The 120,215-nt window shown below is 45.6% G+C and overlaps 7 protein-coding genes, 1 long non-coding RNA gene and 2 pseudogenes across 16 annotated transcripts in view; 4 read left to right on the plus strand and 6 right to left on the minus strand.

Annotated features, from left to right (window-relative positions):
- LOC113009825 (E3 SUMO-protein ligase ZBED1-like) overlaps window positions 1-255 on the minus strand; it is a 3,060-nt gene extending 2,805 nt beyond the window's left edge. The window contains exon 1 of the mRNA XM_026148406.2: window positions 1-255. This exon is cut by the window's left edge and continues 1,339 nt beyond it. The gene's annotated coding sequence lies outside the window, so the exon portion shown is untranslated.
- A 34-nt stretch (window positions 256-289) lies between these two features.
- Window positions 290-4,016, plus strand: LOC113017553 (E3 ubiquitin-protein ligase TRIM21-like). Its single transcript, XM_080299477.1, has 2 exons — window positions 290-429; window positions 2,085-4,016. Exon 2 carries the CDS (start codon window positions 2,094-2,096, stop codon window positions 3,765-3,767), a length of 1,674 nt encoding a protein of 557 aa, XP_080155603.1. The 5' UTR covers window positions 290-429; window positions 2,085-2,093; the 3' UTR covers window positions 3,768-4,016.
- Window positions 4,017-30,255: 26,239 nt separating this feature from the next.
- LOC113009916 (chymotrypsin-like protease CTRL-1) lies at window positions 30,256-33,943 on the plus strand. The gene is made up of 6 exons (XM_026148575.2): window positions 30,256-30,393; window positions 30,932-30,952; window positions 31,201-31,405; window positions 32,322-32,572; window positions 32,657-32,775; window positions 33,235-33,943. The coding sequence occupies exons 1-6, from the start codon at window positions 30,336-30,338 to the stop codon at window positions 33,637-33,639; spliced, it is 1,059 nt and encodes a 352-aa protein (XP_026004360.2). The 5' UTR covers window positions 30,256-30,335; the 3' UTR covers window positions 33,640-33,943.
- Window positions 33,944-34,663: 720 nt separating this feature from the next.
- On the minus strand, window positions 34,664-36,380 carry LOC145425975 (uncharacterized). The gene is made up of 2 exons (XR_013906743.1): window positions 34,929-36,380; window positions 34,664-34,849 (listed from the first exon to the last, which is right to left on the minus strand). It is a non-coding gene; the product is annotated as an uncharacterized LOC145425975 (long non-coding RNA).
- Window positions 36,381-49,828: 13,448 nt separating this feature from the next.
- Window positions 49,829-63,844, minus strand: LOC113009895 (macrophage mannose receptor 1-like). Its single transcript, XM_026148510.2, has 4 exons — window positions 63,292-63,844; window positions 62,732-63,103; window positions 62,233-62,571; window positions 49,829-50,538 (listed from the first exon to the last, which is right to left on the minus strand). Exons 1-4 carry the CDS (start codon window positions 63,359-63,361, stop codon window positions 50,198-50,200), a joined length of 1,122 nt encoding a protein of 373 aa, XP_026004295.2. The 5' UTR covers window positions 63,362-63,844; the 3' UTR covers window positions 49,829-50,197.
- Window positions 63,845-64,040: 196 nt separating this feature from the next.
- On the minus strand, window positions 64,041-70,485 carry LOC113009959 (H-2 class II histocompatibility antigen, E-S beta chain-like). Its single transcript, XM_026148676.2, has 6 exons — window positions 69,695-70,485; window positions 69,336-69,608; window positions 66,076-66,289; window positions 65,928-65,995; window positions 65,722-65,847; window positions 64,041-65,291 (listed from the first exon to the last, which is right to left on the minus strand). Exons 1-6 carry the CDS (start codon window positions 69,741-69,743, stop codon window positions 65,266-65,268), a joined length of 756 nt encoding a protein of 251 aa, XP_026004461.2. The 5' UTR covers window positions 69,744-70,485; the 3' UTR covers window positions 64,041-65,265.
- A 134-nt stretch (window positions 70,486-70,619) lies between these two features.
- On the minus strand, window positions 70,620-77,723 carry LOC113010130 (H-2 class II histocompatibility antigen, A-U alpha chain-like; annotated as a pseudogene). Its single transcript, XR_013906736.1, has 4 exons — window positions 77,564-77,723; window positions 77,254-77,499; window positions 76,605-76,889; window positions 70,620-71,150 (listed from the first exon to the last, which is right to left on the minus strand). The product of XR_013906736.1 is annotated as an H-2 class II histocompatibility antigen, A-U alpha chain-like (transcript).
- A 4,476-nt stretch (window positions 77,724-82,199) lies between these two features.
- LOC113009859 (uncharacterized) lies at window positions 82,200-88,224 on the plus strand. Of its 3 annotated transcripts, none has more exons than XM_080299479.1 (10): window positions 82,200-82,374; window positions 85,490-85,543; window positions 85,632-85,955; window positions 86,045-86,219; window positions 86,307-86,363; window positions 86,459-86,604; window positions 86,731-86,811; window positions 86,912-87,096; window positions 87,226-87,471; window positions 87,561-88,224. In XM_080299479.1, exons 3-10 carry the CDS (start codon window positions 85,669-85,671, stop codon window positions 87,896-87,898), a joined length of 1,515 nt encoding a protein of 504 aa, XP_080155605.1. In that variant the 5' UTR covers window positions 82,200-82,374; window positions 85,490-85,543; window positions 85,632-85,668; the 3' UTR covers window positions 87,899-88,224. The 3 variants fall into 3 exon arrangements, with proteins under 3 accessions (XP_080155605.1, XP_026004215.2, XP_026004219.2); XM_026148430.2 differs by having other exon boundaries at window positions 82,201-82,374; window positions 85,659-85,955; XM_026148434.2 differs by lacking the exon at window positions 85,490-85,543 and having other exon boundaries at window positions 82,201-82,374; window positions 85,659-85,955.
- Window positions 88,225-90,085: 1,861 nt separating this feature from the next.
- LOC113019577 (CST complex subunit CTC1-like) lies at window positions 90,086-111,648 on the plus strand. 5 transcript variants are annotated; one of them, XM_026163349.2, is made up of 25 exons: window positions 90,087-90,416; window positions 90,650-90,734; window positions 91,712-91,811; window positions 91,887-92,109; window positions 93,706-93,935; window positions 94,010-94,139; window positions 94,211-94,507; window positions 94,588-94,710; window positions 94,797-95,026; window positions 95,147-95,291; window positions 95,365-95,567; window positions 95,640-95,809; window positions 95,890-96,004; window positions 96,150-96,555; window positions 96,635-96,724; window positions 97,040-97,177; window positions 102,567-102,613; window positions 102,746-102,831; window positions 103,003-103,138; window positions 103,417-103,485; window positions 103,559-103,721; window positions 103,922-103,977; window positions 104,084-104,240; window positions 104,906-105,026; window positions 105,097-105,775. In XM_026163349.2, exons 1-25 carry the CDS (start codon window positions 90,231-90,233, stop codon window positions 105,186-105,188), a joined length of 3,798 nt encoding a protein of 1,265 aa, XP_026019134.2. In that variant the 5' UTR covers window positions 90,087-90,230; the 3' UTR covers window positions 105,189-105,775. The 5 variants fall into 5 exon arrangements, with proteins under 5 accessions (XP_080155588.1, XP_080155587.1, XP_026019134.2 ...); XM_080299462.1 differs by lacking the exons at window positions 104,906-105,026; window positions 105,097-105,775 and adding an exon at window positions 111,035-111,648 and having other exon boundaries at window positions 90,086-90,416; XM_080299461.1 differs by having other exon boundaries at window positions 90,086-90,416; window positions 104,906-105,775.
- Window positions 106,641-112,073, minus strand: LOC113017952 (E3 ubiquitin-protein ligase TRIM21-like; annotated as a pseudogene). The gene is made up of 2 exons (XR_013906732.1): window positions 111,935-112,073; window positions 106,641-110,365 (listed from the first exon to the last, which is right to left on the minus strand). The product of XR_013906732.1 is annotated as an E3 ubiquitin-protein ligase TRIM21-like (transcript).
- Window positions 112,074-120,215: the final 8,142 nt, after the last annotated feature.

The raw sequence follows: 120,215 nt of genomic DNA on the forward strand, positions 1-120,215 counted from the left end.
ACTACTTTTTACTTTTACTTGAGTAAAGAAGTTGAAACAGTACTTGGAGTATTTTTAACAGTAGTACTTCTACTTCAGTACACACTGTGTGTACTTTTACCACCTGTGTCTGAGACCTCCTTCAGGGTCCACCTGAAGCTCTCAGTCTGCTGTGGAAAAAGGAAATCCAGGTGAGTTTCTCCTGATCACCTGAGGCCGTCATTACTGTGTGAACCCACACACCACTCCTCACTCCTCCCACCCGCTGCACACAGTCACTGAGTAAAGGGAGAGGCAGGAAGAGGCGGAGCAACACCTGAAAAACAAGAAGCCCAACGTCATTTTGCAGAAGTGAAAGTGTGAGAGAGCAGCAGCAGAGCTGCAGTCGAGTCCTGTTTGTCTCTAAAAGAAGATTCACTGGAGTCCATCAGGTTCCTCTCAGCAACAGTGGTGAGTGCAGCTGATCACACTTCCTGCTTCTACACAAATCTTCACTCTGTTCACTTCATCAGGGTCTAGAGCACCACCTCATTCCTCCATGGTGCCACTTAGGCTACGTCCACACTCGCCCGGATAGATTTGAAAACAGCGCTCCGCGTCCACACTAGTGTTTTCAGTCGTTTTCACAGAGTTGTGCGTCCACATTAAGACTGCCGAAAACGCTTACGTTCCAGTCCTGCGCATGCGTGAAACGCAAGACGATTCGACTGGTCTCATTTCTGTCTGCTGCTTATTCACTTTCCAGCTGTTTGAAACGTCGCGGCGAAAGGTGGAGGAAAAGCACCGAGTTTTAAAATGGACTAACAATGAGGTGGAGTTGTTGCTGCGAGTAACACAAAAGCACAAAGTTGCAAAAGCGAGAGAGAATTAAAGAATTTGAAGAAAAGCTCTGTGGAGCATGTGCAGACTGATATTCATCTTTAATAGGACTGTCAAAACTGCTGCTGTATAATACCTTTGTTTAATTGGTCACATGACTAACATGCGTCATCGTTTTAGAAAGTCTCTGTTTTCACTGTTCACACTGTGACACAAACGCACCGTCTCCAAATGTTTCGTTTTCAAAATGTTTTCCTTGGAGAAAACGCCGTCTCAGTGTGGAGGCCAAAGCGGAGAGAAAACTGCTTTTTCAAACAAAAACGCATTAGTGTGGACGTAGCCTAAACAAATAGGTCACACCGGTACGACCAACCATTCGAGCAAAAACAAAAGGAAAAGTCTCCGTGTGGTCAACAACACATTATGCCCGTATCGTTGGCTAAACCAATCAGAGAGAGGGCAGGACCTCTCTGATTGGCCGTGGTCCAGATATTCCTGCAGGCCTACGTGTGGACGTTTGAAAGTGCAGGAGGTGAGCAGCCTGATAGGATGGATGTAGCTGTGGGTAATGAGAAAAGAGGAAAAGAACGACTGATAACTTTTTCGTTGAGGCCGGTGCTCTGACACGGAGCCATCAACCTCTCAGTGTCTAACAGTCGAAGAAGCTGTTGAAGAATCGTGTTCTGTGTGTGATGCTGCTGTCCGCTCTGTTGTGTCTGAGATTGTATGTGCAGCTTTGTATGTGCAGGTCCATGGATGCAAGTGTTGTTCCCATAATCCTCTCTGCAGACTTTATGACTCTGCAGAGCCTTCCTCTCTGTCTGTGTAGTGTTTCCATACCAGACAGTGATGCCTGCGGTGAGGATGCTGTCTATCAGTCCTCTGCAGGCCTGGGTGAGAGGGTGGTGGTTCATGCCAGCTTTCCTGAGCAGCCTAATGAAATAAAGCCTTTGCTGGGCTTTTTTCACAGTTGCTGTAGTGTTGAGAGTCCAGCTCAGGTCTGATGTAACCTGCAGTCCCAGGAATCTGTGGCTGTTTGCCCTCTCCACCTCCATCCCTTTGACGATAAGAGGTTGCAGGGGAGGGAGTTCTTCCAAAAGTGCAGTATTCATTCCTTGGTCCGTGTTGAGGATGAGGTGAAGAAGCTTCTGTGATGAAAAGAAACTCAAAGAAGTCCAGACGCTTTTCTCTCCAAGCTCCTCAGACTACTGACGCTTGTTTCTCTCTTTGTAAAATGAAATTTAAAGTGAATTTTGAATCAAATGTTTCTCTTCTTTCTCCCTCAGAGTGCAGACATGTCTGCTGCCAGCAATCTGCGATCTGAAGATCAGTTTCTGTGCTCCATCTGTCTGGATGTGTTCACTGATCCAGTCTCTACACCATGTGGACACAACTTCTGCAAAACCTGCATCAGTCAGCACTGGGACACTAATGGCAGAAAGAAGTGTCCTATGTGTAACAGAGTGTTCAAGAGACGACCTGAACTAGACATCAACACGTTGTTCTCTGAGATGGTTGCTCAGTTCAGACGTGAAGCTCAGCAGAAAGCCAGCAGCAGCAGCTCAGAGCAACAAGCTGCCAAACCAGGAGAAGTTCCCTGTGACGTCTGCACTGGAACCAGACTGAAGGCCCTGAAGTCCTGCCTGGTGTGTCAGACCTCCTACTGTCAGACTCACCTGGAGCCTCATCTGACACTGAAAGGTCTGAAAAGACATCAGCTGGTTGATGCTGTGGAGAACCTGGAAGGCAGGATGTGCACGAAGCACGATAAACTCCTGGAGCTGTTCTGTAAGACCGACCAGACATGTGTCTGCATGCTCTGCTCTGTTTTAGACCACAAGAACCACGAGTTTGTTCCTCTGAGAGAAGAATATGAAGGAAAGAAGGCAGAGCTGGAGAAGACAGAGGCTGAGATTCAGCAGATGATCCAGAAGAGACGACTGAAGATTCAGGAGATCACAGAGTCGGTGAAGATGAGTAAAGATGCTGCAGACAGACAGAAAGCAGAAGGTGTTCAGGTCTTCACGGCTCTGATGGAGTCTGTTGAGAGACGCCTGAAGGAGCTCATGAAGGAGATCAAAGACAAACAGGAAGCTACAGAGAAACAGGCTGAAGGTCTCATCAAAGATCTGGAACAGGAAATCTCTGAGCTGATGGAGAGAAGCTCTGAGGTGGAGCAGCTCTCACGCTCTGAAGGCCACCTCCACCTCCTCCAAAGCTTCTCCTCCCTGAAAGCTGCTCCACCCAGCAAGGACTGGACAGAGGTCAGAGTTCATCCACCATCATATGAGGGGACTGTGGGGAGAGCTGTGGCTCAGCTGGAGGAGACAATCAGGAAACTCATGAAGAAGAAGCTGTTTGAGGCTGCAGAGCTGCAGAGGGTGCAGCAGCATGAGGTGGATGTGACTCTGGATCCTGATACAGCTCATCGTAAACTCATCCTGTCTGATGATGGAAAACAAGTTTATCATAGTGATGTGAAGAAGAAACTTCCAGACAACCCAGAGAGATTTTCTCTGTGTGTTTGTGTTTTAGGAGAGCAGAGTTTCTCTTCAGGCAGATTTTACTTTGAGGTTCAGGTTAAAGGAAAGACTGAGTGGGATTTAGGAGTGGCCACAGAGTCGATCAACAGGAAGGGAAAAATCACAGCGAGTCCTCAGGATGGTTTCTGGACTGTGTGGCTGAGAAATGGAAATAAGTACAAAGCTTGTGCTTCCCCTCTCGTCCCCCTCTGTCTCCATCCTGGTCCTGAGAAGGTGGGGGTGTTTGTGGATTATCAGGAGGGTCTGGTCTCCTTTTATGATGTAGGTGCTGCAGCTCTGATCTACTCCTTTACTGGCTGCTCCTTCACTCACAAACTCCACCCATACTTCAGTCCCTATATGAATCAGGGTGGTAAAAACTCTGCACCTCTGATCATCTGTCCTGTCAATCAAACTGATCAACGACTGATTTTATTGGATGAATGATTGATTTTTCTTGAAGGGAACAAATGAACATATTGAGTGTAAATCCTCTACAGTCTCCATGTTTCTATAGAATCTGATCATCAGGACTCTGATTCACACTTTGATTCTCATGGAGTTTGATTTGAACAGAAGAAAAGTTGAATCAGGAAATGTTCCCACTGATGGAGACTCGAGCTGAAGAGCAAATATCAGAGAACAAATGTCCAAAAGCTTCATTTCCAATAAAGTTTGTTCAATGCTTTGAGTGAATCCAGACTCATGTGTGGCTGTTATACGGAGCATCAGAGTCCAGCTGAGTTATGTTGGATACAAACTGCTTATTTTGGCTAGCATATTTTTAAAAGGGCTCTGCAAACATGGCCAATAACTTATTCATACCTCAGCTCCCCTTTGACCTCAGAGTTTGGTGCCCTCCTCCTCCTGAGACGTGGAAGCATGTCTGCCATGGCAGTGTGTTAACATGTGTCTTCTTTCATAAAGTTTTCCAGTCCATGGATTTTATTCCAGTCTCGCGTCGTATTATTGGAAGGGACACATGACCGCCGGCCAAAACTGACACACGTGTAAAATACAGGATTATAACATCAGATCAGGGATCATGTTGTTCAGGTCATGATGCTGTGTGTGTTGCCGTGGGAACAATAATCATAGATTATGTGGAAAAACAGAAAGTTTCTCCTGGTGTCATTACTGCAGTACCCACAGCACAGCTCTAGTACACACAATACTCCCCCCATTATCACTGCACACTTCTTCAGCTGGTGATGAGCGCCCCCTGGTGTCACAGTGTTGATGACGTCATGCAAAGTGAAAAATAAACAGTGTCTGTTAATAAAAATCATTTGTTCATTCTCATGTTTGCATCATGTTTCTGTAAAACCATCAGCTGTTTTTATAAGAACAGAAACATGTTAACACAAAGTTTCCTCAGACTGTGTGAACATCAGAGGACCTGTGACCCAGACTAAACACTGTTTGACTTCTGTCCATGGACGCAGGATTGTCTGATGTCCTATAAACACATCACGACTGCAGAGGCTGAAGCAGCGCTCGTACACAGGTGTTCAGTGACATCACACAGGTGGGCTGTGACCTGAGCCATCACCTGCTGACAGCCCTTCACAGCTTCGTATAACTGAACGTCTGAAGCTGCGTTTCACTAACAGCTAATAACACAGTGAGTCCTCAAAGGCTTCACACACATCACTGCACACATTTATACATCCTAGTTGAAGCTTGTGGATCATGCACGTCAATGATGCTTCAGCCTCAGAGGGTCATAACAGAGGGTTGAGGTGACAGGTGGAGGATTTAGATTTAAACAGCAGATGCACTGCAACAGAAAACAAAGTTATCATAGAGCTCTCCTGGTATGCTATTCCTAAGCACAGGCCCTGCACACAACATAAAGTACTGAAGCTCTGTTTCTTTCCATCTATCAGTTTCTGATTACTCTGATTACTTGGCCTGCGGTTAAACTCGACTGGTGTGTAAGTTCCCAGTTCTTTCAACCTTACTGAAAGTTCCCCGACAGTCTGCCTGGACAGCTGCAGGTACCTTCATCCACATGTTCACGAGTTTTCTTGTAACTCCAAGACAACATAAATGCAATAACCCAAGTTAAACATTGTAATCATCTCAACTATCCCAGCTACAGGAGACAATGTTTGATGTTCTATGTCTTCCATTTTCTAATAATTGCTCCCACAGCTGATTTCTTCACACCAAGCTGCTTACCTATTGCAGATTCAGTCTTCCCAGCCTATGATGAAAATTACAGGCCTCTCTCATCTTTTAAATGGGAGAACTTCCACAATTGTTGAGCTGCTGACCAAAAAAAATAATCCAGACGAGAGTAGGAGTGATGAACATGTGAGAAAAAAAAAGTATATTCCTTACTGGTGGGGTGAAGGGAGCGCCATGCATCGCAAAGACCAAAGTCGCTCATATTGTCATGAATCGCTGTGCGGCAGGCAGGAGTTGGACCCAAAGTGCAGGACTCACAGACTCAGGGAGGTGAACTCAAAACTCAGCTTTATTTGCTGGCAGGGAAAAAAAACATACAAACTAATCTAAACTGGGAACTTGGAAAACTCACAGAGAGACACACAGGGAGATCCACACAGCATGAGGGACGACGCGACACTGACTCAGAGAAACACAGGGTTTAAATACACTGGGGAGTAACGAGGGGAATGAGACACAGAAGGAGGGCACAGCTGGGAGAAATCAGGACTGACGAGACAAGCAAAGCAGGACGCATTCACATGAGACACGGACCATCAAAGTAAAACAGGAAGTATGACACAGAGACGCGAACTTGACACAGTGGAGACAGCAACTAAGAAATACAGAGACATAAACCATAAGGCAGAGGCCTAAGAACCAAAATACACAGGGAAATACTCAGCTGGGAACACAAGAGACTAGACTAGAGAGAGTATCAAAAAACCAACCATGAGAACATAATGCACAATGCAGAGTGACAGAAAACAAGAAACTCAAACATGCAAAGACACACAATTACACAGAACAGAGGGGACACAGAGAGACATGAAGGGCAAGGGATCAAAACTAGAAGCCATAGAATAAATCACACACAAGTACAATAATACAAAAATCACAAAGAACTAAAAACGCTGGGTCAGGAGACCCAGGACCGTGACAGTACCCCCCCCTCAAGGGCTGGCTCCAGACAGCCCAAACACAGAAAAACAAAACCAAACAGAAAACAACCCAGGGCGGGCGGCGGGGGCCCAGGACGGAGGGCTCGGAACAGAAAACAAAAGAAGAGCACAGCAAACACCGGAGCCCAAGAAAACAACCCAAACACAGAGCAGTTCAGGGGGCCGACCATGCGGAAGGCAACGGCGGAGACGTGGAACCAGTTCAGGGGGCCGACCATGCGGAAGGCAACGGCGGCGATGCGGAAACAGTTCAGGAGGCCGGCCGTGCGCAAGGCAACGGCAGCGACGTGGAAACAGTTCAGGAGGCCGGCCGCGCGCAAGGCAACGGCGGCGACGTGGAAACAGTTCAGGAGGCCGGCCGTGCGCAAGGCAACGGCGGCGACGAAGGAGACAACAGAGCAGTTCAGGAGGCTGACCGCGCGGAAGGCAGCGGCGGCTCTCCAGTGTTAGGCGTGCTGGCCATGGCCCGGTGGGCACAGGACCAGTCGAGGCAGGACCAGGCGACGACGGGGCTGCAGCAAGCGAAGCACAGGCTGGAGCTGCAGCAGGCGAAACAGAAGCCAAAGACGAAACTGGGCCAGACGAGGACGAAGACTCTGAGGCTGGACCCCTCGGACCCTCCAGCGGAGACGGGAGGCTGAACGGGCCCCTCGGACCCTCCAGCGGAGACGGGCGGCTGAACGGGCCCCTCGGACCCTCCAGCGGAGACGGGCGGCTGAACGGGCCCCTCGGACCCTCCAGCGGAGACGGGCGGCTGAACGGGCCCCTCGGACCCTCCAGCGGAGGCTAAAACAAAGCCAACAGGCATGAAGTCCTCTGGCGGACATGAGGACAACTGGCGCTGCACTGAGCACTGACTCTGCCCAGGCAATGCGAACATGGTGCAGTTCTTAGGGGACTGCTTATACTTCAGGGGTCCAGAATCAGCTGGGGACTGAGACCTAGCCTCTGGGGAAGCCCTGGAGTGGCAAACTGTGCCAACGGCGGCTAAACCATGAAAAGTACCCTGAGTAGAAATCAAGTTACCTCTCTGCATGGAGTGAATGAGCAAAACTGGCGACACAGGAGACTGAGCAGAGAGTGGCTGATGGGCAGCTAACTGAGCTACTGGCGACACGGGTGAGAGTGGGAGCTGGCGACACGGGTGAGAGTGGGAGCTGAGCTACTGGCGACACGGGTGAGAGTGGGAGCTGAGCTACTGATGGTGGTGAAGTAGATAACTGCACGGGAGACTGAACTGAGGGCGTCTGCACTGGCACAGGGGACTGAACTGATGTCTGTTGTAACGGAGGTGGTGAGAGCGGAGTAGGCAGGGGAGTTGATGACTTCACAGGAGACTGAACTAGAGGTGGTAGTGATAGTTGAGGGGAAAGTGGAGCTGGTGATTGAGTGGATGACTGTGCTAAGGGATGCTGCACTGGGGACACTGGAGACTGCACTGGGGAAAGCAGGGCTGCAGGAGGCTGCACTGGGGACACTGGAGACTGCACTGGGGACACTGGAGACTGCACTGGGGACACTGGAGACTGCACTGGGGACACTGGAGACTGCACTGGGGAAAGCAGAGCTGCAGGAGACTGCGCTAGAGACTGCAGTGATGGTTGTAGTGGAGGTGTAACGGGTGGAGGAGTGGCTGAAGTGCCTGTGGGTCGGGCGGCTAGTGGCTCAGCTACAGAGTATATTAACGGCAGGGCTATGGGTTGAATGTCTGACTGAGTAGCAGCCTGAATGGCTGGGTGTAGTGATGGTGGTGGAAGGGAAACAGGTGGTAGTGTGGATGACGGAACTAAGGGCGACTGAGTGGCAGACCGAACTGATGACTGAAGCGATGGTAGAGGTGAAAATGGAGCGTGTGGTGGAGTTAATGGCTGTGCTAGCGGGGACACAGGAGACGCAGCTTGTAGCTGGGCAGCTAAGAGAGCTTCAGGAGGCTGGGCAGCTGATAAACTGTTCACATTACCATCCGTAGCACAAAACACAGCCCCTGAACGAATAGTCCCACGGTTCGACACAGAAAAAGAGTCCTTACTCACCACAGCCGGCGATGTACAAGTCTGAATGTCCGGCTGTGGGGTGGCGCGCTGGCGGCGTGATCGTCGTTTCTTTTTTGATGATGGCTCTGACGGGCCGAGCGGCTCCACAACCGGCCCTTCAGGCAGGTGGGTAGTAGCAGCTGGGGGATGAAGGTGGAGCTCGTTGTGGATTAAATCCTGTTCGAGTGGGTGGAGCGCACTGAGTAGCCAGGGAAGACCAGAGATTAAACGCTGTAGTTTGGTTTCCACAGCACGGCGAAATTCCTTCCCCTCATGTTCGAGCCACAGATGCAGGAGTCTTTCCACGGAGTAGATAATGTCCAGACGCAGTTCTTCTGGTGGGTTGAGTGCTGCTGGGTCCATATCTGGTCGCGTCGTACTGTCATGAATCGCTGTGCGGCAGGCAGGAGTTGGACCCAAAGTGCAGGACTCACAGACTCAGGGAGGTGAACTCAAAACTCAGCTTTATTTGCTGGCAGGGAAAAAAACATACAAACTAATCTAAACTGGGAACTTGGAAAACTCACAGAGAGACACACAGGGAGATCCACACAGCATGAGGGACGACGCGACACTGACTCAGAGAAACACAGGGTTTAAATACACTGGGGAGTAACGAGGGGAATGAGACACAGAAGGAGGGCACAGCTGGGAGAAATCAGGACTGACGAGACAAGCAAAGCAGGACGCATTCACATGAGACACGGACCATCAAAGTAAAACAGGAAGGATCACACAGAGACGCGAACTTGACACAGTGGAGACAGCAACTAAGAAATACAGAGACATAAACCATAAGGCAGAGGACTCTAAGAACCAAAATACACAGGGAAATACTCAGCTGGGAACACAAGAGACTAGACTAGAGAGAGTAACAAAAAACCAACCATGAGAACATAATGCACAATGCAGAGTGACAGAAAACAAGAAACTCAAACATGCAAAGACACACAATTACACAGAACAGAGGGGACACAGAGAGACATGAAGGGCAAGGGATCAAAACTAGAAGCCATAGAATAAATCACACACAAGTACAATAATACAAAAATCACAAAGAACTAAAAACGCTGGGTCAGGAGACCCAGGACCGTGACACATATACTGTTTGATTATATTTGTGGACTGTCAATTACGCTGAGTTCCCGCTGTATTGAGCCTATCCATGTCTTCATTTAGTCTAAAGCTGAGGTCGCCTCCAAGAACAAGTGTGCCATCTAAGTGTTCAGAGAGTGCACTGAAAAAACCGTGAAAGAATGAGGGATCATCAACATTTGGACCATATACACTTGCAATACATAGCTTTTTATCAAGTATAGATAGTTTAATGATTAAGAATCTGCCCTCTGGATCTATAACTGTATCGAGTGGCCTCCCTCCTCTCACATGTGCCTGGATAAAGGATTTCCTCACAAACCGGCCCCAGACTGTAAGACTCCGCCCTCATCTCTCCTCCACTCGCACACTGAGCACCGGCTCCCCACAGGGCTGTGTGCTGAGCCCCCTCCTGTATTCTCTCTACACCCACGACTGCAGTTCGACCCACAACAACAATCTCATCATCAAGTTTGCTGATGACACCACGGTAGTCGGACTCATCTCGAAGGGAGACGAGGCAGACTACAGAGAGGAAGTCCTGAAGCTGGCAGCATGGTGTTCAGAAAACAACCTGGCACTGAACACTAAAAAAACCAAAGAGCTCATTGTTGACTTCAGGAGACACAGCACCGACTTGGCCCCCTCTACATCAACGGGGAGTGTGTGGAGAGGGTCCACACTTTCCTGTTCCTTGGTGTCCTCATCTCTGCTGACATCTCCTGGACAGGAAACATCTCAGCGGTCATTAAGAAGGCCCAACAGCGGCTGCACTTCCTGAGAGTCCTCAGGAAGTACAAGCTGAACTCCAACCTGCTGCTGACCTTCTACCGCTCGTCCATTGAGAGCCTGCTAACCTACTGCATCACGGTATGGTACGGCAGCTGCACCAAAGCAGATAGAGTGAGGCTTCAGAGTGTGGTCAAGACAGCATAAAAGATCATCGGCTGCCCTCTCCCCTTTCTCCCGCTGCCTCAGCAGAGCACCAAACATTATCGAGGACAGCTCCCACCCTGGCTTCAGCATGTTCAGCCTCTACAGGTGCATCAACACAAAAACCCATGGACTCAAAAACAGTTTCTTCCCCAAAGCGATAACCACCCTGAATGCACACATGCACAGATAACATAGCCCCCCCCACTTCCAACTTCCTCTATGGACCACCACTGTGCAATACCAATTCCATGTGCAATAACTCAACTGTATATACATAACACTATTTATTACATATTACTTACGTCTTGTACATTGTACATTTTATATATATATATGTTTTTCCCTATGTTAATACTGTCCATATGTATATAGCGCTGCAGAACTGTACCCCCCCCCCCCCCCCCCCCCCAGAATGTTTACACTGAGTAGGAGATGCTCTGTATCTCATTGTACAACTGTATAGTGACAATAAAGGCATTCTATTCTATAAAGGCATTCTATAAAACCGACTTTGTGTTGAAGCACACAGCCGGCTGTATTTCAGACAAAGTTCCCAGAATTCGTGCTTTAAAATACAAATTTCTGCGGATGAATTTGAAGTAATTACAACTTAACAAATTACAAAAAACTTTTTATTTAATCAAACTGTAATGTTGTTGATGTTGTTAGATACCCTCAGTGCCAGAAGCATAAATATGAAAAAGGTGGGATCACCAAGAATATCCTAAAAATGGCATTGAGGTGGGTGTTACAGTGAAAAAAACAAAAAGCAGCCAAATTTTCATCTGAAAATGTTGAATTTTAGTAAAAACAATGCTCTGTAGTTTGATACTGTCGTTACAGACAAAGCAGATGTTTAAAGCCTTTGGACGCTCATTTGAAACGCACTCATTCTCCTTATCAGCTGGAAACATTAAAGCCGTAAAATGATTTTTTCAAACGGATAAAAACTATTGAACAGCAGCAATGTTGAGCCTGTTCCAGAATTTGAATGTACATGTGTTGAAGGTGCGGGTCTTGTTGAATTATTAAACATACTTTCTTTAATTTTTCGAGCCACAAAAACAACAACTTTTAATTTCTTCTGCTTGAGTCTCGGCCTCGGGTAGCTCTACTTATCATTGCTCAGTCAGTTGTCTGTTTGTGCTACTTTTTTCAAGGAGCAGTGGATTATTGGTAAGGGTGACTTTATGTGTTTAGTTACTTAAGTGGAAGTACTGTGGATAGTTTTACCTTACATACATAGATCTACCAGTGCAGCTTCTGAGGTAACTGCTTACAAAATGTTATGTTCTATCCACAAGTTCTTTGCAATTTTACATTGATAAACATTATCCTTAACACATTTGACCCGCATAAAGTACTATGGCCATCACACGGTCATTTAGAATTGTTTAAATAACTCGTGTCTTAAGTCCTTCCATCAAACAGAAAATAATAAAAAAAGTTGCATGGTTCACTTTATATTTCTAACATTTTGTGATATAAAGTTGTTCATAACAAACTGAAAGGCTGGGAGTTTAAAATGCAAACCGATGGAAGCAGAAGTAGAAGACTATAATGTCACAGATCACACGGTGTCTATTATTGTGTAGACATGTATAAATAAGAGCTTAATAAAGATGCTTAATTTCTTAAGAAATAAACAGGTGGAGGGATCTTTATCAAAAGTGGATGTTGCATCTGTGGCTAAACCCCTGTACCCAAAAAACTTTAAAAATCTACTGTGTGTGAGGCTGTGTAAGTAAAGCTTGCCCTTCACACCCGTGTGTAACAAACCATTTGTTGGGGGTTGTGGATTTGGCACCTCAGCATTGTGAAAGTGGGGAAACATGTTTCTGGCTGTGCATAAGATTTCTGCTTACAACTTAGAATCTCAGTTCTAAATGAAATTCAGATGTTTTTTTAAGTAGGGCTAATGTATTAATTGACTTCTAAGGCGCACACACACACACACACACACACACACACACACACACACACACACACACACACACACACACACACACACAAGAACAACACAGAGAAGAAGAAGAGGGGGTCGTTTTACTACACATCATAAAAACGCAATCATTCATCTTCCAACTGTATCTTTCTGTTCTGGCTTTAGAATCATTGGTTGTTTACTGATCTGTACTTTGGGAGTCATACTGTTGTGATACTGGGGAGAAAAGGGTAAGGTCTGATAGACTAAACCCTTACACACAAAACTTGAAAAAACCTAAAGAGTGTGTGAGACTGCTAGCTGTGTTGTTCAGCATTAAACTCATCTACAAATGTGTTAGTAAAGAGCGACTTGTACTTCTGTCCCATTAAGCAACGGTTTAACAAATTTCACTGCAAACTATAAAAGGAATCTGGATTTAAAGAGAACATAGTAGTGCAGGAAACACTAGTATAAGGTGTCTATGGAACAAATCTCCTTCAGCGTTCAAAATGACCAAAGTGAGGACCACAGGTGTTTCTCTCGGTCGGTTGTGTTCAGGGAAAAAGCAGCTAAATACACTGAGACTGCTCCACATTGTTAGCGAGTTAACTCTGGATATCTGTAGGTTTGTCAAACTTGGAGTGAACAAAAGCAGAAAAACAGTAAAAGATGCAGACAGTGAAAGTCTGGTTTATTTCATGAACACAATGAAACATTTTACAGTCCACAGAGCAAAGTAGCACACATGATAAATAGATACACATAACATGAGAAGTAAAACTCGTCGTCTTACCACATGTTATATTCTGTAAACTTAAAATAACCACAGAAATTAGAGTTTAGTGATTTAAAGTCATTATTAAAAACAAGAGTCAACATTACTGAAGTGACACTTTAACGATGCTTCACATCACAGTCTTTATGATGATAAAACATGTTCTCTCATTAGTAGTTGTCTGTGCTGTCACTTGTCATGAAAATGTCCTGAGTCAGGGTTCCTCTTTAATTACCATTGATCATTAATAGGGTCACAAAAGATTTGTTACATTATCCCCATAAACAACACGCTTTTATAGAAATCATTGTGACACAAATATTTAGATTCTTGCTTCACAATGTGCACGAACTCAAAATCTTTAGTTTCATATTTATAAAGTATCACGAAGAATACATTTATACCGTTGTATGAGCTACACTTCTTGTAAAAAACTGATTGAAAAAAGCTCCTGTCGTGACCTTCCTTCTGTGAGGACACACACACACACACACACACACACACACACACACACACACACACACACACACACACACACACACACACACACACACACACACACACTCACACACAGAGAGAGATAGAGAGGGAGAGAGAGGGGGGAGATCATTAATACAAAGGATTGGAGCCGTTTTTGGATTTTCACTTGTTGGCTTTAAAATTCATTCCAGTTTTTTTTGCCTTTGCTTCAATTAAGATGTTTCTTTAAATCTACAACAGCTTCCTTTTCAAAAAAGTTTACTGACATAGTAAGGAAGTAGCTAGGGACCTCAAATTCAAATTCAAATTCAAATTTTATTTGTCACGTACACAGTCATACACAGTACGATATGTAGTGAAATGCTTGGACAACTGCTCGTGACCTAAAGAAAACAAAAAAGGAAAAGGCTATGAATAAGATAGGAAATAAATATGAAAAATTAAAAAGGGTAAATTTAACTAGGAAGGAATAAAATATAAATTAAGGTTAAAAATGAAATAACTGTACAACACACTGGGAAAGAATAAGATAAAATATATAAATTAAATTGAAAATAAAATAACTGTACAACAAAATACACAATACACAATATAGAACTATATAAGAATGTATGAAAAAATATAAATATAAATAAATATATACACAATAACAGCAGCTGTACAAGTATTAACCGGAAATGAAGAATATAGTGACCAGTGTTGTGCAAAACCAAAGTCCAGAAAGTCCAGTGTGTGTGTAAGAACCATATGTGTGGGTCAGTACTGTGTGGTGGTGTGATTGAGAGACCGTATCGCCTGCGGGAAGAAGCTCCTCCTCAGTCTCTCTGTGTTGGTCTTCAGGGAGCGGAATCGCTTTCCTGACCTCAACAGAGAGAACAGTCTGTTGTTGGGATGGCTGAGGTCCTTCACCATCTTCCTGGCCTTGGTCCAGCACCGCCTGCTGTAGACTGAGTGCAGGTCAGGGAGCTCGGAGCGGATGGTGCGCTCAGCTGACCGCACAACCCTCTGTAGAGCTCGTCTGTCCTGCATGGTGCTGTTCCCGAACCAGGTTAAGATGTTTCCCGTCAGGATGCTCTCTATGGTGCACGAGTAAAAGTTCCTGAGCACCTTGGAGGGCAGTTGGAAGTCTCTCAAGCGTCTGAGGTGGTAGAGACGCTGACGGGCCTTTTTCACCACGGTGTTGATGTGACAGGACCACGACAGGTCCTGCGTGATGTGAACTCCGAGGTATTTGAAGCTGTCCACTCTCTCCACTGGGCACTCGTTGATGACGGGGGTCTGGTAGTTCCTCTCCTGCTTAGTGCTGAAGTCCACTATCAGCTCCTTTGTCTTACTGACGTTTAGAAGGAGGTTGTTCCTCTGGCACCAGTTCTCCAGATTCCTAATCTCCTTCAGGTAGGCCGTCTCGTTGTTATCAGAGATCAGGCCCACCACGACGGTGTCGTCAGCAAACTTGATGATGGTGGTGGAGCTGGTAGTGGCCACACAGTCATATGTGTACAGAGAGTACAGCAGGGGGCTCAGAACACACCCCTGGGGGGCTCCAGTGCTGAGAGTGGTGGAGGCTGAGACATGTCCGCCCATCCTTACTGCCTGTGGTCTGCCAGTTAGGAAGTTGGAGATCCACTGACACATAGATGAGCTGAGTCCCAGATGCTCCAGCTTGGTGGTGAGTGTAGAGGGAATTATGGTGTTAAATGCAGATGTAACGCGGTTAAAGGACCAGGGCGCCTGACTGCAGCCTCATAGACAATGAGCTATCAGAATAAGATTCGACTATGGAGCCTGAGGGTGTGAATAAAACACAGGAAACAAAAGTAGAGCTCAAATATATATATATTATGTTTGTTATGAGAAGTGTATAGACGGATGTACAAAAGAAATAAAAACATATGCATATATATCACAAACAAAAATAATGTTGACAATACAAAACAGCTTATTAGGTTCCAAAAGGAGGTGGGATGAGGTGTAGTCCAGTATGTGATTTAGTTTAGTTCCATGGACCTGTGATAGGTCATGTGTCAACAATTTGTGATTCAGTCCATAGGTTCACAATTCCTACCGCAACGTAGCGGTGGTCGGGTGGCTCGCCATCTCACGCTGATCAGGGCTGATCGCGGGAGAACAAAAAAAACCTGACCGTTGAGTCGAGTGTGAGGTAATGTAAAGACGAATGAATCGGCTGGGTTATTGCACGCTGTTAACTGGTCTGTAGTGTAGAATTTGTCAATATCTGACAAGTACGCCAACCACAGGGACACAGCAGCCAGAGGAGCAGGGACATGCAGCTGATTGACCCGCAACTTATACAGGGTTCATTCCCGCCACAATAAAGGGACTGGCGGAAATGGGGTCAGGGGTTACCGTGGTTACACAGAGCTGTAGTCTATGAAGAGCATTTTAACATAATTCCCCCTTCTAGTGTCCAAGTGAGTGAGTGATGTGTGGAGGAGATGAGAGATGGCATCGTCTGTGGAACGATTTGGACGGTAAGCGAACTGTAGTGGGTCCAGTGTGTCTGGTAGTGAAGAAATGATGAAGTCTCTGACCAGGCGTTCAAAGCACTTCATCACTACTGAGGTGAGGGCTACAGGGCGATAGTCATTGAGAGAAGCAGGGTGGGGTTTCTTCGGGACAGGAACAATGATGGACTCTTTGAAGCATGTGGGGATCACCGACTGAGATAAAGAGATGTTGAATATCTCAGTGAACACAGGAGCTAGCTGGTATGCGCAGTCTCTTAGGATACGACCTGGGATGCCGTCTGGTCCTGCTGCTTTCCTGGTCTTCACTCTCTTGAAGGCTCTCCTTACTTCATGCTCGGAGATGACGAGCACGTTTCCGGTGCTGGCAGTATCTTCCTGTCTGCAGCCGTTAGCGCCGCTAGCACTAGCATCGTTGGAGTCCTTAGCTGCAGCCTCGAAGCGAGCATAGAAAGTGTTCAGCTCGTCTGCCAGAGTCACGGCCGCGTTCGTCATACCGGTTGTTGGTGCTTTATAGTCCGTTATTGTCCTTAGTCCCCGCCACAGGCTCCTAGAGTCACTCTGTTGGAGTTGTGACTCTAGTTTCCTCCCGTAGCGCTGCTTCGCCTCTTTCACCGCCCTCCGCACGTTATATGACGCGGCTTTGTACGGGTCCATGTCCCCCGTCATGAGTCCCGTGTTGTAGGCAGCGGTGCGGGATCTCAGAGCGTCGCGGATGGTTTTATCCACCCACGGCTTCTGGTTGGGAAACGTTGTGATAGTCTTTGTCTCCACGGTATCATCCGCTAGTTTCCCGATGAATCCCACAACCGCTTCCGTAAACACGTTGACATCATCATCGGAGCTGTTTCTGAACATGCCCCAGTCTGCGTCATCGAGTGCATCCTGTAACGCGGCTACCGATTGATCCGTCCAGCGCGCGACCTTCCTCTGAACCGGAACTTCCTGTTTCAGCCTTTGTTTGTATTTTGGCATGAGGAAGATGGCGGCGTGATCAGATTTGCCAAACGGGGGGCGGGATTGTGCCTTGTAGCTGTCCTTGACCGTAGTGTAGCAGTGGTCCAGTGTCCTTTCACCTCTGGTGGGGCAGGTGATGTGTTGATAAAAGTTCGGCGCTGCGCGTTTGAGGTTGGCGCTATTAAAGTCCCCCGTCACAATAAGCGCAGCGTCCCGGTGTTGTGTCTGGTGCTGTGTGAGTGCCTCATGCAGCTCGCATAAGGCGGTGACCGTGTCCGCTTGTGGTGGAATATAAACGTCACTTATAATGACCGATGTAAATTCCCGAGGTAGATAAAAAGGACGACACATGATGGACAGTAGTTCCAGATTTGGTGTGCAGGAGCGTGTGAGAGGAACAACGTTCGCACTGTTGCACCAGTTGTTGTTCACCATTAAACACACGCCGCCTCCCCTTGACTTCCCCGAGTCCCGTGTCCTGTCCATGCGGTGAACCGAGAAGAACTCGGCCGGCTGGATGGCGTGGTCCGGCACCGCTGGGTTCAGCCATGTCTCGGTGAAGCAGAGGAGATTGCAGTCCCGAATGTCTCTCTGGAACTTTATCCTGGCCCTGAGGTCGTCAAGCTTGTTCTCCAGTGACTGGACGTTGGCGAGCAGGATGCTAGGCAGAGGTGTGCGGTGTGCACGAGCTCTCAGCCTGTTCCTGACGCCGGCTCGCTTCCCTCTAGGCCGCCGCCGCTTCCCTTTGTTCTCCCTCGAGATCTCACTCGGCCAGCTCGGATCCGGAGTTAAAAACTTCGAATTGTGAGTACATTGTATACCAATAGAAACAAGAGTGTCACTGTCATACCTAATGTACCCAATGGTGATGATTTTGCCGATTTAGAAACGCTGAAAACTAACTTAAAAAACAAAGACAAAGAAAAAGTGGTCGGAGCAGTCGTGACGGCAGCCGACCTCACCGGCGCCATCTTACCTCAGTAAGTATGAGCAACAATAGCTTAGGGACAGTTTCTCCAATAAAGAGGATTTCATCATCTGCTGTTCGTCAAAAAGCGCCGTGTTAAAAACAATTCAGCAGACCCTCAGAGTGCGGATACAAACTGTTTTCAGCTGTAGAGGTAGAGGTACGCTACATGTACTTATCAACATACAGTTTAGCAGAGTGGATTAGAGTGCATTGGTGCTTGGGCCTCTTTTATTTAGCACGGTTATACCATTGTGAATTTAGCTATATAAATATGCTCAAGAGTCTATCATATGTTTGACATGCAACTAAAAATTCGAAAATATATATTTTTTAAATCAGTAACTTTGCAAATTTAGAGGAAATGTTTTCGGACAACATATGTGTCACGTTTTAAACAGGGTTTGAATAATCAGCACTGACATACAGACATTTATGCCCTGGGTATAACAGACATGCTTACCTTGTGAAAGGCCCTCGGATTTCTTGGAGCAGAGAAACACTCTGTATTGTTGCTTTTCTCTATTGTATAAGCAGCGCCCGACTGCCAGAAACGCTCTGTGCAGGTAGCAAAGTCGGCTCCAACGCACATTCAAGTGAGAAAATAAAAAGTTAAAACGATATACCTTGCGGCAGTTGTGAAGTGCTGAGGAAAATACTGTGTGTCTGATGGGGTGTTTTTATATAGGTGGGGCTACTTTCAGTTGACCTCTGAGATGTAGAGATAAAAGAGCATGATGAAAGGAAGAAAGGTGGAAAGTCTTTGGAGACTCTGTTGGACATGGTTTCTGTTGGCCTCTGTCATGATAAGACTAGTTCCATGAAAGCCATTAACTGTTTGTGAATATACACCTTTGGGCTGGGATGCTCTTGATAAGGAGCATCTTTTGTTTGCTTCATACCTTTTTACAGACTGTTGGGAGCCTAATTGTTGCAGCGTGTGGGAATTAACTGTTTGTGAGAAAACACCTTTGGGCTGGGATACTCTTGATAAGGTCTCCTCTTTTGTTGCTTCATACCTTTTTACAGACTTTTGGGAGCCTAACTGTTACAGAGTGTGGGAATATGTGTTTTTTAGAAGTATCACAGTTTATTTCTAAAAGAAATACATGTTGTTTGCGGTGCTCTATTTAAAACTATTGGTCTGTGAAACTTTTAGAAAAGTGAAATCTTCCTAAACTAGCTAAATTAAATGCTGTGTGGGAATACACGGTTTTTAGAACTATCACTGTTTATTTCTAAAGGGATACCTGTTATTTGCTCCTAAATAGCACTGAAGAAAATGCAAAAGGCTCCTAACTAGTTAAAATACCCCTAAAGTAGTTAAATTAAATCACCTATGTCTAAATAACAGAACTCTGAGACCTATACAATCCTTTAAAAAGAGTTTAATTAAAACACATAATGGTTTCATTAAATAATACTCTATTAAACACATGTGAACTCATATGACCCCTGGACACACACGCACATGCAAAAAGTCCGTTCTCGCGCACGTGCACACGCACATGGACGCGGCGGGGGATAGGGAGGAGGGAAAATGCCCTCGGGGTGTGGGGGGGCAATAATAGGTACAGGTATATTACTACTGTCAACCAAAAGCTGAAGCTCTGTTAGCACCTCGTGCTGTGAACAAGTGTGGCGAGACGAGGTTGGGATATAAAGTAAATACTCTTTGCAGTTTTAAAAAGACAACGCCACCCTGGGAATTTCACCCAGAGAATACTGAAAGTAACACTAAATCACCAGAAAGGCACTTAGGTTCGCTATACTCAATCCAGAGACGAGGTTCAATGATCAACAAATTAACAATTTATTAATAATTATTTAAAACACCATATAAAAGCACAATCATAAATATTCAAGTACAAATATGCTTAAAAAGGTATTCGGAGCTGAGGCTTACCAGTGGAGGGGCAGGGATGCCACACACAACTAAAGAAAGAAAACACACCCAAAACACAAGTGCAGCACACTATCACACACACTCACACTAATAAACTAAACAAGGCAGGTGTGTACACTCAAGGGATCCCACCACCAAGGCACCCTAGTCTCCTCCACGTCGGCACTCCGCATCTGAATAAAAGAAACAAAGAAAATTTTAATATATTACAACAAACTAATGTGTAGCACCGGGGGATAACCCAACTGCAGGACCACACTGGTGATCTACAGCTAGAAAAAGGGCCTCCCACCAGTGGTGTAACAAAAATCCAAACTACAAATCAAAAGCAATAAAACATACAATCTGGATAAAACTCTAAAATCTGGAGCAAACGGAATCGCCGTACTGCTCCAACTTGCCGTCACACGACGACAAGTTAACAGTCAATCAATATGCACGCCAGCTGACTCCGATAACCGGCATGCATATAGCCGTTGTCCACGCCGACGTCCACTGTAAAAGCTGACAGCAGCAGGGAGAGAATTCTCACAACGGGAACAGACGATAAAAGCACAGCAAGGCAAAACAGCAGCACTTCAGTTTGCGTAGCTTGGCGCAAAACTAAGGCCCACACCTCCTGCGAAACATAATAAATAATTACTATAAAAGAACAATAGAAGGCAGAGAGCGTAACAAAAGTTGATTACGTACCAAGTAAGCCGGGTCACAGAACGTAAGCAGAATAGCTCAGAGGAGGCTTCTATAGCTACGACCAGCCGCGATGGAGACTTTAGAGGAGTAACCCACAAACGATCTCTACCACCCCGAGGAAGTCAGGTGACCAAAAAGGAGATCACAGGCAAGCGATGCAGAGACACTCAAATGGCCACTATTTATACCAGTGCCCCCTAATGGGCCAGGCTGAAAGTGGGTTGGACTGAGGGATAACATTCATCCTGCCACATTCTACCCCTCCTTCTTGCATCGTCGCCCCGACGATGAATTACAAAGACACCCAGATTAGTCCCAAGGCCTAAAAAATGCAGAGACAGCATGTACCCTAGGCTCAGAAATAGAGTTAGCAGCCCCTTGTGCCACCTCCCCTGTTGGTCTTGGGAGATGATGGATGTTTGAATGCTGGCCAGCTGTGGACCGGGTTGTTTTTCGCACCACCACATTTCTTGTATCAGAATTCGTAGAGGGAGCAGGAAGAGAGCTAGATGGAACTGGTGCTACACTCGGAGTAACTGTACAAGTGGCTGGGACATCGGAAGTTCGGTCTTCTGGCGGGAGCAACAACTCAGGGCTACTTGGAATCACTGCCACTGGGCTGTAAGATGGTGAAACATTTACTTGAGGAGCTCCTACGCTCAGGAATAACAGGTCACTGTCACTTGATGAGTCATGTCCTGGTTCTGGGGAGGATATTTCTGGGCCATGTGGGCTACTGCTTGGAGCAGGCCCTTCTGATGGTGTGGCTGCCATTACCACAGCCTTCAACAAGGTACGATGAACATGCTTCACACTGCTGGGATCATCTGCAGGTGCAATGGTATATACTGCCCCACCTCCTTTAGGTGCCTTCAGGATTCTATATACCGCTGGTTTCCATCGATCTTGGATTTTACATCTCCCTCTTCCACTCAAATCGCGCAGGAACACCAACTGGCCATCGTTCAATGGTGCCTCTTTCACCTTTTTGTCATGGTGCCTCTTTCTGCGGTCGGCAGCCAATTGCAATCGTTCCTTGGCTCCTTCATGTACAACCTGTAGCCGGGCTTGATGCTCCTGAATCCACTTGTGCACATCTCCACTGATGGGGTCCAGTACTCTGCCCAACAGAAAGTCCACTGGCAACCTGGGTTCTTGCCCAAACATCAATAAAAATGGAGTTTCCCCAGTAGCCTGATGGGGAGTGGTATTATAACAGTAGAGTAACTGGGGCAAACATACATTCCAGTCTCTTTTTCTGGACACTGGCAGGGTCCGCAACAAATTGTGCAACGTCCTATTAAAACGTTCACACTGACCATTTCCAGCCGGATGATAAGGAGTAGTGTGGGACTTCTCGATACCATAAAACCTGCAGAGCTGCTGGATCAGGGAGCTTTCAAAGTTACGACCCTGATCAGAATGGATACGCGCTGGTACACCAAACTTCGAAAACCACTCAGTCACGAGAACCTGGGCCACTGTAGCAGCACATTGGTCACGAGTGGGGACAGCCAATGTATACTTGCTGAAAACATCAGTCATCACCAAAACGTTCTCCAGCCCATTCCGGGAAGGTTCGAGCAAGGTGTAATCAATGGCCAAGATTTCATTTGGTCGAGAAGCCAACAAATGTCCCATGAAACTTTGAGCTGCTGGTTGGGTGTCTTTTGCAACTTGGCAACGTTCGCATCTCTGACACCAACGAGCTACCTCAGCAGACATACCGGGCCAGTAGCACCGTGAGCGGAGAAGCGCTAGGGTCCTTTCCACCCCTTGATGGCCATGCTCCTGATGAACATGAGTCAACACCTGCTCAACCAGTGCACTAGGCAGCAAAAGCTGAAGTACCACCTCGGCACCGTCAGGGCGATGAACCTGACGATACAGAACTCCTTCCCTTTCAATCAGATGATCCCATTGTCGTAGCAGCACCAGAGCAGGTGGGGCAAGCTGCTGCCGCTCCTCAAAGCTGGGTCGCTGCTTCCGTCTCCAGAACACCAAGATCTCTTTTATCACTGGGTCGACCTGTTGGAGGGCATGAAGATCAGGAGTAGTGAGACGGGGCAAAACTGTAATGGCAGCTTGTGATACCTCAGCTGGTCCCAGCCGCAGGGCTTGTTGAAGAGGTCCAGGCAAGGCTGTACCAGGAACCATGGCTTTAATCTCCTGAGGATCAGGTAGATGCTGGCGAGATAAAGCGTCTGCATTCTTATTACTCCTTCCTGACCTGTACTTTAAGTCGAAGTCAAACGAAGCGAGCTGAGCTGCCCAGCGCTGTTCATTAGCCCCAAGTTTAGCAGAAGACAAGTGACTAAGAGGATTGTTGTCGGTGTAAACAATACACTTGTGGCCCAACAAGTACTCTCTAAACTTTTCAGTCATGGCCCACTTAAGTGCCAAAAACTCCAGCTTCATTGAGCTATAGTTTAGCATATTGCGCTCAGTGGGCCTCAAACCCCGACTGGCATAGGCTATTGGCCTCACCTTGCCTCCCTGCTCCTGGGAAAGCACTGCCCCTAGGCCAGCATGGCTGGCGTCCACTTCTAAAATAAAAGGCAAAGAGAAATCTGCATAAGCCAGCACTGGTGCTGTCGTCAGCTTAGTCTTTAATGCCTCAAAACTTTGAGCACACTCTGCAGTCCAGTTCTCCGCTACACCATGCTCTGACTTCTTCTTTGATTTTCTGCCTCCCCACTCTGCCACCAGTCTATGCAGAGGTGCCGCCAACTTGGCAAAACCCTCTACAAAACGGCGATAATAGCTGGCAAACCCAAGAAAGGAGCGTAGTTCCGAAACAGTCTTAGGAGGCTGCCAGTTAGCCACCACTTCCACCTTACTAGGGTCCGTTGAAACACCTTGATCGGAGATGACATGGCCTAAATAGCGAACCTCCCGCTGGAAAAAGGCACATTTGGCAAGCTTGGCTTTTAAACCTTCCTGCTGAAGCCGACCTAGCACCACATCCAGCCGCTCAAGATGTTGCAATACTGTTGATGAAAAGATTACAATGTCATCAAGATAGAGAAGCAGAGACTGGCACTGTTGATCACCGAAAAGGCGTTGCATTAGTCTCTGGAAGGTGCTAGGGGCATTACAGAGCCCAAATGGCATTCGGTTCCACTCAAATAGGCCAAAAGGGGTACAAAAGGCAGTCTTAGGCCTATCCTCTTCCGTAACTGGGACTTGATTATAGCCACTTGCTAAATCCATGGTGGAAAACCAATGGGCACCAGTCAGCGCATCTAAAGATTCTTCAATGCGCGGCAGGGGGAATGCATCCTTCCTTGTCTTGTTGTTCAATTGCCGATAATCAACACACATGCGCGGGCTGCCATCCTTCTTCTTAACGAGCACAATGGGAGAAGCATAGGGGCTGCTACTCTCTCTAATCACCTTGGCCCCTAACAACTGGTTAATATGCTCTTTCACAACCTCGTACTCTGAAGGGGGGATGCGCCTGTAACGCTGCCGCACGGGGATATCGTCTAAGAGTGGAATGTCATGGGAGATCAAGTTAGTGCAACCCAAATCAGTGTCATGAGCAGAAAAGACAGAGCTGTATTTCTTAAGGAGAGACCTCACCTGTCCCTGTTCCTCTGCTGACAGTTTAGACAAATCAATCCCTTCCATCTGATCCTGCACAGTAGGAGTGGCGGTGTGAGATGCCATTGTGGCTACGTTAGGGGGTATTTCTGTCACACCAGCGGGCAAACTGACCACATGAACATCTTCCAGGGTCCCTATAATGGTCCTAGGGTAAAGCAAGACCGCCGTAGTCCCTACATTAACAACTGGTATGTATGCAGTACCTCTAACCACTCGAACCAATGCAGGGGACGCTAAAAGTCCAGCAGGCAAGTTAACATCAGTAGGTTCAAATAACACAGTGGCACCTGAATATTGCTCAGAACAGGTGGCGGCCACTACTTTCGTTACACCACCCGGAATGCAACATGCTCGCTTACCCCTCACTCTCACATGGCCAGACAAATCCAGTGGGGCTCTTATACTAACGTCATGGCACTTTTGCAGCGCCTGCACAAGGGGTTTAGGGGCCTCCGTGACAAAGCCCAAACTAAACAATGCTTCACCGTGTTGCCCAAAAAGCTCGTGGTAACACTTCCGAATGACATTCATCCCCAATACACCCGGAACCGTGGAAGGTCCTGCACCTGGAGGATCTTTAACGACCAACACGCCACACTGTGGAAGAAACTTGTCACAGAGCTCTACACTTAGCTCGATATAGCCAAGGTAAGGAATGGACAACCCATTAGCCGCTTTAAGCTGCAACCAATGACAAGCTTGGAGACGCTCTTGACCCCAGGACTCAGAATGCTGGCGGAAAAAACTTTCAGTAATGGTAGAGACCATGGACCCCGTATCAACCAAACAAGGTACTTTTATACCACCCATGTCCACATCTATATGAGGACAGGATGAAATTAATTTGGAGACTGCCTCTGGACCATTAGAAGCAACCCTTGAGCCAATAGACACCCCACCCGAACTGTGGCTCGGCAATACGGAGGGTGCTAGTTTTCCGAAGCCGTATTTAAAGGAGAGTGCCTGCGATTATGCAGAGGGGCCTGCGAAAGAGGCCGGGAACGAGGAACGCGTTCCCCATCACATTCCCGAGCAAAATGTCCAGGTTGCTGACAACGACGGCATATAATGGAATCGCCCCGTCCTGAGCGAGGCATTCGATGGGGGCCCTGCAATCGAGCAATGCTCTGAGTGAGCTGATTTAGTTGCTCCTGCTGGCACTTTAACAATTCCTTCATCTCGCTCATCTCAGACAAATGGGTAGACTGGGCTATTCCCGAAGGACCGCTATGGACCCCATACTGAATGCCATAAACAGAAGGGACAGAACTGCTTCTATGCCTAACGCCACTAGGCAACCCTTCACGTTCCCACCTAATAGCTTCCCCTCTAATCTCCAGCAATGTCAGTGTTGGCTGCCTCCTTACTAGCTGCTTTAACTCCCGCCGCAAGGTACTATCTAAGACCTGTTCAACAAATTGATCTCTTAATAAAACATCAGCATTGGGCATGCCATTGGGGGCACTCGATTTAACTTTCTCCATAAGACCCAAGAGAGCGAGGGAAAACTCTTGCAGTGTCTCACTTTCCTGCTGTTTTCTAGAGAAGAAAGCTTCCTGCAATGCTACATAGGAGTCTGAACAGCCATAAAGTTCGTGCAATATAGTAATTATCTTAGCAGGATCAGTCCTCTCTGCACTAGAGCGATATTTAATCTCCTCACGTGCTTCTCCTTCTAGGTGGTCAAACAGGAAAAATGCTTTATCAGCCAAAGACAAATGACGTGCTCTAGCACAACCTTCTAATTCCTCCAACCATTCATTCAACCCTATACCTGATTTTCCTCTAAACATAGGGCATTTTCTGTCACGGGGCACAAAAACTAGTCTCTCTGCTACAGAGACACCAGCCGTTGGGGGGTTAACAGATGATGCAGTTGAAGTAGAAGGTGTAGCACTAGTACCTGACCCATCAGCCCTCTCCTGACGCAGCCTCTCATTGTCTGCTTTCAGCTGCGCGATCAAGTCCCTGAGTTCCTGTAACTCTTCCTCCATCTCTGTAAGACAGCTGTGAAATCCCACACCAAAGTAGCTGCTGCTTTGCCTTTATTCTGTACAAAATAATATAAAAACAGTTTACGTTACACCAGACAAAAAAGAAGAACACACGTCTCTGTTTTAAAGAGTATATCCTGTCGACAACAACGCCAAGTTTGTGGCGAGACGAGGTTGGGATATAAAGTAAATACTCTTTGCAGTTTTAAAAAGACAACGCCACCCTGGGAATTTCACCCAGAGAATACTGAAAGTAACACTAATCACCAGAAAGGCACTTAGGTTCGCTATACTCAATCCAGAGACGAGGTTCAATGATCAATAAATTAACAATTTATTAATAATTATTTAAAACACCATATAAAAGCACAATCATAAATATTCAAGTACAAATATGCTTAAAAAGGTATTCAGAGCTGAGGCTTACCAGTGGAGGGGCAGGGATGCCACACACAACTAAAGAAAGAAAACACACCCAAAACACAAGTGCAGCACACTATCACACACACTCACACTAATAAACTAAACAAGGCAGGTGTGTACACTCAAGGGATCCCACCACCAAGGCACCCTAGTCTCCTCCACGTCGGCACTCCGCATCTGAATAAAAGAAACAAAGAAAATTTTAATATATTACAACAAACTAATGTGTAGCACCACCAGTGGTGTAACAAAAGTCCAAACTACAAATCAAAAGCAATAAAACATACAATCTGGATAAAACTCTAAAATCTGGAGCAAACGGAATCGCCGTACTGCTCCAACTTGCCGTCACACGACGACAAGTTAACAGTCAATCAATATGCACGCCAGCTGACTCCGATAACCGGCATGCATATAGCCGTTGTCCACGCCGACGTCCACTGTAAAAGCTGACAGCAGCAGGGAGAGAATTCTCACAACGGGAACAGACGATAAAAGCACAGCAAGGCAAAACAGCAGCACTTCAGTTTGCGTAGCTTGGCGCAAAACTAAGGCCCACACCTCCTGCGAAACATAATAAATAATTACTATAAAAGAACAATAGAAGCCAGAGAGCGTAACAAAAGTTGATTACGTACCAAGTAAGCCGTGTCATAGAACGTAAGCAGAATAGCTCAGAGGAGGCTTCTATAGCTACGACCAGCCGCGATGGAGACTTCAAAGGAGTAACCCACAAATGATCTCTACCACACCGAGGGGAAGTCAGGTGACCAAAAGGGAGATCACAGGCAAGCAATGCAGAGACACTCAAATGGCCACTATTTATACCAGCGCCCCCTAATGGGCCAGGCTGAAAGTGGGTTGGACTGAGGGATAACATTCATCCTGCCACACAAGCATAAGACACTAAGAACGACATTCTGAACAGCAGATCTAGAGTTTTATGGTGTGACGAACGCCTCTCTCTAACATTTCTCATTTATAGCAGCCGTTCATCATCTGCCTCCCTCCTGCTTCTGTGTGTGTGTGTGTGTGTGTGTGTGTGTGTGTGTGCGTGTGTGTGTGTGTGTGTGTGTGTGTGTGTGTGTGTGTGTGTGTGTACATGTTTACATGTCTCTGTGGGGACCAACAGCCCTTATGGGGACATTTTGAAACTCAAAATTTTTGTTTTAGGGTCAGAGTTACAGTTGGGTTATGGTTAGGAATTTAAAACAGCATGGCTCAGTTTACCTGGTTTCTCATTGAAGTTGTTCTGACTCTAAGTCGGCTGTGCTGTAAACTTTAGGAATTAATCTAAAAAGGAGAAAGAACCAATTTCAAACATGTCTCTCTGTCTGTCTCAGCAGAAGAGTAATTTTTCATTTTTGTTTTTATCCTTTTCCAAAGGGAGACTATATTCTCAGACCATGAAATTGTTAGAATATCACCTCAAATGAAACAATTCCACCTCTCAATCAGAGTTTCTCACTTTATTTACAGTCACACATAACATGTGAGGCGAGCTTGTATTGCCTGGATTTATTATCCTTCAAACTTGTCTCCGTATATAGTAATTATATTTGATGCCATGTGTTATAAGTTTGTATTAAAATACAACTTTATGGACGATTTATTAGAGGCCTGATTTTTGGGGGTGGGACTTTATTGTCCAGTTGTTAACAAAGGAGCATTGACACATTGTTCCTCCTAACTCCTTGTCGTCACTCGTGTAGGACCCCACCGATGGGCCGGAACAGGCCGTCATTCGATGACAAAAATAATCCAAGGTCTCTATTTGCTGAAATACACTCATAACAAAGAAAGTCCCTACAAAACCCCAGAAAATTAGCAGTGTATCTGTGGCGAGGCGTGGTCGACGGTGCGGCTGCAGGGTAGGCAAACGCACCTGCAGGTCACAAAGACTGAACTGGGTCCTGTCATGTTGTTGCTATGTGGAGCTGGTAGCTGGAGAGCTGCAGCTGTGTGTTAGAACAACAACTGTGCGTGTAAATAAAGTTAATGCTGAACAGCGTGAGCCTGTGGTTGGAGATTTTCCCGAGATGATGTGTCCTCCCCACTGTCCTCCCTCCACCACCGTCTCCTCAAAACCTGAACAAAACTCAGGGCTCCAAAGCCTCTCTGAACCTCCCAGATGAGAAGCATGCGTCATCTGTTTAAGACTTCAGAGAATTCATTAAAAGGATGCCAGAACATCTCACTATACGTGCAGAACCAGATACTCCAGATGTTTGTCACAGGTGTGTTTGGCAGCACATGCGAAGAGTCGTTCATTTGCATATTAGCTTGGTAACAAACTAAATACCAAAGCAACACGGTCATCTGTAAGCTCATCCATCTGTTATGTTACCCTGTCAGTCCACTTTGAAAAATATTATTAATCTCTAGCTTAATCGTGGCTGTTTTCCTTTAAAAAGACCTGTGTGACCACAAACTCTGCCTACCTCCCTCTAGAAGTGGCTGTTGTTGAGTAACCTGGACGTCTCCTCGTCACACTTTGTGTTTTGCTTCAAAACCAGCTCAAACCCCATGAGAGCAAAGCCGTGGGAGCTCTGGTGGACCTGCTCAGTGTGTCCTTTGGTGTGTGATGCTGGGTGCTGGCAGTGTTTGGGTCAGTGTTGAACTTCCATGAAAGAGTGCCGTGGTCAGTGCTTTCTACTCTGTCTTGGTACAAAACTGACATTTGATGACATTACAGCAAACTAAATATGGCTTTTTGAGCACCTTCCTGCTTTGAGTAGCACTTTCTAGAGTCTCAAACTCGCAGCCCCCGTCACTCCACTGGTGGCTCGTATATTGGCGTGAAGAAATATAAAGCAGTTTAGCCGTTGAAGAGACTTTTTGTTTGTTGTTGAGTGCGACGTTAAAATATGTTCTTTAAATGATTTAGTATGAACAGAGAGCGCAGAGATTGCAGAGGAAAAACAAAAAGGAAACCTGTCTGAGGGCTTCCTGATAGAAACAAATAAAATGTGTCGCCAGCTGCTGCACCCGTAAGAGACCGAAAACCAAAACAAAGATACGACACCTGGGACGGACACCCAGCAGGAGATGGAGGGAGACCCCGGGGACAATCCAGCCCCTGCATCCCAGGGAGGGGCTGAAGTGTCCAGAGGGGAGAGGTGACCATGTCCCACTGGGGCCAAGGGCCAGCCAGCCCCTGATCCACCCACCCACTAGTGACCCACACAAAGACATAAAGACCCATGTGCACACACTGCCCCCCCTCTCCTGTGGTGTTAATTTAACAGGATTATTTGTAACCTACAAAGTGTCATGTTTGCCCCAAAGTGTGCGTAACAAATCCCAAAAACATGACGGCAGTAACAAACTGATCAGGGCTGATTGCAGTCTGCAGACTTTACCTGCTACTGTAGGGTCTACCTTACAGCATAAAGCAGCACCAGCTGACTGTTGCTGTGATTGAAAAACCTGCTCCAACTTTCAGTGCCTCGAGCTTAACTGCAGTCCAAACAGCACAAAGACCAACGAGTCTGACCGGATTCTTTGGTGGGGCCCTGATGACTTCTAGAAACAGGTGGAGCTGAACATACATCTGACATATTTAAAGTCTAAGGTGAGCTGAAACAGCTGCAGTTAACCATGGCTCTGCAGCAGTTTGTGTGCTGCGTCACTGTGCTGATCATTTTCTTCTGCAAAGGTGAGAAACTGTTTGAATTTCCTTCCTCTCATTGCTGAGGTTTTATCAGGGCTGGAAGAAGAACGAGATTAATTACAGGTACGAATGTTTCTAAACGAAATGTTGCTGCTGGATACAAGGAAGGAGTCCATTTAGCATTAATGTCATTCAGCATCGTATTTAATATGATGATGTAATGAAGTCACAGTCAGTGGACGTCTTCACTCTTTATTTGATATCAACAGTTTCTTTTACAGACGTGTTGTCGCGTTCGTTAGTTTACTTTGTTGTGTTGGATTTCTAACAGTTGATGATATTCAGCAGAGAGTAACTTTACATTACAGTTACTGATGTTTGAGTAAACTGAGAACATGTATTTGGTGAGGAACACCGAGGCAAAGCTTTGATGCCAGAGTAACGACACAGGCGACTCTGACCTTCATCAAGGTTGTAACTGCAGTCAGCTTTAAAGTGTTGTGTTTAGTGTGATCGGTTCTTCAAGTTGAAGAAAACCATCACTGCTCACTTTCACAGGTTTGTCTGTGTTTCTCATTTTCAGGTTGTGACTCACAGCAGCCCGGTAAGCATCCAAAGACATTTAACCCGTCTTCCTTCTGTCAGCTGGACAGCAATGAGCACATAGAAAACTGAAATGATTTTTGTTCTGACACAGAGGAGGGACGTCTGTGGATCACATGTAAACCACAGTCTGATGTTAGAGTAACTTCCACATGAATGTCAGAGCTCAGGATCTCCCAGCAGACCGTTGATCAGTGTTTTCTCTCTCAGTGGTTTTAATGTTTAGCTGTGCTCTCTCTGCTTTGTCAGCATGTGGCAGCAGGGCTGTGAACAGCAGCTTCACAGGAGTTGGTGACGCTGCAGCAGGAAGTTGGCCCTGGTTCGCTGATATAAGAGTTGATGGAGGGCCTCCATTCATTGATGCTGGTCTTGGAGAGCTGGATACCAGCCTTGGTTTTGGAGGGTCTCTGATCAACGACCAGTGGGTGCTGACAGCTGCATCCACCATGTCACTGTGAGTCAGTGCTGCCAGTTTACACTTTGTTGAATATTAATATGATGATGAAGGTGAAGTGTAGCTTTCATGTGCACTAGAGATATTTTTAATATTTCCTCACTTCTTCTAACATTTAAAAACAGCAGCTGCTGCCCAAAGTGCTGAACTGCAAAGTTGTCTGCACAACAATCAAACCAGACGCCACATTAGTTTAATCTAAACTATAAAGTCATTTCATAGATGTCCTTGTATTTGAGAAGCATTGATTTTTCTGCCCACTGATGACAGAAGATGGTTAGCTTAGCATAAAGCTGCTGCTATTAAAAACAACTACACACCTCTGTGAGGCTCGTTAATGAACACATGCTGGGAAACTAAGACTGGAGAGAAAAGTGAGGAAAAGTCACAGTCATGTGTTTTGTTTGTGTGCAGCGGTGATCAGCTGACCTCACTGCTCAGTTCAACAACATGTAAACAGATGTTACATGAGCTCTGTGGCTGATATCCACACCCTGCACTCTCTAATGCTGGCATTCAAAGAGACCTTCAGGATCAGCAGAAGTTGACTTTGATGTCTGATAATATTTTGTGTCTTCCTGGTGAATACTCCAGCTGTACACTCACCCACAGAGACACAAACTGCACACACACAGTTTGTGTGTTTGCTGATGCTTGTTGAGCTCGCTCCTCTTCTCAAACACTAGATCTCCATGCAGCACCTGAAACATGAACGCACTCAGTGCTGTGGATGAATCTGACCATCAGCGTTAATTACTTATTCATGTAACGAGCCAGCAGGTTCAACCACCTGTGCACGCACACACACAGAAACACACACACAACAAAGGCCTGAAAGGAAACTCGTGACTCGACTGCTTTGCCCTGTGCTGATGGTCAGCATGAGGCACAATAAAAATATCTGTTGTGTGTGAAGGGATTTCAGTAGCAGGGTGGTCTATCTGGGCCGCAACAGCCGCTCAGGTCCAAACCCAAATGAAGTGAGTCGCACAGTGGTAAACATCACCTACCATCCTGGCTTCAACTCGTCGACTCATGAGAACGACATTTGTCTTCTGAAGCTGTCGGCTCCTGTCAATTTCACAGACTACATTCGGCCGATCTGCTTAGCCTCACAAAACAGCACCTTCAACAATGAGAGCAGCAGCTGGGCCATCGGCTTTGGTGGTAAATCGTAAAATATTTATTGTATTTTACAGCATTGTGTTGGAGTCTTTAGAACAGCCTGATGTTTAAATTCTCTCCAACTAGACTCCAGCAATAACCTGCAGGAGGCAAAAGTACCAATAGTGGGAAACAGTGAGTGCAAAGCCAGATATCCACGGGTCCCAGACAGCATCATCTGTACTGGAGAGATGGAGTCATGTTTGGTGAGCACAAGTTTATTTCTTATAATCTGTTGTTGACAGTCACTGAGATAATCTCACCTTTAGTCACACTTTGCTTTACTTGTTTTGCTGTAATGGACCATAAATATTCATATTCATGTTTATCAAAGGTTGTTTTTTCTAAAGCCTCTAATTTATTTGATGAAACTGATTCCTTTAAACGAGCTGTCTGAAACTTTCTGTCTGTGGAATCGTCACTTTCATTGCACCAAAGCAGCTGAAGTGGATTCACAGTGGTTCATGTTTCCTAAGTGGACAGACTGATATCCATGAAGTGTTACTGACTGTGTTATACTGGGACGATCAATTTATTTATTACTTCATTTATTTCAGCAGTTTGTAACAAAACTACCAACAAAGTTCAAACTTTAGTGGGTGACAAAGGTCGACCTCTAAGAGTTACACATCTGTCCTGATAACTTTATCACGGTCTTTCCACAGCTTAGTGTTGGGGCACCACTGATGACTCAGAGTGGATCCGTCTGGCTGCAGAGTGGACTTCTCATTGATTTTGGATGCTCTGTACGTCCTTCATTCTACACTCCTGTGTCCCAGTACCAGCAATGGATCAGCGACACAGTTACAGGGACACCACCAGGCTTTGTTACCTTCCCCTCCCCAGACAGTTCATTACAAACCTCTCCTCCTCCCACCACTCCTTCCACCACTCCTCCCACTTCCCCTCCCACCGCTCCTCCCACCACTCCTTCCACCACTCCTCCCACTTCCCCGACATGTGTGGATGTGTATTGCAGTGGTGAAAACCTGATCCACTTCACTCACTTCACATCACTGTGTGTTCTCGTTGTGTTGCTCCATGTGTTTGCTGCAACTGTTGGAAACTAGATCAACACATTTACTCAAGTTCAAGTACAAACATGAAGAACTTTACCCGACATGTTACTTTATAAGTTTAGGAACCTTTGATTTCACCGTATTTATGCACATCAGGAGGGTTTTCTTATTAGCACAGTTATTATTTTTATGTGATTATTTTCTCTACACATCTGTCTGTACTTGCTTTACTGTCATTATGAAATGAAGCCTTCTTACATAATTCTGAGGAGTGAGATGTTGTTATCGCACACTTATTTCTGTGTTTTGCTCAAAATCTTAAACTAAACTAATCTATTAAAATCTTTTGAAATCCTTTGTGTCTGTGTGTGCCTGTTTGTCTGTGTCTATATGTCAGGTCGGGTCTTAGACTCCACCTCTCTGGGAACTCCCAGGCCTATCTCCCCTCACCACACTCCCTGTGACTGATGCCCTCAGGGGTCGGTGCATTGGTGGTTCTTGGTGTCCGGGGCTGGGCACTCAGGTATGTACTAGCTTGCTCCCGGTGGCTACCTGGCGGGGCCTGGCGCCTGTTGCTCGGTCAGGCCTCCTCCGGGGTGCGGGGGGCCCTCGGGCCTCCGGCCTCTGGGCCTGCGGCTCGGTTCACTCGGGCACAGCTGGCTGCCGGCAGAGCCGGCGGGCACGCCGGTGCAGCCCCCTCTAGCTTCTGCTCGGTGGCTACTGGGTGACGCCTTGTCTGGGGATCCTCAGCCCTTCCCATGAGGGTGGCACGGATGCCCCTCCGGTGGTCCTCCTTGGGCTCTCGCACTCTGGGGCCTCTGGATGTCTGGGGCCTGGATCTCCTCCATGCCTGCTTCATGCCCTGGGGGACGGGGCTATGGCTCCCTACATCCTCTTGCAGACCATTACATGTGGAAACCATTAGAATACAAGCGCGCTGATCCCCACAGGTGTGCACACGGGTGTTCACTACTCGTAGACTTAATTTACACCTTTCTTGGCTGCAACTGTCACGGCTCAACGGCACGAGGGAACAGGGATGGACACAGGCGCAGAAACCAACCCGGAAGCGAGGTGACAGAAAACAAATGATTTATTTCCGCCCACAGGAAAACAAAGGTGAAACACAAAGCGACGCCACCACACTAGTGGCGCGTAGGATTCGTCTGTGAAAATGAGGGCGACCTAGACACCTCTAGGAGACGGCTGAACAGCGGGGACAGCGGGGAGGTAGAAACAGGACTAGGTAGGGGCCGGGGCACTGGAACAAGAGGAGATCACGATCAGAGGGATCCAGCAGACAACCAATAATCCTCCGCAGTTGAATTGAATTGCCTTACTTGGTTTCAGATGGAGGGGACAGGTGGAGCGGAAAACCCGGAAGCGGTCGAGGCGTGGGGAGGCAGGCAGGTGAGCAGTGGGTCGGCAGGCCACGTTGTGTGAGCAGCTGGCGGCCCAGGTCCAGGAGGACGGGAGCGAGGGGAACAAGATCTCCACTCCGGGTGCTATCGATGGGAATAGGAGATACTCAGGCGATGAGTGGTTGAGAGCGCAGGTCTGATATACCGCTGGCACGATTGCTCACAGGTGGTCAGCCAGGGAGGGGCAACCGGACTCCGCCTAAAGGAGGAGGAGCCGCTGTCTGAGACCTGCAGGTGCCCAACCAGACCATGACAGCTACTTCAAAGCACATTCAATCAATCCATCAAAATTTATTTATATAGCACATTTTTAAAGACCGAAGTACACCAAAGTGCTTTCCAGTAGAATCATGATACAGATAAAATCACAATATAAAATATAAATTACAGATATAAATAAAATATAAAATAATCACATAATCTAAATGCAAAGCCAGATGTAAATTACCCTAATTCGCCTTGAATGCCAGGTTAAACAAATACGTTTTTAAACGTCATTTAAAAGACTGAATGGAATCTGACGCGCGAATATGAAGAGGGAGAGTATTCCATAGCCTGGGTGCAGCAACGGCAAAGGCACGGTCTCCTCTGGTCTTCAGCCGAGACCTAGGTTGCACTAAGAGCAGTTGGCCCGATGATCTTAGTGCTCTCTGAGGGCTGTACAGACAGAGAAGATCAGCTAAGTAGTCAGGTGCCATATTGTTTAGAATTTTATAAGTAAACAATAAAATTTTAAAATCAATTCGGTATTTAATAGGAAGCCAGTGTAAATTTGCCAGAACAGGGGTGATAGAGTCATACTTTCTAGTGCCGGTCAAGAGACGTGCTGCGGCATTCTGGACCAGCTGCAGACGCTGCAGAAGAGAAGATTGTAGGCCCAAGTAGAGAGAATTACAATAATCCAGTCTTGAAGTGATGAAAGCATGAATGAGTTTCTCCAGATCTTTGTGTGGTATGTAAGGTTTAGCCTTAGAAATTAGGCGTAGTTGGTGAAAGCTGGTTTTTACCACAGTACAGACCTGTTTATCTAGTTTGAAGGAACTATCCATGAAAACTCCAAGATTCCTGGCAGTATCAGTGAGGTGGATAGCAACAGGCCCGAGTGTGCCAGTCAGTTGTCTCAGAGGCATATTTTTTATCAAAAACAATAATTTCTGTCTTCTTTTCATTTAAAGTAAGAAAGTTACGTGATAACCAGTCCTTGACATCACTCAGACAATCAAACAGAGGATGTAGTGAAGATGAAACATCCCCAGTCAAGTGGAGGTAGATTTGAATATCAGCAGCACAGCAATGAAAAGAGACATTATGTTTTTCAAAAATGGAGCCCAAGGGCAGCATATACAGAGAAAACAACACAGGACCCAATACCGAGCCCTGGGGCACACCACAGCAAAAATGGGCAGAAGAAGAGAAATATTTTCCCATCATGACAGAGAACGACCTCTCAGAGAAATATGATTTAAACCAACATTTCCTTTATGGCCTGCTACTTGTTCCAATCTTGCCAAAAGGATATCATGGTCAACCGTGTCAAAGGCTGAGGTCAAATCCAATAGAACTAAGACCGCAGAGCGCCCAGAGTCGGCGATTCGAAGAAGGTCATTGAAGACTCTTAGTAGGGCAGTTTCAGTGCTGTGACGCGGTCTAAATCCAGACTGGAATTTATCACTTATACCGTTTCTCTCTAAGTGGGTCTGTAGTTGTTGAAGCACTATTTTCTCTAAAACTTTTGACATGAAGGGGAGTTTAGAAATCGGCCTTTAATTGGCTAGTGTTATGATCAAGGCTACTTTTCTTGATAACAGTTGCACGACTGCATGTTTAAAGACAGTCGGAACATAGCCAGATAACAGTGATGAGTTCATTAAAAATAAGATACAGGACCCGATTGTATTCAATGCATCCTTAATGATACGAGAAGGGAATAATGTCATAATAATAATAATAATAATGGATATTTTATTGATCCCCATGGGGAAATTACTTGTTTTTCTCTGCATTTGACCCATTCACTCAGTGAAGCAGTGGGCAGCCCACTAAGCAGGCGCCCAGGGAGCAGTGTGTAGGGACGGTACCTTGCTCAGGGGTACCTCAGGGTAGCCGTTAAGTGGATTCGAACCGCCGACCTTCCGATCATGGGGTGACCACTTTACCTACTGAGCAATCCCTGTCATGCAGAGAATTTGAGCTTCTCAGGTTATTAATTATTTCCTTTAAAGTCGAGAATGACACAGGTTCAAACTGTTGAAAAACCGTTGAACATTCAGAAACTGGGGCTTGATTTACTACCGGAGAATGTGTGGCCCTTAACACTGAGATTTTATCTATAAAATAATTTAGAAATTTTTCGCAGAGGGCCGGGGAGGCACCCATCGAAACATCAGAGCAGGGATTAACCACTGAATTAAAGATTTTGAACAGAACTCGAGGATTGTGACTATTAGTCGCAATAATGTTTGACAAAAAAAAAAAGAAGTTTTTGCCATTTTGGCAGCCTTCTGAAATTTAGACCGGCTCATATGCAGGATGTCAAGGGACACCTGAAGTTGATCTTTTTTCCCCCCCATCTTCTCTCAGCTCGACGACATTCACGTCTAAGAGCGAGGGTGGATTCATTTAGCCAAAGTTGGCGAGAGGTTTTACGGCGTTTAGTCTTTACTGGAGCCACAGTGTCCAAAATAGAAGAACATGTAGAAATAAAAAAGTTGACTACGCCATCAACCAAGAGGTGCATTACTGATGTCATCATAACAGAAAGAGTTAGCAAAGGCCGCAGAGAAAAGGGCAACAGCCTCAGAATTAATCAGATGCGATAGGCTCAGTGGACCCTCAGAGCTCAATTCCATATTGCATAACTGAACATCAAACATACAGTGGGGCAAAAAAGTATTTAGTCAGCCACCGATTGTGCAAGTTCCCCCACCTAAAATGATGACAGAGGTCAGTAATTTGCACACTTCAACTGTGAGAGACAGAATGTGAAAAAAAAAAATCCATGAATCCACATGGTAGGATTTGTAAAGAATTTATTCGTAAATCAGGGTGGAAAATAAGTATTTGGTCAATAACAAAAATACAACTCAATACTTTGTAACATAACCTTTGTTGGCAATAACAGAGGTCAAACGTTTACTATAGGTCTTTACCAGGTTTGCACACACAGTAGCTGGTATTTTGGCCCATTCCTCCATGCAGATCTTCTCGAGAGCAGTGATGTTTTGGGGCTGTCGCCGAGCAACACGGACTTTCAACTCCCGCCACAGATTTTCTATGGGGTTGAGGTCTGGAGACTGGCTAGGCCACTCCAGGACTTTCAAATGCTTCTTACGGAGCCACTCCTTTGTTGCCCGGGCGGTGTGTTTTGGATCATTGTCATGTTGGAAGACCCAGCCTCGTTTCATCTTCAAAGTTCTCACTGATGGAAGGAGGTTTTGGCTCAAAATCTCACGATACATGGCCCCATTCATTCTGTCCTTAACACGGATCAGTCGTCCTGTCCCCTTGGCAGAAAAACAGCCCCATAGCATGATGTTTCCACCCCCATGCTTCACAGTAGGTATGGTGTTCTTGGGATGCAACTCAGTATTCTTCGTCCTCCAAACACGACGAGTTGAGTTTATACCAAAAAGTTCTACTTTGGTTTCATCTGACCACATGTCATTCTCCCAATCCTCTGCTGTATCATCCATGTGCTCTCTGGCAAACTTCAGACGGGCCTGGACATGCACTGGCTTCAGCAGCGGAACACGTCTGGCACTGCGGGATTTGATTCCCTGCCGTTGTAGTGTGTTACTGATGGTGACCTTTGTTACTTTGGTCCCAGCTCTCTGCAGGTCATTCACCAGGTCCCCCCGTGTGGTTCTGGGATCTTTGCTCACCGTTCTCATGATCATTTTGACCCCACGGGATGAGATCTTGCGTGGAGCCCCAGATCGAGGGAGATTATCAGTGGTCTTGTATGTCTTCCATTTTCTGATGATTGCTCCCACAGTTGATTTTTTCACACCAAGCTGCTTGCCTATTGTAGATTCACTCTTCCCAGTCTGGTGCAGGTCTACAATACTTTTCCTGGTGTCCTTCGAAAGCTCTTTGGTCTTGGCCATGGCGGAGTTTGGAGTCTGACTGTTTGAGGCTGTGGACAGGTGTCTTTTATACAGATGATGAGTTCAAACAGGTGCCATTCATACAGGTAACGAGTGGGGGACAGAAAAGCTTCTTACAGAAGACGTTACAGGTCTGTGAGAGCCAGAGATTTTCCTTGTTTGAGGTGACCAAATACTTATTTGCCACCCTGATTTACAGATAAATTCTTTACAAATCCTACCATGTGAATTCATGGATTTTTTTTTCACATTCTGTCTCTCACATTTGAAGTGTACCTCTGGTGCAAATTACTGACCTCTGTCATCATTTTAAGTGGGGGAACTTGCACAATCGGTGGCTGACTAAATACTTTTTTGCCCCACTGTAACTGGGAAATGGTCCGAAATCCCAGCATCATTAATGTCTGTGATGCAAATATCCAGTCCATACGACAATACCAAGTCCAGCATATGCCCTTTAGTGTGGGTTGATTTCCTCACCCACTGAGTGATATTAAAAGAGTCAATAAGGGCAAGAAAGTCCTTAGCCAATAGGTCCTCTTCACAGCATATATGAATATTAAAATCACCACAAATAAGAACACGATCATAATTTAAAAAGATAATTCCTAAAAGATCAGCAAATTCACAGATAAAATCCTTGCTGCGCTTCGGAGGTCGATACACCACCGCACAGAGAGTCCGGGGGGAACCGGACAGCTCCAGTAGTTGTACTTCGAAGCTGGAATGCGAAGCGGGAGGCAGTTGCCTCACTCGGAATTTACTTCTAAAAACCGAGGCTAGCCCTCCACCCCTGCCCGCGATCCTAGGAGAGTTAAAGAAAGCACAATCCAGTGGAAGAAGTTCCGAAAAGGAAGAGGACTCACCAGGGCGAATCCAGGTCTGTTAGAAACAGAACGTCCAGCCTTGACGCGAGAAAAAAGTCGTTTACAACGAAGGACTTGTTCACCAGTGACCTAGTGTTTAGCAGAGCCATTCGGAGCGTAGCCACGTTGACGCTACTAGGAGCACGTCCCAGTCGGCGAAGATTGCTGTGATCCACACCTCCTCCAGAGACCCACTTCCAGCTCCATACAGGTGGACACTCAACTGGTAGGACCGAGTGGGCTTGCTGGCCAGCATAGCGAATCCATCGGTGACGACACAGTCTGAAAGTATACTGGGAGGGCCGCAAGATGTCTATGATGGAGCGGTAATTAATCACTTCATGTGCTTTTAAATAGGCTTTAATACGAACGCGAAAACCACTCCGTTTACCCCGTTTCCTATATCGTTTCTTGTGTGGTGGAAAAAAAGGCAGGTAGTATGTGCAGGCGGAAGTATCTGGTCGAGACTGGGAAAAATTCCCTAAGTTCCAATATAGATCCGGCTTTTGATGATTCAAGGGTCGAAGATTTAAAAGAGTTTGTCGATCATAGGCAATTAGAGCAGTAACATCCGGAAAGATTATAGAAAGTAGTAAGGCAAAGAGTAAACAACACTCAGAAAGACGGATCCAGAGACGGCTTGCCGTACACACTGGCGCCATCTTGGAAAACCGTAAGTCTAATTAAGTCACGTAAGTCACATTGTGCGCTGTCTGTCCTGCGTGCTGCACAACAACATTGAATATTTAGTATTTACTGCTGTTTACACTTAGCTAGATTAATGCTTGTGTTTAGTATGTTGCTTTGGGGTTTTTCCTTTTTGCTTGTTTTCTCTTCTTTCTCTCTCTCAACAGGTGATCCAGGAGATTTTTTTTCTCCCCCTTTCTCACTGTCCCTCTCCCCTTCTGTTTTTCTTTTCCTTCCTGTTTCTCTCTCCCTTTCCTATCCCTCACTCATGTCTGTCCCGTCTGTAACATCTGAAAAGGAGGAGGTGACAGTGGGTCAGATGAGCACAGAGAGAAAGGTGTCATGGTCCTGGGTCGGTGACCCAGCGCTTTAAGTTTATTATTATCATCATTTTCCAGTTTATTATCATGATTTTTATTATTGTTTGAGTTCTACGTCTTATATTTGGTCTGCGTCTGTGTATCCGTCTGTCTATGGTGTCCCCCCGTCTGTTTGTGAGTCTGTTTAGTTCAACGTCTTGTCTGGTTCCCTTTGTCTGAGTTTCCTGTTTTATTGTGAAGGTCTGTATCGTAGGTGAGTGTGCTCAGTTTACGTTTCCCCTGTCTCGTCAGCTGTGATTTCTCCCAGGTGTGTTCCCCTCCTGTCTCTCATCACTTGATTACTGCCGTCTGTGTATTTAAGCCCTTTGTTTCTCTGTGTCGCATTGTACCCTCAACTTGCTGTGTGTTTGTAATGTCCTGGCCTCCAGCACCTCGGTTTAGAGTTTTGTGAATCATTCCTCCAGCAATAAAGCTGCGTTGTCAGTTTATTCCCGTCTCCAAGAGTCCGGCAATTTCGGGTCCACCACTTCTGCTTGCCTGCCACACAGCCAACCATGACAAAAGGCTGCACATGGATGAGCAGGTAAAAACAACACAATAATTGTGCGTGCAAGCACACACTGTCAGAACACTGAACTGATCTGTGATTGGTTCACAACAGTCACACATGAGCAGCTGAGAATGCAACGATATATTCATCCATTTATTTAACAATGTCAATAATGTTGTGAATGTGCAACACAATCTGGCAGCACAGCACTATCATAGAAAAACATTCTCATGGGTCCCATCAAAGTATATCAGCAATAAAGCTAATAAACATTATCCAAAGTTAATCAAATATATTTACAAAACTCATTTAACCACAGGTGTTGCGCAACAGATTCAATAATCTCAATGGAATTTAACTCAATGCAAAATCTCATAGGCCGTTTAGACATTTCATCAGAAAAGTAACAAAAAACATCCAAAACGGACAAAACTACAAAAATCTAATCACTCGTTCAACTCTAGATACGTTAAGTCAACATTCGGCCATAATGGAATAAACAAAAACAACAATATTCAATAAATGAAACTAGTAATTGCACTTGCTGTCGCTAGCCTAGCATTAGCTTTCCGGCGTTTTAGGATGTGCGATCGCGGCTCCACATTTTCATTAATTGTGACAAAACAAACAACTCACCGTTGAGTCGATTGTGAGGTGGTGTAAAGATGAATGAATCGGCCGGGTTATTGCACGCTGTTAACTGGTCTGTAGTGTAAAATTTGTCGATATCTGACAAGTACGCCAACCCCAGGGACAACAGCAGGTGCAGGGACATGCAGCTGATTGACCCCGAACTTATATGACCCCGACCGACCACAGTATGTGAGGACTCAGGGCTGTGTGTCGGACAGGGTCGTCTGCAGTACGGGGGCCCCACAGGGAACGGTTCTGGCTCCGTTCCTCTTCACCATCTACACTGCAGACTTCTCCCACAACTCCACCCAGTGCTTCCTGCAGAAGTTCTCTGATGACTCTGCAATCGTCGGCCTCATCACTGATGGGGACGACAAGGAGTACAGAGGACTGACTCAAGACTTTGTGGACTGGTGCCAGCTGAACTACCTCCAGATCAACGCCAGTAAAACCAAGGAGCTGGTGGTAGACTTCCGCAGGCACAAGCATCCTCCACTGCAACCACTGAACATCCAAGGTATGGACATTGAGGCTGTGGACAGCTACAGGTACCTTGGTGTTCATCTGAACAATAGACTGGACTGGACTCATAACTCAGACGCCCTCTACAGGAAAGGGCAGAGCAGGCTGTACCTGCTGCGGAGACTCAGGTCGTTTGGAGTGGAGGGCCCACTCCTGAAGACCTTCTATGACTCTGTTGTGGCCTCAGCCATCTTTTATGGTGTGGTCTGCTGGGGCGGCAGCATCTCTGCTGGGGACAGGAAGAGACTGAACAGGGTGATCCGAAGGGCCAGCTCTGTTCTAGGATGCCCTCTGGACCCAGTGGAGGTGGTGAGTGACAGGAGAACGGCGGCTAAGCTGTCATCCCTGATGGACAACGTCTCCCACCCCATGCAGCAGACTGTGACAGCACTGAGCAGCTCCTTCAGTGGGAGACTGCGGCACCCACGGTGTGGGACGGAGAGATTTCGCAGGTCTTTCCTCCCCACTGCTGTCAGACTCCACAACAAAGACTTTAACTGAACAAACACACACATCCATACATATGCAATAATACTAAGTGCAATAATCTTTTCTGGCATCGTTGTATTTTTACTCAGTTGTATATAGTATTTGTATTCTATTTTTATCTTATTGTATATTTTTATTCTATTTTATTCTACTGTATATAGTATTTTATTTTATTCTATTCTGTACAGCTGTGTACTGTATTTATTCTTATTGTATTCTAATTTTTGCGTCATAACTTTTGCACTGTCCACTTCCTGCTGTGACAAAACAAATTTCCCACGTGTGGGACTAATAAAGGTTATCTTATCTTATCTTATCTTATCTTATCTTATTTACAGAGTGGCATGGCGACAAAAACGGGAAATGAAACATGAGAGATACTAACGGAAACCTAAACTGGGAAAAACTAAAGAGCAAATTTGAAATTCTCAGGAAACGGGGTGAAAGGCAGAGAGACGCAGACTAACGAATAGGACACCAAGAAGCACAGACAAGCCGACAACGACCACAGACCGACACCCACTAAATATACACACACAAGGTAATCGGGTACTGAACACAATGACAACAGACAGAGACCTTCAGAATAAAACAGGAAATCTATAACACGAACTGGACACAAGGGTGGGGGACACAGAATACCAAAATCCCACAACTTAGACATTCACATTACTCACACTCTCATTACACATACATATAGGATCTTGGGGGTGGGCACGATACACGGAGTCCAAGTTACCATCAGGGTGTACACCTCACCCCTGGCATCGTTGCCCACCTCTCAATTTTAAATACACGTAGACATTGAGGGCTAACAGGAGGGACTATGCGCTTACCTGCTGCTCTCTGGCAGGTAGCTCCATGCCCTCCTGGGTTTTAAATGCACCTTAGAACACACATGCATCAACACTACAATGTTGGAGGGAGAGAGGTTTGGAGTCTTCACTCACCCCCATTCTCTGCGGCCTGCTGGAGCGGGGGGGCTAGGAGGAGGAGTTGGCCGTCCGACAGCGGTCTGGAGTGTGGGGCCTCCCTGCTGCTGCGGAGTCGGGGCGGTCTGCCTCTCCCCACCGCAGGGAAAAGGGTAACACCACCTGGGTCTGGGTGCAGTTCCCCCCTCCAGGGGCAAGGGTACCTAGACCCGGTTCGTAGAGTACGCTTGGGGAGTGTGATCGTGTGTACAGCGTCTCTTTATGTCTGTCTCCACGTTGGTTGAGTGTGGAGTAAGTGCATATGAGAGCATGAGGGTGGGAATGGATGTTTGTGTCTGTGTGTGCCTGTATGTCTGTGTCTATATGTCAGGTTGGGTATCAGACGCCACCTCTCTGGGGACATCTCAGGCCCTCCAAGGTTTGGAGGCCTATCTCCATATCTCTGGTGCATATTATGTGCATGTGTGGTGTCACCTTTCCATTTTTCTAACAGCACAGTTGCATACCTCAGTGCTTGTCTTCCTCCCCCTTTTGTGCTGGTCTGGACACTGTGTCAATCCTCCACTTCCAGGAAGTCGCTTGTCTCCCCGGATTCCTTAACCTAATTTGATTCCCCACACTAAAACAGCAGCCTCAGCCCTCTTCTGCTCCTTTTCTTCTCTCCCACTTTTCAGTCCAATGGCAGTCAGTTTCTTCAGCTTTGTCCCGTGTCTCTCTTTGTCCCACTGTCTCTTTCATTGCCATCTCGCTCCAAACATGGCAAATGTCAAACTCAGACAGTCTTCTCAAAAGTCCTTCACACACAGTGAGGTTGCAGCTGGCTGGAAACGCATCTCCATCCACCCAATCTAGATGGTAGTTCTTCTCTTTCTGATGCCGTTTGCCCACAGTGCTGCTGGACCTCTCTGCTCAGGACTCTGGTATTGTCTCTTGGACTCCTGTCCACTGTTGATGTTCATGCTCGTGCTTCTGGAACTGCACTCGGTGTCTTCAGGGAGAGATTAGCTACCTTGGAGCTTGCTTCTTCAGGATGAGGACGGGAAGCTGCAAAACAATTCAGCCAAAAATTCTGGCTGAGTGTTTCTAATTTTTCTAATGATTTTAACCTATAATTTTCTTCCGACTGCTGCCGTGGAGAATTGATCCAGGTCCATTCCCCACCTGTAATCGACAGACTGAGAGACTTTCGTTATTCACTGTGACTGCATATGTTTTCATCACTCCTAAAGCAACACATCTCTGCTTATTTTCTTTTGAACTCTACTGACTTTAAACCCCAAAAATGAAATTTTTATTTGGTCTTAACCGCAAACACAAAAATCTTCTTGATGTTGTTGTTAATTATTTTCATCCACCACACTCCAAATTGTCATGGTCGCTGTGTGGCAGGCAGGATGAGGACCCAAAATGCAAACTCACGGACTCAGGGGATAAACTCAAAATGCAGCTTTATTGCTGACAAAAGATAATAGGAACAACTAAACTGGGAAAAACTAACATAAAGCTCACCAGGAAACACAGGGGGAATCACACACAGCATGAGGGAGAACGCGACACAGAACTGAGGGAGACGCAGACATAAATACACAGAGGGTTGACGAGGGAAGTGGGAGCACACGGGGAACAAAGGTGACACTGATAATCATAACAAGACATGGCAGGAGTGAACACAACACTAACGGGAGACGGGAAAAGTAAAACAGGAAGTACAGAGGTTCAGACAGGAGGAGAGAGAGCACGGGGAGAACACAGACATAACGGGCTGGGGAAAACATAGAATAAAACACAAAGAGAGACGAGAGCTCATAAATACACAAAGGGGCACACAGGGGGTAAGAGTCACGAAGGGAAAACACTTAGGGAACAACACAAAAGGGCAACTCAGGAAACATGGCCTAAATAAGGATCGAAATACAAAAATACAAGGAACTAAGAATACTGACCATGACATCACCCCCCCCCCCCCCCCCCCCTTAAGGGCTGGCACCAGACAGCCCAAACACAGAAAAACAAAACCAAACAGAAAACGACCCAGGGCGGGCGGCAGGGGCCCAGGATGGAGGGCTCGGAACAGAAAACAAAAGAGCACAGCAAACACCGGAGCCCAAGAAAAACAACCCAAAAACACAGTGCAGTTCAGGGGGCCGACCATGCGGACGGCAACGGTGGAGACGTGGAAACAGTTCAGGGGGCCGGCCGCGCGGAAGGCAATGGCGACGACGTGGAAACAGTTCAGGGGGCCGGCCGTGCGGAAGGCAACGGCGGCGACGAAGGAGCGGTTCAGGAGGCCGGCCGCGCGGAAGGCAGCGGCGGCGGCGAAGGAGACGGAGCAGTTCAGGGGGCCGGCCGCGCGGAAGGCAGCGGCGGCTCTCCAGTGTTGGCCATGGCTGGTGGGCACAGGACCAGTCGAGGCATGACCAGGCAAAGGCGATGACGGGGCCCGACCAGGCAAAGGCGATGACCAGGCGAAGCACAGGCTGGAGCTGCAGCAGGCGAAACAGAGGACGAAGACTCTGAGGCTGGGCCAGACGAGGACGAAGACTCTGAGGCTGGGCCAGGCGAAGATGAGGCTGAAGCCGGAGCCGGACCAGGAAGAGCAGAAGCAGAGGCCGACGCCGGACCGGGCGACGTTGAAGGCGATGCAGAGGCCGGACCGGGCGTGGGTGCAGCTGATGCCGAGGCCGGACCGGGCGTGGGTGCAGCTGATGCCGAGGCCGGACCAGACCACGGCTGAACGGGCCCCTCGGACCCTCCAGCGGAGACGAGGAGGTGCTGGCCGGGCTGACCTGAGCCGCCAGCGGAGACGAGGAGCGGCTGGAGAGGTTCCCCTGAACCCCCAGTGGAGACGAGGAGCGGCTGGAGAGGTTCTCCTGAACCCCCAGCGGAGATGAGGAGGTGCTGGCCGGGCTGGGCAGAGCCGCCAGCGGAGACGAGGAGGTGCTGGAGGGGTCCTCCTGAACCCCCAGCGGAGACAGATGCAGAGCCAGCAGGTGCAGAGACTTCTGGCTGAGGGGACGCTAACTGTAGCTGCACAGGGCACGCAGTCGGCTTAGGATGCAACGGCTAGGGCTGTGCAGGGCAAACAGTCTGTCCAAAGTTTGTCAGCACCAAGCAGTCCTCAGCTGGCGGAGAAAGCTCACAAAGGCTTCCAGCTGAGGTTGGCAGTGTCTGAATGGGTTGCTGAGCGATTAACTCGGCTGGTGACTGAGCTAACTGAACTAGAGACTGAGCTGGTGACTGTGCTGAGGACAGAAGTGCAAGTTGTAGGTGTGGTTGTAGTGATGGTGGAACAGCAGGTAGTTGAACTGGTGACTGAACAGGTGACTGACTCTTGGCTGCTCTCCTCCGAGGGACAGGGACGGGTGCTGGGCCTGGCCGAACACCAGCCATCCCCACCCGAGAAACAGCTACGGGTGCAGGGACAAGCTGGGCTCTGGCTGCCTTTACCCTGGGGGCCGGTGTAGGTGCAGGAGCTAGCTGGACCTCTGTCGCTCCCACCCGAGGAACTGAGACGGGTGCAGGAGTCGGCAGGGTCTGCCAGGCTGGGGACAGAAGCAGGGACCAGCTGGACCTCAGCCAACCTCTCCCGAAGAACTGGTACGGGAGCAAGGGAAAGCTGAGCCCGCGCTGCCTTTCCTATAAAATCCCTGGATGTTTGGCAAGGCTAAGTTACCTGAAAACATGGCCTGTGCCTAAGAAAGCACAGCATTTTTCCCCATTTTGAAAGATGGGAAGGAAATCCTGTACTCCCTGAAATATAGATAGAGCAGAGCTCTGATAGGAGGATCCTTTGGTTAATGAAGATCTCAGAATCCCAAAAGCTGGATTCTGTTCATCTGGACGTAACATTTTCAGTGGAAGAAACATTTTGTCATTTCATCAGAGAGAAGAAATGTTCCTCCCACTGAAAACGCTCCAGATGAACAGAATCCACTTTTTGGGATTTACTCATCTGCATGATTGAGCATCAAGCATCAAGACAAGAGCTCAGAATGTTTCTTCAGCTCACAGCATTTAAAGGCATCCTTTACTCACCTGAGGAGATTTGGTCCAGGTGTATCTGAGGTGTTAGAACAGCTGTGTTAAAGGAGCAGAAATACAGAAAAGACCCACGAGAAGCAGAGACCTCAGTCTGACTCTGAAAACAGAAAACAAACAAAGGAAAAAACAAAGATGATGTTCCTCAGGACATCAAAGCGGACTGGAAACACCGAAATACGACGGTCCATGTGTATCAGAGCAATGAACACCAGCATCTCTTACAGGACCAGGATCACAGAGACCACAGAGATGAATGAAGATCCTCTGAGAACTAAAGACTTCAGTCTGAAACTGAAAGACCCCCAACTTAGTGACCATGGTGGCTACACCTGCACCGTCTACAAGGGTGGGTACATCCTGCTACACAAAGTACTGTTACTAAATATCACAGGTGAGAAAAATATTCTGAATCCCAGATGTGTAAACCTGTGTGTGGGTCCAGCTGTTTCCAGCTGAGTGAGAATAAAAGCTGCACAGCTGTTTGTGCAGCCTCACACATCAACACACATCAGTTCAGCTCCAAGTCAGAGAAACACTGAAAACAGGAGCTGCTGGTTACACAGCAGAGGACATGATGGAGGATCCACCTCACTGATGTCAGTCTGTTTCATGTTCTGTTGTCAGTTCTGCAGGTGGAGATGGTGGAGGTGACCCGGGGGGAAAAGTCTGTCCTTCTGCCCTTCAGATCAAAGACAACCTGCCTGTGGAGACATGAAAATGTGACGGTCCACACGTATCAGAGAGGCCAGAGTCAGCCTGACATACAAGGGCGCACTGAGGTGAACAAAGACCCACTGAACACTAAAGACCTCAGTCTGACCCTGAAAGACCTCCACCTCACTGACAGTGGAGTCTACACCTGCACCATCTACAACAAGGATGGACACATGCTGCTACAGAAATCAGTGACTCTCAGAGTCAGAGGTGAGTGTAACAGCTGTTTGTCCACAGTGACTGAAAACAGGAGTGAAGATCAGGGAACTCAGAGTAGAACTATCAAAATAAAACAGGAAATGACCGAACAACAGTGGCTGTAGATGATGGAGGATCGCCATCACTGACATCTGTCTGTCTCGTGTTCTCCTCTCAGTTCCTGAGGTTCAGATGGTGGAGGAGACAGAGAGGGAGGAGTCTGACATGCTGCCACTTATAACCAAATCTGATATTTGTCAGGACGTCATAGTGGATTGGAGACTCACTGAAGCTGAACAGATGAAGGTCCACGTGAATGAGAGTGGAAAAAATCAGCGAGATAAACAGGACCAGGTTTACAGAGGTCGCACAGAGATGGGGAGAGATCTGTCCTGCTGCTTTGTCCAGAACAAGTTACTTAACAAAGGAGAGAGGAGCTGCAGAGTAGCCTGACAACATCATTATATTTAATCAAGACTTTGACAAAAACATTTTACCAAAATGGTAAAAAACTGTTAACATAACTGGCGGCAGCTCTGATCACTGATTGGTTCACACAGTCCTCATTTCATTGCATATCTTCATTTGTGGAAATGTCATGGAGCTACATGTTAGTTTCCTGGTTTTACCTTTAGGTGGCGCTGTTTGTATTTGTTCCTGTGAAAGCTGTAACAGTGACAGACTTGGTTAAATGAAGGTTTATTTGTCTTCATGAACACATGATCAGATTATAGAGCTCATATGGAGTCATGACACAAACATGGTTTTACCTGCTTTTAGTGACAGGCTTTGTAATTCAAGCTGAGGATACAATGGTGCGATACAAAGATTTACAGCACATGAAGCAGAAACATTAAAACCTTCACCTTATCTGAACTAAATACAACAAACATCCTGCTACAGTTTAATAATGAACCAATCCAGCAACAATGAAGGAAGAAACCAAGATGCTCCTGACTCTGGTAAAGGAGAGGACATGAAACACAGACTGCTCTCTGCAAATGTCTAAGCTGCAGGTAAAAATCTGTTGGTCATTTTCAAACCCAGAGACTGTAAACACTGAGCAGAAACACAGAGTTCACCCCAGAACATCTACATGTGCAGCTAAGAAGTGACTTTAGGTTTAAACTTTAGTGTTTTATACAAATAAAATTAAATGTCTCATTCTCCCTCTGACTGACCCACTGCCCTCCTGTGGTCATGGCTGCAGACATGTCACAGTCTTCAGTCTCTCCCCCTGAAGCCCACCTCTCATAGCACACTAGGTTGTCATTGACCCAGAACCATAAACCCAGAGTGCAGGAGTACTGCAGTCCCAGCCACACGAAAGGAGTCGAGGCGTTTTTGGCTCTTTCCTGGACCCATCGCTGCTGATGAGGGTTGCTGATTGAAACCAGGTCATGATGTGTCTGTCTGCAGTAATTCAAGGCTTTCTCCCAGGTTTGGTTTTCCCTGATCAGAATCAGTTTATCTGCCATAAAATCAGAGACAACATGAAATCAGTTAAATCTGGACTTCAAGTCTCTGGATGTTTGGTCCAGTTTCACTGGAAGAACAAAAGAAAACATTTCAGTGATTCTTCAGACGAATCAGCAGCTCTACAGAGAAATCTCTGTTCCAACCATCAGCTAAACATCTTCACCTGTGACAGAAGTTCAACATACATGCAGAAATAAGTGGCTGCGGTTCCTTCTCCTTCATCGTAAGGAGGTAAGTGACGGACAAGGTAAGCGACTCGTGTTGTAACTGACGTCAGACGCCGGAGATTTTGGCAGAAAATTAAAGCGAATGGTAGTTTAGATTTGAACAAATTCCTTTAAGCTTCAGTATTACCAAATACACTTATCAATTGTCTTATAACTAACAACATTTGTCTAAATCATCTCCAACACCCTGGAGAACAACGAGGAGAGTTTAGAAACTCTCCAAGATTATATTTATCAGTGCTTCCAGGATCTCGTGATGAAGAAGGCCCAGTGTGCAGCTTCCCCGGCCAAACCTGAGACGCCGTCGTCTAAAAGACTTCGTCCGGCAGATTCCCCACAACATCGCCAGCCGGCAAAGATATTGTTGACATGCTGGAGTCAATCGACCAATGATGTCCAGTTTCAATGCAAGGCTGTCCTTGGTGGAGATTCTTCACCGGGAATTTAAATGCTTGCGAGAATCCCTCAGTTCAGCCAGCAGCAGGTGGAAACGCTCACTGCTGAAAATGCCACGCTAAGGGAGTCGGTGAAATGTCTCACAGAAAATGTTACCCAGCTCAATAGAGAAAAGAAAAGAAACAGTTATTGATCTACAAGCTCGGAGCATGCGTGATAATCTGGTATTTTCTGGTATTCCAGAAGCCGCTGGAGAGGACGCGGAGACCACGGTAAAAAGCTTCATCAAAACCCACCTGAAGATAGTCAATCATGGCTATGAGCCTAAAAACAATTAGGTCATCCTTTACAAGAACAGATGCTACTTCGGGTGGAAAAGGACAAAAGGAAATTGTAAATTGGACATGGAAGAAAACAAGATCAACGGACTTTAAAATATGTCGATAAATGAATGTGCGATTGCTAAGGATCCCTTTCTTTTTTTGAGGTTAATAGTTTTAGAATAATTATGCATAATGCTCGACGACTCAGATAATAAATCATATGATATTGAAGTAGGTATTGACCCTGAAAGGAATGTGCTTAATACAATTAATGTCACATGTGAATATTATACAGAGGAGCAATTCAGGGATACAGTTGAAATAGTTAATACATTTTCATTAATTCATATTAATTGCAGAAGTCTTTATAGAAGTTTTGCTTTGATTAAAGATTTTCTGTATAGTTTGAGAGGCAGGTTTCAAATAATTGCTCCGTCTGAAACATGGTTAGATGAGAAGAGGGGGTTTCTGTATGGAAGGGTACGATTTATACTTTGTAAACAGAACTAAGAAGAAGGCAGGAGGGACGGCACTTTTTGTTAATTGTGATTTGAAATGTAAAAAAGTTGAATATATGTCTGTGGCTATAGACGATGTAATGGAGTCTGTGACAGTGGAGTTGGACATAGAAAGAAGAAGTAATTGTAACGTGCATATATAGGAAACCGGGGTCACAGATTGAGTTATTTACAGAGGCAGTAGAAGACTTATTGAGTAAGTCTAAGGGAAATAAGACTGTATGTTTGTGTGGTGATTACAATATTGATCTTTGTAAAGAGGCAAATGATAAGGCTGCGTCAGATTCTTTTGAATTATTACTTGGTAAGGGATTTTATCCTTTAATTATAAAGCCGAGTAGAATAACAGATAAATCAGAAACACTAATTGATCATATTTTCATTAATAGTTTGGAGAGTAATATTATGAGTGGCCTCATCATAAATGATATAAGCGATCATCTACCAGTCTTTTTTACTTTTGATTTAAATGTGAAAAGAAAGGAAGAGGTTGGTTTTGTGAGTCATAGAAAGTTAAGAAATAACGAGGCAATTAACAAGTTTAGACAAGATCTCATGGAAGTGGACTGGAAGGAGGTTTATGTTAATGAGGTCGACGTTGCACACGGAGCATTTTTAAATACATATTTGGCCTTGTTTGATAAACATTGTCCATTGATATCATTTAAGTATAAGAAAAAGAATAAGAATATGAAACCTTGGATAACTAAGGGTCTTGCAAATGCGTGTAAAAAGAAAAATAATTTATATAGGGATTATATAACACAGAGAACTAAGAATGCGGAAATGAAATACAAAGTTTATAAAAATAAGTTGGTATTAATATTGAGGAAAGCCAAGAAAGACTACTATAATAAACTTTTTCAGGAAAACAAGAATAATTTAAGGGCATTTGGAATATTTTTAAGGAGGTATTGGGTAACAAGAACACACCCTTAGATCGCCCTAATTATTTCATTAAGAATAATCAAGTTGTCGATGACAAGACTGAAGTAGTAAACGAATTCAATTCCTTTTTGCAAATGTTGGACCCACTTTAGCAAATTTAATTAGAAAAAATGACGAAGCCTGGAAAGGAGAAAGTAGAGTGGTTAATTCTATATTCTTAGCTGATATTACCATAAAAGAAATAGTAGCAATTGTAGAAAACTTTAAAAATAAAAAATCTACTGACTGTGATGGTACAGACATGGTTGTAATTAAAAAGACTTTAGATTGTATAAGTATTCCTCTTTGCTATATTTTTAATCTTTCGTTGCAATCAGGAGTATTTCCTGATCGAATGAAAGTGGCAAAAGTGATACCCTTATATAAATCAGGAGATAAGCATAGTTTTAACAATTATAGGCCAGTGTCTCTTTTGTCACAGTTTTCAAAAGTGCTCGAAAAACTTTTTGCGCAAAGACTTGATAGTTTTATTGAAAAATATCAACTAATAAATGAAAATCAATATGGATTTCGTAAAAATAGATCAACGGCATTAGCATTGTTGACTTTCATTGACGATATTTCATCTGCAACCAATAATAATAAATATACAGTGGGGGTATTTGTTGATTTAAAAAAAAGCTTTTGATATGTTACAACATTCTATTTTGATTTCTAAAGTGTATAATTATGGTGTGAGAGGTTAAAGGGCAAAATATTATTTTTAGCCTTAAACATAATTAATAGTGTCCGTAATTTCACTAAATCTCCTAATTTTAATAATTTCAATTTTATAAATAATTTATTTGTATGTTCTCTATATTTAACATTCTGAATCATTCGTATCACTTTCTTCTGTAATAAGTTTAGAGGTTTTATAGTATTCTCATATGTATTCCCCCAGACTTCAATACAGTAACTAAAATATGAGAAAAACAATGAAAAATATAAAATGTGCATTGTTTTATAATCTAATAAATTTTCATCTACTATTACACTCAAAAAACGAAATTCAGTAACTCTATCAATCAATTCTCCATCAATGGACATAATGACTTCATCTTCCTTTACACGATTGCCAAATATCATGAATTTCGTTTTTGTCAGATTCAAAGATAATTTATTTACATCAAACCATTTTTTTAATCTTAACATCTCAGAAGTCATAATTTCAACCAAATCTTTCAAATTCTCTCCAGAGCAATACAAATTTGTGTCATCTGTAAATAAAATAGAATTTAACCTTTTTGATATGTCACAGATATCATTAATATATAAATTTAAAAGTTTAGATCCCAAAATAGAACCTTGAGGAACGCCACATACAATCTTCAATCTTTCAGAGGTATTGCCGAGATAATGATCAGGGGAAGTGGCCACACATGGGAGCACAGCTGAAACACATGAACCTAACGACAGGACAGGAGAAGTGAAACTGAATACACTGACATTGAATACAGACTTACAAAGTAAAACAGGAAACATGGAGATTAGACATGACATGAACTAAACATAACCACGCAGACATGACTCATGACAGGTAGACGCACGAACCAGGGAGACGGAGTACAGGAGAAGATGACAGAAGCGACAGCATGAACTTGACAACACAAGACACACACACATAAACACATGAAGGGCAAGGGAGGCTTAATACAAGGGTAATATAATTACAAATGAGCTGGAATAACTTAATGAACCTAAACAAACAATAAACATCAAAATAGACTAAACACAAAACACTGGGTCGCACGACCCAGGACCATGACAGTATTTTTATTGTGTTCAGGGGGAGAAGATAGCAAAAGGAAATTTTATTTTAAGCATCAGTTAGCTAGGACAACAAAGATTAATGAGTCCAGCGGTTAGGGGTATACGACTGTGGAACTCACTTCATTATAATTTAAAGAATTGTATAAGTTTACATTGTTTTAAAAAGTGTTACATGCTTAAAACGATAACGCAATATGAAGAATGTGAATGAAATTGGAGTTCATTGAAAAAGGATCCATTATAATTTTTGTTTTATTTATTTTAATTTTATTTTTCTCCTTGTTACTATGTGGAGTGGTATATTCTGATTGTAAATTTGTTGTTTAGTTTGGGTTAGGACCGGAGATAAATGTTAATGTTAGTTTGTTCCCTGATTTTTGGTGCCCACTTGTAATATAAGTTTGAATGTAGATAGGGGGCGGGGTTTAATAAGAATATTTTCTTCTTCCTGCTCCTTTTCACACATGGTTGTAGTGCTTTATTGATAGAAAGTGTGGTTGGTTTGTTTGAATTGTTGTACCAAGTGTGAAATAAATAAATAAATGAAAATGAAATGAAATGAAAGCTGCCGAAGGACACGGTGAAGAACATCGTCTTCGATAGGGTACATCGCCATTCGGGCTACGGCCGGGAGACCACGTCCTATTGTGGCCAAATTCGGCCACTTCAAACAAAAGCAACATGTGAAAAGCCGCGGCAGGGAATTAAAAGGAACGGACTTCAGCGTGAACGACCAGTTCCCCAAAGAGATCCTGGAACGACGCAGGGTCCTCTTCCCAATCCGATGCGGCTTCATCCAGAAGGGCTCCCGCGCTGTCATCGCTGTGGACCGGCTGTACATGGACGGACAGCTCCACCGCGACCCCAACATCACTCCGTGGCTGTATTAACTTCACAACAGATAAGAATCCACTACACCCTTTCCCTATCCACTCACACTAACTTGCATTAACTTAAAATTAACATCTGTATAACTTACCGGTATCAAATCGCATCTTAAGTGTGATATGATAGCAGAATTAACACCGTCACTCCCCATCAGTGGTTTGATTGGAATGTTTCATTTTTTTGTTTGTTTGTTTTTTTCCTTCTTGTTTTTTTTTCTCTCTTTCCTCCCTCTTGGTTTTATGCTGCTCACCCCTGTCCTTGGTTTCTTTCTTTATTTCTTTCACTGCTTCGATCACCTGCTTCGACACTCATCCACAAACAACATCCTTTATTTCGACACATACGCACCATGCGCTCAACGGCAGCACATTTACTTCAGTCAGACAGCGCACCCAGGCGTATAGGATACACACACTTAAGCCAAGCCTACTCATATTAGTAACTATGCATACACAAAGTCAGACTCAGGGAGCATCTCGCCACACATTTTCTCTCTCTCCTTCTCCTTATTTATGAACAAGTGATGTATTCTCTCCACCTGTCTAAGCGACGCACACAGCATACACCCCTAGTTACACACAAACATCTATGGGTGCACTGAGGTTCATTACATGGAATATAAATGGAGCTGGCTCCAGAGAAAAGAGGTTAAAAATATTTAATCAACTCAAAAAACTACAGGCAGATGTTGTCCTTTTACAAGAGACCCACAGACCTCTTAGAGGTTCGAATGAACTTAAAACACCTGAGTTTCCTAATGTGTTCTCAGCTTGTTAGAATTCTAGACAAAGAGGAGTAGCAATTCTAATACATAAAAAAATTAATTTCACAGTACCTGATACAGTTATAGATCCAGAGGGCAGATTCTTAATCATTAAACTATCTATACTTGATAAAAAGCTATGTATTGCAAGTGTATATGGTCCAAATGTTGATGATCCCTCATTCTTTCACGGTTTTTTCAGTGCACTCTCTGAACACTTAGATGGCACACTTGTTCTTGGAGTCGACCTCAACCTTGGACTAAATGAAGACATGGATAGGCTCAATACAGCGGGAACTCAGCGTAATTGGCAGTCCACAAATATAATCAAACAGTATATGAGCGACTTTGGTCTTTGCGATGCATGGCGCTCCCTTCACCCCACCAGTAAGGAATATACTTTTTTCTCACATGTCCATCACTCCTACTCTCGTCTGGATTATTTTTTGGTCAGCAGCTCACTGCTGAGTAACATTTCAGACACTGAGATTCATCCTATAGCTGTCAGCGATCATGGTCCTGTATCTTTAACACTAATGCACAAGAATAATACTACGCCAAGTAAAAACTGGAGATTTAATACATCACTACTTAAACATGAAAAAAAAAAAAAAGATGAAGACTTCTATAAAACGTTGTATTCACCACAAATAAACCCGTCTAAAAAGGAAATTGATCAGTTTTTGGACAACATAACTCTTCCAAAATTATTAGACACTCAAGCAATGGCACTGGATTCACCACTGACACCAGGTGAACTCCAGGAAGCTCTGATAAGTATGCCCAATAAATGGTAAATGGCCTGTATTTATATAGCGCTTTACTAGTCCCTAAGGACCCCGAAGCGCTTTACATATCAAGTCATCCACCCATTCACACACTGGTGATGGCAAGCTACATTGTAGCCATAGCCACCCTGGGGCGCACTGACAGAGGCGAGGCTGGCGCCACCGGGCCCTCTGACCACCGCCAGTAGGCAACGGGTGAAGTGTCTTGCCCAAGGACACAACGACCAAGACTGTCCAAGCCGGGGCTTGAACCGGCAACCTTCTGATTACAAGGCGAACTCCCAACTCTTGAGCCACGATCGCCTCAATAATAAGGCTCCAGGTCCAGACAGCTTTCCTGCAGAATTCTACAAAGAATTCTGGTCGATTCTAGCACCAGTTTTCTACAGAACGTTGTTGGAAATCAAAGAAAAGGGCAGACTTCCATCAAATATGAATTCTGCAAACATTAATCTCCTGCTAAAACCAGGCAAAGACCCTGTATATCCCTCAAGCTATCGTCCAATATCCCTTATAAATGTAGACCTTAAAATAATCTGCAAAGCTCTCTCAAAGAGACTGGAGAAAATAACCCCCTCTTAATTCATCCTGACCAAACTGGTTTCATAAAAGGTAGGCACTCATCAACAAATACACGTAGATTACTTAATTTGATAGACTACTCATACAGTAAAAACCTAGAAACTACAATATTCTCTTTAGACGCAGAAAAAGCATTTGACAGAGTTAACTGGAAATTTCTATTTGCAACTTTACACAAATTTGGTTTTGGATCCTCTTTCATAAACTGGTTAAAAATATTATATAATTCCCCAACAGCTTGTCAGAACAAATGACCAGACATCCTCCAGCTTCTGTCTCTTGAGGGGCACCAGGCAGGGATGCCCACTCTCCCCTTCACTATTTGCAATTTTTATTGAACCACTAGCAGCAGCAATTAGACAGAATTCAGTAATTAAGGGCATAAAATGCAAGAACGCGGAACATAAAATCAGCCTTTATGCGGATGATGTGTTACTCTTTCTCCAAAACTCACAAACCAATATCTCTGGGGTGATTGAATTGATTACCTCTTTTGCAAGAATATAAGATTACTCAATTAACTGGTCAAAATCTACAGTCCTACCGATTAATTGCTCCTTCCATAATTCCTCTTCTACACCACTGCAATCAGGAAATATAAAATATTTAGGTATTAATGTTTCTCCCAAGCTTGCAGATCTAATTAAATTAAACCATATCCCACTTTTGAAGAAAGTAGAAGGTGATCTGGCTAGATGGAAATGTCTACCCATATCACTTATGGGAAGGGTTGCCGCTATAAAAATGATGGTATTACCCAAAATAAATTATTTATTCTCAATGATCCCAACTAAACCGCTGCAAGATTGGTTCAGATCTCTAGATTCATGTATGTCCAAATTCCTTTGGAAAAATAAACCCCCACGTATAAGCTTATAAACACTACAAAAGACCAAGGATAAAGGAGGATTAGAACTACCTAACTTTCAGCACTACTTCTTAGCCAACAGGCTTCAGTTTATCTCAGGATGGCTAAAACATACCCTCTTAGATGAACCTTGGCTAGATGTAGAACAAGCACTTTGCAATAATCTAGAGATTTCAGATCTGCCATTTATCAGCTCAAACATCCAACGACATGAATGCTTTAAAAGCATCAACATCAGCTCTTCTCTGACAGCATGGTGGGAGTTTCTAAAATTGGCGGAGTCTTCATTAATCCCATGCAAACGTACACCTATCTGGAACAACCCTGACATATTACAAAACAATAATATGATAAACTTTTCAGATTGGAGTTGCAAAGGAATCAAATATTTAGAACATATATCAGGAACAGAATTTATTTCATTTGACGGACTAGTTACACAATATGGGATCAACAAGAAAAGATTTTTAGAATATCAACAAATTAAATCCATAGTAAAAAAGAAATTTAAACCGGGTCAAGTTGAACTACAAACACCACCAAGTGTGGTTCAATTTCTTACTCTTAAAACCCCCAAATTACTATCCAAAATATACAGAATGCTTTCTAAAACAGATGAATCAATATCACTTCCTATTGCAAAATGGGAAGCGGATTTATCAGTTAACTTAGACCTAAACTTCTGGTCTCAGATTTGCTTAAAAACCTTTCATCTAATTAGAAATCCCAGTCTTCAATTAATTCAATACAAAATATTACATAGAGTGCACTATACAGGTCATCGGATGTTCAAGATGGGCTTTACATCCTCCAACAACTGCTCACACTGCCAAACCAATTCACTGGACAATTATATCCACGCTCTTTGGTTCTGTCCACCAGTTCAGAAGTTTTGGCGCGAGATATGTGAAGACTTATCGAAGTGTCTGAAATGTAACATTCCAACTTCCCCCTTAGTGTGTTTGTTGGGCAGCTTAGATAATGTCACTTCAGAAAAGAATATCGCCCATATGGTTTTCACTGCCCTATGCATAGCCAAGAAAACAGTCCTCATGAACTGGAAAAATAAAAATAATCTTAATTCTAACCAATATAGAAATTATCTATTAGATTACATTAGTCTTGATACAGCCTCTGCCACCACATTAGATCAATTGCTCTGGGCTCCTTTGATCAGCTCCATCACCTAGTGGGGGTGGGGGGTCATAGTTTGGTCCCACCTTCGCTGTTGTGATTGGTGTGGGGGTAGGGACAGGCTTAGGGCATCAGGGGGTTCCCTAGGAGCATCTTCCTTGGGGGGCTCAAACCGGGGTAGCGGTCATGGCCTATTAAGGGCTCTGTTGACTCTTAGGTGACGGTTTCCTTGTGGCTGCGTGCAGCGGGGCTAGGGGAGGGTCTGTGCTGATGGACGTGGGTTACTGACCTGGTAGTCTGGCTGCCCCTGGGTGGGTCCGGGACAGGCGTGAGGATCTGGGGGCGCTCCGTCTCTGGGCTGGGGCCCTGGCTGGGCCTCGGGGGCTTGGGTCCTGGTTGGTATGTTGCTGGGGTTGTGGGCGGGTGGGTGTATGGGGGCTCGACCCCCATACAGCTGGCCCCAGGGAGGGGTCACTTGCCCCTCCCTTCCTTCCCTCCCCATCTCCAGCTGCCTCCCTCTTCCCGCTCCACCACAACCACCCGCACATGCAGGGCCTTGGGGTAGGGGTATGTCACCAGGGTGCAGAGGAGGCTACCCCCCCCCCCCCCCCCCTCTGTCCCCTTCTGGCTGCCTCTGCCTCAATTTTATCCCACAACTTAGACATTCACATTACTCACACCCTCATTACACATACATATAGGATCTTGGGGGTGGGCATGCTACACGGAGTCCAAGTTACCATCGGGGTGTACACCTCACCCCTGGCGTCGTTGCCCACCTCTCAATTTTAAATAAACGTAGACATTGAGGGCTATCAGGAGGGACTATGCGCTTACCTGCTGCTCTCTGGCAGGTAGCTCCATGCCCTCCTGGGTTTTAAATGCACCTTAGAACACACATGCATCAACACTACAATGAGCGGGTGGAGGGAGGTTTGGAGTCTTCTCTCACCCCCGTTCTCTGTTGCCTGCTGGAGCGGGGGGGCTAGGAGGAGTTGGCCGTCCGACTGGGGTCTGGAGTGTGGGGCCTCCCTGCTGCTGCAGAGTCAGGGCGGTCTGCTTCTCCCCACTGCAGGGAAAAGGGTAACACCACCTGGGTCTGGGTGCAGTTTCCCCCACCAGGGGCAAGGGTACCTAGACCTGGTTCGTAGAGTACGCTTGGTGAGTGTGATTGTGTGTACAGCATCTCTTTATGTCTGTCTCCACGTCGGTTGAGTGTGGAGTAAGTGCATATGAGAGCATGAGGGTGGGAATGGATGTTTGTGTCTGTGTGTGCCTGTATGTCTGTGTCTATATGTCAGGTTGGGTATCAGACGCCACCTCTCTGGGGACATCTCAGGTCCTCCAAGGTTTGGAGGCCTATCTCCCCCCACCACCACTTCCCCTGCCAGTGGCGGACTCCCTCAGACATCGGTGCGTTGGTGGTTCTTTGTGTCCGGGGATGGGCGTCCAGGTACACACCGGCTCACTCCTTGGCAGCCGCTTATCGGGGCCTGGAGCCTGGGGCTCGCTCGGGCCACTTCGGGGGTTTGGGTGCCCTCGGCCTCTCGGCCTGGGATTCGGTCACTCAGGCACAGCTGGCTGCCGGTGGAGCTCACGGGCGCGTCACTGCAACCCCCCTGGCTTCTGCTCCGCGGCTGCTGGGTGAACCCTCATCTGGGACTCTCCTCAGCTCTTTCTGGGACAGTGGCGCGGCTGCCCCTCTGTTGGTCTTCCTTGGTCTCTTGTGTTCTGGGGGCCTCTGGATGTCTGGAGTTTTGATCTCCTCCATACCTGCTTCATGCCCTGGAGGACGGGGCTGTGGCCCCCCCACACCCTCTAGCAGATCATTACATGAAGGAACCTTTTAAAAACAAGCGCGTCCATGCTCACAGGTGTACACACGGGTGATCACACCCACAAACTACACCCTTTTTGGCTCCTACCTCAAAGCACACTGTGTTCTGTTGATCTTATGTGCTGCACAATAATGTTTAATATTTAGTATTTACTGTCATATTCACATATATCATCGTGATGTTGTTTACTGTATTGCTCTCATTTTCTTCAGCTTGTTTTCTTTTTTCTTTCTCAACAGGTGATCCAGGTGATTGATATATGCATTTTTGTTGTCTGCTTATTTAGTTGTTTTTTGTTTTTTTGCCCTTTATCCCCGTCCCTCTTCTCAGCTGTTTTTCCCCCTCTTCCTTTCTCCCTTTTCTTTTCCTCATTCAAGTCTGTCCCATATCTAGCAAGTGAAAATAAAAAATAAATAAAATAAACAATAAAAGGTGAATCAAATAGACCATTACGGCAAGGCTGGGATGGTCAATTTGGTAAAGTGAATCCGTTGGGCATCTTTCTTTGCCTTTAGACAATAATTCTGATGCAAAAGAGCCAAACGGGACAGGCAAAAAAAAAAAATAAGTGGCTGAAGAAACATACTGACCTAAATCCTCTCAGTGATTCCAGCAGTTCATCTATTGGACAAACAGCTGAGATAAATCTGTGTAAACTCACCATCATAGCAGAAGAAAGGCTTTCTTTGGTCACATCCAGCAGAGCTCCAGCTTCCTGATCTCCCCAACAGAGTCGTAGCACATGTCCTGTTGTTTAGTCCATCATTAAATGAGTCCCAGTATCTGAAAGAGAAGTTACTCCCATCTGACCACCTCCAGCTGTCTCTGAACAGGCCGATACACGAGGCTGTAGAGTTCTTCAGCTTCTTAAACTCTTCACTGTATATCTGATTGAGTCCACTGGCCAGGTCGGTGTGATGCTGTCTGTAGTAGCTCTGAGCCTGAGTCCAGGTCACAGACGTCTCAGTCAAATGAAAGGTTTTGTTGTTTTTCATCGTTTCTGTCGAGTCAACAGAAAAACACAAAAACATCTTTATCAGCTAATCCGTCTCATTCTTAAAACTGCCTCTTTCAAGAACATGTGATATAACACAGATTATAAACTACATTATAACATTATTAAGTATTGTATTATCATATTACTGTCCACATATTCTCACCGTTATAGCAGATGAACTGAAATGTGTGAGTACATGGGAAATCTATCCACGCCATGCTTGTCATTACACAGTTCTCAGGGTATGCTCCATCATCTGGCTCTGTACCTCCCCAACAGGTCTTATTTTCAGTGTATTCCTCCCCCGGCAGAGACCAGTGCCACGTCCTGTTGTCTCCCGGCTCGCTGTACAGTCCAATCCAGGCTTGTGTTTGATTCTGTGCAGAGTCTTGAAGTCTTCTCATGTCTGTCAGGTCAAACACTTTGGCCAGGTCTGTGTAGCTCTCTCTGCAGTATGCCCGTGCTTCATCCCAGCTCATCTCTTCTTTAATAAAGTGGTACTCATACAGCTGACATGTGATGAAGACACACTGACCTGAAACAGAAGAAATACTGTTGAATATCTGCTGATACAAGCAGGAAACTCATGTTCCCATCAAACTGTCCAGTTTACAGGTCAATCCTTGATTTTCTCAGTAAGAGTTCATTTGTTTAATGAGTCCTGATCAAACTAAAGGATTTCAGGTGGAAACAATCAGGAGCCCTGGTAAAATGATCACTCACCCATCAGAAGAAGCAGAAACAGACTCCACTGCATCGTCGCTCTGTCACATGAAAATGACTTTTCTGTCATTTGGAGAAAACAATGAATCCAGCAGCTCTTCAGTGTTTGATGGACACGCAGCACTTTATATTAAACTCAGATATCTAGTTTGTCACACACTGCTGTAAGAAATATATGATTGTTCTTAATAAATGATCATCTGTTTAAAATTGTCCAAGAAGAAAAAAGGAACAGTTCAAATGTGGTCCACACAGCACCTCTGTACACAAACATGAAATGAGCCTGCAGGTTTGAAACTTACATCTGGTTCTTCTCTGGTGTTCATGCAGACAGCTGTGCAGTAAATAACCATCTGTACTAACACACTCTCTCTTTGTACTCAGTATTTCAATATGAAAATATAGAGTTTTTCCCACTGACTCAAAGACACACTGTTAATATCAGTTACATAGGGACTCATTTACATTAAGCTCTGGAAAGAAGAAACACTGGACTGTCCAACAAGCAGAAAGAGGAAGTTTCTAATATCCAAATATGACAGCAGAGGTGCACCTGAACAGGTCACCACTCTGTGACAGAAACATGAATATGAGTCTGTTGATTTTTGAGAATATAAACATAACGCTGCCTGTACTGATCAATATCGCTGGATCGCTCTGACGCTGACATGATCTTATAAACCTGTCAAAGACTTTTGTGTGCACTGATGCAGCAGTCACATGTTCAAGCTGAATAATCACACACACGCCACTTTTCAGTTATTTATTTATAACAAATGTTTGGAATCATGTATGATTTCCGTTCCACTTCTCACGTGTGCACCACTTTGTGTTGGTCTTTCATGTGGAAGTCCAATAACATTGATTCATGTTTGTGGCTGTAATGCGACAAAATGTGGGAAAGTTCAAGGGGGCCGAATACTTTTGCAAGACACTGTAGCTCTTTTCATTTTTAGTATTTGCTGGCCAGACTATACACAGACATTTAGAAAGAAACAAAACAGACAGTTTTTTCAGCTTTATACTTAAGTGGAAACTGATATTGAACATGAACAAAATGTAACACAACACCAACTTTAAATATGAAATATAAAAAATATGTATAAAAAGGTTTTTCAGCCTGGGCCACACTGGAGTTTTTAAATCTCCTGCTCTTTTTTTGTGCGTTGCCACTTCTCCATTCCTGCCTCTCTGCTCCGTGCATCATCATCAATCAATCATCAGTTCTTCTCCGTGATTGGACTGTGGCTGCTCGTGCTTTCTAATGATGTAAAGTTTCGTAAAGCTCGTCTTTGAAATGTCTCTCTAACCCAGTTGGTGGAGGAGCTACGGCATTGCAAAACACTGACGGTAAAACCTAAGCAGAGTTCAGACAGCAGTAGCCTGTGAATGCTTTGTGCTACCGTAATACACCAAATATCCCGTAAAGAACAGCTTCTCTTCTTTTCAAAGTGGATGTGAGTCCTGAAGGATGACATGCTCCAATCCAGAAATCTCTATGGCAGCGGTCCCCAACCTTTTTTGCGCCACGGACCGGTTTATGCCTGACAATGTTTTCACGGCCTTTAAGGTGTCGCAAATAAACACCACAAAAGAAAATTAGCACCGCTAACGAAAAAAGAAGATTTATTCATAACACGCGTTTAAAGACCCACAAAAACCGAGTTAACGACAAAAACAAAAATAACACTAAAAACCGCTAAAAACCCTGAAAACCATACATTTTACACCCGAACCTCAACTCTCACAGCCCGGCACCAAACGACTCGGGGTTGGGGGACCGCTGCTCTATAACATATTAAGCACAGATGGTAAACTGCAGTCAGACCCTGAATACATTTTCTTCTTTTGGCACAGATATTGTTTCAGTTATTCTTTGGTGTGCTGACATATTGGCTACACCGTCATCAGTCTGCTAAACACAGGAAGCAGCTGACTTTAAAACATCAGAGAAAACCAGGACCAGGAACAGCCTCAGTTTGTGGGAACCAGGATACGACCTGGAGAAAGAAGAAGAGATGAGGACACAGTCACCAGCAAACTCTGAAAGCATTTCATGGAAGCTGATTTTAAACTGAGCAATACTGATGATTCAGAAAAGTTTCATGTTTTAGGGATTGGACAAGGACCAAGAGTTCTCTGAAACCAGTAGAAAACCTGCGTTTGAATGCAGCCAAAAACTAACACTTGTCTGAAAATGTACAGTATTGTTCTAGAAATGTGTGAAACTGGCCTTAACCTGCCCAAAAGTGTACATTTTAAAACATCAATATATAAAAAAAAAAAATACTGATGTAAACCAGTTTTAGACCCATCGTATGTGGTTTGAGATTTTGTATCTCTGAACGGTTTCAGTCTGGTCTGAACTGGTTTCTGGTCTGAACTGGTTTCTGGTATGAACTGGTCTGTGAGTGAGAGTGGTTCTCTGACCTCGAGCTCTCTGTCTGTAGTAGATGAACCCAGCCAGAGACAAGATCAGACAGAGGAGCAGTCCTGAGGCGCCGACGGCAAGCTTGTCCCTCTCTGTCTTAGGCATGAATGAGGATGAGGAGGGATCTGAGTCACACAGGTGAGGGTCAGACAGGTGGAGAGACAGACAGGTATGTACAGGTGTGTAGATACAGACAGGTATTTACCCCAGTTAGTGATCAGAGGTTTCTCCAGGCTGGCGTGCTCCACCACACAGGAGATCTTCTCTCCAGACCTTCGACACAAACATTAGTGACTCTCAGATCTGGACTTTAAATGTTTAAACTTTAGCACTATTATTATCATGATGCTCACCTGGGTGTGTACTCCAGGTAGCAGTGGGTCTGGTAGTACCAATCCCCATCCTCCATCTCCTCAGTGGAAGTGACATCAGAGGTGACTTCCTGTCCGTCTCTGTGCCAGCTCACTTTGATCTTACTGGGAAAGAAGTCATAGACACTGCAGACCAACATGGCAGGATGGTGACTGGAGAGAGGCGTCGTGGAGTGAAGTTTGACAGTGGGCGGAGCTGCAAGACATTATTAGTTTGTGTTATCATTAACGTTCTCTGTATAATTTGAATGCATTTATTTAAAAGGCACAGTGCATATTAATAGTGCGGGTGGAGTGCTGCTGACTTCGACTGAGGACATTGTCAGGCAGTGGAAGGAATACTTCGAGGACCTCCATAATCCCACTGACACGTCTTTCGTGGAGGAAGCAGAGCCTGGCGTTGAGGGGGAAGACCCACCAATGTTCAGTGAGTCAAGTCACTGAGGCAGTTAAACTACTCGTTGGTGGCAGAGCCCCTGGGTTCAGCCTGAGTTCCTGAAGACTCTGGATGTTTTGGGGATGTTTTGGTTGTGTTTGGGGTGGTACCTCTGGATTGGTTCCCATCTTTAGGAAGGGGGACCGGAGGATGTCTTACAACTATAGGGGGATCACACTACTCAGCCTCCCTGGGAAGGTCTATGCCAGGGTGCTGGAAAGGACAGTCCGTCCGTTATACATGGAACACTGGACCAGCTCTTCATCCTCTTAAGGATACTCAAGGGTGCATTGAGGGAGTTTGCCCAACCAGGCAGGAGGTCAGGAGGAGGTGGCCTCCAGCTCGCACTGGAATGGTTCACAGCCGATGAGAATCAGCGCCTCCAAATCTGCAGCCATTCTCCTCAGAAAAAGAATGGAGTGCCCACTCCAGGTTGGGGACGAGTCCTTGCCACAAGTGGAGGAGTTGAAGTATCTTGGGGTCTTGTTCACGAGTGACAGGAGGTTGACAAACAGATTGGACAGCTGAGTGTAAAAGCAGGGCTCTCGATCTACGTCGATCTACTGCCCCACCCTTACCTGTGTTCACCAGCTGTGGGTAGTGACCGACAGAGCGAGGTCTGGATAAGATCCCACCAGGAGGAGGCCCAAAGGCAGACCCACGACCAGTGTTGGGTAAGTTACTTTAAAAAAGTAATTAATTACTAATTACTAATTACTTAGTCAATATTGTATTTAAAATACTTATCTAATTACTGTGCCAGAAAAGTAACTTAATTACTAAATAAGTAATTTAACTAAATACTTCTTAAAATCCCTATAAACCTTGAGTGGGCAAACAATAGAAATTAAACTCTTTAATAATAATTTTTTTTTAAAGACGGAGACTACAGTACGCAGCGGCAGCATCTCTTCCACAGTGGAGCCTGCAATCATTCTTTAAGCTCACCTTCAGACGCTTTCTGTGCTGCTGAAGTAAAATCAGGTTTTGCTGCTTAGCAGGAGTTGCCATGTTATCCATGGATGATGAACAAGGATCACTCAGAAGTGTTCATCTATGCTCTGTGTCAGGCGCTTCAGTAGATTACTCGTGCTATTAACAGCAGCCGATAGTTTTTACATATTACTGTAATGTTCTTGTCTGCTTGTTTCAGAAAAGTGAAGATACGGGAATATGTCCATGTCATAAAACTCGCTTCAGCCGAGTCCGACATCTTACGCTGTAGAAAACGACTGTGCAGCAAACTGGCGCGAAATGACGTGCAGCTGCACTACAGCGATGTTAAAGCGGCAGAGTTTACTTTTACGTTTAGAAGATAAATTAATGAAATTAAATAATGATATTCAGCGAGTTTTATTATTTTACAATGTAACACAAGTACATTGTAAGTAACTGTAATTAAAATACCTAAAAATGAACAGTAATCAGTTACTCTACTTTTTCAGTGGAAAAGTAATTTAATTACAGTAACGCGTTACTTAGTAACGCATTACACCCAACACTGCCCACGACACACTGGAGAGATTATATCTCTCGGAAATCCAAAATCTGCTGTGGTGACAGCACAGAATGAAAGCTGCTGTTGGTTGTTGTAGTCAAAGTTATATATATTTGATAGATACGTTTATTTGATTTACAATATGTTTCGATTTAAAATTTTAACAAAATTAAAGTCAAAACTCTGAGCTTCTGATTAATGAAAGTTTTACATTATCATTCTAGGTGGTGGTTGCTAGGCGACAGGACCTGAACTGGAAGAGCTGATGGTGTAAATCTGTGGGCTGCAAACAACGGTGGAGGAGCTTGTGATCGAGGCCCCGATGGAAGGCACAGAGTGTACCATCCGGGGCCTGCAGGGGGCGCTTTGCCTGTTTAATTAATCATATTTGTAACCAGTCACACAGATGGGTCAGATAAGAGCTGCAGCCTGATGGAGGAAACTTCTCACACGTTTCTTTCTCTGAGGTTGCACCGTCTCACTCCAGAGAGGAAGTTACTGCTGTAAACAGCCTGCTCATGTGGTTCAACATTCATGCTGTGTTTAGGTGCACTCGTAGATCTAACCATCTATAACCCAAAAGCAGAACACACAGGATGACTTCGCACTATCAGACAGCTTCCCCTGCACTCTCTGTTTCTGATGTTACACAGTCACAGCTTGTGTGTGTTTACATTTCACTGATCAGTCAGGTCAGCCTGTCAGCACAGCAGCTGTTTCAGCACTTTAGCTCACTTTACTGCAGAGATGCTGTAGAGAGTGAAACACACACAGATTACATAACAGCAGTCACATTTATATGTGTGTGTTCTGATGATAACTTTATAAGTGTTGCCTCATATTGAATAACTCCACTGTTACACTGAGTCATAGATCTGAGCTGTAAATGTTTGCAGGTGTGAAGCTGCTAAACAAGCTGTGAAGGTCACAACCAATAAATGAACTGCAGACATCAGTGCTTCATATTTAAAATAGATGAATAAGATGAAAAGAAGGAAATAATTAACCTGTCAGGCTGCTCCGTGCTGTTAAAATATGTATATGGAAATATTAAAAAACAATTGTGGATGATTTTTCAGCTCAAAGAGTTTAAAAAAATAATATCACAATGAGTGTGTTATGAGGAACAGCTGCAGTTTGCCTGTGTCACCAGCAGGGGGCGCCGCAGGTCAGAGTCGTTCTCCGGCGTCTTATGTTCCGTGATCGATGATTTATCAAAATTAGCTGCAGCTGTGAGTCCATCATAAATGATTCAGAGTGAGGTCAGCAGGAACACCTGATGATGTCACACAGACCACGCACGCTCACCTGATTTAGACATAAGGTTGTGGTATCTAACATCAATGTTTGGTTTGCAGTACGTCCCCTTCTGAGCCCTCATGGTAGCCAGCCTTGCAGGAATATTGTTCCAGGCCTCTGCGGTCTTCACTCCAAAGTCAGTGAATCCAACAAACGTCCCCACATTGCTGTCAAACCTGATGATCTCTATCATGTTGTAATAGTAAGAGTCGGTGAACCGGATGTCCTTCAGCTCCGTGGAGTTAAAGTCACAGCGAGACAGTCTGTAAGTCATGAATCCATCTGAGAACAAACAGAACATCAGACCGAGGGCGAATCATGTCACCGATCAGTGTATTAGTGATCACTGGTCAGCGTGTTGATGGTACCTGCTGTGCTGAGGCTGATGAAGAGGAGGCAGAGGAAGGATGAAGCCATGTTTCTAAGTTCTGCAGACAAACTGACTCAGTCTGACGGAGAGCTGCTCGAGAAACAGGAAGTCAGGTCACATGACCACAGCATCATCTGTTGCTGTGGGATCAGCTCATAGTTCACACCCTTCACCTCCACGTGTGTTTCTGTCCGTTAAAGCTCTGAAAGCAGAGCAAACTGAAAACCTGCTTTCATTTACGTTTCAGTCACAGTCTGCAGTCATGGAAACATATTCGTGTGTAATAGTTATCTGCACCCAACACTGATGTCAGACCTGCTGTAACAATGAACCTGTAACAGGACAGTGATCAGATTTACAATCAGCTCTGTGGGTGTGTGGGACTCGTGTGTGGCTGATGTTCCTGCGTGGACGCCACAGTGTGATGTCATCATGGCGAGCTCTTCAGAGCAGCTGGATCACATTTCACTGTTACATTAACATTACACTCAATCTGCATTTAAATATTCAAGCAGAGAAATTCAGATTCACATTTATAAACCATTAACAGTCAGACTGCAGCAGATGAACCTCAGCTCGTATTAATGTTGCGTTATTGAAGAGTATTTACATCACAATATGAAGCTGCTTCAGCTGACTGTTGTTGTGATTTTGTGCTGTAGAAATTAAACTGAATGAAATCAGAATGAGATTTTATCCATATTCAGAGTAAATTTAAATGGCAGATATTAAAACATCTGGAATATAAACATGTTAGATTCATTTCTATAAACACTCACTGATTTTCTTTCACCTGCTTTCATCAGCAGAGTCTTCATCAGGATTTAGTTTGACATCTTTGTGTTTGCAAAGACAAATTCAGACATCATTAATGTTCATTCTGTTAGAGCTCAAAGTCTGACTCCACACACACACACACAGAATCTGTCATTAAACTTTATTGATATATGAAAATCTGAAACACGGTTTGGTAAACAAAGACACATTATAGGAGTTTATGAACACTGAGGTCACATCAAACTGATCTCAGTCTCATCACTTTTGTGGCAGGAACAGAGTCCAGGTAAAATCTGCTGGTGGTGCGAGAGCAGCTGAAAATAGCTTTGCTTTGAATTCCAGAGTTAAACTTTATTGACACCAGCGGCTGACGGCACAGCTCATACAGATGTTCCATTATTAAGCACGTCAGCTGAGGCAGGTAAACAGGAACCAGACAGAACAAAGGATCTGATGCTCATTACAGGCGAACTCTGCACACTCACCTACAGCACAGTCACACTGATTAGGAGCTCGTCATAGAATGACATCGTCACCGTGAGCCAATCAGCTGCACTCGTTTCCTTTGATGAGGAAGAAGGTTCCAACAGCCACACCGACCAGACCGAGAGTCAGACCCACTCCACAGAACACAGAGGGTCCAACACCTGGATCAGGCTGAGCAGACGCCTCCACATCTGGAGACACAGACACACAGAGAGAAACAGGATGACATGTATGTCTATGTAACTATATACACTCTACATCTACCTGCACTGAGCATGTGCACTGTAACTTTCACGCAGACTCTTGAACATGTTTTTAATCACCTGGGTCATTAAGTGAAACCAAGAAAAGCCAAATCTGGAAGCATTTTAATGTTGTTGACAACACAAAGGCAGAGTGTAGAGGATATCATACGGAGCCGCTCCACAAACTGCACAGGCTCCTGACAGCTGTCCACCCATCAGTGCAATGGGAAGATGAAACACAGTCAGTTGAGTGTGAAGGTGCCAGTGTGTCTGCAACTGTTGCTGCTGCTGCATCTACAGCAGCATGCAGTACACCACCACATCCACCCGAACCAACCCAGAGCCCAAAGCAAAAAAGATGTAAATAGTTTAAATTTGAATTGTAAACAGACAAAAAACAACTATTTTTTACATTTTATGTGGAGTGAATAAATAAAAGCACATTTACATAACAAACATATATAAAGAAAACACAATTTTTTACATTAGTCATTCATTTTATGCATAATCTTATATGGGTGTTAATAATAAATTAGTTAAAGCAACAAAACAACCTGAAGAGCCCCAAGAATGAGGTAACTATGAAAAACTATGGTGATTATGAGCACTGTGACATGACATGGAGGGGAAATACACAGACGACCTGACAAAGAGTGAATGAAACACACACTAAATACACACAGGAGGTGATCAGGGCAATGGAAACAACACATCTCCAAATATAATATAAGAAATTAAAATACACTCAAACAGCTGGATCACAGCTCTTCCCAAACAAGTAGGAATGAAGGCAAAGTAGCTACACTTGAGCATTTTAGAGGAAAAGAAACATTTAAATTCAAAGAACAAAAATATCTGTCTGGGAAAAGAAAAACAGGAATAACAGCTGTGTGATGCAGAACTGATCAAGTTATTTGAATCACTAGAATAGCTGATTAACCTCCACATATGTGGACATCACATCTTAGGTTGTCTGGACCATTATAGACATTATACTGTCACTGCTCGATCAGCATTTAAAACAAATGTCCTCATATGTGGATCTCATTTTTCTCAGAAACAACAATCAGGTTTAAAAAAGAAATCAGGTAATTCTTTGTTTCTACCCTCATCAGGTCCCAATCAGCCAAAACAGCAAAGAGAGATTAGAAATGCCATGAAAGAGAGAGAGAGGGAGGGTCTTAGGAGGGACAGAAAGAGCACAGTTAGGTGTTGTGTTGGAGAGAATCATAAAGAGATCAGTGGTATCTGAAACACTTGCCTTGATGCTGGTCAGACTGCGTGCAATCCTTCTTCTATGGCTAAAATAGAAACAACATTTCAAAGAGCATCAGAGAAGCATAAAACACGAGGCCTTCACCCTGCAAAGCCCAAAGTGTCAGGCTTGAACCAGGAACTAAGTTTTTGAGAGTCCCACAACATCAGAGGGATTTTTACTGCCCAACAAAAGAAGCAAATTGCACTTTATATGTTTAAGGAATGAACTGGGAATGAGAAAGTAAGAGATGCAGGAAGTCACACACACACTGGAGAGTGTGATTAGACAGTTTGTGGAAGAGGAAACATGCAAGTGAGAGGAAAAGGAAGTTAAAGAAAGGGAGAGTAAGAAGAGGTCGAGCTCACAGGACGAGAAAACAGTTACTTAACTGATGTTTGCACACACTCGCAATAACGACTCTCCTGACATGAAGGAAAACAGATAACTGCTCACAGATGAAGGAGCTCACCAACTGAAGGGTACAACACAGATCAGCAGGCCAGAGCCTGTGGAGGAGCAACACCGGCAGTACGCAGGCCAGGGTCAGCGATGGGGCCTGCACAAAGGTGGAGTGGAGGAGTCAGGCGGAGGACGACGTCTAAGGGTCGGCAGGCGTAGGAGGGGAACAACTATCACCTAACTATCCATCATATCTGCAGTGGACCACATGAAGCAGCTGCATCACTGATCCTCCCAACAAACTCCTAAGATTAAAGCCCAGAGCTCCAGCCCTCGTCTTACTGTATTTCATTACTCTGTATTTATATGTTTATGATGGCCCCAATGAGCATCACATTATTGAAGGGATGAGACCTGCACAGAGGGATTTACATAAACGTTACATCATATATGGATTATGTGTTGTGGTGCTGGCTTGATGGTAAAAAGAGTTTGAGTCTTGTAGTCCGAGCAGACAGACTCCTGTAACGTCTGCCAGATGGTAACAAGGAGAACAGCTGATGTGCTGGGTGGCTGTGGTCCTTGATGATGCTGTGTGCTTTGAGACACTTCTGGGGATAAACATCCTGAGTGGCAGGAAGCCTCGTGCCAGTGATGCTCTGTGGCTTCCTGCTGCTGCAGAGCAGCTTCTGTTCCAAACTGTGATGCAGCTCGTCAGCAAGCTCTCGGTCTTAGATTGTAGAAATTTGGAGGGATGGTTGGCGTTCATGCCAAACTTTGCAGATATGTAACATGGAGGGAGGAGCAGAGGTGACCTTTGACCAGCCACTCAAGGCACTTGATGATGACGGATGTCAGTGCAACAGGGCGGTAGCATTTCAGACAGGAGACCTCTGATTTCTTAGGAATGGGGATGATGGTGGTTGTTTTGAGGGATGTGGGGACCCCTGACTGCCTCAGGGAGAGGTTGAAGATGTTGGTGAACACCCTGCCAGCTGGTCGGCGCATGCTCTGAGAACCCGGCCTGAGATGCCGTCCGGTCCCGGAGCTTTGTGAAGATTGACCTTTTTGAAAGACCATCTCACAGCTTCTGTTTTAAGAGTATAAGTTACAGCCTCACTGTGCTCCTGAGGATAGAGCAGCGGCTCCTCGTTGTCTGCAACAAAACAAGCGTAGAAGTTGTTGAGCTCGTCTGTGAGAGACGCTGTGGGCTGGACACTGCCGTGTTTTCCTTCTTGTAGTCAGTGATGCAGCGTAGTCCATTCAACAGGCGCCTGGCGTCAAAGCTGTGGTAGCTGGACTCCACTTTGTCCCTGTAGTCCTTTGTGGCCCCTTTTCAGAGGTCGTACCTGGCTGCTTCATATGCATCAGAACGCCCTGAGTTAAAGGCAGAGGTCCGCACTTTGAGCTTAGCAAGAATGTCCTTATCTACCAGGGTTTCTGATTTGGATATTTGCAGACGGTGGTTTTAGTGATGATATCGTCCATGCATTTTCCAATATATCCAATGACAGAGTTCATTGATGTTGCCATCAGCTGCACCCTCAAACATCTGTCGGACCTCCTCACTCTCACTGTCTCATTTAAAGTGTTGCTGACTCAGAGCTCTTGTCTGTGCTGATATTACGGTGCAAACCAGAAGGATTTCAGTTACATGTATTATTTCAAATTAAGGGAAATGGGGTTGTTAAGTATAATTGTTGAATGTTGTCATTGTGCTTCTTAAATTTGTAAGGTCTTAGTTCAATCTATAGGGTAAACTGTCTGCCTCAGAGTCAACCACCCAAATATGTAACAAGGTCCAATAGGGAACTTTGTATGATTGTAAACTGAAATTCATGCATGTCTGTGTAAATGTGTATGATTAGTCTAATACAGCTGCTTTAGCTTTTCAATGGCTCCTTTACCGTAAGAACAAAGGCTGTCATGCTAATAACGTATGCTTTATTGATCTCCGTGGGGAAATTACTCTCTCTGCATGTAACTCATTGTAACAGTGGGCAGCAGAAAAGTCAGGCGCCTGAGGAGCAGTGTGCAGGGACCCTCAGGAGTACCTCAGGGTAGCCGTTCAGTGGGGGCGTCCACACTACCCACTGAGCTATCCCTGCCCCCGACCGGATGACAGAGATATACTGTGTCATCTAGTCCCTGCCAGTATTCATGCTCGAAGGCTTTTCAGGGAGTTTTTAGGACATCCTGATAATAATGAATGACAGTCGTCCAGCCTGGAAGTAACAAATGCATGAACTCATTTTTCAGTAAGTGTGAGACAGGATATTTCTAATTTTAGAGATAGAAGCATGGGTGCAAAAATGGAAGAAAGCAGTTTTCAATATGTGCATTGAAGGACAGATCCTGGTTAAAAATCCAGACTAAGTATCTGGTTAGATACCATATATGTCTAAGGTTTTTTAGGACAGTAAACTCAGTCTTATCTAAATGTAGGAGCAAAATGTTCGAGGTCATCCAGGTCTTTGGTTTCTGGAGACATTCCTGCAGGTTGACTGGTGTGTGTTGGATACATGGAAGAGGGTGTCATCTGCATGACGGAGGTATGTTATGCCTATTGTGGTGTTACCTAAAGGACGCATGTGTAATGTAAACAGAACTGGTCCTAGCACTGAGCCCTGTGGAACTCCAGAAATAACCCTGAAGCTATCAAAGGACATTTCACAGCTCACACTGAGACCTTTGTTCAGAAAAAGAAGCTGCACCAAGATGAAATCCAAAACTGGGAATTAATTGTTTAATTATATCAATTTCACATATGGTGTCATGTAATCCACGTATGTAATTTGTGTCTACTGGTATGTTTCATGCCTTATTTTCATTTTCCTATAATTAGTCTCGTTTTAAGTTTCTTGAGAATTCTTTCAGGGATGTTGTGTCGTCTGCTTTGCAAACAAACAGGAATTCATTTGTCTTAAATTGGTTGACCAGGGGAATGTTGGGAAAGTATACTTATATAACTATATGCACTATATATCTATGTGCAGTGAACATATGTACTGTAACTTTCAAGTAGTTTTGCCCTCACCGTGGGTTATTAAGGTGGTTACGTTGTAACAGATACTGAACACATCACAGTAAAGTCACCTTAACAATCATTACAATACTACTGTATATAACCTGTATAATTAGGTCAGCTATTATTAACATGTTTATCATAAGATTATGCCACTTGCTGTCAGAGCACCTGTTGATGCATTCTGCTTGTTGCGAGATTTAACAACCAGGATTAATATGTGGCGTTTGACTGTGTCGTGACCTATTGTGATAATGCAAAGCAAAGAGTTCATCAAAGGGCCCCCAGCTGCAGATAACCCTGATCCAGAGCCCTGACCAGCCCCTGACCCAGCACCAGCTGTTTTTGGCTGGAGGACGAGTGGAAAGTTACCCTGCAGCAGCAGCAGGAGGTGGAGTTACTGGCCCCTATAAAGAGAAGCCACAGAGACATCTGCTCTGTCTGTCTCTGTGTTGCTCTGCTGTCTGTACTTAAGGCTCTACAGCCCACAGTTTGCTTTGCTTGCTTTGCTCTGTGTCGTCTTGCTGTTCTCTGTATGTTCTTACTTACTGTTCATATGATTCAGTGTGTTAAACTCTGTTCCCATCATTGGTGGGATGAGATGATCATATTGGCTCCAAAATGTGTGACAAAAATCATCGTGTCAAACTATCAGATCAGATCCAGCTGCTCTGATGAACACTGGCCTCAGTCTTTTGTTTAAATAAAGTTTTCTTACTATAGATCTTGGTCAGTGGTTCAGTCAGGGCCAGATGTCGCACTGTGCAGCTGTAGATGTCTCCCAGCTGTGCGGTGAACTGCAGTCTGGAGATCTGGGTGAAGGGTCCATCTTTGTTGGGATAGGGAACGTTGGTGCTGGATCCTTCTGTGACCTTCTGTCCGTTCTTGGTCCAGGAGACGTTGACAGGAGCAGGATAGAAACCAGTCACGTGACAGATCAGAGTGTTCTCCTCTCCAAACTCCACCTCGTCTCTGGTGTAGATCATCACAGCTGAAGGAGCATCTGTGCACAAACACATCAGGCAGAGGATCAGAGCTTCAGCTGGTTCCCATCAGCAGGTGATCGTGATAAACATCAATGACTTGTTCAGTCATTCACTGAGATGATGCCATCATTGTCTGTGTGAGAGAAACTAGAGAAACAGGAGCACAGACAGAACTCTGCTCAGCTCCAGAGAAACTAATGAAGAAAAATAAATGTGGTCTTTAATAGAAACACAAATAGAAACATGTCAATTTCTAAATGTGTTTAAGGTGGAATGATTTCATACCTTTAATCAGTTTGTTTCACTGGCTGTGTTTGATTGGACTGATCATTTCAGGTAAACACAGGTGAGGTGAGACACACGTTAAATGTTTGTATTTACGGTTATTGGAAGGGTAGTCCTTCATCACCGCGCCAAGAGCCTTCAGGTTGTGTCTGCAGACCTTCAGCTCAGTCACAGCTTGTTTATAAGCGCCGGGGTAAGTCATAGGATCGGCAAAAGGAGGCAGCATGTAGACTTCCGTGTGGTTGTTAAAGTCTGCGTAGGCAACCTCCTCCCCATCCAGTCCATACATGTCCTCTGCATCGAAGTCTGAACAGCCGTTTATATGAACGTCACCGTGCAGACCTGAAATGAAACACCGATCAATAAGCTGCTGCCGGCCTGCCAGAGTTTACCGAGACAAACTCACCATCGGCAGAGACACAGAGGACACAGGAGAGGAAGAGGAGCAGCTCCTTCATCTTCATCAGCAGCTCTCTGACCGTTAAACTGTGTGTGAGTATGTGTGTGTGTGTGTGTGTGAGTGAACCGACTGAAAGTGTAGCAGCAGCTGAGCACTAACTCAGAGTAGCCAATCACAGAGGTCACACCCCATGATGTCATCAGTATCCAGGCAGCTGAAGGGAAAACGATCTACAAACAGCTGGAGACAGCTCCAATCAATCATCAGTATTTATAGACTCTTCACAATAATGTTTATCGTCATCAGTTTCCCCTCTGATGATTTTCAAAATAAAACAAACTTTATTTGAAAAACTGATTCAGTTTGTTTACAAAGATTTAGAAGAAGAAATAAAATATGAATTTGTCTTTTAAAATGGTTTCTGTGTCTGGGCCTGATTAGAACATGTTACATCACAGCAGCCTGAAACATTCATCATGTTCACCTCTTCCAGGGTATTACCTGCACACACACACACACACCTGTAGGCATCAGCACAAACACACCTGGATGATGTCACTTAAAGGTGTCAAGAAGTAGAAGAAGGTGGAGAGATCAGCAGAGCTCACGTGTACGATGATAATCTGCAAGAAAACAAAGGTGACGACACTTTTATTCAGCAAAGCTTTTTGACACACGATCATTATGTGCTGTGTTCAGATCACAGGCTGCAGATTGTTTAGATGTTGTTCCCAGCTGGCTGCAAACTTTGCTGCTCATCGTCTACTTCAGGGCAAGCAGCTACTTCACTGTCAGCACTGTGAATGTCCTGATGCTCCTCAGCATCACACTGCACACAGATACTGTCTCCAACACCAAACAATCATTTGCCAGCTTTTCCTGGAATACGCAGCGTTCTGTGTCCACCTTCCTGTTCTTGACAGGTGCCAGGATTGGTCAGGATTCATCTCTTGTCATCTGTGTCGATCGTGCAGGCTAGTGACGTACATCTCCCGTGCTGTGATCTGAGAGTCAGCTGATCGACTCAAAATGAGAGTAAACTACATCAGGTTCATGTTGGTGGATGGAGTCAAACATCAACACGCTGATGTAAACTAAGAGGTGTAGCTCAGTGTGTGAGCTGGCTCAGGCTGTGCAGAGCTCCACCTGTGGGGCGGGTCCGGGCCGTCAGAGCTCTCTGCTTCACCACAACCACGACTCTCAGGCTCGGCTTAGTTTTTAAAATAACGTTATAGCTTCACACTCCTAAAATACAGTGACAGGGAAACTAAGACTTATTGTAGCACGTGTCAGTCATCTATTCTCGTTCTTGATTGGTCACTGATGACATCATCTCTTAGAGGTTCATTTGGGTGTCGTGTCTCTGACAGCAGGGAGACGAGACGATGAAGAGGAGGGTAAAACGTTAGTTCAGCTTAAAGGTTGAAATACTGCTTTCACTCCCCGAATGCTCCGGTCTAATGTTCATGTGTTTCTGTGATGAGGAAGCTGAAAATCAGACTGACGACCTGGAGAACCACGTCCGACGCAAGAAGCTGCGTCTGTTTGGTCTCTGGGACGGCGCCGAGGATCAGCAGTTGCACCCTAACACCTCGAAAGCCAAACCAACACAGGTGTGCTTATCCGATTCCTGAACCTCCAAGATCGGGAGTTTGTTTTCCGCTCCTCAAAACAACTTAACATCGAGCTCATCAAAGTGAATTGTTACGTTTGAGAACTGAATATAATAAATTCTCTTCTGATGCATCAGCAAAAAGCCTAATGTGGCAGTTTTAGTATGACCAAGGAGGGAAAGCGAGAAAACTCTTGGTATGGAGAATGAAGGAAATGCAGAGTGAGAGGAATGTATCAGTCGATCCATCTGAACTTCAGTTCCCGACACGAACAGAAGACACAAAGCAGGAATTAGACAGACGTCTAACTATTGATCACTCATCAGGGGTGCCCGTTATAGCGAAAATGTCAGAAGAAAGCTTCAGTGTGCCCATGCTGCTGCCAGTGAGTGTAGTTTGCCATTCATACGACTACAGGGAGCAAAACGCACTAGAGCAGCTGTTCTCCACCAGGAACTATGGTGAGTGGGTGCATGTGGAAGACACTTTTCCACACAGATTTTAAATACACATCATTGGTCAATTAAACTCCAATATGAGAGTAGCCACTTAAAACTTCATGTCTTAGATACCACAGTGTTTTTGAAGTGATAGAGGCCATAACAGAAAGCTGAGCAGAGGGTATTTTTCTTGCACAGAACAAGTTACCATCTGCCTCACACGTTCTGCAGCATAGATTTTACATTTTAAAGCTCTCGGGGGAAAAATCCCAGTTTGTGTGACATTTTAATGAGAGCAAAATCAGAGGGGAAGGTCAAAATGCCCTCAGAGAAACTGGTGTGTTACTCACTGCATAGATGCATCTAATCCACGTAGAGGAACGGTGTGGCCAACTGCAGGCAAGATGTGCCATTCAGAATGGGGAGTGTGGGCTTGTGCCTTGTTTCTCTCCTGTTCCCACCTGTGTTTTTCCCTCTGAAGAACTGGTAACCAGTGTGAAACGTCAGGGATGCTCGATCAGACCAGTGAGAGCAAACAAACCCAGCCCTCCCAGCTTATGGTTTAATCTTTATTGGGGGAGAAAACTTTTTAAGCCCTAATTTTGACAGGGAGTAGAGAGTCTTTGAAGCCTTTTCTGGATCCTCAGAGGGGATGAAGGAGGCAGAGGAGGAAGCAGAGATCGGTCTGTGTTTCATTGTAAGATAGAGACCTGGACCATTCTGGGAATGACAGCCGACTTTGGCCCATCGGTGGAGGATCTCATGAAGAGAGACGGCAGGGAGAAGGACAGTGTTTCATCGATAACAGCTCCAACACCTACAGTGTATATAATATATACATCAAAGTATATTTGCTATACTTAATGTATATAACATCATGTTCTTCTGTCCCCTTCACAGTGCAGGAGCGTGTCAGGATAGATTTCACTGCGTGTTGTATTTGTATAACTGTGCATGTGACAAATAAAGAAACTTGACTCTAATCAGCACAAACGAGGCTCTGACACATGGATTGTTTTTATAGTTTATTTAGAAGGATTAACCCCAAAATGTGAAAACAAGACCATCAACAGGCAAGACAGAGCTGACAATGTTACTGATGTCTGGAAAACTAAAACTGGGGTTGGGAAACTTGCTGTGATCACTAACAGCTGCACGAGTTCTGGAGTCACCAATAAAACAAAAAGTATAAAAAAGGTTTAGCAAGCTCAGCATTACATAGATAAGGGATTAGGTGGGGATACTTTCAATGCAAACCCAGGATGAGAGCACGAGGTGAGGCAGAGGAGGAGCAGGGAAGTGATGAAGGAGGACCAAAAGGATTCTTCTGTATCTTTGGGTTTGCAGCAATAAGCAGGTGGATTTTTAATGTTTCTAACTGTTTGCACAGTTTCCGTGCTGTTATTCTTTAGCTTTGGGGCCGTTTTATAATAGTTTTGTCTGAGGTGTTTAAGCTTCTATTTGTTCATCCACAATATTGTTTAGCTGATTCTATATGAGCTCGTTCCAGTTCTTTCAGTCAGTCTGTTGCTTCTCTCCCGATCATTTTCCCTGTTCCTCATAAATCCCAAGGGTGGGGCCCGTGGGTCCATGTTAGAGTCTGGACACATTTCCACCCTGAAAAGAAGAAATGACATTCAGTTACCTTTGTGTGCAGCAGAAATGCCTCCTGGGTGCACTGGAGATAGAAAAGCACATTCCTCACTTATTTTAAAGCTAATGCATTCAACAGCATTTCTATAAAATCAGACCTGATTTTTATTCCATCATATTAAGCCCATCTCTCAGCATAAACATTACTGTCATGGGTTACTTTGATAACTCCAAACTACAGGAGGTCAGAGGTCGTTAGAAGCTCCCTGGCTGTGCAGAGGCAGGAGGCGAGCTGTGGGAAACCCTTTGACGGCTGATGAGGAATTGTAAATGCTTTTTGTTGGAAGACGGCAGCTCGTGAAAGGCAGATGTGCAATGCTTTTGTGCTGCACGACCATCGTTGAACATCTATAATCCAGTTTTAAGATCCCTTTTTGTCAGGTGTGACTGCACTTAAAGAGGCCTGGAGGCCTTTTCAGAGGCGTCTCTCTTCGTGCATGAGAGACAAAGGTGCCACCCTGTCTGCTGGTTTTGTTATCTTCACACCTCGGTTCATATGATTAGGTAGAGGATGATTAGGGGTCCATGACCCTGTTGGGGACTCTCCCATATGGCTAAATGTGGGACTCTCCATCAGCAGCTCCTTACACTATGCTGAGCTGGATGACTGAGAACCGACATACTTCCAGGTGAATGTAACGCTACGGAGAAACTACAGCGAGAGTAAACCTGCTAACTTTGGTGTTTTTTCAAGTATCGGGTAATTTTATATGTGACTTTTTCTATCAGGTGAACAAACTGTGCATGCATATTCACGCTAAAGATAAATGCAGAGAAAGCGCAGAGTCTCTGCTTTCAGAAACAATTGGATTAGGTTCAATTGAGCGAACGGTTCAAACGTTACAGTGATTTAAAAACGTTGCAAAAACCTGTTGGATTGTGAGTTTCAGGCATTAAATGCAATTCTACATCCGGACACTAGAGGGCGCAGAGCGCGATGGTGGTACCGAGCAGTGTTTTGGGGCGCAGAAGAAGAATTTCACAGAAAGAACTTCCTGTTGTGAAGCTAACGCCAGCACAGCATGTGTGTCGTTTGTGTTCACGGTTTACAGAAGATTATTGTGTTTTCGTCTACTTGTTACCCAGGCTGACAGCAGCTTCACTGCCTCAGGTTAGTAAACATTACAATGAATGTGCACGGCGCACCTCACAGTACAGGCTGTTGTTCGGTCATTCGCACATCAGGATGCGGGTCATTGTGTGTACACTGTGGCTTTAGGCTGCAGGTTGATGGATGCTAATGCTAGCTGACTTGGCTAATGCAGAATACAGTGGAGCCCCGACTTACGAAAAGTTCAAGTTACGAAGGCACTGAACGGCAATACTTCTGCCCGTGTTACGGCAAAATGCCCGCGTAACGAAATCCGCTGGCTCTGATTGGCTGAGCCTTCAATGCCCACAATGCCTTCCGAATCATGTGACAACCCCTTGGCTTCCGTACTTGCGCTTCGCTGTTCCACTTGAACCACGCAGCTAGCAAAATGAAGCGTAAAGTACTGTCGATGAAAACAAAGAGAGAAATTATTGATAAATATGAGCGAGGTGGGAAACTTAGTGCTATTGCACGCGAGTATGGCCGAAATCCTTCGACCATAGGAACAATTCTAAAACAAAAAGAAGTCATCAAAGCAGGTAAACCTTCAAAGGGCACCACCATCATGTCCAAAAGGAGGACCCCCATACACGACGAGATGGAAAGGCTTCTCCTTGTTTGGATTAAAGACAAGGGAGAGACTGGCAATACCCCCACAGAGACTGTCATTTGCGTCCTCAATTTATAATGATTTAGTAAGTAAGGCAGCTTCCGATGAGCAGCCAACGGCATCGACGTCCTCGCAGGAGGCACCGCTAACCTCCCCAGAGTTCAGGGCATCGCATGGGTGGTTTTATCGGTTCAAGAAGAGGACTGGCAACCACTCCGTTGTGCGTCACGGCGAGGCAGCAAGTTCCAATCACAAGGCTGCCGAAGAATTTGTTAAAAAATTTGAGGAACTTATAAATCAAGAAGGCTACATCCCCCAGCAGGTATTCAACTGTGACGAGACTGGCCTCTTCTGGAAAAAGATGCCGCGGCGTACGTACATCACCGCGGAGGAAATAAAGATGCCAGGCCACAAGCCCATGAAGGCCCGTCTCACCCTCGCCCTGTGTGCTAATGCCAGTGGGACTGTAAGGTCAAGCCACTCCTAGTGTACCACTCAGAAAATCCGCGTGCCTTCAAGAAACACAAAAACTTTAAAGGAGAGGCTCGAGGTTATGTGGAGGTCCAACCCCAAGGCCTGGGTGACCCGACAGTTCTTTGTCGAATGGGTCAACTTGGTTTTTGGCCCTGCTGTCAAGAAGTTCCTCGAGGAGAACGAGCTCCCCATGAAGTGCCTGCTGATCATCGATAATGCCCCCGCCCACCCCTCTGGCCTCGAGGACGATATCCTGGAGGAGTTCTCGTTCATCAAGGTTCTCTTCCTCCCTCCCAACACGACCCCTCTCCTCCAGCCCATGGACCAGCAAGTGACCTCTAATTTAAAGAGACTGTACACGAAACACATGTTCAAACGGTGTTCGGACATAACAGAGAGTACGCAGCTCAGCCTCAGGGAGTTTTGGAAATATCATTTCGACATCGTTGCATGCCTCAAGTTGATTTCTTTGGCATGGCGGGAGGTGAGTCGTCGAATGCTAAATTCTGCTTGGAGGAAGCTGTGGCCTGATGCTGTTGCCCCTCGAGATTTTGAAGGCTTTGAGGGGGAACCTCAACCTGAAGTCAAGGTTGAGGAGATCGTAAATCTCGGCACCGCCCTGGGACTGCAGGTTGACGAGGAGGATATAAACGACCTTGTGCATGAACATCGAGAGGAGCTGTCAACGGCAGAGCTGCAAGAGTTGGAGGCGATGCTGCACTCATCAGTACAGCAACAATTCAGCGAGGAGGAGGAGGCCGTCATACCATCGGCCGATATCAAGGACAATCACCCTGAAAAGAACTTTACCGCTCATGCTATAGAGCATTTTGTTGACATCTCCCACTTCAGATCCATTTTGAAAAGTAGACAGAGACAGACGTCGTTGGATAGATTTTTCACAAAGAGGCCAGCAACAAGTCAACCTTCAGGTGAAAGTGTGCCTACATGCAGCATATGTATGCATGCATACAGCTGACACATATATACACTTATTCCTCTAATTTTGAGTTATTGGTAATGTTTTTACCCAAATGCGATACTTCTTAAAATACAAGCAGACATTACAAAGAAAGCTGAAGTGTTACTAATTGTGTAAAAATGTCTGAATTGTTTTTTGTTGCCTTTCTTTTTTACTTGTAGTGTTTTAGATGTCAGGGCTGTTGGTGGATTAAAACTTTTTGTTAATAAAAATAATGTTCTCTCTGGTCTTTAATGTGCACTTCAGTGTCTGTTGCACTACCTCCTGATGTTTAAAGCCTGATTAATCTTTGAATTAAAAAATCAACAACTTTACACCTTAATGTTATGCCAGTTTCCCCCGTGGTGGTGCTGTATGTATGCATGCATACGTATGCTTTCTTCAGCCTCCACCACCTCCGCCACCAAGAACTCCGTCTCCAGCCAGCATCTAAGCACTCAAAAGGCGCGATGGCTGCTTCGATTTACGAAAAACCGTCGGGAAAAGATTAATTTCGTAAGTCGGGGTTCCACTGCAGTGTGTTGCTGTGACATTTGTGAGGTTCCCTCAGACACACTCCGCCAGTCTTGTTGCTGTTAACAACAAAATATTAAAAAATCCACCATCTGTTCCACCGTCAGTTAATCTGGAACACCGGGTGATTTAACGCTACTCCGTGTTCATACTTGGAAGTATTAGCATGTTATTGACTTGGATACTATATTGTTTTAAGCCTTTGTGAATGTTTGTTCATTTTAAAGTGAAAATGCCATCTGCTTTTGGCACAAAACTATCGAATTTGCAGCTTCAGTTAGGTGGGATGGTTTGTCAGACATCACCGTAACATCATCCTACGGTAGGACCGTTTGTCAAACAGTGGTTACATGATGTCTGGAGACTTTCTGGTTCAGTTTTGTTTGTTTAGCAACTTCTGCTCATTTACGTAACTGCTGTTTTAGTCATGGCTTGTTTTCTTTGCGTTTGCTGGTTGTAGAAATGGTTTCTATGAAGCGTTTCTTTTAGCTGAACGAACTGCTCGTGTGCGTGCATGTTTTATACATGTGCTAAAGTTAAATGTCTTTGTGCAGAACATTGTGTGCTTTGGAGAAACAGCAGAGGATCAACAAAGGTTCAGTTTTAAAGTAGGTACTGCTCTGTGTCCAGTGTAGCGACATAGCTAGCTTTGCATCATACCGAGACACGCTACTGGTGCTATAAAGTGATGTGCAGAGTTTGTCTCTCTCTTTGTATTTGCAGTCCAAACAACATGGAGAAAAACATTGTGTACTGCCTGCTGTGCAACAAGCCCCAGCTGTTCATTTGGAATCACCTGAGCGGAGTGTGCCTGAAAGACGGCACAGCACAGGAGAGGGAGCAAGAAGCTTCCAGAGCTAAAGCCTCCCAGAAGCTGTTTTCCAGGGAAGGTCGACTCTGGAGCTTCTCGGAGCTGCAGGAGTTTTGCAAGGACGCAACATCTTGCACCAAACTCTGCAGTCGCCTTCAGAGTCGTGGCTTTATCATCACAGACACTCCCCAAACCTTCCCAACACAGAGGTCTGATGAGCTTGTTGCCACTCTGGCTCACACATACTGCAGGACACATACGCACTTTCAACACTGTCTTACTGTCACCTTTGCAACAGCTTTGATAAGAAGGAAATCCTCGCCGTGGCCAAAAGGGACATCGAGTATTTCCACCAAAAGCTTGCAGGCGGTGATTGCATCCCCAGCGTTGCCATGACAACGTTCAGGCAGTACTGCGAGGCCATCCTGATGTTACAGCACGGACTGACAGCAGGTGCTGTTCAGGAACTTTCTGTAAGCGCCGCCAACAAAAACAGTAAATTATAAGTGATAGTTGATGGAAGTCACCCTGAGCTCCAACACTTTGTCCCACACCCACAGGTGCAGGACTGGATGGAGCGAAGGGCAAGCTTGAGGATGACCATCCAGGAAGAAGAAGTAAGTCCTTTGTTCTCAGCAGCGACTCTCTTCCTGCTCTGTGTGGACCCTGGGAGGTGATTTATAGTTGTCATTGATGGCTCTTGTCTCTGCAGCTGTTGGAGTGCTACTTTAAGAACATCCGCCCAGTGTGCTTACAAAACCAAAGAGTTGGCAGTGACGACGGGGGCAGGTTCTTCCTGGGAGAAGGTGGGGTCCCTCTGACCAACCCAACAGGAGATGTACAGCGCCTGAGGGCCAGGTGAGTGCTGCACACCACTGGATCCATACTGGCAAAACTTTGCCAGTGTGGTCATAGCACTCAGACACATGTGTTGCTGCGTTTGTTGGTGGATGTAGAACTGCTTCACCTTTCTAATTTGGTTAGATACCTGCGCAGCGACACTGAGGATCCTGCGGCTGGGTCAGCATCACACTCAGCAGGAGTAGAAACCTCGGGACAGGCCAGGTATGCTTTTTGTTTTTATGTTACCCACTAGCACAAGAAAACCTGCGTTACAAGTTTCCACATACAAACTATTGGTGGGTTTCTCTCTCATTCTGTGTAGGTCCATTTCCACAAAGCGCCTACCACTCAGGGAATGGGATGCCTTCCAGCAGACCTTCCCAGTAACCCTAAATGGAGAGCCACCTTCAAAACGCCGGTGTGTACAGGCTGGTTTTCCACACTACCGAGCCCACTACAAAAGGTGGAGGGAGCTTCAGCTTAAGCAGAGAGTTCAGCACATCCTCGGTAAGCCCGTCATGCTAATGGACGCTCTGCCTCCATTATTTACAGCTCTAATATATACACATAGCTCAGCAATACTTCACATCACAGAGGTTCAAATATATATGATTGACTCAGATGGTTGATTTGCAGTATTCCTCACGCCTCGCTCTGGGACAGGGTGTGCCAGAAGAGGCAACGCCCCTCAGCGTGCAAGAGTACAGACGGCATTAGATAAGGAGACCTGGAGCACCAACAAGCCCACTGTTGATGCCGTCCTACGGGCCTGGGTTGCTCCACAGCCCAGGATCCAGGACAGCCCGTCCCTCATGTCCTCGATTTCAGAGCAGAAATGGAAGGGCCTGGCTTTGAAGGACTTCGGGGGGGAAAAGGGCAAAGGTAAATGCACCTATCGTTTGGACCACACCCTCGTTTGACAGCAAGTCAACATTTCTAAAGAGCTTATGATGACTTCCTGTTGCTCACAGGTGTCATCGCCCTGATGCCCTTCAACAAAGGAGACGTCGTCTGCGACTACCACGGGACGTGCATCACCAAAGCTGCAGGGAATCAGAGGCGGCAGTCAGGGTCTCTCTTCTTCTACAGGGACGAGTGCCACAGGGCTGATGCCACTGCGTCCCCCTGTGCCTGCCACCTGCACAAGGACTCCTATAGAAGGCACATGAACCATTGCCAAAGGAATCCAAACGTGAAGCCACAAAGGTTCACCATGAACTTCCCTGCTGGTCCTCGGGAGAGTGTGCTGTTCATCGCCCTGAGGGACATCGCGGTTGGAGAGGAGCTCCTGTGGGACTATGGAGTCTAGAGATGGCACCGTGTTTTATGTCCCATATCCTACATTTGGATTTCTGCCCACACCGACATGACTCCAATAGAGTATTTTATAATCAATAAAACTGTTTTTAATATATTGCTGCGTTTTGTATAAGTTCAAACTCAAACTAAAGCTGTTCTGTTATATATCTTTCTCAGAGGTGAAATGCCGGTTGACTCGGTCCATCACTGATGGAGTCTCCCATAAATCCTTTGGCTGGACATTTGACTTGTCTTTATTTTTCCTTTGTTTGATGCTTTGCTTGGCTTTTGTTGTGTCTGACCTTTTCTGATTAAAAGGAAATTGAGCTCACAGGACACCATGTTGCCTCAGCTGATGCAGTCCTCTTTGCAATAATGTTTATTTCCAAAGGAATTTCTAGAAATTCAGAACAGTAAAATTCACAGAATGAATTAGAAGATAACTCTGATGTAGTTAAACTAAAATCCTCTGTGGGGGTTAGTATATAAACTCTTAACACCTAGTTAGCATGAATAAGTGTTGAATGATCAACTCCAGACAGATTTGGTATTCAACACTAAGTCAGAGTTAACGTTCCAACTCTCCAATAAGAGTTAAATTAACTTATAAAGAGACTTTAAAAGAGCTGAAATCAAATCTGACAGTCTTCATTTGGACATGTTGGATTTGCTGTGTGGTAAGGCACCTGGGCCAGATGGCTTTCTGACTTTACAAAACCTTCCCAGAAGAAAGAATAATTCCACTTTTTAACATGTATGTAGAAGCATATCACACGGAGGCTCTCCACCCACTGTGAGACAGGCAGTGAGTACTGAGAAACCTGCTAAACCTGCAGAACACTCATCATTTAGAGTCTGACGGGGGTTGACACTAAAATACTTTAAATGTTTAGCATGAAGATCAGAGTCTTGGATCCCACATTTGATTCACTTTGTACCAAAGCATCAAGGGTTTCACAATATAAGAAGGGTTCTCATATAATTCATGAGAGATGTGATGCTAACGATGCAGCTTTATTATCACTGGACGCTCGTCAGGCCTCGGACAGAATAGACTGGTCAGATTTATTTAACCTTCTCCCAAGATATGGATTTGGAAATCATTTTCTCAGATGGGTTCAACTTAACCCGTCACATTGGAGTGTTCCACTCATCAGGGGTGCCCGTTATCTCCAATGCTATTCATTCTGACTATGGAAGCTCTGGTGATGACACTTAGAATGAGAGCTGTACTATTTGGTTTCCAGTTAGGAGATCGAGAGCAGAGATTGGCCCTAGGCCCTAGACTGGCTGTCTGTTAGCCAAGTTGCAAAATTAATGCTACAAATGGAGCTATTTAGACGATTTTCTGGCTATAAATGATTCAAAATCCTCCTCCGTCCTATTCCTGAACAAGGATGAAAGGTTATGCAGAGTTTTTATATTGAGTCACGTCCTCTGCCTCCTCCAAAAGAATCCTTTCAGAAGTTAAATGATATCTTTAATTGGTTAATTTGGAATAACAAAGGTCCTAGATGAAGACTTGGCTTGTTGTACCTGCCATATGAAAGAGGGGGTTACAATTCTCTGATCTTAAACTGTATCACTGGTCTGCACAGGTGCGCTCAGCCACGCTCTATTTTTCCACTGAGACACCTGCAGCCTGGATAAAAAGTGAACAAAAAACAGTGACAAACCTTCAGTTTGATCTGCATCTATGCTCTGCAAGCTCAAAAAATAAAAAAATAAAATTATATATATATATATATATATATATATATATATATATATATATATATATATATATATATATATAATTTTATTTTATTTTAAAGTTTCCACTTGACAGAAATGTGTTTTTGTTGGAGATTCCCGAGGTTCGCACAGTGTCATCCTCCTGAAAAGGAAACACCTTGTGGCGTCAGGTGAGCTGCATAAGGTGCTGTCAGTCACATGACCCTGAGCCTCAGCAGGAAGTCTGACCCCTTCATAATAAAAGCATGTTCTTCACCTGCACTAATCAGGCTGAGAACACGCTGGGCTGGAGTCACGTGATCGACTTGTAGTTCAAACACAGCTGTTTCCTTTCCTGAGTTCTTATCACATCTCCTAAACACATTTCCTCCACCTCAGAACGTTTCTATCAAGGAAAAGTGCTTAGGAAAGGAGGTAGAAGACCACTGAGTGTATGTGAACGTGAAGGGCTTTTATTGTGAAATGCAGAGTAGGGAAAAGTTGTTCCGCACATGCGCGGTAGAGATCCTGCCTGAGCAGAGACTAGTCAGTTTAATAAGTTTGATGATTTGTTTAAAATACAGAACAAAAGTAAACAAAGTAGGACGGTAGGGCATCATGGCGGCTTTATGAACGGTAAGAGGCGGGAACACGGGGGCGACGGTCAGAGGGAGGACATCAACAGGAGGAGGACCGGAAGCTGTTTGAAAGCCGTGAGCGGGAGTTTGTCAGCAGGGGGAGAAACCGGCACCCGGAGCGAAGACATGGACCCCCTGCAGGAGCTCCTGGACCGGGTCAAGCCCAGCACCGAGGCGGTGAGTCCCAGTCTGACCCTGTTTGCCCGAACTGAGCGATAAATAACAGTCTACGTACACGCACAGCCCTGCGTACGTAGACTGTCTGCGTCATGACGTAAGGCAGAGCAGCAGCCAATCGCTGTTTCGAGCTAATTCTATAGCAGAAATCCACACAGAAAAGAGAATATAAGGATGTGAGCCTGTTCTACATTTATTATTGTGACCTCCGACCTGCTGCTTTGTTTCTTTAGGAGTCCCTGTGGTTAAAGAACATCTTCACCTCCATCTCTGAACACCTGAGTCCTGTGGTGTGTAGCTCCGCCCCCTCGCAGACAGGTGAGTTCCTGTTTGTTTGAAACAGCTGGCTGATAAATCAGCTGTACTTTAAATCCTTAATGACGATGTTCACTTATGAAACCAAATACTATTTAAACCATTATTTAAACAGTGAAAGCAGGGCTCACCTGCCCTCACAGGTGTCATCAGAGCAGTCCAGTGTGTAGATGTGAGTGTGGTTCAAAGGTCAGAGCCATGAAGGTGACCGACTGTCAGTGAGGAACAGGGAGGACTAAGAGTCTGAGGATGAAGAGCAGCTGCTTCCTCAGGTGGTCCCACCTGTTGACACATGTCACAAAATCAGTTTTACCCCGGTTCTTTTTATTCCTCGAGCATCCAGAGATGGCACCGGACTCAGTAGTCATTTTCACAAAATCTTTATTCATCTTCATTTATCTTTACTCTTCTTCATTTAAGCATGCACTTCTAGAAGGGAAGACGAGGCCGATGTCCCTCTGCAAAATCTTCACCCCTTTGTTAGTTACAGCCAGCTTTATAGAAACGTCCCCATCATAAACCCCCCCCACGGTGTGTCTGTGTCTATGTGCACGAGCACATGAATGCCTACATGTGCGCATTCCCGCGTGCCTATATGAGTGCTCATGTGTGAGCGTGTGCACATGAATAAGTGTGTGCGTGACCGTTAAAACACTGTGGGTGTAGGTGACTCCCTAGAGGTCATAAAAGCCCTCTCACTCCCAGACCACAGGTATCCAGTTACAATGTTGAGACCCCCACCCACACATCCTCTGGGGAATTTCCACTCAGCATTAACTCCTCTCTGTTTTACTTTCACAGCTCAAGTGGGGGAGGGGTCTCCTACAATAGTTCTACATTATATTTTAACACATTTCTAAACTCTAAAATAAGCTAAACATTCTACACACACCAGCTCTGGTGTCCACTTCAGGTGTTCTCAGTGGGCGGGGCTTCAGTTGTTTATGTTTGTGTTTACCCTTTAAATGTTGTTTTCCCAGGTAACCACGGTGACCTCAGCCTCTTCGATCTGAGCATGTGTGCGGTGCAGGCGATCCAGCAGCAGATGTGTGTGGCCCACAGCTTACCTGTCAGCTACAGGTAACGCCCGCTGACATCATCGCTGTAGCAGGTCACGTGACCTGGCCTTACCGCTGTCCTCCCGTCTGTCCGCAGGCTGCTGTCCGTCTCCCAGCTCGTCTCCCAGCAGCACCTGGCCTGCGTCAGCAACCTGTCCTGGAGCACCAATCAGCAGAGAGCCTGGGCCAGGGAGGCGGAGCTCGCCGTGCCGGGTCAGAGGGCGCTGCCGAGGGTCAACCTGCTGCTGATTGGCTGTCTGAGAGAAGGCCCTGACGGAGAGTACAGGCTGACGGACGCCAGCGGCAGCGTCACGTGTGAGGTGAGTCAGAGGGGGAGGAGCCTAACCTTAACCCATGGTCCATCAGCTGGTTAGTTCTCAGGAGCTTCTTCACAGCAACGTCACTAAACCGGATCTGGTCAGAACTGATGGTAACGAGGTCACAACAAACTGCAGGTGTTCATGTGCAACGTGAATGAAATCGAATTCCTCTTTAATTCAGCTCATTCTCTGTGCAGGGACACAAGTGCTGATAGAGTCTGGTCATCACACGCTTCTCTGCTGATGTTTACATCAGCATGAAACAAGCAAACAAGCTCAACAGCTGACTTTCATTTCTGTAACTCAGAAACATCAGGACTTGTTAAATGTGAGCTGTGTTTATATGGATTCACTTAGCTGATCGATAAGTAAGGATGTAAAGACAGAGTCTGTCAGCAAGTGAGTAACTGTGCTGGCACAGACGTGATGACAGCAGAGCTTTATAAAGATGTGGAGCCTCCTCCTCACATAAAGTATACAGATAGCATCACCTGCAGTAACCTGACAGATTACAGTCAGACAGCTGCAGCAGGCTCAGTGTGGTCCTAGCATCACCGCACGGATTAATGACTCACAGGTAGGGCTGCTCGATTATGGCAAAAATGATCATCACGATTATTTTCACTGACATTGAGATCTCGATTATTTGGCGATATTTATTTAACAATAACAATGTGTTGAATAATGACTTTAAAGTTTGTCAAAAAATAATATAAAATAGTGCAAATACTGATAACAGTGCAAATGTTTGCAATATAAAAATGAATGAAAAATGTAAACATCTGTGTTTAGTGAACTTTGCAGTGTTGCTCTGTGGTGCAGCTACACCGTAGCAAAGTTTACACACTGTGTCCACTTGATCCACGTCTGACTGAACCCATAATGTTTCCACACCACTGAAGGTTTTTACCTCTTTTCAACCAACGGCAGTCACTCTCCTCTCCAAATAACTTCTGCTGAGCTTTCCGAGCTTCCCTCGGTCCTCTTAATCAGCGGTCCCCAACCCCCCGGGCCTCGGACCGGTACCGGTCCGTGAGTCGTTTGGTACCTCTTTTTGTTGTGACATGTGTTCGAAATGCAGAGAGGTGCGCTCGATTTACCACATGGAGCAGCGCGAGAGTAAAGCACGAGGGAGGGGCTAATAATCGGCTCAGTAATTTTTAATGATCGTTGAAAGCCCAGATCGTAATCGTGATTAAAATTCGATTAATTGAGCAGCCCTACTCACAGTACTTGAAATGTGCAATTCCCTTGTTTTCTTATTGCTATTTATTCTATTCTTCCCTTTTCTATACTCTGTATTTGTATATGTGTATATTTCTGCTCACCTTCTGTAACTTCTGTCAGTGCTGGGCTGCTGGAAACCGAATTTCCTGGAGGAACGCAGCCGAGGGATCAATAAAGTTTCATCTAATCAGATCAGATTAGATTAGATCTGACCTAATCTAATCTGATCTGATCTACTGCAGCTATAAAACAAACGGCATCACTGCAGATCAGAGCTGATGAAGCTGTCATCATCAGTACAGGCTTCCAGCATCCACCCAGGACACACTCCGCCACTCTCTCACCCGCCTCTCTCTCTCTCTCATCCAGTGCCTGTCTCTCTCGCCCCTGTGGCTCCATCGTCCCGTTTTCCTCCCTCACTGGAACTACATCCCCCACAATGCATCGGGCCAGGAAGAGGCCGCAGGCTTCTTGGAGCTGATTGGCTCCCCTGTCCTGTTGTGTCCTGGTGCTGAGCAGGGATTGGCTGCTGCTCCTGGAAGGGTGGAGCTAAGCGGAGCGGTGGGAGTCGGAGAGGCCGGCAGGCTGCTGAGGCACAGGTGGGTCACATGACCTCTGAACTGCAGTGGAGTTTCTGAGCAGTGTGTGTGACAGATGTGTGTGTGTGCTCCAGGGTCAAAGGTCAGCGGCTGAGCGTGTTCGGAGAGGTGGGCTCAGTCTGCCCTCTGCTGGCCGTGGCAGGAACGACCTTCTTTTGCTTCACGCTGACGGATGAGTCGCGCTCGCTGCCCGTGCTCGTACAGGTACCAGCTCTCTGAGGATGATGATGGTGAGGAGGGACGATGAAGCTCAGTGTGTGTGTGTGTGTGTGCAGGACAGCAGCCGGCTCAGCTGGATCCAGCGTGTGTGTGTCGGGCAGAGCGTGTGTGTGACAGCTCTACGTGTGTGTGCGCTACGAGGCTGGAGAGGAAACAACATCCTGTGTGTGACGAAGCGCTCCGAGCTGCACGCCGACTACACGCACACACAGGAACACACACAGGAACACACACACTCTGAGTCCCTGCTGTCACAGCCTGCTGAGGACGACTGTGAGGAGGCGGAGCATGAGGAGGTGGAGCTGGACCAATCAGCTGTGAGGATAAAGCAATCCAAAGTCATCAGCTACCAGGTGAGAGTGCTGTGAGCTCTGATTGGCTACCACAGGTTTGTACCTGTGTGCTGATTACTAAGCCTCCTCTGCTGTGATAGGGCACGGTGACTGAGGTTGTGAGTGAGGGGGCGGGGCTCTACGTGCTGGATGGGAAGGTGGGTCTGTGCGTGGCCTATCAGCCGGCGGCGAAGAGGAAGCTGAGGGCGGGAGACAGAGTGGAGGTGAGTCACATGATGTGACATCATCATGCCCGTTTGTGTTCGTGGCAGCCACGACTAATAAAGTTTGATGGTTCCTCCTCCTGCAGTTGCATCACGCCCACTTCCTGTATCGGCCCTGCCCGGACTTCCCTCCCAGCATGCTTTGCACCTGCCTGCGCTCCAGCCTGAGGGTGACGACCTTCAGCAGGGCGGGAGGCTCGCCACCCGACAACCGCTGCCCGGGAGATGGGGCGTTACCACGGTTACTGCTGCAGAGAAACACAGATGTGTCCGATTACCTGTGGACCTGTCACCTAAGCTCGCAGCTGGCACACAGGTGAGGCTCCACCCACCACCACCTGTCCACAGTCAGAGACAGCAGAGCCTAACCTTTGTCCTCCTGTCCTCCGCTGGCTCTGGCTTGTTTCCTGGTCCTGGTTCTGGTCTTGGTCCTCAGTCTGGTCCAAGGTGTGTGGAGGCAGCAGTGTGTGTGCTTGCTGTCCTGGAGGCTGATGGAGACTCTGAGCAGAGCTGGAGGACGAGGACGCAGAGACATCTACGCTGAGATGCTGGACGAGCCTCACACCTGTCCTGTGACGCAGGTAGGTCCCACTCTCACCTGTCTTCCTTACAGGTGAGTGTGGAGCATGCTCAGTGTGCTCTGTGTCCCTGCAGTACAGCGTGTCCTCGGCGGTCCGGCAGTACCTCGGTGTGTCGGAGCTCCTGGAGTCCCTGCAGACTGGCTGCTGGTCTTCGGCCCCTCTGAGCTCTCTGCTGCCCCCTGATGGCTCCAACCTGACCTCCGCCCAGATCAACGGGTTCCTGTCCTGGTCTTGCAGGACTCTGTCCTCCGAGCCTCGGGGTGGAGACGCTGTCAGGTAAGGTGACAGCAGCTCCCACATGAAGTCATGTGATTACGTACCAATGATTTTTGCCGGTTTGTGTGTCAGGCAGCGCCCCCTGCTGCTGGTCGGCGTGCTGGAGCTGCCGTCACAGACGTCTGAGTTCAAACACTCGATGCAGCTCAGAGACGCCGCGGGAGCTGCAGCCTGCGTGCTGACGGAGAGCAGCGAGGAGGAGGAGGGAGCGCAGAGGGCGGTCTTTAACAGCGCCTGGATCGGTACAATGCACGCACACAGACACACACACAGGGACACACAGCTTTATTCTTTAATGTGTGTGTGTGTGTGTGTGCTGCAGGTTGTCTGGTGGGTGTGGTGCAGTTCACCATGGTGACAGAGAGATTCCTCCAATCAGATTTCCCCTCCTACCAACACCTGGACCAGGACAGGTTCATCACACACAAACACTGCAGGTACACACACACACAACCTGCAGCATGCTGACTGCTCATTGGTCCACTCTCTGTGATGTAGGAGGGCGTCTGATTGGTTCAGGGTGTGAGCTTCCTTCCTGGTTGTAAACATTATGAGTTAAATAAAGCTGGGTTCAATTCACAGGGTTTACCTGCAGTTCTCTCTGGACCACCTGCACATCCTGAGTCCATCTGTTGCCATGGAGACACACCTGAGACACAAGGGGAAGGAGCCAGGAGGGGATGTCACTGCCAGGAAGCAGACAGTAGAAGAAGAAGAAGAGACTGCTGGGAGTAAGAGGAGGAGAAGAGAAGAAGAAGAAGCCAACTCCGGCAACCCCTGGCCCTGTGTCTCCATGGTGATCAGGGTGGAGCAGAAGGAGGGTGTGTCCTGGAGGAATACAGGGGCGGAGGAAGAGGATCAGGAGGCAGGGCTGAGACTGTGCTTCTCAGTGAAAGCTGCTGTGATTGGTCCAGTGGTCAGCTGGAGGCGGGACCCGAAGAATGAGCCAATGACAGAGAAAGAAAGTGAACAAAAGCAGGAGAGAAAGGTGAGAGACGCACCTGTGTGTGTTTACCTGAGCTCACCTGGATACACAGTTACATGTGTGTGTGTCTGTGTGCGTGCAGGTGGTGCTGGTGTTCTCAGGTGTGTGTACGCGGTGGTTTCCTGTCCTCCAGCCTGGGTGTTTCTACAGACTCATCGCCGCTAACACTCAGGTAGCAACCCAGCTTTGATGATGTCACTAAGGGGCGTGGCCAGAGGTCGGTCTCTGCTCTCTGATATTAGTACACATGAACACGTTTTTCAGCTTTAACTGTAGTTGTTCACACACTGAGGTTAATTATGGAGTTCCACAGGGTTCAGTGCTTGGACCAGTTCTGTTTACATTATACATGCTTCCCTTAGGCAGCATCATCAAAACACAGCTTACCTTTTTACTGCTATGCAGATGACTCCCACCATTCCTGTTTGTGGGGAGTTGATCTGACCTGAATCCTTGCAGCTGATTGGCCCATGTGTCTGTCAATCAGGATCCCAGTGTTCTGATTGGCTGTGGAGTTTCTGAGCGCAGTGGGGTGGATCTCCACGCTGAGTTGACCCTACAAGTCAGACGTGGTTGGAGATTCCACACTCTGACACGCCCACTGCTGCTGCCCACCTGCAGACAGGTAACACTCGGTTTGCTCCCCGTCTTCCTCCAGGACCCTTAAACTTTTTTTATAGAGATTGACAGACCATGTCACTTTCACGCATTGCATTGTGGGTACAAGTGGCAACAAAATCAAAACACTGCATTAAGCGCTAGCATTTCCAGCACTTTGGGGTCCTTCGGGACTAAGTAAAGAATACAAATACAGGCCATTTACCGTTTATTTAGCTGTTGTTAAATATTTTATCTCCTGTACAGGCCAACACAATCTGTTTGTCGTTTCAGGTTGTAGTGTTACACTGTGGAGGTATGTGATAACGACAGGAGAGGTCTCTGTGTCTCACTCCAACAACTTTTTTATTTGACTCTCAGAACTTCACATATATTGAGCGCCAAAATCTCCACCCCAACACTTCCGTTCAACTTGGGTGTGAGTGGAGCCACCTGGTGGTCCGCCACACATACCCCCCCTTGAACACACAGTTAGGTCCCTATTCAGTCCAGGACCCTGGGTCTAAGCAAACGACCCGAACGACTGAACCTGGGAGGGAGAGAACATGCAGAGGAAGGTCCATCCTGTGAACGAGGCTGGTGAAGGCGAGCAGGAAAGGCAGGAGGAGGCTCAAACGCCGGTGGTCCGGGGGTAGTCCTGGGGGGAAAACCAGAGTCTGTCAACCCCATCGAAGGAGGGCGGCCACGGCGAGGGGCCTGGGCCGGCACCACATTACTGTCCGGAAGAACATGTGCAGGTTTAAGTCTGTCAACACACACAGTCTCCCTTCGACCCCCAAAATCCAAAACAAAATGTTTCTGGCCCGGTTCAATAACCCTGAATGGGCCGTCATACAGCGGCCGCAGCGGTGTCCTGTGGGCATCGTGCCTGACAAAAACAAACTTAGCAGTCTCTAGAGTCTTTGGAACAAAGGTTTCAGGCACGCAATGGTGCACCGGACCAGGAACCCGAAGCGAGTGCAAAAGTGGGTTGAGAGATAGCACCGATGGATCGAAGCAGGGAGGAGGATTTTCGGGCAAGAATTCTCCAGGCACGCGGAGGGGCTGACCAAACACTAGCTCAGCTGGGGAAGCGCCGAGATCCTCCTTAACCGCAGAGCGCAGCCCAAGCAAAACCCACGGGAGGCGGTCAACCCAATTGCCATCCTTTAAGGAGGCGCGAAAAGCAGCCTTAAGCGACCGGTGAAACCGTTCACACATCCCATTAGCTTGCGGGTTGTATGCGGTTGTGCGGTGGACTTTAGCCCCCAGTCCATCAGCCATGGCCGACCAAAGCTCGGAAATGAACTGGGGGCCTCTGTCTGACGTAATGTCCGCGGGTGGGCCGAAACGCGAGACCCAGCTTGACAAAAATGCCTTGGCCACCACTGCTGCGGTAGTGGACGCCAGGGGAACCGCCTCCGGCCACCTGGTGGTCCGGTCAACAACAGTCAAAAGGTGCGTAAAACCTTGTGACTGCGGCAGAGGACCCACCAGATCGACATGCACATGATCGAAACGTTTGCCGGGTATGAAGAACGGCTCCAGGGGCGCCTTGGTGTGTTTATGAACCTTCGCTCGCTGGCAGGGAATGCACGCCGACGCCCATTCCTTAACAGATTTGCGAAGGCCTGGCCAAACAAATTTAGAGCTGACCAGTTTAACAGAGGCCCGGACCCCTGGATGAGAGAGAGCATGTACCGAGTCAAAAACTTGATGACGCCAGGAAGCGGGAACCACTGGGCGAGGGCGGCCGGTGGAAACGTCACAGACGAGGAGGGGACCACCGTCCTGCACGGGTCTGTCCTCTAGTATGAGGCCCGTCTGGGTGGATTTAAGCGCGAGGATGTCCGGGTCACCGCTCTGATCGGCAGCCATGGCGGAGTAGTCTATGCCGAGAAAGACGGGAGAAACCAGCGCACGGGACAAACAGTCAGCCACATGATTGGATTTACCAGCCACGTGCCGAATGTCTGTGGTAAACTCAGAAATGGCTGCCAACTGGCGCTGCTGGCGTGCACTCCATGGATCAGAAACCTTGGACATGGCAAACGTCAAGGGTTTGTGGTCCACGTATGCGGTAAAGTGACGACCCTCGAGAAAAAAACGGAAATGACGAGTCGCCAGGTGGAGCGCCAGTAGCTCCCTGTCAAAAACGCTGTAATTGCGTTCGCTGTCACGTAGCGTACGGCTGAAAAAGGCGAGCGGTTGCCAGACACCCGAGATTCGTTGTTCCAGCACCGCACCCACCGCTATGTCGGACGCATCGGTGGTCAACGCAATCGGCGCTGAGGGGGATGGGTGGGCCAGAAGGGCAGCATTAGCTAACGCTGACTTAGCATCAGAAAACGCTTGGATGCTTTCCGGAAACCAGTCAACGGAGTCATTAGCTTTTTTACCTTTTAACGCCCCATAAAGGGGCTTCAGCAGATGTGCCGCTCTGGGGAGAAAACGGTTGTAAAAATTCACCATCCCCAAAAATTCCTGCAGTGCCTTAACATTCGTGGGACACGGAAAATCCGAAACAGCTCGGACTTTGTCAGGCAACGGAACCGCGCCCTCGGCGGAAATACGGTGCCCAAGAAAATCAAGAACGGGCAACCCAAACTGGTATTTAGACGGATTAATAATCAGTCCATGCTCCGCCAAACGCTGAAAAACCTGCCGCAGATGGAACATGTGCTGCTCCTTCGAGCTGCTGGCCACCAGTATATCATCAAGATATACAAAAACAAAGGGCAGCCCGCGCAAGACCGAGTCCATCAACCGCTGGAAGGTTTGGGCGGCACCTTTCAGGCCAAACGGCATGCGCAGAAACTCGAAAAGGCCGAAAGGTGTAATTACGGCGGTTTTGGGGACATCCTCCGCGCGCACGGGAACCTGGTGATATCCCCGTACCAAATCGATCTTCGAAAAAACCGAGGTCCCCGCAAGATGGGCGGAAAAATCTTGGATGTGGGGAATGGGATAACGATCGTTCTCTGTGACATTATTAAGACGGCGGAAATCCCCACAAGGTCGCCACCGACCATCAGATTTAGGCACCATGTGTAACGGAGAAGCCCAGGCACTGTTCGAACGTTGCACGATGCCCAGACGCTCCATGGTGGCAAATTCTTCCCGAGCGACAGCCAGTTTGGCAGGGTCGAGGCGGCGCGCGCGCGCGAACACCGGGGGCCCTACTGTAGTTATGTAATGCTCCACCCCATGCTTCGTCACAGTGCTCGAGAAAGTGGGGACAGAGAGTGAGGGAAACTCAGAAAGCAAACACTGAAAAACATCACCCGAATCTACTGAGTTAGCATGCACCACGGGCTGAGCACCCCGAGTCAAACAGGGTAATGAGGAAAATGACACAGCATCAATTAAACGTCTGTTAGCAACATCAACCAGCAGTCCGTGAGCACAAAGAAAATCAGCGCCTATTATAGGCACAGAGCTAGCAGCAACAACAAAGTTCCACTGAAAGTCACGGTCGTGAAAGCAAACAGTCACCAACATTTCACCGAAGGTTTTGATGGGAGAGCCATTAGCCGCTGTTAGCAATGGCCCGCAGCCCTCAGCTAGCCTGTCCGAGCCAGCCGGGGGAAGAAGGCTCTTCTGTGAGCCGGAGTCCACCAGGAAACGCCTCCCCGAGCGTGAGTCCTCTAAGAAAAGCAGCCTTTCCTTGTTGCCAGCGGTCGCGGCTGCTACAGAGCGCTGACATGCCCGTTTCCCTGGGTCTGGAAACTGCAAGGCGGGAGACAGCGCCGTGCCTTCGCTCCAAAACGCTGGTGATAAAAACAAAGCCCTTTTCCGCGGTGCCGCCGTGCAGCGATTCCGGCCACTGTGGACGAGTCGGAGGGCCCCTGGAGCATCGGTGAGGGGGCGGGGGAAAACGCTGGTGAGTCCTGAACAATCGCCTGGACGCCGAAAGTCCTGGTAGCCAGGAGGATGCGATCCGCCTCTTCCGCAAGGGAGCGGTAATCCTTCGTGGCCAATAGCGGGGAGTTGGCAAGGCCAGCGCGCACTGGAGCCGGCAGCTGTCGGAGAAAGAGGTGGGTGAAGAGAAATCCTCCGTCATCCGCGCCCAGCAAGGACAGCATGCTCTCCATGAGCTCGAGAGCGGTGCCGTCGCCCAGGCCCGCGAGGGAAAGGAGTTTCTCGGCCCGCTCAGCATCAGAGAGGGAGTGACGCCGCAGCAGCAGCGCCTTGAGGGCGGCGTACTTGCCTTGGGCTGGGGGGTCCCGGAGGAGAGTCATCACGCGGCGGGTTGACAGCGGGTCAAGTGAGGCCACCACATGGTGGTATTTAGTATCGTCGGCTGAAACTCCACGAAGAGCAAACTGAGCTTCTACGTGCACGAACCATGAAGGAGGATCGTGAAGCCAAAAATCCGGCAATTTAAGCGCCACAGCAAACGCAGCCATCGGCGGAGGTGAAAGTCCGGCGGCAGCCGATGCTTCCAGGCCGGAGCTGGCTTCGTCGTCGAGCCTTAGCATGTTCGCTACAGGGGTCACCAATGTGGAGGTATGTGATAACGACAGGAGAGGTCTCTGTGTCTCACTCCAACAACTTTTTTATTTGACTCTCAGAACTTCACATATATTGAGCGCCAAAATCTCCACCCCAACACTTCCGTTCAACTTGGATGTGAGTGGAGCCACCTGGTGGTCCGCCACAACACAACATTTTCAGATCTAATAGAAAAACAATGAGTGTTTCGTAATTCATTCAATTTATTGTCTTTATTTCTAACTGGCATCATTGTTTCATTCTATTATAGAATCTTACAAGAAAGAGGCAACATTGTAAAAATCCATCAGCTTTATTAGCTGCTTCCTGAAAAACAAATCAACAATGCAAAAAAAAGAAGAAGAAAAAAAACATTGCTAACAACATACTGGAAAACAGTCATTCATCACTTGCTTGCTTCAGTACAACCCTTGGGCACATATATGCGGACGTTTCGTGGCTGTTTCGATATCGCTCTCTCTCTTAACCAATCAGATCTGGCTGTGGTAGCAGCTTTAAACTCGGTGTGACCCAGGCTGATAGAGGGGCCAGTCTGGATCACATTCCTGCATTTTGTTTCTGGTTTTCCTACAAAACACAACAAACATTAGCCCGCAAAGCCACAGTGAACAAAGCAGCATAGCAACGAATTCAATTCAAATCAATATAAGACTTATTTGTAACCTACATCAACAATCATGTTATGATAAATTACGTAGTAACTACAACAGAAGACTTAATAATACAACACAGTTAATAATACAACAGCTTCTTGCCATTTTTGTGTTTGTTTTTATTGTTGTAACTGTTTACGTGTGAAAGCCTGCGTGCGCTAGTACCTCTTGCCACTCGTTCCCACAATCCTTTGTGGTTTTACCCCAGAATGACGTCATATTTTTAATGTCTCTTCTCTGTGTTTTCAGGCCGTCCCACCCACAGTCTTGTCCGTCTCAGAGGTCTTAGACTGCAGGTAAACTGCTCGTCCCTCACTGAGTCGCCCCCTGTGGCCATCCGAGGAACTGCAGCTGCAGCCTGCTTTAAACTCTTACTGGTGTGTGTGTGTGTGTGTGTGTGTGTGTGTGTGTGTGTGTGTGTGTTTCAGCTCAGAGCTGGTGTGTTTTCAGGGTGTGGTGTCTGAAAGGATCAGTGTGAACAACAGGACCGCCCACTCTGGACACACACACTCAGGTACAAACACACAGGTGGTTTGTGAATCAGGCTTTTCTGCTGTGAAGTTGTAACATGGGGATCTATGGGGGCGACTCACTGCTGCCTCTGCTGGACACTAGAGAAACTGCAGGCATCAGTGCTTCAGGTCTGAGTCTCAGTTCTGACTGTTAGCTCAATGTGTGTGTGCAGGTGTGCGTCTCACTCTTTGTGACCAAGCTGGGAGGAGTCTGCAGGTGTACCTGGACTTAAGCCACACCCCCTACCCACCTGGCCTGTTGCCGGGTAACACTCTGCTGTTGTCTGGTTTCCAGAGGAGGCTGTCCAGGTGAGACACACATAGACAGGCTTATAAATGTTTGGACTCTTTATTTGGACTCATTTCCAACAAGGTCAGCCCCAATAAAGTTATGGATCATCTTGCATCAATAGGCTGCTGGTTTTCTTTACTGGTTTCAGGTGTTACCAGCAAAATAGTTGTTTGATCATCTGGAAATGTACCCAGATTTATTTATTTAGACAGAGATCTTGACCCCCCAATGTTCAATACAAAGTCACGCCCATGGTTACGTACCTGTGCGGTTTACCTGTGTGCGTGTGTTTCAGGACAGGAAGTGTGTACTGCACGTACTTACCTGTCAGCTCCATAACTGTGGTCTCCCTGGGAGACACCAGGTAAGTTTACAGGTAAAGTCTGGTTCACGTGTTTGTCGTGCTGTTGTTTATTTGTTTGTTTGGTTTCTATCAGCTCGGCCCAGCCTCCTCCTCCTGCTCCCATCATGCACCTGGGTGAGTGGGCTCTGAGCAGCAAGCAGAGGTGCGCTGTGGGACAGGTCAAAGGTCACGTGGTGTGTTTCCTGTTCCTGCAACTGCAGTGGAGCTGCTCGCTGTGTGGCAGCGTGTACACACAGGTACTGCATAAAATACACACAGTGTGTACAGGATGTGTTTAGTTGTAGTTTCTCGGGTGCAGTGAAAGTACTCAGTGCTTCATGTGTTGTTAGCGTGTTGGTGGCGTGTTAGTGTTGGTGCAGTAAGTAAAGTGTCGTTTTGGAGGAAACTGCTCACGATTTCAGGTGTGTGTGTTTACCTGTTGCTCTCTCTCTCTCAGGGCTGCAGCAGCTCTCAGTGTCACTCGACCTCGTCAGTGTTTCAGTCCAAAGCAAAGTAAGAGCAGCTTCCTGTTGAGCTCACCTGCTGATACGTGTTAATCACCTGGATGAGTCAGGTGACAGTCACATGATCAAACCATGTGGCTCTGCTCTTCGATCAGGCTGGTGATCGATGACGGGACAGGTGAGGCTCACGTCTGGTTCTCAGCTGCTCTGGTTCCTGCTCTGCTGGGATTGGCTGATGCTCAGTGGGAGGGGCTTCAGAGAGCACTCAGGGTCAGAGGTCACATCAGAGTCTTCCCTCGTGGGCAGAGCCAGGTCAGTAGCACCTGTCAGGTGTATATGTTTACCTGTCACAGGTGAGTCACGTGCTCATCGTCGTCTTTAGACTTTATTTTGTCTTTAAAATTTAAGATGAGGCTTTAACTGTGAAAGGACACATCCTGTTTGCATCCTGGTAACAGCTCCGTCTGCTCACACCTTACTGCTGAACTGGTTTGGGGGCGTGGCCACTTCCACCTTTAAAAGTCTGTAGGTGTGACGGACCCACGCTGGGCTCACGTGAACAGGAGGGAGGGGCCTTACAGCCGTGTGTTTCAGCGAGACTCAGGTCGTGCCCCTGACTCCACCCACTCGACCTGATGAAGCAGCAGGTGGTGTAGTTCTTAGGGTAATGGAGGGTGGAGACCACAGGGGAGGGGCAGGACAGCGAGAGGCATTTAGGACTCGGGTCACACCAGGAGAACCCACAGGGCCCCTCCACCCACAGGTGGAGCTGTGTTAAAAGACTGAAACGTCCTGTGGTCAGAGGAGGTGAAACGAGAAGAAGATGCAGCTACAGCCCAAAGAACAGCGTCCACACAGTGAAGCACGGTGGGGACGCTGTGGGGGGGCCACCACAGAGAGAAACAGGCGTCCTGCAGGACGTTTCCACAGGGCCGAGCCGTGAGTCTGCAGAGACATAACCTCTGTGTCTGTCTCAGGTGTGTGACGAGGACGCTGACGACTTCCTCCTCCACTTCCTGTTGTGTCTGTGCAGCAGTGATGTCATGATTCGGCCGCTCAGCCTCACCTGCAGGAAACACACCAACCAGAGACCAGAAGGTAACCCCACCCTCACACACCACCCTCACCACCCTGACTGCAACCTTCAGAGTGTGTGTGTGTGTTTCAGAGGTGAGGAGGTTCACTCGAGGAGACAGAGAGTTCCTGACCAGACTGGCTCCTCCCCTTCAGCTCACCTGTCTGCACCTCCACCCTGACTGAGCTCCACCTGCTTCGTTCTGACTTCATCTGTTCTACGTGTTCGTACAAATAAAACTTTATAGTTCCTCCTCCTGTCACATGGTATCTCACCTTCACTGACCCTGACGCTGGTGATCAGGGTCAGAGGTCACACGAAGCTCTCTGGGTTTAACAGGTCATGTGACCCTTCTACAGGAAGTGATCCCTGTGAGTGGCGCCCACATCGGAGACGTTCTCAGATGGTGATTCATGAAACCTAATTGGTAAAACTAAACACTGAACGTGTTTCGGTTTGTTTACAGAGGTCAGACGGTGAAAGCTTCAGCCTGACCAGGAAAGAATCAGTCCTCTTTAAATCACACTTACTTTAAATGAATTCCTCCTCACCTTCATGTGTTTTGTATTATTGCATCTTATACTGAAAGAGTTCATCCATCGACACATTTGAATCCTGCAACATTTCACCGTGTCAGTTTGTCATGAATTGGACTATTTTAGGATTTCAGTTCATCTTTCCAATAAAGCTGGCAGCTCTGAAACAGCTGTTCTCTCTGAGGCTGTTTTGCATGTAAATAAAAGTGAAATAATTAAATGTTCTGTGAACAGACCGTCCAGTGGAGCTCCTCAGGGCTCTGTGCTTTCACCACTTTGTTTTCTATGCTAATGAGTGTCAGAGCACGTCAGCATCAGTCCTTCAACATGGTCACAGCCTCTGATGAAGGTGTTCAAATGTGGCTTTTAATCCAGGTTTACACTTAAACAGTCTCCATGAAACGGGCCTCTGCCCTCATTCATCCTGGAGATCACTCGTCTAAACCAACCAACATAAAGAATGTGATGTTTTCAAAGCGAACACGCACAAACAGTTGCTATGGGTACGATTAAATGTAGGAGCGATGATTTGTGAAATCCTACATGTGTGTTCTAACATGCTTTAATGATGGCACGAGCTGACAATGAATAACATAAAGTTAATAGTTAATCTGCAACAAAACTTTTTCACCGCTTCAGTTTTTGGTCTTTTCCACATACGGTTGTTGTTGTCATGGAAACAGAAACCAATCGGGCCTTGGATGGACGTCGGGAGTTCTTAACAGCAGCTCGTTGTTCATTCTGATGTTGTTTTTTAATTATATTTTATATTTAATATCATATATTGGCCGTTTTCAGCTTTATCTGAAGGGCCACAGGTCAGACTCCACCTGGGCCTGCCGCTCTCAGCCTCACTCTGAGGAAGCCCACAGTCTCTCACAGTGGAAACTACACCGGGGGACCCCATCCTTGGGGTGGACCCATTTTTGTTGTAGCGTGTTTTGGGGTTTAAAAGCCACAGAGACGCGGTGCTTAGAAAAAATGCATTTCAGCTGTGCTGATGCTCCTGACACGTTGGAACGTTGGGTTGTGTTGCGTGGTTGAGAGGAGGCGGCAAAACACCTAGCAGGCTAGTCGGAAGAACACACACCCACGCTGGTATCGGTAATCCACGGTGGTTCTTTAATACGCCTTCTTCAACAACCATATAAAAGCCCGGCTGAACGGCTGCGGCTCAACAACATAACGCCCAGCGTTCATACAACCCAAGCGTTGCAAACAAAACAAGAAGAAAACGTAAATCCGTCCCTCGTTAAGCAGAAGCGTGCAGGCACGTGTCCTCATAATCCCAGAGAGAGAGAGCAGCGGCACAAACTGATGACACCATCAACCCTCGACTTGGGTGTCTTAAAGGGACACCGCACCATAGTGGCTGTCACAACGTATAAGACTGGGGAAACCTGCATTCAGCTGGACCTGAAAAACACTATGTCCAGATAAACACAATCAACTTTTGGAGAAAAATAAAAGATTCTTCATCAGACTAACAACTAAAAACATGACACTTACCTTAACAGTATGGGCTACATCAAATATATTCAAGACCGACAACAACACTTCTCACTGCTGCTAATTTTAACAAAACAAAACAAAAAGTAGAAAAAGGCAATTCACCAAGTCTTGAAAAGTAAAACTGAAAAATAGAAACACAGAATAAAGCATCCATCCAGATCTTTACCACCAACAACATAAAATCTATCTTGATTAAGTGGCCTAATTCTCCAATAAATGAGCAATAATAAAGTAAGAAAAAATAAGACATTCAATTTATGGACGCTCAAATTAACAGAGCGACATTAAACGCACCTCATTGCCTGCCGTAGCGTTCTTCGCAGCTGCACTTCACCTCAAAGGTCGGTTAATACATCGGATTGAACTTAACCAAAGTCCAATTAAAGGAAAATAAATGTTTCTAACAAATACAATGAAGAAGATTAAAATAATTCACTGTCAGTTACTGTCGCTGTGAGTTTGACGAGGTCAGCTGCTTCATTTGGTTCTGCCTAAAGTTCTCTCAGTGATCCAGTGTTTATATGATAAGATACGTGTTTAATGCAGAGAGTTGGAATTACAAGTTGGTAAGAAGCTTTTTAACAAAGGTTTGATTTAAGCTTTAAGTTCAAAGGTGAAAGAAATTTCACCTTTGATGAAGGAAGATCAAGGCTAACAAGGACATAGGTCAAAGGTCAAAATAAGGTGAGAAAATATAATAGATATATATAATCAATCAATAAGGTGAAAATATCAGATAAAAGGGTTTTTTTGGTTATAAGGAATAAAGAGGTCAAAGGTCAAAACAAGAGACACTGGTAGAGACCTCAAATCATTGTTACTGAAGAAGGAGGAGTTCTTTAACAGTACGACATTGATAGAGTTTGTTTGTGTGTTTGAGAGTTCAGACTGAAAGGGAGCGCACAATCGTGTGTGTGTCTGCAGCTGTTGTGTTGTTGCTGCATCGTTGCCTCAGGGGGAAAGTTGTGTGTGTGTTATGCAGACTAGCAGAGACTGCAGCTGTCAGCAGCCACACACACTTTCTATTCTTCAAATCAAATCACAGTGAAACATGTTCACTGACAGCTCAGCTTCAGCATCGTCTTCATGCTGTGACTGCAGCCGTTCAACTCTGTTTGTCTTTAACCCAAATCATCACAACATGCAAATATAATCATCAAAATGATGTGACTGGAAGGATGCAGCAGTCTGTGCTCCACCTTTCTCCTCCACACCTGCAGGTGGAGAACATGGATGCATGAATCTCTACAGAGTTCTTTGAATATTATCCGTCTCATCAGTTTTCAGTGAACAAAACTCCTCACAGAGCCAAAATAAGCAGTTTGTATCCAACATAACTCAGCTGGACTCTGATGCTCCGTATAACAGCCACACATGAGTCTGGATTCACTCAAAGCATTGAACAAACTTTATTGGAAATGAAGCTTTTGGACATTTGTTCTCTGATATTTGCTCTTCAGCTCGAGTCTCCATCAGTGGGAACATTTCCTGATTCAACTTTTCTTCTGTTCAAATCAAACTCCATGAGAATCAAAGTGTGAATCAGAGTCCTGATGATCAGATTCTATAGAAACATGGAGACTGTAGAGGATTTACACTCAATATGTTCATTTGTTCCCTTCAAGAAAAATCAATCATTCATCCAATTAAATCGGTCGTTGATCAGTTTGATTGACAGGACAGATGATCAGAGGTGCAGAGTTTTTACCTCCATCATTAGGACTGGGACAGAAGTATGGGTGGAGTTTGTGAGTGAAGGAGCAGCCAGTAAAGGAGTAGATCAGAGCTGCAGCACCTACATCATAAAAGGAGACCAGACCCTCCTCATAATCCACAAACACCCCCACCTTCTCAGGACCAGGATGGAGACAGAGGGGGACTGGAGGACCAGCAGCAGCTTTGTACTCATTTCCATTTCTCAGCACTACAGTCCAGAAACCATCCTGAGGACTCAGTGTGATTTGTCCCTTCCTGTTGATCGACTCTGTGGCCACTCCTAAATCCCACTCAGTCTTTCCTTTAACCTGAACCTCAAAGTAAAATCTGCCTGAAGAGAAACTCTGCTCTCCTAAAACATCAATATAGTAAGAAAATCTCTCTGGGTTGTCTGGAAGTTTCTTCCTCACATCACTATGATAAACTTGTTTTCCATCATCACACAGGATGAGAGCAGGATGAGCTGTATCAGGATCCAGAGTCACATCCACCTCATGCTGCTGCACCCTCTGCAGCTCAGCCTCAAACAGCTTCTTCTTCATGGGTTTCCAGACTGTCTCCTCCAGCTGAGCCACAGCTCTCCCCACAGTCCCCTCATATGATGGTGGATGAACTCTGACCTCTGTCCAGTCTTTGCTGGGTGGAGCAGCTTTCAGAGAGGAGACGCTTTGCAGGAGGTGGAGGTGGTCTTCAGAGCGTGAGAGCTGCTCCACCTCAGAGCTTCTCTCCATCAGCTCAGAGATTTCCTGTTCCAGATCTTTGATGAGACCTTCAGCCTGTTTCTCTGTAGTTTCCTGTTTGTCTTCGATCTCCTTCATGAGCTCCTTCAGGCGTCTCTCAACAGACTCCATCAGAGCCGTGAGGACCTGAACACCTTCTGCTTTCTGTCTGTCTGCAGCATCTTTACTCATCTTCACCGACTCTGTGATCTCCTGAATCTTCAGTCGTCTCTTCTGGATCATCTGCTGAATCTCAGCCTCTGTCTTCTCCAGCTCTGCCTTCTTTCCTTCATATTCTTCTCTCAGAGGAACAAACTCGTGGTTCTTGTGGTCTAAAACAGAGCAGAGCATGCAGACACATGTCTGGTCGGTCTTACAGAACAGCTCCAGGAGTTTATCGTGCTTCGTGCACATCCTGCCTTCCAGGTTCTCCACAGCATCAACCAGCTGATGTCTTTTCAGACGTTTCACTGTCAGATGAGGCTCCAGGTGAGTCTGACAGTAGGAGGTCTGACACACCAGGCAGGACTTCAGGGCCTTCAGTCTGGTTCCAGTGCAGACGTCACAGGGAACTTCTCCTGGTTTGGCAGCTTGTTGCTCTGAGCTGCTGCTGCTGGCTTTCTGCTGAGCTTCACGTCTGAACTGAGCAACCATCTCAGAGATGAAGGTGTTGACCCTCAGCTGAGGTCGAGTGTAGAAAGTCTCTTTACACATGGGACACTGACAGCTCTGATTCATGTCCCAGTGCTGACTGATGCAGGTTTTGCAGAAGTTGTGTCCACATGGTGTAGAGACTGGATCAGTGAACACATCCAGACAGATGGAGCACAGAAACTGATCTTCAGATCGCAGATTGCTGGCAGCAGACATGTCTGCACTCTGAGGGAGAAAGAAGAGAAACATTTGATTCAAAATTCACTTTAAATTTCATTTTACAAAGAGAGAAACAAGCGTCAGTAGTCTGAGGAGCTTGGAGAGAAAAGCGTCTGGACTTCTTTGAGTTTCTTGAAGACGTTTCATCAGAGAAGCTTCTTCAGTTCTCAGAGTAACTGGTGGAGACCCAGCAACACACTCAGACACAAACTGGTTCATCCAAACACAAACCTAACATCGTAGTGTCTGCTGTACAGTGCAGCGTCCAGATGGACAGGATCAACGTTTGGGGATGAAGATAAATACAGTCGTTACAAAGATGTGAAATTGTTTCTCTGTTTTACAGAAGGTCCAAGATTCATCCAGATCATTTGTATACTTGAATAAATCAGTTTGTTGGATATTTTCCATCAATCACTGTGAAGTAAACTTCGACCTTGTTGGTGACTGAATACTTCTTATTGTACGTCCAGATCAACGAGCCATTAATATTAAACAGTGACTGTTCCAGTAGAGCTGACAGTGAGGAGGACGATGAATCACAAACCTCAGAAATGTGTTATTAACTGTTGATCCAGTATTTTAATGGCATTGATGAGAACATGTTTATTCAGAGGTGTCTGTATATTTGGTCCATTTGTGCGTCAGTAAAAACTGTCCTGTTTTCTCTCACAGATACTGGAACATCCTCACAAACTCAGGATGTGGAAGAAGATGAACTTTTCCAGTCACTCGCTGGGATACATCATTCATGTTATTCTGGATCCTCAGAAAACATTGATTTATTTTTGTGTTTCACATATTTGTTTGTCCAAATCAAAGATTGATGTTAGTAGAGAAGAAGCCACCATGATAAAGCCTGTGTGTGAAAACGAGACCAGTGGATTTGATCAAAATCCCATTTAAGGAGGAATTCTGTCCTCCAGTTTGTTTAAATAAGCTTTGGGATTAAACAGCATCATCTATGTTTGTGTCTGATGACATGTTTGATCCAGGTCAGCTTGAATATCACAGCTGATGTGTGGAACTCTGACATGTTTAAAGCCTGATTATCAGGATGATTCAAACACATCTGTCTAAATAATGAGATTCATGTTTCCACACAAAGTTATAAAGTGCAGCATCGACTGTTTTCTGAATGATTGAGGATCATCTGTGACTCTTACAGGATACACTAAGTCAGATAATCTTTGTAAAATGTGTGAATGACTTTTTGAAGTACTGACCAAAATCTGCTGGTTTACAGTATCAAAGGCTTTATATCAATAAAGAATAAATAGGTGTTTTCACGTCTGTAATCCTTATGATCAATCAGATCCAGAATCAATCTAAGAGGAACAGGAAGTGATGAATAACCAGGAAGTGTGGAGTCAGTCTGAAGTCCAGAGCACAGCCTGAGTCCACAGTCCTGAGCAGAGCCACAGTGAGGCTGAAGCAGCAGCTCGATGCTCCTACAGTGGATCTGTGGTTACATGAGCAGATTTCTATGGATCCAGTGTGACTGTGATGAGTCCTGATGAAGTGAACAGAGTGAAGATTTGTGTAGAAACAGGAAGTGTGATCAGCTGCACTCACCACTGTTGCTGAGAGGAACCTGATGGACTCCAGTGAATCTTCTTTTAGAGACAAACAGGACTCGACTGCAGCTCTGCTGCTGCTCTCTCACACTTTCACTTCTGCAAAATGACGTTGGGCTTCTTGTTTTTCAGCTGTTGCTCCGCCTCTTCCTGCCTCTCCCTTTACAGGAATCAGCCGGTCTGTACTCAGTGACTGTGTGCAGCGGGTGGGAGGAGTGAGGAGTGGTGTGTGGGTTCACACAGTAATGACGGCCTCAGGTGATCAGCAGAAACTCACCTGGATTTCCTTTTTCCACAGCAGACTGAGAGCTTCAGGTGGACCCTGAAGGAGGTCTCAGACACAGGTGGTAAAAGTACACACAGTCTGTACTGAAGTAGAAGTACTACTGTTAAAAATACTCCAAGTACTAATTCAACTTCTTTACTCAAGTAAAAGTAAAAAGTACTGGCTGTGAAATGAGAGTAAAAAGAGCTGATTCAAGAACATTTCTAACACATGTGTCTATACAAAGCTAACTGAACCATGTGCTGCATCAACGTGATAATAAAATAATATTATTCACTTTGTTTCTAATAAATATTCCCAGCTTGAATCAGACAAGTTGAACATGAGCAGAGAAAAAGAAGGAAATCCAAATATTCCTGTGTTCAGTTTTCTCCATTTACAGGCCGACTGTGCCTCTAAACAGGAACATGAGCAGGAAGAGGCTGAAGTGGATTCAGCAGGTGGAGGATGCCTAACATCAGCTGGAAAGATTTACTGTGACGTTTGTTTGCTGTTTTCGCCTCGTGCACGAGAACATCACCAAATAAACTCCAGACAGTTTTTAATATTTCACTGTTCAAGAGCAAAAAGACTGACGGACTGTGTTTAAGGCCACCTCACAAATGTCACACATGAAATATTCAGTGTTTATTTGCTGGTTTGTTGGCAGCAGCTCCTTAAAGTCTGTCACACATCTGTTTGACCGTCTCCAGTTAATCTGAGACACCAGTTAATCTGCAACAGCAGCATCAGGCGGCTCAGCTGATCTCTGGTGTGTAGCTGCTGTGCTGCGCTCCCATTCCTCAGTGAAAGCAACAGCAGAACAAAAACTCTCTCGATCCACATGTTTGAAAAGAAAGCTTTTAAACAGATGGACACACTCAGTAAAGGACAAAGAAAGAAGTAAGAAAAAATTAGAGTAAAGAGTAAAAGCAGGAGCAACTGAAACAGGCTGCATGCTAGCTGACGCATGCTAGCTGACGCATGCTAGCTGACGCATGAGCACTAGAACTGTTCAACTTCATTGTTATGAGTTTAGCACCGAGTTACATGAAATCCTGCATCAAAAAGAACAACACAGCGATCACAGACATGTTTCTGCCAACAAACCAACATTAACCTAGAAAAGCCTCTAAAACAACCTGCTGTGGTTTGGGGTAGATTCCTGAATTTACCAGGTGCACCTGAAGGCAGCACAACTTAAACCGTAAATAATGATGTAGGTGCGCAAATCCTTTTCAAGCATCACACCATCAAATGAGCCGGCTTACGTTTGTTGCACTTCTACACCAAGTTTTACGCTCGCGTTTCTTTGTTGCTGATTTTTGTTCCACAAACCAAAAGAACAAAGATTCAACCTTTAATATATTTTCATGTGTGTTTCAAGCACTGTGACATATCACACACACACATGCTGAGTGTGTCACTGATAAAGCTGTGACACAGCAGCTCACTCAGTCCAGTCCAGGTAACAGACTCACCTGTTAGCAGCAGCTCTGCCCTCACAGAGCTCAGCTGCTTATTTCAGTCAGCAGGAAACATTAATATTATGGACTACAGCCGTCTGTCAGGGCCGTTCAAGGACACAACGTCACACACAGGTTTAAACTGTTAGACTCATGAATACCCACAACGTTCGATGCACATTTCTCTTTAACAGGAGCAAACGGCCTGATCAGATAATATAAGAACTCATAAAAGCTCATTTATGTAAATCTCTGCTTGGACCAGTGAAACAGTCTCACACTGATTAAACACCATCACTACTTCAGTAATGACAGAGGGGCGTAGGCGTGCTCGTGGGACAGCTTCCTCCAGCTGTGGAAACCAGATGTGGAAGCAGACTCCCTGATGTTGCAGTCCAACACCAGTGTGAGCAGAGAGGACTCAGCTGCTGGGCGGAGCTTATCTTCCTGTCCTGTTCAAATCCAGCATGAAACTCTTCTTATGTTCCCTCTTCAGTCTGACCACCACCACCTGGTTAGTGAAGGGCAGTCAATATTTTAGAGGTTAACCAGGACTGAAAACCATCCCACAAACATCTGGAACTCTCACATGAATAAAAAAGGTGCTCTGTAGTCTCAATATCACTGTTGCAAAAAGTGTGTTCGTATCTATACTGAATTTCTTGTGAAGACAGTCCTTGGACGGGTATATGGCATTTAAGATTTTAAAGTGATTTGCTTTTGCTTTTGGTGGAATTGGAAAAGAAAGATACTCAGTCAAAAACCTCGAATTATAATCTTTAAACAAATATTTTCTTTTTAATTGAGAAGGAAAAAGTTGTTTGGTTAGAATTTTGCATGTCTTTCCTTCAAATTGATGATCATCAATAATTAAGGACGGCTCACGAATTATAGAGGAAGAACAGGTTAAACTGGCTTTAGCCATCTGAATCACTGCAGGGGGAATGGCTTTCACAACTTTAGTGAATTTACTTTGAGTACATGGTAAGCCGTAATTATCTATGAATTTATTATACGATAATAAATTGCCGTCATTGTCTAAAAGGTGTAAAACGGTCCAAATTCCACGATCCATCCAATCCTTATAAAAGATGGATTTTCTTTCTATCAATACACATTGTTGTTCCAAATCGAGTTTATATGTGGAGAAAAATGATGCTTGTAAATCATTTTCCAGTACTGGAGAACCTGTTTGTGAAAATTGGATAATTTAATTGGTAATTTGGAGATTTCAAAGTCACACTTTAAGAGAAATTCAATGCCACCAAGCTTCTCAAAGATTACTTTGGGGATATAAAACCAAATACTGTTTGAGTTGTTTATGAAAGACTGCAACCATTTGAGTTTGATGGAACCATCATTGCTTCAAAATCCATCACAGTCAAACCTCCTTCTTCAAATGACTTCACTACATCATTCTTCCTAACATGTTGCTTGTTTCTCCAAATGTAATTAAAGTTAATTTGATTTATATTGTTGATTAGTCTATTGGAAATATATCAGCATTGTGATGGATAAATCAGTCGAGAGACACCTTCTGTTTTAGTAAGCAAGATGCGTCCAAAGATGGAGAGGTGTCTTTGTAACCAGCTGATTAGGATCTTTTTAGATTTCTGGGTAATATACTCAAAATTTAGTTTCTCTCTATTATCTGTGTTCTTTGAGATTATAATACCCAAATATTTAATGTCAGTTTTAATAGCTATGTTAAGAGAGCTACTGGGTTTACAATCATGAATAGTTAATAATTCACATTTTCTAAGATTCAGGTACAAACCAGAGGCCTTTGAGAAAAGTGAAATTTCATTTAGTGCGAGAGGAACCTGTGACATGTTCTTTAAAAACAGTGTAGTGTCATCTGCTAATTGACTTATGATCAACGGGGCTCCCATCAAATTCAGGGGTTGAATGTTTGGATTGTGTTTCATGAAAGTAGCTAAAAGTTCCGTTACAATAATGAAAAGTAACGGAGAAGCTGGACACCCCTGACTCCTCGACTGATGTTAAATCGTTCAGACGTTCCAAAATGTAAAGAAACAGAACTATTGATGTCAGAGTATAATAGAGAGATTAAATCTGTGATTTTTTTTTACCAACACCAAAATAGTGCAGAGCTTTTAAAATGAAAGGATGTTCGACCGTATCAAATGCTTTATAAAAGTCTAAAAGAATCACACCATCATCTTCAATTAAGTGATTTTAATCCAGTAGATCTAAAACCAATCTAATATTATTGTGGAACGATTTTTTAAGGAACCCAGATTGTGTTTCACTAATAATCTGATCTAAGCCGTCCTTTAATCTGTTTGCAATAACATGAGCAAGAATTTTATAATCTGTATTCAATAGAGTAATTGGTCGTAGATTATCGATTAATCTTTTATATTTACCAGGTTTGGGAATAAGGGAGATAAGACCCTGTTTCATTGTCGTTGCTAATGTTTCATTACTAATGATTTCACTAATTGTTTTGAAGAAAAATTATTTTATTTCTTTCCAGAAGAATTTATGAAAGATTGCAGTCAAGCCGTCCTGACCAGGAGCTTTGTCCATGTTCAGTTTGTTTAAGGCTTGATCTCAGTCATCCAGTGATATGTCAGAATCACACATTTCTCTGAATGCAGAATCGATTTTGGAGTATAAGGTTCAGTCTGATCAAAAAAAGTTAATGAATCAGTAATTAAATATTCAGATGAGTATAAATTTGAATAAAATTGTTGTTTTTCTTCCGCTATAGTCTCATGATTTGTGCATTCCTCCCCATTTACGATAGATGTATTAATAGATTTCTTCTCTTGCCTCCGTTTCTCCAGATTGTAGAAATATGAAGCACTTTTTCACCTTCTTCTATCCATTTTGCACGAGCTGTAATGTAAGCTCCATCAGCCTTTTTCTTGTATAGATCATCTAATTGAGCCTGTAAAGACAACAGGGATTTCTTATCAGCCTCTGACACAAACTGTCTATTACAATAGTTATTTATATTGTAAAGTAATTTACTTTCAAACGTAACTGAAAATTCTCAATTGTTCCATCATTGCAAATGTTATGGAGGAGCTCTTTAACTATCTTAACATCCCCATCATCAATTAACAGATCTGCATTGAATTTCCAGTAATCTTTTTTAAATTGTGTTTTATTTTCAGGGTTAAGTTTAAGTGGTTAAACGCTGCTGCTAATAAATACAACTACGCACCTCTGTGAGGCTCATTAATGAACACATGCTGGGAAAGACTCAGTCACACAGTCATTTGTTTGGTTTCTTTGTGTGCAGCTGTGATCAGCTGGCGTCACGTCACAGTCACCTCTCAGTTCAACAACATGTAAACAGATGTTACATGAGCTCTGTGGCTGAAATCCAAAGCCTGCCCTCTGTAACGCCAGCTTTCAAAAGAGAACTTAAGGATCCGCATAAATTGACGTTGGCGTCTGCTAACCTTGGTGCACTCAAACACTGACCACGCTCTGCACCGAGCTCCTCTGTAACCTTCACCACAGCCCTGCAAACTAACCAGTTTAACCTGAACTCACCTGATACGTTCATGCAACCTTTGGAAAACACAGAATTATCAGCAGCACATCCACTGATCCTAGATCTGATTTTTTGAAACTCTAAAATGAATCATAAAGATGTAAGTTACATATCTGTTGGAAAAAGTTCCTGCTTTAAAAAAACGTGCTCTGAGAAAGTTCAAACTTTCTCAGGTGAAAAAGGTCGACCTCTAAGAGTTACACATCTGTCCTGATAACTTTCATCACTGTCTTTCCACAGGACACTCTTGGAGTGCCACTGATGACTCAGAGTAAATCAGTCTGGCTCCAGAGTGGAGTTTTCAGTTTGCCTGGATGCACTGCATCTCCTTCAGCCTACAGTCCTGTGTCCCAGTACCAGAAATGGATCAGCGACACAGTTACAGGGACACCAGCAGGCTTTGTTACCTTCCCCTCCCCACACAGTTCATTACAAACCACTGCTCCTCCCACTGCTCCCTTCACTGTCCCTCCCACCACTCCTACTGCCCCTCCCACTTCCCTGACATATGTGGGTGTGTTCTGCAGTGGTGAAAACCTGATCCACTTCACTCACTTCACCTCACTGTGTGAGGAACTGTTGGAAACTAGATCAACACATTTACTCAAGTTCACGTACAAACATGAAGAACTTTACCTGACATGTTACTTTACAACTTTAAGAGCCTTTTGTTATTTATTTGTTGTATTTATGGACATTCGGGTTTGTTTGTTTTTAGCATAGTTAGTATTTTCAGTTGATTTTTTTCTCTATACATCTGTCTGTATTTGCTTTATATGTGACCTTTGGCCCTAAAGTTTGTTTCCGGGGTTCTCTTTTTCCTAATAGCGAGTGCTTCAGGAAAGTGAACAGAAACAGAAATGTCACTGCATTTCACTGATACTGGAGACAGCAAACTGCAAAGCTAAACTTAACCCTGGTAGTTAACCCTTAACCCTGGTAGCTCGCCCTGGTTCAGCTTTGACAAAGTTGTCATCTTGTACCCTGTCAGAGCCTCGTATGCTTGCAGAGACCCCTACAGTAGGGCAACATGCAAATGTCCAAACCTTTGTGTTTTAGCTTTATTTATGTCTTACACAGCATCCAACTCTTTAGCTGACTTAATAACTTCAGCTAACGTGAACAGTTAGTCTAATTCATTGGTGCAGCATTACTGGATCACCTCTGTTTGAAGTGATATAATATGATATACAACTATCACTGAAACAGCAAACTTTGTAAATAAACAAACAACACTTCTCACAAAATGTGTTCTTTATACCTGACTGTATATCTTCAAGCCTGTAGTTATATTTATTATCAGTTAGACCCCCTCCTCATTGTTCTTCTTTGGTGCAACCCTATAAATACAGTGTACCCCTTTTGCCTCTCCTCTTTTCTACAATTCCCCAGTGGGAGACGTGGGTAATTCGTATTTGACTCATGGACCATCTCTCTATGAGCACTTAGTGCTTTAAACAGTGAGTCCCAGTTTAACCAGCAGCCTTCACACCACACATCACACAGACATGGAAACTTCAAACCCTCAGACTGAAGACACCATCAGAAATAAATAGATTGTGATGAAGATGAAGAACTGGAACAGTTTGCTGTGGTTTCTTCTGTTCCTGTCAGAAATAAGAGTCTGGCAGCACTTTGCTCTCCTTCCACATGTTTAAGGAGGAAGTGAAGAAGAGTGAGTGAGTCGTCTTCCTCTGTGGGCCCAACATCAGGCAGCAGCCACGTATTTTTAAAAACCCAGCACACTGCTTCAGAAACACTGAGTCAGGTGACCAGAGTCATGTGATCAGTGAGGTCTTCACTCAGGACGTCACTGCTTCAGGACCTGATTCAGAGGTTTATAAGGACGTGGATCATCGGTGCTGATGTTGTGCGAGAGCTGGTGAACCATGGGGAACATAAATAAAAACCAGGCCATCAGCAATTTACCTCTCAGTTCTAAAACCTACATAATACACTATACATATAGTTATATGGGTTATAGTATGTTATATATAAACATAGCTGAAGCAGTTTAATTTGTAGCTTCACGCTGCACTTCATATGTTTGTCCACAGGATGGCAGCACGGAGGCCTGTGTTGGAAAGCTTTGAGTAATGAAGCGCTTTCAATCCAAGCTTCAGAAAGCTTCATGTGATCATCAAGGAACCAACCAGGAAATATCTGCTGTGTGTAAAAACAGCAACACAAGAATCCAGGATGAAGACAAGAAACTCAAAGCTCACAAAACAGGTGGAGCTAATTTTGTGACGTGTTTCTGTAAAAACACCACAGAAGTGAATCATCAAAGTTTCCATGTGAGCTGATGATGCTGCTGCAGAGTTTCTGTGAACCTCCTGTGACCCCGCCTCCTCATACAGAGACATCTTATTGGCTTTATTCATTCTGCTCAGCACAGACGTGCTGCACCCTGGATCCCAACAAGAGCTCCAGTTGGATCCAGTTTCTGCAGTAAATCTAATGACGGGCGTCTGTCTCTCCTTAAGCTTTTCTGCCCACAAGGAGAGCTCTGCCTCCTGCCGCTCAAAGAGGTCAGAGTCCGCTGGTTCAAAAGCGTGTCTTCTTGGCACGGGTCGTGTCATTCTGTCAGGCATGTCGTGTGTGGAGGCGAGGAAGAGATGACCCAAACGCTGGACTCACGGTGCAGGATAATGGTGTTAATGGTGTTTTATTGTAGGTAGGCTGGATGAACAGAACATGAACTGAAATGACTGACTGGGTGACTGAACTGAACATACATGCGGAGAGACAACATCAACATCAATGACACAACAAAGAACTGGAGGAAACTGAGGACTTAAATACACAGACTGATGCGGATGATAATGAGAGACCGGTGAGTACACAGCTGAACATAATCTGGCTAACGACATGAGAGACGAGCTGATACGGGAAAAACAGGAAGTGAGAACAACATTGATGTGGCAAAATAAACTGAACATGAACAAACTGAAATCACTGGGTCAATGACCCAGCAACCCTGACAGCTGCATTGCTGGCTGATCCCAAAAGGTTG

Source organism: Astatotilapia calliptera, chromosome 3, assembly GCF_964374335.1.
Source record: "Astatotilapia calliptera chromosome 3, fAstCal68.1, whole genome shotgun sequence".
Taxonomy (NCBI): domain Eukaryota; kingdom Metazoa; phylum Chordata; class Actinopteri; order Cichliformes; family Cichlidae; genus Astatotilapia; species Astatotilapia calliptera.

What these genes read in the sequence shown, in the direction of transcription:
- LOC113017553 (XM_080299477.1), top strand. Translation starts at nt 2,094, where the DNA reads ATGTCTGCTGCCAGCAATCTGCGATCTGAAGATCAGTTTCTGTGCTCC.
- LOC113009916 (XM_026148575.2), top strand. Translation starts at nt 30,336, where the DNA reads ATGGCTCTGCAGCAGTTTGTGTGCTGCGTCACTGTGCTGATCATTTTC. An exon ending in TTGTGACTCACAGCAGCCCG is followed by an intron (nt 30,953 to 31,200) that starts GTAAGCATCCAA and finishes CTGCTTTGTCAG; the next exon opens with CATGTGGCAGCAGGGCTGTG. An exon ending in CTGGGCCATCGGCTTTGGTG is followed by an intron (nt 32,573 to 32,656) that starts GTAAATCGTAAA and finishes CTCTCCAACTAG; the next exon opens with ACTCCAGCAATAACCTGCAG.
- LOC113009895 (XM_026148510.2), bottom strand. Translation starts at nt 63,361, where the DNA reads ATGACAGAAAAGTCATTTTCATGTGACAGAGCGACGATGCAGTGGAGT. An exon ending in TCAGTTCATCTGCTATAACG is followed by an intron (nt 62,572 to 62,731) that starts GTGAGAATATGT and finishes TTGACTCGACAG; the next exon opens with AAACGATGAAAAACAACAAA. An exon ending in GCCTTTCTTCTGCTATGATG is followed by an intron (nt 50,539 to 62,232) that starts GTGAGTTTACAC and finishes ATTTTATGGCAG; the next exon opens with ATAAACTGATTCTGATCAGG.
- LOC113009959 (XM_026148676.2), bottom strand. Translation starts at nt 69,743, where the DNA reads ATGGCTTCATCCTTCCTCTGCCTCCTCTTCATCAGCCTCAGCACAGCA. An exon ending in CAACCTTATGTCTAAATCAG is followed by an intron (nt 66,290 to 69,335) that starts GTGAGCGTGCGT and finishes AATGTCTTGCAG; the next exon opens with CTCCGCCCACTGTCAAACTT. An exon ending in ACCTCTGATCACTAACTGGG is followed by an intron (nt 65,848 to 65,927) that starts GTAAATACCTGT and finishes TGTGTGACTCAG; the next exon opens with ATCCCTCCTCATCCTCATTC.
- LOC113009859 (XM_080299479.1), top strand. Translation starts at nt 85,669, where the DNA reads ATGGAGAAAAACATTGTGTACTGCCTGCTGTGCAACAAGCCCCAGCTG. An exon ending in GTGCTGTTCAGGAACTTTCT is followed by an intron (nt 86,220 to 86,306) that starts GTAAGCGCCGCC and finishes CCACACCCACAG; the next exon opens with GTGCAGGACTGGATGGAGCG. An exon ending in CGGGGGGGAAAAGGGCAAAG is followed by an intron (nt 87,472 to 87,560) that starts GTAAATGCACCT and finishes TGTTGCTCACAG; the next exon opens with GTGTCATCGCCCTGATGCCC.
- LOC113019577 (XM_080299461.1), top strand. Translation starts at nt 90,231, where the DNA reads ATGAACGGTAAGAGGCGGGAACACGGGGGCGACGGTCAGAGGGAGGAC. An exon ending in CTTTAACAGCGCCTGGATCG is followed by an intron (nt 95,810 to 95,889) that starts GTACAATGCACG and finishes TGTGTGCTGCAG; the next exon opens with GTTGTCTGGTGGGTGTGGTG. An exon ending in TTCCAGAGGAGGCTGTCCAG is followed by an intron (nt 103,139 to 103,416) that starts GTGAGACACACA and finishes CGTGTGTTTCAG; the next exon opens with GACAGGAAGTGTGTACTGCA.